The 144,179-nt window shown below is 43.4% G+C and overlaps 1 long non-coding RNA gene across 1 annotated transcript; it reads left to right on the top strand.

Annotated features, from left to right (window-relative positions):
- The first annotated feature begins 649 nt into the window (after window positions 1-649).
- On the top strand, window positions 650-121,423 carry LOC144767000 (uncharacterized). The gene is made up of 3 exons (XR_013598016.1): window positions 650-786; window positions 54,379-54,497; window positions 121,125-121,423. It is a non-coding gene; the product is annotated as an uncharacterized LOC144767000 (long non-coding RNA).
- The last annotated feature ends 22,756 nt before the right edge of the window (window positions 121,424-144,179 follow it).

The raw sequence follows: 144,179 nt of genomic DNA on the forward strand, positions 1-144,179 counted from the left end.
GCCCTGTGGGGGGAACTTTTCAAAGTTAATTTATTATTTGGTTTCCAAAAATTGCAGTGGCCTGGGAAATAGAAATGGCCTACTGGAATCTCCAACTCGTAAGACTTCCCCACTGCACCCTTTAAACTACAACTTTTCTTGCCTCGACCAGTTTCAACCACATGGGAGAAGTTGCCAACATGCATGTCTTGGAGTAGCAGCTACTCGTTTTTTTACGAAGTCACAATAAAACAAGCAAATTATAAATGTGAATACAAATAAAAACATGAATAGGGCCATACAACAAGAAACTAACCTTGCCTGAAAAAACAGGCATAACTGGGAAAATATAGCATACATGAATACCAACAAAGCATATGAAAGCAGAACACATAAGTTTACTGGTGTCGTAGAGTAGAACAAAGGTAAAGAAAGTATGAAAACCACACACTGTACTACCTAAGCGTAAATCGTGCATTGTAAGCAGAAAGAACATACGAGAAACAAAATGACAACTAAAAGACCACGACGCTTCACAAGCATATAATGCAAGGCCTGCGGAAGTAAAACAGCTAAAACAGAAGTGAAAGTTTACGAGCCACAAAGAGGGCTGGATGAAAAAAAAATTAAAACAACATCCCATTTGGAGAAACGAAAATCAGCTGGAGTGTAGCAAGGAGAAATAAACTTTTGTGAGCACTATGGTTCGAGGAAACTGTGAGTGTTGGTTTAAACTTGACATTTGGGCCAGATGGAACAGAACAGGAAACCGGTATTTTCAGCCCATGACCACCAAAAACAATGGAGGTATTTATGAACTTATTGCATAGGATTTCCGCATACTTTTGATAGGTCATTGTAGGTAGTTGCAGCCCTTCATTTTGTTTTATTTTGGACACCCTGTGTATTTTCACAGATGTAAAGTCGGCCATGTTGCATTCCTTTCAATCCTGCTGACACGTGTCTGTGGATTATTGTATCTTTTTGAAACTTGGGCTCAGACTGGTGCCTCAAACAGCTTTATTCGGGTTCTTTCCTCTCCTCCAATATTTCTTTGCTGACAAGGTGATCTACCCTAGCTTTACCCTTTACCCTTTAAATATGGATAGACAAGTGCTGGCGAAGTGATAATTGGTGTGGCGGCTATGTTGGGTGAATTCTTGTGACATTATAATAAATTCTGTTTTGACTATACGCTACGAATCCACAAACTTTTGACTTCTGTCATTTGCACTAACAGTGACTAAGATAACCAAGACTGTGATAATTCAAATTACTGTATTTGGAATTCTCTTTTGAGTGCTTGGGAACTAAGTTCTTTTATAATAAATGTTCTCTGGGTGTTGCCTCCAGCATTAGGCAAACATCTGTATTGTCGTGAATTTCGCCTGCCTCTTTCACTAATATGCGAGTGGTCGTTCTGGGGTAGATAACACAAACTTAGTTTTGAGAGTGGAAGAGCTGCAGTTGAATTTCAGAATCAGGTCTGAGGAGATCCTGCACCGAAAATGGGAGGCAAGTAATATGTGTGATTTTAAGCAGGGGGAGAATTGTGGTAATGAAGAGTAGGGTTGATAGATCTAATAACCATATCACTAAGATTAAAGTTGGCTCTCAAGTGGTAGAGGATAAAGGTAGTATAGAACGAGCCTTTGCACAATTTTTTCAGGAACTCTACCAAGAAGATCTTCAAGTGTCAGAAGAACATATTGATGGGTGGCTTAAAGAGAAATATCTCCCTATACTAGTTGAGGATAGTCAGTGAATCCTCACTTCAGAAATAACAGGATCTGAGATTTTAACTATTCTAGACGCTGCAAAGAAAGGGAAGGCAGCAGGTCCCAATGCCATCCCGATTAAAGCCTATATGATTTTGAGGGAGGAAATCATTCCGGTCTGGCTAAAATTGTATAGTGACATCTTAGACGGTACATCTCCCCTGCCTGATTCTTGAAGTGATGCAGTCATTGCACTAATTTTAAAGCCAGGGAAGAATCCAACACAATGTCAATCATACCGCCCAATTTCTCTACTAAATGTCGACTATAACATTTTTGCCGGAATCTTGAACAGACGGCTTAGTAAAATTGCAGGGTCACTAATCCACATGGATCAAAAAGGTTTTCTGCCAGGTTGACAGATGTCGGATTTAATCTATACTTTAATTGGGTCGATTGACTTGGCTTCGTCACAGGATCGTCCCCTTTCAATTATTACTGTCGACGCGGCGAAGGCCTTTGACCGGGTGAATTGGCATTTCCTTGACGGTGAACAACCTTTACAACGAAACTTTTACAACGCACTACCATTACAACGCGGTCATTACAATGCAAACCATTACAACGCATTGCGCTGGGGGGCGCTCTAGGATAGGGAATATATTTAATTTACTATCCAACACCTTCCCTACTGTCCACAGGGACTGTAGTTGGAATAGTAAATTAAATAAATCACTATCCAGCGCCTAAAAGCACTATGCGGTGTAATGGTATGCGATGTAAAAACCGCGTTGTAAAGGCAGGCGCTGTAATAGCCTGCGTTGTAACGTTAAACATCCTTCCTTGACAGGGTCTTGAAGATCTTCGGCTTTCCCGATACATTCAGGGAAGTGTTGAAAAAATATACAAGTCCCCCCGGGCTCAAATTCTGGTTAATGGTAATCTCTCCACTGTAGTCAAGATAGGACGCAGTACTAGGCAGGGTTGCCCGTTTTCCCTCATTTTATTCGATTTATACATAGAACCACTAGGTCAGAGTATAAGATTAAATCAGAAGATTGCCCCTTTTTAACTAAATGGGTTTGTACGAAAGTTAGCACTGTACGCGGATGATTTGATTCTTTTATCATCTTATGTTAATATCACGCTCCCAGAGCTTGTGGCTGCAGCTCAAAGGTTTGGAACTCTATCAGGCTATGAGATAAATAATGAGAAAACTGAGATTATGGCCTGGAACATCAAGGATCAGGAGGGGATCTTTGCCAAAGAGCTTAGATATTTAGGAGTCACAATAACTCAGGATCCCACCCAAATCCCAAAAATGTATCTAGATGGAGTTTCAAAGGAGGTCGATGTACTACTAAGAAGATGGCAGAGTATCCCATTGTCTCTCTAGGGGCGAGTTAATCTGATTAAGATGTCTGTCCTTCCAAAGTACACTTACCTTTTTAATAACATCTCCTTAGAATTTGGAAAATCTGTTATACTTAGGATTCAGGGCAAAATAGCTTCCTTTGTCTGGGCAAGTAAAGCGATTTGGCTATCCTGGAAAAAACTTAGACGTAAATTCCAGCGAGGGGGGGTGGGCCTACCAGATTTTCAGCTTTACTGTTGGGCTTGCCAATTAAAGAACTCTAGGATGTTATTGCTCTCTCCGGACGACTCTATGATAGGCTGCATGTTCAAAGCCATGCTAGTAGGAGAAGGGGAGCTAGGGTTCATATACAAGTTCGGCTCTCCGAAATTTTTCAAAATAATTCACTTAAAGACTTTACGTACGGCGGCTAGGTTGTGGTCAGACTGTCGAAACTGTTTAGGGATACCTTACTATAGTAAATGGGCTCCAGTTTGGGATTCTCCCAGTACTCCGGAATGCCTTTTGGATACTCTTGCTTACCCATGAAAGGAGGCAGGAGTTACATATTGGAGAGACCTCGTACTGGGCGATAAATGTCATCCCTGGGAATATTGGAGCCAAATTACTAACTGTACTCTGTCCAGGTTTAAGTTCTATCAGCTCTCTTCCTGGTGCAAAAGTCAACGCTGGCCACTCTTGGACGATAACAGGATGGAAAGCGAATTACAGGACCCAGCCCCAAGGAAAAAAGAAGTGGCGCAATGGTATAATCACTTTTTGGCAGCAACAGATACAAAGATGGAGTATCCATACAGAGTCTGGGAGAACAACTTGCCGAGGGAGGAGCTGGAAACCTTATGGCAAGTATCTTTGGATATTCTTTACCCTTTGATAAAATCCGCTGCACTCAGAAAACCCCACTTTTTTACGCTCCACAGGATCTATTGGTCCCCACTTAAGATATCCAAGATAAAGGGTGGTGGAGAAGCCAGCTGTCTGAGATGTGGCCATCAGAATGCAGATGATGTACACATATTCATCTCCTGCCCTAAGATACAAGAATATTGGTTAAATGTGGGTAAGTCTATCTCCAGGGCCCTGGGTAGCATCGTGGAGGTAAGCCTACCTCTCATAATATTTGGTTTTGCGTCCGCATGGGGGGGAACAGCTGACCCGATATGGCCCCACCAAAAACTGGTATTCTATTTGGTATTATTGGCTAGGAGGGAGATCTGTAAATTGTGGCGCCAGACAATGCCCCACCCGGATCCAGCGGCGAGGGGTAGGCGCTAGCAACGCAGCTCAGGCACTCCCAACCTTGCGGTGGAAGACCTAACCTGAAGCTTTACCTGCTGGATACTGTTGTTATCTGACCGTTACACTTTTTAGGTAATGACAGCATAACACAGGCAATTCGAGGAAGAAGGGTAATATAGGGAAACAGCCTGTTTAATCCTCTCTTTTCCTGTTTTGTATGGTTTTATTCACACTAGTGTATACACAATATACATTAGGGATTTAGCGTGGACAGTTACTCTTTAGATACCAGCTAGTTAGTTCCATTGGTCCTGAAGAATCGCTTGTTAATATACGCCAGCGAGAAACATGTTGACCGGACAGTAGCCCTTTCTGAAGGCTCTCTGGAAGCATAATATTCCAGTTTTACCTTCTAGAATCTCTTTTTAACTAAAGCAGCGGACCGCCTGAATAATGCATTCCTTGGTACCCCTAGCTTTATTTTCATCACTTGAAAACGTCTACTAACTTACCAGGCCCCACACCCGCACTTCATCTACACGGCTGTTGGAAAAAGATCTCCGCCAAAGAGCCCCTCTTTGAGGTGTTGCCCGTTGGGTATTGCACCGCCGACCCAATGAGGAGCAGGCCCAAATGATGAAGCATGACACCTGCAAAGGTGTGTGAGGGCATTAAATCCAACAAAATGGATGCTCAGGGTTAATTCTTCATTACCCTAACAACATCCTCCGCATCTCCTGACGCTTACTCTGGTCCACCCCCTCTCCAGGAACAGCTCAGCACATCTTGTATCATTGCCAGACAATGCCTCCCACCTGGAATGCTTGGTGGATTTCTGTTAGATAAATCACGGGGCACTGCCCTACTATCAGATTACCGAAAAAATCACGGGGCACTGCCCTACTATCAGATTACTGAAATAAATCAAGGGGCACTGCCCTATTATCAGATTACCAACACTATACACCAATCATGGGGCATTTTTAACATAGCAGAGTATGCAGAAAAGTCCCGTGCACGTAAATTGCAAGATTTTCCCGAAGTAATTTCTAACATAAGTTAGGGGGAATATTTGTGACGTACCGTTGACGCAGAATATCTTTACCAATATACGCCATCTTGAGATCTTCACACTGGCCATAGGACATTGCCTCTATAATTTATGCATAACATAAACATTGGATAGTACCTTATCCCATGAATTACAGTGCTCCACACTAACGAGCACCACCTTCTGAATAATGAGAGATTTGTTGCCATTAAGAATGAGTGGAAAATTGTCATGTTACCTACAGAGAGAATTGCCATTTTTTCGTATATGAAGTGCCAAAAAGGCACAAGTGCAGTATGGCTGAAATCACAGCATCATGATACAAATGTTTGTATGTCTTGTTTTCTCTTCCCTTTACACCCTTCACAGGTACTTGCAGACCTCAATAAGTCAGGTCAGTGTACCCAGACTTACACACCTATAATATATAGGTCACTTTTCCAATTTTTTTCCATTTTTTTCTTTGGGTCCTGATGAAAGCCTAACTGACCCCTCCTGGGCGACAACAGGCAGAAACATGTCGACCTTTTTAACGGATACTTATTAGTGCAGAAGACCCCTAATTTCTCTTCCACTGCATGCCCGAAAAGTTTATCTAGCCTGAACCCAGATTTAATAAATCCTTGTATTCTGGCCATTCAAGCTTTTTAAGCAACTTCCTTCCTTTTGGTCACTGATCACTACTGGTTTCCAGTAGCGGTCGGCAGTAGGAGTTTCAGCAGGGCAGTGACGTGGGCAGGGGGAGGGGCAGGGTGGGGGGTAGTAATGTATGGATTACGGACTTTAACAGGTAAGTAAACATTTAAATAAATAAAACGAATTTCGTTGCGCGCACTGCATCACATTTGGTGATGCAGTGCGCGCAACAAAATTTGTTTTATTTATTTAAATGTTTACTTACCTGTAAAACTCCGTAATCCATACATTACTACCTCCCACCCTGCCCCTTCCCTTGCCCACGTCACCGCCCTGCAGAAACACCTACTGCCGACCGCTACTGCTGGTTTCACCAGTGGTTAACCTCCGGGTGGAGGAAGCACAACCACTAACCCAATGATGATGCTGCCACGTACCAATAAAGACGAAGAAACAAGATATACCGTAATTTAGCCTGGGCACGTGATTGAGGGTTTAATGCGCGTAAGCGCATTGAGCGGAGCGAAAATTCATGTCCTCAAAATCCTCGTCAAACCAAGGGCTTTTTGCTGCGGTTTTCTTTAAGTTCACGTGAATCACGTGACCAAACAAGCACGCGCATCAACCTCCCTCCTACTCGTACTTTCAGTTTCTCCCGCCCCCATCCGGCCTCTCTCCAAACGCATCGCGCTTTCGCACACAGGCATTCCGCCTGCCACACTTCTCCTCCCTCGCATTCCCGCCCCCCCACCAGGCTCTCCCGCCCCCATCCGGCTTCCCTCCGGCCTCTCTCCAGATAACTCAGCCTCCAAAACGTACAAATCTTTGAGCCAGTCTGTTCCTTACATTTGCTTTGCTTTCTTGTCAGTCTCATGTGTATGCTTCTTATCCAATGGCTTTCCTTCTTTTTGCATGTGACCCTTCAAAGAAGCATTGGCTCTTTACTACACTTTTGATTGGATGACGTGAATTGTTTCCTTCCACTGTTTACTTTCTGGAATCGATTTTTTTTGTTTTTATTTCAGCACTCCATCAGAGCGCATGTTTTATCTCTCTTGCCAGCATATGCTCCATTTCTTCCCTGCTCCGCCTCTTACCCTGTGACGTGGACCCAGTGCTCTACATGGATGCATGCCTCTGTTACAGGGTGCAGATCTTTATCGCGCTTTCGCACACAGGCATTCCGCCTGCCACACTTCTCCTCCCTCGCATTCCCGCCCCCCCACCAGGCTCTCCCCCCCATCCGGCTTCCCTCCGGCCATTTGCCACACTCCTTGCCTCTGCCGCAAAGGACTCCTCCCCCCGTCACTCTCCAAAACAGCTTTGTGCGACGTCTGTATCCATTACTGGGATATGTTGGCGCTCGTAATTGCTTATTGGCCTTTACTAGGACAGTGAATATTTGTATTATATGGGGGTCTTTTGCTGTTTGCCAGAGAGTCACTACACTCACTGTACCCTACCTCACTCACGGATCGATCTTCACTCACCAAAAATGCCATGCAGAAGTACAGTGTTACATGGATATGTTGCCTGGGCACGTTCTATTCTGTGCACTGATACATTGCTATAAGAGGACACAGATGTACGGAAACATACGTGATTGCTCGGCTTGTTCAGTTTGTCGGGCGCTATTCTGTTTCCTGGGGAAGACGGGACCAGATCCCGGTCATCTGGTGTGTGATAGCGGCCGATATAGCGCTTGTCGCCTGACGGTGACATAGCACTACTGACAGCACCGCCGGCGCCCAGACTGACAGCTATTAGCATAGGTTCCCTCCCGCCCCCAGCCAGTCCAAAGATAATTTTAATTATCTATGATGCAGTAGGACGAACATCGCTCTAAGCCCCAGAAACCTATTATTGAACTTAATCAACCTCGGAGTAGCAAGGCGGGCAATCTGCTGATGGGCCTGTGGTGTGTAGGCCCTTCGATGGGCCGCTTTTGTGCCCGTCTCAGTCTCCACTGCAAATGACACATCATCAAGGCTGTTAAAGCCTCTACATACATCTAAGCACCTTGACGGCGATGCTAGTTACTGATACTTAAATAAGTATATCGGGTTATATATTTTTTGTGATTACTGTGTAATTTGAGGTCTCACGCCTTCATCCTCACAACACCACACACCATCGGAATACACACACCCTCCCCCTCACACCACCTCACACACACTCACCCTCACACACAATTACACTCAAAGACCCTTACACACCCTCAATAACATTCTCAAAAATCACACACACTAACACACTCACACACCCTATCAGCATCACACATCATATCACAATCAATCACCCTTTTCAAACACACTCCCACTTTCTCACATCACACAAATGTCAGAAAAAGACGTTAATATTTCACTTCTGTTCTTTTATTTTCCTCACAATAAAATACACTGAACATAATCTTCACAAAAGGTATTTACAACAGTTTAAGCTATTGCCATTATAAATTACAATAACTTTTATTTAAGTATTAATTATTTAAAAAATGTCATAACCATTGTTATTTGTAATATCAATACATCTAAGTCACGTAAATACAAAACATTTGCATTACAAATACTATGAGTGTCACATTTGCAAAAGTTAAAAGTATTGGCATTGTAAATGACAAAACTATTATTTTCGCAATTTTCAAAACCAACACATAAATATAAAATGCGTCATTTACAAAACCAATAGCTCCAACTTTCCTACTGCGAGACCTATTGGCAACGCCAGTGCTTGTTTATTGATACCACCAAACGGCAAATCAAAAACCATGGTGACCCAGGACAAGTGATCCGTTCCCCCCCCTGATTTTTTGATATCTGTTAGATACTTCAGAATGTTAGACAAAAAAGTAAATGTTTATAGAGAAAAGCCAGATAAGGGGCTGTTTTGGAATTTTTGGATGATTTGGATGATATGGCATCTGGGTAAGTTTAGGGACAGGATGATGACCCAATGATTAAAACCTCTGGTCAGCTCAAGTTGCATGTTATGGGCACTCCGTGTTAAGAACATCAGCTGAGAGTGGAACCACCAAGCTAATATGCATCAGTGGTGGTACAGGTCGAATGGGTGCTATTGCTATAGAGGTCGTATGAGATGAATCTGAGAAAAAATAAACTAATAGGTAAGTAAGTAAGTAAAGTTTATTTGTTGATTAATTAAAACCATTACAAACAGCAAAGAGCAAATTCAGTTTACAACCTGATTTGAGAAAAACGATAAAAACACAGAACCAGTGTGGAAAAGAGACTAGCCAACACTCATATACATACTTAATTCGGCTGTAGTAGGATGAATTGACAATAAACAATTTAGCAGCAAAAGTGAAGTAAAGTGCAACGAGTTAACAATGAACAATTTAGCAGCAAAAGTTAAATAAAGTGCAATGTGCACTCTAGTTCCATATCAAATACTTTAGAAGCTAATCAAAGAATTCTGATAAAACCATTTTAAACTTAGGATAAAATTAATATACTATCACCCCAACTAATTTGATGTACTTTGAGGCAACAAATTAGAAAATCATATGCCAGCAGCAAATATTATCTATGAAATGAAGTGATACTTTTATAACAATTACATTTAAAAATTTCTATAAAATTTCCTCGTGATCCCTAAAAGCATTTACTACTGAAGAGTCATTGACATTTTAGATAGCATTCATTACATGGATTTCATCGGTTGCAGTGTCTTCCTTACATAATTTTGTTTCCGCTATAAGGATATACTTGACAAACTGATGAACTAATCTAGCGGTAATACCTCTTAGACATACAATGATTGCAGTTCTGCACGTTCTAACTCCCATTTCCTTAAAAAGCGGTTTTAAAAATATCTTTCGTTCAACAAGCAATTTTGGGCACAAAGTTACAATATGCTGTAGAGTTTCTTCATTCTTACCACATAATCTACAGATATTAGAGGGCCAATTTTTTCCCATTTTGGGATTCCATCTTTGGTTGGGTATCTCCCAAACCGTAGCAGCATAAATTTATTTTTGATATAAGGTTTTAAGTAAAATTTCAAGTAAGGCTGGGGATACAGATTATTAAAAGAATTTGCTATTGTCCAAAGATGTCTTTTTTTCCTTAAATCGTCTTTATCCGTTATACAAGACAGAAGGGCTGCTGATTGATTGATCGTTTTTTTAAAAACCATTTTACACCTTGTTTCTTCCTCTAAGTTCGGGCAATCAAAGGCATGCAAACATTCATTTAAATAAGATCGCCAGGTTACTGAGTAGACCCCTCTTTGAATCTCAAGCCAACAAAGGTTGGCCAACGAGCCTTCCTCCGATCTGGATAATAACAATAAAGATTTTAAAAATGTAGATTGTCTAACAAGACACTGTTTCTTCAATCCAAATTCCAGTCTGACATTCGCTCGACTGATGTTTTTTGGGATTCTAAAGACCGATTTATATGATCTTATTTCAATATCATCTAAAAGTTTCGCATCTTTGCCCCGAAAAATGACAGAACCATAGTCCAATGAAGGAATTAACTTCACTTTCATGGCCTTCATCAAATAGTCATGATTTGGGCATAGTAACTTATCCCTCAATTTTCTAAAGGCAAATGTAAGAGATGAGCTTTTAGCTTCAAGGTTGTTAAAATGTTTCCTGAAAGATAAATTGTGGTCAAATGTTATACCCAGATATTTATAAGTTTTTACACAGTCAACAACCAAACCGTTAATATTCCATTCTTTAATACCTAGTTTACCTTTTCCCATGGTCATTATTTTTGGTTTTTATATATTTATTTTTAGACCATTCCTTACAACATAAACGTTAAAAGAGTCCATTAGTCTTTTAAGGCCAATAACTGTCTGACTTAATAAAATAGTGTCGTCAGCGTATTGTAAATATTTAATCTCTTGGCCCATCACAAAAGGGGAATGAGCATTAATATCTTTAAAATGGGCAGGGAGATCGGACATAAAAAGATTAAAAAGGCAAGGGGCCAAAACACAACCTTGTTTCAAGCCGATGTTTGTTTCCAGGCGTCGGGTTGTATGTCTACCGTCGCCTACTTTAATCTGGACCCAAGTATCCGAATATAGCAGTTTAATCATTTTTAAAAGTGCGTCGGATATTCCCCAATCATCTAATTTTGACCATAATATGTCACGGGGCACAGAGTCGAAGGCTGCTTTTAAATCAATAAAACATATATACAGATTTTGTTTCCTAATTTTAGCTCTTTCGCCTAATAGCGTTAATAAAACTAAGTTTGAGTAAGTTGATTCTCCCTTTCTGAAGCCGGTTTGTAAATTTGGTATCAGTTTTTCTTTTGAAGCCCACAATTCCAATTCCTCTAACAGGCAGGTTGCAAATATTTTAGCATCAACATCAGTTAGAGCTATTAATCTATAGTTAGCTGGATTATCTTGAGGGCCGCTTTTGTTAATAGGTTGAACGATACTACCCCGCCAAGAGTCTGGAATTTTACAGGTTCTAAGTACATCATTAAACAGCAGGGTAAGAACCTCTGGCCAATCCTTCAAGGAAGCTTTAAATATGGCATTTGGCATTCCATTGGGCCCAGGCGCACCATTTGATCAAATCCTATGTACCACTTTTTTTACTTTATCAACTGTCCATGGCTCAATAACCGAGATATTTGTCGGGAGTTGCCCAGATATTTCGGTTATCTCTGGACATTTATTACGCATAAGAATAGTTTTGTCTTGAACAAGCTGAGGGCCTAATTGAGCCATTTTAGAATTATTTAGAAAAGACACCCAGGTTGATTCAACTAATAGGCATCTTTTGCTTCATTTCTACAACTTACTCTGCATTTAAGCAACTTTCTATGACTTTTATCAAAGGCGAAGGCTTCCAATCAGCTGTTTATTTCTATTGCACACTGTGGTGAATATATGTGACTGAATATATACCCAAAAGTTCCTAAGAACATTCCACATTGTCTGGGTGTGAGGCAGTTGCCCAATATCTGAATATAACAGAGTGTTTGTCATGCATTTAGTGGACGAATAAGCAAACTTAGGTATCCAGGTGAATGTACATGCACATTTGCTTATCCCAACTGTCATACTATGCACTGTGCTATTTCAGTCAGGATCGCTTCTGGTTGTAGGTAGCAACATTGCCTTTGTTTAGCCTCCGAACAATACCAAGTTCATATTCTTTTTTAAACCTTAGGCCCTATTTGAGAGTGGGCTGGTAAATTCAGTCAACGACAAATGAAAATTAATTATCTATTCAATTTTCCCCTGTGATCGTCTGTCAAATCCCCCCTAACTCGGCCCACCGCTCTACCTGCACGGACCGCTCCTGGGTAAATTCCAACCCTTGCATAAACCTCTGTTTATGCACGGGTCAGAATTCCGAGTTTGGCTGTATTAAAGCATCCGATAATTAAATACTTCAGTTGTCATTAAACTTCGACAGGTTAAACCTGCTGAAATTTAACAGGAGACATTATACGGTATTTACCATACCATGCGGCTTTTGATCAGTTAAACATCAAAATGTGCATGCTGTTCCTCACAAACTCGTAACAGGTGTTATTTATTGCACACGCAATAAATAAAATACCCCGTGGTAACATTATTTATCATGTGCTCTATATAACACCTCAACTTGTAATCAAGGCTTTAGTCTTGAATTTTTAGCATATTCCTTTTAGTGAAAGCAATTTAAAAATGTTGTCCCTAGGATTGCTTGGCAGTCAGTTAAAATCAGCACAGTAATCATTTGATTGGATACTGTGAACATGGCTGATCTTCTACTTGGATTGATACGAAGCCTCAGATAGTGCAGAACATAGCAGCTCATGAAATAACTACTTTGGCAACTTCAAACCTGAAGCACCGACTCTCCCCATTATCCCCACTAGATTCAGCAAACGTCTGGAACCAATTAGGGTGGTGTAATGGTTACCACTTACCAGTCTTTATGGATTCTTACCAAGACACGTGTGCTTGTAGGAAACCCGGACCTACCTTTAAAAGCTTTACTGAATTCACATAATATCCTCAGAAAATGGTATAACTGACAAAAACACTTGAAATGGTTGGCTTGAGTTGCATGGACCCCAGCCTAGTTTAAAAAAGTTGGGGTGTGATAGTGCTGGACAACCCCAATTCGTAACATTCATTTGTAATGCAAAATAGGGCCCCAGAGCAAGTGAGTTAAACTAAGATTTTGATTTTGAAGCTCCTTTCTCATGACTTTTTCTTAAAATATAACACAGAGGCGGTTGTTTGTCTGACTATCGAGGGCAAAAATATTGTCTTACGAAATATTGCGGCTTACATTTTAAGAATCAGAATATTGTGAAGTGTATATAGGTTAGTGTAGGTTTTTTATACTTAACTCCACATTCATGTACCATGAAGAGCCACACATGGTCAAGATCAGTTCAGCAAACCCCAAACTAATCTACGTAAACACACCTAGATGATATTTTGGATACAATATTCTTGTAGGATGCTATTGCATCCATTATATCTGGGTCATATACCTACAGGGCCCCATGGTGCATCTACCCATCATGGAAGTTCAAGGATAGAGCTAGCGAGGCCAAGGTGCTGTGTTTCCTGTCTCCGAGGTGCCACATCATTTAGCACTTAATTAAGATGCAGAGAACAAATGAAAGCTGCACTCCAGAGAATGTAAACAGAGTCTTCATAATAACAGTGATTTATTTCCATTAGGGAATTGGCAAGGCATTTGCTGATGGAGTGCTTTGGTTTCCATCTAATTGTGTATGAATGGGGAAACATTGATATAATGCAGCGCGTCAACATTTTAATTGCCTTCAGTTACCGTTCTATAACTACTCAGATGCTTCAAATAGGCAGTGTGTTAACAAAACTGATTAATGACTCATTCGTTTTTAGTATGCATTGTTGCAGGGCAAGACATTCATTAGCAGCATGTGTGAATGACTATCAAGGTGTTATGTTATGTTATGTTATGTTATGTTATGAGTTACTTGTAAAGCGCACGGTCACCAAAGGTTTCATGGCGCTGATCATGCATCAAGTTGTTACGTAAAGACCCATTTAAAAGGCTAGCCCAAACAGCCATGTTTTCAGGGCCTTTCTAAATCCAAGTAGGTTATCACAGCTTCTAATTGTTAATGGGAGGGAGTTCCAAAAGGTAGGTGCCAAATAGGAAAACCTGCAGCCTCCCTGTCGTTTGAGTTTGATAGTCGGGACAGTAAGAAGATGAAGATAAGCTGAACGTAAATTGCGCCGGGGGATGTGCTTATTGATCATGATATTGATGGATTTTGGACTATTGCAATGCAGTGCTTTAAAAGCTAGGCAGCCAGTCTTGAATGCAGCACATTGCTCCACGGGTAACCAGTGAAGCTTGATCAACAAGGCCCTGGTAGAATGCCATTTTGGCTGCTTATAGATTAATCTTGCCGCCTGGTTCTGAACTATTTGCAATTGTTTGAGCAGATACTGGGGCAAACCGATGTAGGGGGAGTTTGAAAAATCCAGGCGTGAGAGGACCAACGCTATCACAACCTGAACTAGGGCTGAGTGGGTCAACAAGTGAGCGATCTTCCTGATTTTGCGTAGTTGATATAGACTGGTGGAGATCACAGCGCCCACTTGTCCTCTAAGTGAGAGGTCAGCGTTAATTACGACCCCTAGACTTTTTACGAAAGGGGACACAGTAGGCGGAGGACCCAATTCACTCAACCAAAAATGCGGTCCCCAGCAGTCCTTGCTCTTCCCAGGCAACCCAAGGTCCGGCTTGCCTGGGTTGAGCTTCAAATGGTTACTATCCATCCAACGCTGAATGTGGAGCATGGTGGTTTGAAATTCCGCAGCAGCGTTAGGAGAGTCCAAAGGGAAGATCAACTGGAGGTCATCTGCGTAATTAAAGATGGTTATTTTCCTATTTTTTAGTGAGTGGATCAAAGGCCTAAGGTAGAGAATAAATAGCAGTGGCGACAGGGATGAGCCCTCCGGGACACCACATGAGGTGGTCACTTTGGGTGCAGTAAGGGTACCAAGACGTACTGCTTGCGTTCTGCCTATAAGAAACGACTTGATCCAGTTATAGGCAGAACCTTGGATACCTGCTTGTTCAACACGGTTCAAAAAGATGTTATGGTCGACCGTGTTGAATGACGCCGACAAATCCAAAAGCACCAAAGCCTGGGGAGTCCCCTTATCCGAATTAACTCTTAATGTATCCAAAACTGCGAGGATTACAGACTCCGTGGAATGAGCTGGCCGAAAGCCCGCTTGATTTGGCTCCAGGTATTCCGTCTGTTCGATAAAGTTCGAAAAACATCTGGCCACATGGGCCTCCAAGAAGTTGGCCAAACAGGGAAGAAGGGATATAGGGCGGTAGTTAGAGGGGGTTAGAGGATCTGCCCCGGGCTTTTTCAAGAGAGGGACTATCGTAGCATTCTTAAAAGCACTGGGTACCACCCCCTTGACGAGAGATTCGTTCAGGAAGGGGAGGATGCTATGTGGTAGTGCTAAGAATATGTCATTGAGAATAAAAGGTGGCCAGCAATCATTGGGGGAACCTGACTTAATGCGGGTCAGAAGGTCGGAGAGGCTATTAGAGCATAAAACTGAGAAGTGGTTCATAGTGACTGAGTTTCTTGAGATGTCATCCTATGGTTCCATATTACTAGTGAGGGGAATACTGGACTTAATGAGGGCAATTTTGTCCAGGAGATAATTATTTAGAGAATTACACATCTCTTGAGTGGGGGCCTGGTTAGGTAATATTCTCTCATCACTGCTAAGATCGTTGACAATTAAAAAAAATTCCTTGGTTTTATTATGGGCATTGATTATTCTTGCTGAAAAGTAAGCAGCTTTAGCAGACAATAAAGCCTTTTTAGATCCTTACGGGCTAGCAAAAACTGTTGTCTGTCTTCAATGTTGTAACAAAGCCTCCATTTCCTCTCTAGTTGACGGAGCTTGAGTTTTTGGTCTCTTAATTGGATAGTAAACCATTTATGAGCATCATGGTGTCTAGTATGAGAGAATTTAATCGGGGGGCATGTATGTCACTAGCCAACCTTAACCAATCTGCAATGTCATTTTCCATGGCGTCGACATTGGGATTAAAGATGGGTAGAGAACCAGCTAAAGTGTGAATAAATCCTTGGTTGTCAAGAGTTCTCCACTTTCTTTTTAATCCTCCCGCCATTTTAGAGGTCTTAAACCTGCCATTGAGACTGACAGTAAAATCAATCAGATGATGGTCCGGCCAAATGCAGGGAGATATCAAGGGTACTGACAATGTAAGGTTGTGGGACCAAATTTCGTCCAAGGTGTGCCCTTTTATATGGGTAGGGGAAGATAGAGGCTGAGCCAAGTTTAAATTGGAAAGCAATTCAGAGAGTTCTATCGCCTGTGATCCACCACGATCGTCATTGAACCAATAATACAAGTCCCCTATAAGTAGAACCCTAGTATAGTTCGTGACAAGGTTGGCCATTTGCTCACTTAAAGAAAGCGGGAAAGAGGACATGGTCTGAGGGGGCGGTAGATAAGCACCCGTGCAAGAGATCCAGTATTAGAATCAAGTGAAATAACAATATTCTCTACATCTGACAGTTCAACTGAAGTCATGACGGTGAATTTACATTTTTTATGTATAATAGCAGCAACACCCCCACCCGCTTTCCCTGGGAGCTGGTTAAAATTCAGAATATAGTAATCTGAGGGGAGGGCTACTAAAATATCTGGTGTGGAGTCCTGGTTCAGCCAGGTCTCATAGATCAGCAATACATCCGGTTTTTCTGCAGATAGCAACATAAAGATGTCTAACTGGTGCTTAACCAGAGACTGGGTATTGAGATAAAGGGCACGAAGTTTAATGGAGTTAACTGAGACGGGACAGCTGATAGGGGAAGAGTGGGGATCCGTAAAGGAAGGGGTGGAGTGACCTGCTTGATCTTGTAGGATTCCGTTAATCCGAATACAGTTATATACCGCATGAGGCAACTGGGTTAGTGGTTGCGCTAGTGATCTTATGTGCGAAGACGAGGAGGTGATGGTTTGACCAGGGTTCGTGGCCCCTGGGCCCGTTCGGGCGTGGACAAGCGCGGACGGGCGTGGACGAGCATGGACGAGCGCGGACGTGCGCGGATGAGCGCAGACGGGCTTGCCTTTGGCGCGCCGCTGGCGCTCCCACTGCGCGCGTCCACTGCGCTTCCCCTTGAGGGTGTACTTTTAAGCCCCGGCCCGCCTCCAAGCTCCTCCTCCTACCAGCTGATTGGTTGAGGCCTATGCGTGGGGGAGCTGGATGTGCATCAGGGTGAGGACGAGAACACCAGTGCAATTTTTTAAAATAAAACAAAGTTTGCGATTAGTGATCAATGAATGTTGGCTACCGGTGTAATTATAACCCCACATTAACCCCTTCGCAGCGGGGGGGATTCCCCCGTTGTGCGGGGGTGCGGGGGGCGCGTACAGCGCCCCCATGCTCATGACGAGGTCAGCTCCTCATGAGCCACGGCGCTCCGGTGCTCATGACGAGCTGACCTCGTCATGACCGCGCCCGTTCCTATGGAACGTTCAGCACAGCAGGGGAATCAGCCCAGCGTGCGAGCGTTCCACGGAACGGGCGCGGTTATGATGAGCTCAGCTCGTCATGAGCACCGGAGCGCCGTCGCTCATGACGAGCTGAGCTCGTCATGAGCATCCAAGAGGTTAACCATTTTCTTATCTAACTGATCTTGAGACAACATTTGGCGGGAGTATGTGGTGTGAATATAGTGGGAGCGGTGAGATCATGATCATGATCATGAGGTCTCCTGGCTATGAAAATAAATATAACCTATGTACTTACTACTACTATCACCACCACTACCACTACTACTACTACTACTGCTGCTGCTGCTGCTTAGGCCATTCTGCCACAAAGTAGACTCTAGATGCAGTTCATCTGTCACTAGGTCATAAGCACAGATTGTGGTAGCCTGCAAACACAAAAGAGCATGCAATATTTTGCACATTTGTGTCTTCAGTAAGGCTGCCTTTTCTAAGCACCCTAAGCACTGTGATAGATGCAGTCCTTCTATTTTTCATTTGTTTTAGGGGGTGGGGGAGCTTTATATAGCGCAAACTTGATCCAAAGGTATCAGAGTGCTTTACATGAGCACCAGTTGCGTTATAGACAGACACATTCATTTTGTTAGTCTTTATTTACCATTTAAACACTAATCAATTTTCAATAAGGCTAATTTCCATTCATTTAGTCACTACGGATCAATTGTCACAAAGGTAAACTCCTGACGTCATGACATTTATGATCTAATAAACTCTTCAGAGGAACTTGGGCGCTTATTTTGAGTTGGTGCAAATGTGGCAGAGTACCCTGTCCACTAAACGCCTGGTCTGCTGCTCTATTTAGTTTTGGCAGACTGTCCGCTGGCAGCGCTCCCACTGGCTCCACCAGAGGAAACCTTACCCTGACAGCTCACTGGACCTGTGGCTCTTGGTACAAATACATCACACCATCCACCCTATTTAGGGTATATGTTAGATGTATTTGTTTCTTGTCAGTACAAGCAAGGAAAGCTTGATGAAACATGATGGCCACTCAGATAACATTTAGTGCCATCAGAGAATCAGCTTGGTGGTGTTGTTTCCTTTGATGGCACAGAGATCTCGGCCAGGCTGGCAGATATGGCAGATGGTAGTCCGCCTTGGTGGCAGATGTAACGACCTTCACCACCCTGGCAGCGAGCAGGCCAGCTGCTCAACTCTAAATGTAGGCCTTAGTCTTGTCAGTGCTTAATTTGTGTTGGTGCTTTTCAGTGCTTTGCACCGGCGCTTATTTCTCAGGGCCGGGTCTATTGAATTTTTCTCCAGGACACTGGCTGTGTTTGCCAATGCTTGATGGCAGCGTAGTTACACAGTTTTTATTATGTTCTGTTTTGTATTTCCAATATCCGACTATATTATCTCTGGAAGCAGAAGCTGAACCTACAGCTGAACCGAGGGGTGAAGAGAAGTTCTACTGCTCGGTGACTGTGCATATTTGGGCCGCTTACTAGAAAGGGAGAGAAGAAATCATTGTTCCGTTTCATTGGTATATTTTGGATGGTAAGAGCGGGGGAGGAGGCACAAAGTTATTGAGGCAGGTTTGATTTTTGATACCTCCTTGCACTGGGGGTTCTTGTTTCAAAGGTGGGAACCGCCACTTTTTCGTATGCAACGCTTAAATGTAGTGTCTCATTAGTGAATGTAGGACATTATTACAAGGGACGAGGGGTGTCTTTTTCTCATAACAGACATCATATGGCTACAGAGCATACCTTGGAGTTTAATGTCTCCCATTTACTATTGTTAATACATATATCATATGGTGAGCATAGAACCCCAAAGTTGTTTTCCATTTATGCGTAGGTCTCCACTGTGCAATCTATCGGCCACAGCGCAGTTTCAGGCCGACATTCCCTGAAGTTAGTCGTTTACACTTGCTTGGTATGTGTGCTACCATTGTAATGAGGCGTAAGAGTTATATTTCTTTCCCGTGGAGTGATAGTTTTAAAAGAAATATACCAAGTTTTGTATGGATGTGCAAGGTGTTGGCCAATTAATAGGATTCTTTAATGTTAGTCATTGTGCAGTCGTCCTCACAGCTCAGAGCAAGGTAACAAACTAAGGAAAACGGGTGGGTTTCAGTTTGAATAATGCTAAATGTGTATATAAATCGAGGGGCATGGAAAAGCAATAAAGTTAAATGCATGGTTTCGCAGTAGCTCATAAATCTGCAAGGTTGCATGGAAATCAGGGGTACCCCTTTGACCTGACCTAAAGGTGTGTGTGAGTGCACTGCAATCTAATTGTCAGAGGCACTCGGACTCGAGGGGTCCTGGGAGGCAGCCGTGGTGGGGAGTGTTGCCTGCTGTGTGGTCTGTGCAGGGGGTGGGGTGTCCTCGTTGCAGCTGGGCTGCCCTGCTCCTGGAGGTGGGCTGTGGAGGCTGTAAATGAACTCTTGGAGGTCGTCGGAGTCGAAGCAGTGGTGGTCCTCTTCGTCATCAGAGAAGGGAGGGTCGGGCTGCTCTGCAGGAGGTGTCGATTGTCCCTCTGCAATGTGAAGGGGAGATGCAGTTTAATGTGTTCACATGTATCGTTGCTGCATTGTTCATGTTTACATACAAACTGCATGACTGTGTACATCGTGGCTGTTTGGGAGGAGCTGCCTATTTGATGGGGGACAGTGGACATTTCGACATGTGTGTGTTTGTACTTGTACATTATCAACTCACATTTCCCTGCAATGCTGATTGTGATTGGCCGGTGTCTACACCCAGGCGGCACCAGTTGTGTCCTGTGTTCTGTTGTGGATGTGTTGCGGTTTGTGCCACATTTTCAGTGTTGATGTGCTCTGCATGTTATGTGTGTGTGCTGCATTTTGGGAGAGTCGCCCCTGCAGCTCTGATTTTGCTGCCCCTTATCCCTTTCATGCGGTGTGCCTTTGACTTATGTCCTTATACAGTGCTGAGATGTTGCATACTTGGGTACATTGGTCTCTTGGTGGGAGTTGGGAGCTGGAGCATGGTTTGTCCGCAGATGTGCTCAGCTCAATTGTGCATGTGTGCCATTGTGCCCATCTCCCCCTGTCCTCCCAGTCCCTGGTCGTTACTCACCCTGCTGCTGTTGTGTCTGGTCATGTTGAGCAGTGTCCAGTCCCCCGACTCCAGCCACCTTCTCCCCACTGATGACTGTGGACACCATTTCCTCCATCGCGTCCAGCTCCTCCTGTGGCGCTGGACTCCCACCTCCAATCTGCATTGCTGCCTTTGATGGAGCGAGATAGAAAACAAAATTTTGTTTAAACTCGTGAAGTCACATTTCCATAACATGAATAATAATATTAATGATTTGTGATTTGTCGTGCTAATACAACTTAGATTAAACTTTACACATGGGGGGACTAACATGTGTGCTCATAAACGTGCATAATTGTTGCATCTTTTTGTTCGTGCAAAATAATAAAATAATTTATTGTTTTCGTTTTTGTCATTACTAACTGCTGCAAACTTAAAAGAAGCATGTGCTTGTTTTGCTTTTCCTTGTCTGTGTGATGTCATTTCTACTATTCTAGGTGCATATAAGTCTCATGGATTAACGGAGACTGGTAGATATAAACGCTGCTTTATTTGTTTGCATTGGCTAGGTAACATTTGATTAATCGGGTGGGTTAATTAATTAGTAAATCTTGGGGTGGATACAGAATCTACATTATTTCTTACATTAATACTTTTCTTGTGTTTGTTTTATACTAGAAAGCATAAGTTGCCTGCTTTTGGGCCTAATTTACTCGAGCTACAAAAAGCTGAATTTTACTTCTGCAAAAGTCACGAGACGCCCATTCTGAAATAAAATGTTCGTCAAAAGCTGCGTTCACTAAGCAAAAACTGACGTGCTATCATCATTCTGTCGGACATGGCCAAGATCGAAAAAGAACATTTTGTCAGCCCTTAACTTGGCATCCGCGGAAGTCAATTGGAAGCAATGAGACATTTGTAGCAAACCTAGGAAGCTCCTGGTTGCATACAGAAAAGACAATGGTCCTTAAGAAAAGTGACCAAATGGAACTTTTGAAATGTGGGTGACATGTCACTTGTCACTCTCAGCCAATGGGACGTCGAAGATTTCTGAAAACTTTCCTTTGCGTAGTTTAGTTAGCGTAGAAAGGTATAAAAAGTCATGCCCCTAGGGATGGGCTGGCTGCTGCTTTCTGACTTTCCGATGAGGGTGAAGTGCTGTCGGACATTGCGTGGAGCACGTAAGAATCCTCAAAGAACTTTACTTTTAATTTCTATCTATTTAGCTTAGTTAGGGACTTAGGTTTTAGAAATGCTAAACTTTAAATATTCACTTTAATTTTGATTCTCTTGCTTAAATTGTATTTTTCTCACGTTTCTTTACAATCATGCTTGCTTTATTGCTAATAAAATTCATTTATAAAACTATCAACTTATATACCATAATTTAGTAAATAAAATCTTACTTTTGACAAACAAGCTGGTCTTGGTTATTCAGGAGTGTAGGTTACTATTAGCTAGATCACGTCGCCAATGGTGGTCATTTAAATGGTTAGGTTTTATTCTAATGACAATATTCTTTCCGTAGATGTATAAAATTGTATATAGTTTATAGATAATGTATATATAGATTTAATCTGACCACCTGATTCAGTAGGCCCAAAATATGTCAGGATTTATAAATGGGTCCATAATTTAGTATAGAATTTTGTTTATAGGTTATGAAGTTGGGTAGCGTTGTTTATGATATATTTTCTATAGGCCGCTGGATCAATTCTCTGGTAGCAGAAATTGATGGTTGCTAAGGGTAACCAAGGTAATATGTTGGTTGCTAAGGATTACTAAAGTGTTATGGTATGGAAATAGGATCGATGTTTTAACACATGTTGAGTTCGTTTTTCGTGCTATCTGTAAGCTATACCGGTATAGATTGTGTGGCGAGAAATTAGTCACGCAAGCCATCTGTTCTGTTTGTAGTGATATCGCCGAGTATCACAAGAGGTATCGCCGTGTACCATAGTGTTGTCGCCGAGCAGCACAGTTTTAGGGCTAGGTGTGAATCTTGTATAGTGAGGGTTTTCTAAGAAATTAAAGCAGCATGAGAATAGGGACAAAGCGCCTTCCATAAAACTCACTGTGATAAGAGTATTAGTTATATCCGAGCTTGAGTGAAGGGTAAATTAGCGTCGGTGCATGATTATCTATAAACAGGTTAGAGTCCTGTACGGGTACATGTTTCATATCTATAAACAGGTGAGAGCCCTGTACGGATAACGTTGTTATTTTGCTAACGGTGCATGATCTCTATAAACAGGTGAGAGTCCTGTACGGATTTCATGTGTGTTTGAAATTAGGGAATTTTCAGTGTGAAAGTGCGAGTTTGATTTGTATTTTATGTTCAAGTGGAACTCTTAGAACTGTCACTTCGCGGTGGGTTCAGAGCAAAGCGAGTTCATAATTATACGTGTTAGAAGGGTGGGGTAAGGGTTACTCTACTGACAATTGAATATTATCCTTAGTGTGAATAGCGCCGTCTATTCCGAAGTGTGGATACTTGAATGTATGTAAACTATCCTAAATAGTGAAACGAACAGATGTTGTCCTTATAGTCATTGTTAAGAATTAATTTACACTGAAAAGTGTTCTTAAAATGGCGCTGTGAAAAGATTTTGTGAAGGAGGGGTAAGCGCCAGGAGTGAGAAACGAGAAACCGCAGCTGCTGTGTACGTCACAGAGCCGCGCTGGGATTGGGTGACCTACGTCACAAGCTATATTCTGATTGGCTCTTGAGTCTCTGACGACCTGTGAGCTGATTGGTCCTTCAGAAAAACTCCAATTTTATTGGTTGAGCAGAAAAGTGACGTAGCTCAACTGTCATTGGCTTGTTAGTGTGTTTCGCGCACGGATTGGTTGTTTTGCGGAACATCCCGGAAATATTTTACGAACGATTTTGTGAATTAGATTTAACTTTTAAAAATGAGTTATCATTTTAAACATGTTGAGAAAAAGCCAACATTATTTCAAAAGTTTAAGAATTTATTTTCACCTGACAAGAAAATCGAAACGCGAGGTGGTAAACTACTTCATAAGTATAAAACACCTGCAGCGTATATGGAAGGTGAATATGGATATCATACTGTCTTATGGTTCGATAGTTGGAAACGATATACTAAGAACGACGGTGTTTTAACTTGGCCTGATGATGGTTCATTTAATGTAAAAGTCTTGAGAAATTTACGAGAGAAAATGAACGCTCTTGTTCCGAAACCGAGACCAACTCAATTTGAAGCTTTAGTTGAGTGGGAAGACGAGATGTATCAGTTACAAAGAGAAGCTAGTGGAATTAAAAGACCTTCTAAAAATCCACCTTGGAGAAGAGAAACTCATGAAGATAGATTACGAATGTGGAGACAGGGAAACATGAGTGAAGGATTGTATTTAATACAAGAAATGGTAATGGGAACTCCTACAGGGAAATCTATGGAAAGTGAATCTGAGGATGCAGTTATGGAAGAAATATATACAACAGCTAGAAAGAATCAGCCTTTGAGACCTCCTAGATCATGGTCTACTCCGGTGGTTTCTACTGAAACTTCACCGAGTGCACCTCCAATTAATGAAGCTCCTAAACTTTATCCAAATAATTGTGAAATCATTGAAACTCCTAGAAGACCAGAATTCGAGAATGCTCGAAATGAAGGTAGACATTTTACAATGGCTCCAAGAGCAAGAGAAGCTCCAAAAGATTATACAAGAGAGGCAAGAAATGTTGAAGATGTTGATTATAATGAATATTTAAGATCTAAAGAAGAATTAATAAAAAGAATGACAAAAGGCATGGAAGCTGTGACAGTTCCAGTAACGATTGGTCCTGTTCAGCCTGTATTTGACCAAAAGGAAACAAACAAAACTGGATTAACTATTCCTTTAAATACAGAAATTCAAAAAGCTGCTGAAAAATTTTATTCAGACTTATCTGAAATAAACTCTTCTAAATCGAGAATGCCTGATTTAACCTTTAATGAGGATTTATCTCCAAAAACACCAATGGGTGCTATATCAGATATAGGGAGTCCTGAAGTCAGGATAACCACACCAAAACTTGATGTGGCCAAATTAAAAGCGAATATCGAAGAATTAATAATTGGAACAATCGGTCCAGATAGTTTAAATTACTATCGAGATGATGAACTACTGTTCATTTGCAAAAGCATACAATGGAAAACAAAAAATAAATATGATCAACTAGAGGATCTAGCAGCAGAACTTGAAATTGATGTGAGCAAACAAAAGAATTTTGCAAAACATTACAGATTAGACTTTTCAGAAAGTGACATTGAGAGTTTGAACTCAATGGGAAGAATAGTACATATAAAAGATTTGATTGTCTATATCAAAAAGCTAGGAGAACTGAATAAGTGGAGAGTAAAATGGACGAAAAAGAAGGAAGATGAAAGATTGGAAAAATTGTCAAAACAATTTCCAATGAGAGAAATTGCAGGTGGAGGATATGTTCATGTCCCTTGGTCGAGACAGGACATTCTGTTATTTACAAATGACTTTCCGAAATTGAGGGAAAAACCAGTTGAGTGGTACAGGCAAGTCGATAGATTTATCAAAGTGTCAAAAGTTCTGTGGATTGATTTAGATGGATTTTTTGACATTGTCGTTCCATCAGATCTTTGGACAGAATGCAAGATATCGATTAGTTGGCCAAAAACAGAACCTGAGCGAATTAAAGAAACAGGTGCTCCAAATCCACTTGTAATGGATTTTTATGAAAAAGTAATTGTTTGGATGAAAAACAAAATTCCACCCAAAGAAGTCGATTGGGTTAAAATAGAAAGGACAGAACAGGAAACAAAAGAATCAGTTCATTCTTTTTATGAAAGACTACTGTTAATCTTTAAACAATACAGTGGTTATGAAAAACTAGACGAAAAAGACATGAGCCATTTTGTCTATAGATTTGTTTATGGACTAAAACCGGAAATTGGAGAAATGATCAGAAATAGCATTGTCGGATGGCAATCACTATCTGTAGATGATATTCTAAGAAAGGCTAAATATTGCAGCGATGAAATAGAAGTAAAACAGAAGAAGCTCAAGGAGAAAGCCATGTGGGCACAGGTAAAAGTGGCTGAGCAACAGATTGCCAACATGGGTAATAAGAACACTAATTTTGTTCAAACTGGAAATACAAACCAGATACAAGGAAAGTTTAAAAATAATAATTTCCCAAAGAAATTTAGCCCAAAGATTGAGGAGTTGAAACAAAGATTACCTTGTTTTAATTGTGGCGAAATTGGACATTGGAGAGACGAGTGTCCTCATCCTCCTAAAAACTTAAAGAATCCCTTATTGAATCCACAGATGCAGAATGGTGTTGACCTGCAGCGACAGCTACAGATGCAACAGGGGTTAAACGAATTAAATATTCAGCGACAGTTACAACAACAGCAACAACAACAGGTGAATAATCGTCAAGACCAATTGCCACAACCACCTTTTCCGAATTGTGGGGGAGTTCAAAAATATAATCCAAACGTGGGATTTCAGGGAAGTGAACAGGTAATAAAACCACAAAAACAGCAAAGGCAGCAAAGGGTTCAAATGCAAAATGCTTCACAACAGTTTTTATTAACAGAAAGTCAAGACAGCGATTCTGATGATTATTGCTGACGGTGCCCGAGAGAGGAGGAAGAGTGTGTTGTTGGAGCCACTCTTGAGGTTGACCAGTCAGGTCCTTTTGTAAACGGGAAAGTTAATGATGTAGACATCACTTTTCTAGTGGACACTGGTGCTACCCGTTCTACTGTTAGATCAGTGGAAATTGAAAACCTACCTCTCTCTGGGGATACCATCCAAGTTGTCGGAGTAAGTAATCAGCAAATTAAAACTGACTTAACTGATCCAGTACCAGTTGAAATTGGAAATTACAGAGACAAACACAGATTTGTGGTTTGTAATAGTAGTCCAGTGAATCTATTGGGCAGAGACATCCTATGTAAAATGAATTGTAGAATATATTGTTCTCCTGATGGAGTTGAGTTACAAACAATGGAGGAAGATGGTTTATACAGAATGACAATGATGATGATGGAAGCAGAAGAAACAAAATTGTTTCCTGCATTTGAAGAAAAGGATTTACCTGAAGAACTCAAGGAAACAGTGAAATCTGAAATATGGGATTTTACTGGAAATGAGATGGGTCTGATGAAAAACGTAGATCCAGTAAAAATTACATTGAAACAGGGAATAGAATTTCCAAACATTCCACAATATAAAATGAAAACAGAAACAATTGAAGGTATTACACCTATAATTGAAAAATTAATCAAGCAAGGTGTATTAAAAGAAATGGAGAGTAGTCCTTGTAATTCACCAATTATGGGAGTTAAAAAGTCTAACGGAACATTTAGAATAGTACAAGATTTGAGAAAGGTTAATCAAATTGTCGTTCCATGTTGTCCTGTGGTTCCAAATCCAGCAGTAATTCTATTCCAGATTCCACATGATGCTGAATGGTATACAGTCATTGACCTTTGCAATGCATTCTTTACTGTTCCCTTACATCCAGACAGTTATTAAATCTTTGCTTTCAGATTCCAAGGTAAGACCCTCGGATGGTCAAGAATCCCACAGGGCTACACAGAAAGTCCTTCAATCTTTAATGAATTATTAAAAAGATCATTAGAAGACCTAGACTTACCTGGTAGGTCTACGCTAGTGCAGTATATTGATGATTTGTTAATAGCTGCAAAGACAAGAGAAAATTGTGTAACAGACACAATAATTCTGTTAAATCGCCTTGCAGAAGAAGGACATAAAGTGTCCCCAGCAAAACTACAGTTTTGCAAACAAGAAGTAAAATATCTTGGTCACAGAATTGCAAAGGGAAAAAGACAAGTAACAATAGAGAGAATAAAAATGATTCAAGCAATGTTACCACCAAGAACACAAAGACAGGTCAGAATGTTCTTGGGAATGGTTGGTTACTGTCGACAATGGATAAGTGGATTTTCAGTAATTGCAAAACCACTACAAAGACTGACAAAGTCAGATGTAAAAGATCCAATTATTCTCAATGATGCTGAGATGGATTCTTTTGAGAACTTGAAAAAGAGCTTATGCCAAGCTCCTGCTTTAGGTATGCCAAATTATGAGAAAGATTTCGAACTATATTGTAGTGAGAGAGAAGGATGTGCATTATCTGTGTTAATTCAGAGACATGGAAATTTAAAGAAACCTATTGCATACTTCTCTGCAGTTCTTGATCCAATTGCAAAAGCATTACCAGGTTGCTTGAAAGCAGTTGCAGCTACAAGTATCAGCCTCGAACAAAGTGAGGGGATCATTATGGGATTTCCTGTGAAAGTTTTTGTGCCTCATTCAGTAGAAATATTACTGACAAGAGGTAAGACTCAACATTTAACAAGTAGCAGATTGACAAAGTATGAGAAAATCATACTAGGAGCAGATAATGTTTCGATTTCAAGATGTTTAAATCTGAATCCTTCTACATTACTGCCTGATTCTGAAATTGTTGATGACATTGAAACAGAACATGAATGTTTAGATGTCATGGAATTCTGTACTAAACCAAGAAAAGACATCAAAGACAGACCTTTGTCTGAATCGGATTTTGTCTACTTTGTAGATGGGTCATGCTTAAGATCCGAAGGAGGTGTCTTAAAAGCTTCATATTCAGTTTGTAGAGTCGCAGATGTTGAAGAAGCATCATGTCTTGAAGGAGTTCGTTCAGCACAAGTGGCTGAATTAATTGCTTTAATTCGTGCATGTGAAATATCAAAGGATATAAGAGTTACCATCATTACTGATAGTCAGTATGGGTACGGAGTTGTGCATGATTATGGACAACTCTGGTCACAGAGAGGATACATGACATCAGCAGGATCACCAATTAAAAATGCAGTTTTCATTAGGAGATTAATTGAAACAATACAATTGCCAAAAGAAATCGCCATTGTTAAGTGTGCAGCGCACACTAGAGGAATTGATTATATTTCCAAGGGAAATGCCTTCGCAGATGAAACAGCTAAATACTGCGCAAGAAAAAATTATTCTTACAATCGGGAGAGGAGTAAAGAAACTGATTCAAATTCATTAATGCTAACAACAGTTGTAGAAACATGGCATGAGATTAGAGATTTACAAAATGAAGCAGAAGATGAAGAAAAAGACTTATGGTTAAGATCAGATTGTAGACCACGTGAAGAAGATGGAGTGTGGGTTTACAAAGATGGCAGAGTAGTCTTACCAAATTGCTTGATTGCTGACATGGCCAGATTATATCATGGTCCAGCACATCTGGGAAGAGATTCTATGGTTAGACTTTTCAGAGAAACATGGTTCAATACTAAGTTTAGAACTATTGCAGAATCTTTTTGTCAAAGGTGTTTGTCATGCCAACAAATGAATCCAAACAGAAAATCAGTGGTGGGGACAGGAATAATTGGTCGAGAGGGTGGTCCCTTTACCAGGTTACAAATGGATTTCATTGAAATGCCCTTACACAATTGTTTGAAATATGTGCTTGTAATTGTTTGCTTATTTTCAAGATGGGTAGAGGCTTTCCCTACACGACATTGTGATTCAATTACAGTAGCAAAACTAATGCTCAGAGAAATCATCCCAAGGTACGGTTTTCCAGTCACTATTGAGAGTGATGGAGGAAGCCATTTTGATAACAAACTGATGAAGTTAATTTGCGAAGCTTTGAGCATTGAGCAGAAAATACACTGTGCATACAGACCAGAGGCATCAGAAGTGGTTGAACAAATTAATGGAACAATTAAAAACAGAATTGGAAAAATGTGTCTTGAAACAGGTGTAAAGTGGACTGATGCTCTTCCACTTGTTTTGATGTCATTAAGAAGTACACCAGATAAAAAGACAGGTTTGAGTCCTCATGAAATTTTAATGGGAAGAGTTATGAGGCAAGCTTTTGTACCTATAGGTAAACTGTTGAGCATAAATGACAGTGCTATTTTGGATTACTGTAAAAGGTTATCTGATATGGTAACTTCTGTGTCTAATCAGGTGGGAACTGAAGCACAATCAGATGAAAAGGTTTTGACACATGATCTGAGACCTGGCGATTGGGTCAGAACGAAAGTACATCGGAGAAGGAATTGTCTAGCTCCTAGATGGCAGAAACCTAGACAGATAATTTTGATCACTACTAATGCTGTAAAGTGCAGAGGATTGAAACGTTGGATTCATCCTAGTCATACTATTCCAGTACCAACTCCTGAGAGTTCTGATGTTGAAAGTGATACCACAGATGATTCTGATTCTGAAGCAGAAGGCGAAACAGAAAGTGAAATAATTCCAGATTCTGAAGATCGACAAGAAAGTCGACATCTGGAAACTGTGCCAGTGAATGGAAATTTGACAAGAAAAGACCTAGAAATCATTGAAATAGATTCTGAAGGTGAAGAGAATCTGTTAAAAGGAAAGATAACTGAGGATTCGGTTGTCTCTATCGAAGACAAAGAAGCAGAACAAAAAGAAGTTTCAGACCAGGAGAGTATCGAAAGGCAGAGAACAAACTCTGAAGTAAGGAACAGAAATCCGAAATCTGGGAAGTTAGGGGTAATTGAGGAAGAGGAGGAAGACGAATTACCGAGTACCAGTGATGGAAGACAAAGTGAAGTTCCTGAAGGAGTGAAATTGCCGAATAGAGAAGTTCCTGAGTCAATTGAAATTTCAGACTACGAAACTGAAGAAAGTGAAGTGGATGGTGAAAGTGAAAACAGAAAGAAAAGGACTTGGAAGTCAGAATCAAATAATTCTGAACCAAAGAAGAAGTACGTGAGAAAAGCAGACTACTGGCCTGGTGGAAGATTGAGAGTCAGATTGATCAAGAAACCAAAAGAACAAGTTGAAGAAATCAGTAGTCAAAAGAGTCCTGGAAAAGAAGTTGGAGTTGGAAGAAAAATTGAAGTGATATCGAGAAAAGGGAAGAGAATAGTAAGACCAAACCAAAAATATAAGTCTCCTGAGTGGACTTACTTAGTAATTCCACCTGTTATTGACATATATGATAGTAGTGAAGAAGAAAACGAAATCCAAGAAATTAGTGACAATGATTGAAATACAGATATATTAAATTGGCAAAAGGCTGAAGAAAATTTGTTAGTTGACACAAGGTCGAAGAAAAACTGTTTAGTTGAATAAAACTTATGTATGACATAAGGTCGAAGAAATCTTGTTTAGGGTTTTAAAAAAAAAATATATATATATTTTAAAAGGGGGGTGTAAATATAAATTTAGAATTTTAAAAATTTATTTTTATTTTTGAGGCTAAAATTAACCAAAAATGCCTTATGTTAAGGAGAGCACTTCAAAGTGTTCTGTTTTTAAAAGATGCTGTAAGATGACTCTGGTGTGTCTGCTCATTTTAATTCTGCTCTGGTTGGTTCTAGCTGTGATTATCCCTTTGGAGATGAATAGAGAATTACACAAAGTTAACATAACTAGCAAAGCTCTGGTTAGCCAAACTAAACATAGTGCGTCTGCAAAAGTTATTGATCATCAGCCTAACATTCATCAAGATAAATCAATTGGTGATTTTTCAAGTAATACATTCACAAAGCTATTGAGTGAATATGTTAAGGTAATGGATGCAAAAGACTGCTATGTCTGCGTTAAGTTACCTGCTTCTGTTTCTGAGGGAGTAACATATAATATGCTTCCTCTCACTTATGCTGTAACATGTAGTGTGTTAACTAGTTTATTTTATCAAACTGGACGTTTAGAATATTACTATTCAAATTATGATGAAATTTTTGCAAATATTAAGATTGATAATGCTTTAAATAAGCATAAGAAAGCGAAGCAAATGAGAGAATTTTTCCTTGTTACTAACGAACTTACTTATGAGTATGCTTATAAAAATAATTTAACTTGCAAATTAAGTGCTGAAGGAAAGAAATTTTTGAATATGGTTGAGGAGAGAAGAGCAATTTATAAGAGGAATGAATTAGTCAAGCAGACTAAGTCAAGTTTCTGGCAGAAAGAGGATGAGAAGTTAAATGGCAAAATGCTTGAAAATATTGCAATTCACATAGACAAACCAGTTAGTGGAAAGCTTTGCATTAGAAGAGATAATACACTTTTTGATAATTACTTTGTAGGTGCAAGTAACTGTGAAGATACTTATCAGATTTTGGGAGGTTGGGGATTCAAAGGTGGAAAAGATCCTATCTTTCCTGGGATTTATTTTGTTTGTGGTGACAAAGCCTACTACAACCTTCCAGACCACTGGTATGGAACTTGTTATGTGGGAATTGTTTTTCCTAAAGTGTTTCATGTTGACAGAGATTCAGAAGGATTGTTTAAAATTCATAATTATGTAAATAGAGTTAAAAGAGAAACTTTTACTGAAGTTCTGGGAGATATTTTTCAAGCAGTAATACCTTTTGTTGGTATAACCTTAAATGCAGGGAGAATTAGAAAATTATCCACTATAGTTGATAGATTATCAACTGACACAGCTGATGGGTTTCAATTAGTAAATGTTGAAGTTATTGCAATTAGATCCATGGTAATTCAAGATCGCCTTGCTTTAGACATACTCCTAGCAAAAGAGGGAGGAGTCTGTGGCATTTTACATGTACAACATTGTTGTACATATATACCTGATGAAAGTAAGAATATTGAAATGTATATTAAGAATATTACACAAATGCATTCAGAGATAATTCCTTTAGAAGAAGATGATTTTACAGGGAAACTTTCAAAAAGGTTTCAAGCAATTAAAAACTGGTTTCATGATATCGGAAGTTCAATTCTTGGCAAGATTTTGGCACCTTTGATTATAATAGTATTCATTTTTATTTTGACCAAAATAGGTTGTTTGTTACATAAAAGAAAGAAACAGTTGAAAGAAAAGAAAAGAATCTATAAACTTAGAAAAGAAGAAGAAAGGGAGATCGAATTACAGGAGTTACATAGAGAGCGTTATGCTAATTCCAAAGATTATGCAGAAACAGACTTTTAGGTTTACTGATACAAATGAATTTGAATCGATTTCTTAGAAATTTAAATTATCAAAATTTTGAGTGCTGGTGTGGTGATTTGTTAATCACCAGATGAGGGAGTTGATGGAGCGAGATAGAAAACAAAATTTTGTTTAAACTCGTGAAGTCACATTTCCATAACATGAATAATAATATTAATGATTTGTGATTTGTCGTGCTAATACAACTTAGATTAAACTTTACACATGGGGGGACTAACATGTGTGCTCATAAACGTGCATAATTGTTGCATCTTTTTGTTCGTGCAAAATAATAAAATAATTTATTGTTTTCGTTTTTGTCATTACTAACTGCTGCAAACTTAAAAGAAGCATGTGCTTGTTTTGCTTTTCCTTGTCTGTGTGATGTCATTTCTACTATTCTAGGTGCATATAAGTCTCATGGATTAACGGAGACTGGTAGATATAAACGCTGCTTTATTTGTTTGCATTGGCTAGGTAACATTTGATTAATCGGGTGGGTTAATTAATTAGTAAATCTTGGGGTGGATACAGAATCTACATTATTTCTTACATTAATACTTTTCTTGTGTTTGTTTTATACTAGAAAGCATAAGTTGCCTGCTTTTGGGCCTAATTTACTCGAGCTACAAAAAGCTGAATTTTACTTCTGCAAAAGTCACGAGACGCCCATTCTGAAATAAAATGTTCGTCAAAAGCTGCGTTCACTAAGCAAAAACTGACGTGCTATCATCATTCTGTCGGACATGGCCAAGGTCGAAAAAGAACATTTTGTCAGCCCTTAACTTGGCATCCGCGGAAGTCAATTGGAAGCAATGAGACATTTGTAGCAAACCTAGGAAGCTCCTGGTTGCATACAGAAAAGACAATGGTCCTTAAGAAAAGTGACCAAATGGAACTTTTGAAATGTGGGTGACATGTCACTTGTCACTCTCAGCCAATGGGACGTCGAAGATTTCTGAAAACTTTCCTTTGCGTAGTTTAGTTAGCGTAGAAAGGTATAAAAAGTCATGCCCCTAGGGATGGGCTGGCTGCTGCTTTCTGACTTTCCGATGAGGGTGAAGTGCTGTCGGACATTGCGTGGAGCACGTAAGAATCCTCAAAGAACTTTACTTTTAATTTCTATCTATTTAGCTTAGTTAGGGACTTAGGTTTTAGAAATGCTAAACTTTAAATATTCACTTTAATTTTGATTCTCTTGCTTAAATTGTATTTTTCTCACGTTTCTTTACAATCATGCTTGCTTTATTGCTAATAAAATTCATTTATAAAACTATCAACTTATATACCATAATTTAGTAAATAAAATCTTACTTTTGACAAACAAGCTGGTCTTGGTTATTCAGGAGTGTAGGTTACTATTAGCTAGATCACGTCGCCAATGGTGGTCATTTAAATGGTTAGGTTTTATTCTAATGACAATATTCTTTCCGTAGATGTATAAAATTGTATATAGTTTATAGATAATGTATATATAGATTTAATCTGACCACCTGATTCAGTAGGCCCAAAATATGTCAGGATTTATAAATGGGTCCATAATTTAGTATAGAATTTTGTTTATAGGTTATGAAGTTGGGTAGCGTTGTTTATGATATATTTTCTATAGGCCGCTGGATCACCTTCTGGTTGTTAGCGAGTTTCAGCTTGGTTTTGCGCTTGACATCATTCCAGCGCCTCTTGACCTCTTCCATTGTCCTCTTTAGCTCTCCCACTGCATTCACCTTGTCCAAGATGGACTGCCATAGTCCATTTTTGGATGCCAATGACACACTGAAGGTGACGAACAGTTGTTGATGGTGTTCTACCACCTCCGTTATCAGGTTCCTGTTTTCCTGTGGACTGAACCGCTTCTTCCTACTCTTCGTCTCCTTGGCCTTCCCTTACCGAGATCCCAGGCAGGTCCTCTGGGAGGGTTGTGGGGTTCTGGTTCTCTTCCGTACTTGCTCTGGCAACATCCATTGTGCTTCGCTGTTGTTTAGCATTTGTCAGTTTTTTTTCTACTTTTATGGTGACTTTTCCTGCCTGACGCGTGTGAATTGCAGGCCTGTACCTGGTTTTTGCTGAATTTTGTATCGCGATTGCCCTCATCACAGCTTTTTTTGCGTTCGCGTTTTGCATTTTTGCGGTGTGGCGTTGATTTTAACACGGTCAGTTGACGCGTTATCTGGAGACTATCGCATGGGGCCACCGTGTTGAGAATGTTTCGTTAACACAGTGTCATTTTCCTGCGATAGACTGCGATGTTGGAAGTTGCGTTAAGTTACTTTTGCCATGGTTATCACACGTTCTTGAGAATATGCCCCTCTGTGCTTTGTTTCAAAGATGGGAACTGCCATTCTTTGTTGTACGGTGCATAAACGAGTGCTCTATGTGTGGGAGGCCTTTTTTGGATAATGTGGTTTGCTACATTTTCACGAGTGAAATACAGGTCGTTTTTTGTTGTTTTAAAAGTCTGTAAAGACCCAGACATGATACTAAATAGGATTTTAAACAAAATTATATGTATTCATTTGTAGCCTGACTTTTTTCTTTTATTACTTAATTATTAGTCAAGGATCCTTAACTTGGCAATTATCTCTTTTAAAAGTGCTTTCTAATTATATTTACTTGTTGAAATATGTACCGATAAGGGCTAAAAAGTACCCGCTTTAGACGATTCGGCTTATTTTTGTACTGGCCAGACTGGTACTGGTTAATGCCATTAGAAAACCAGTCAGGTGGCAACCTTAGAGAGTTCAGAAACTGTGGCAATTACATTTGGGTGGAAGTTTGGGGGGGAGGGTGTTATATGCTCACATCTCAACAAGAGTGAGACAGACTCAGCTGAATTTTGTGCTCTATTAGTTCAAATGTGCATGTGGAAGCCTCTCTGAATAGAGTTGAATCCCTTGAAGCGCATTGCTGTACTTCAGATGCAAAATGAATTGCTTTCTGTTCTTTTCTACCAGTGAGGGTGGAGCAACCATATTCCAGTCTGGAGATGACTAGTGCTTGAACTGCCATTTTTAGGTCCGGAGACTCAATGAAAGGTTTCAGCTTCCAAAGGTAGCTCAAGTGGAATCTAGCTGCTTTAGAGTTGATGTGGTCCCGCATGTTCAAGTTACAGTCTAGGATTATGCCCAGTGATTTGGCAGAGTCCACAATGGTTGGCGGGCAGTTGAGGGCTGTGATGGCGTTCGAGAAGTTTCTCATGGTTGACCGTGTTGAAGGCGGAGGATAGAACTAAGAGGATTAGAAGGCAGGTTTTGCCTTGGTCTAGGGCTTAGAGCGCATCGTCCAGGATGTGGAGCATAGTAGTTTCAGTGCTATGCCCCGGTCTGAACCCAGATTGGCAGTCATCAAGTAGGTGGAAGTTATTGATGTGCTGACTTAGTTGTTGCTGTACACATTTCTCGAGTACTTTGGCTAGTAGCGGGATATTGGAGATGGGTCTGAAATTGTCGGGGGAGGTTGGATCCAGAGATGTTTTTTTTAAAAGAGGGAGGTCTTTCAAGGGGTCCGGAATCGATCCCTGTTGTAGAGAGGCGTTTATTATTGCAGTTCAGCAAGGAACAATGGATTGGAAGGCAGCAGTAAGGCAGTTGGAGGGAAGCGGGTCATTAAAGTGATTGTTAGGTTTTAGGGTAGTGCGGATTTTGGAGATGGAGTCTTCGTCATAATATTCAAAGTCAGACCAACGGGCTTGGTTTTTAGGAGAGGCCAGAAGGGGTGTAGCAGAGAAAGGGGGCAGGGCTGGAAGAGGTTGTGGGTAGGAGGCGGTACTGAGTTCAATTCCTAAATTTGTTCGTTCCTTCGTTTTATCAGCGAAGAAAGAAGAGAATTCCTCTGACGATATTAGAGATTTGGGGGATTCTTTTGGTGTTTTAGCCAGTTTGTTGGATTGGTGTTTGATCAGTTCAAAGAGTTTACGGGGTCTATTCTTGGCGTTGCCCAGTTCAGATCTGAAATATTCATTTTTTTTTAAATGAGGATGTGCTTGTTGTAGGAGTTTCTCGCCTGGTGGAGAAGTTTAAGATGTATTGCAGAGGGATGTTGTCTCCAGTTTCTTTCACATTGTCGTAGGGACCTCCTCTCCATGTTGAGGGAACCAGTAAACCAGGGGTTCCTGTCTTTGACTTGTGTTCTTTTCAGCTTTAGCGGGCCAAGGTCATCCAGAATGATTGATATAGTTGACGAGTAATGCTCATTTAGGTCCCTGACCGACGTGATGTGCGGAGGTGGGGGGAGGTCTGATTTGCAGCGAGTCTCCAGTTCCGTAAGGTCGAGGTTTTTAGTGTCTCTGGTCCATCGTTTGGGGATCACCGGTTCCGGTGTCTTAGTCTTGCGGGTCCCAGGTGAAATGAAGGAGATGGAGACCAGTCACATGGGTCTATGGAGATGAGCTTGACTGAGGATCCTTGGAAATGATTCAGTCAAGGATGGCCCCTTTTGAGTGAGTTGGCTGAGAGCAGGCTTGAGTTAGTGATTGGTCAGTTAGTAGGTCTTTGATAGCGTTGACGTGGGTATCTTTAGTGTCATTCCAGTGCAGGTTGAAATCACCCAGGAAAATCTCTTTGGCATTGGAGGAAATCTTAGTTGTGATGATTTCCAAAAAGTGATCCGTAAAGGAGTCGTTGGAGCCAGGAGGGTGGTAGAAGATGTGTAAGTTGCAGAGATGTAGTGAGCTGCTGCAAATGGAGAGTGCAAGGTATTCACAGGAGTCAGTGGTGTCCGCCGAGAGTTCAGTGACAAGGAGGGAGGATCGATAGATGCAGGCAATGTCTCCTCCTTTCTTGTTGGAGCGTCTGTCCAGTCTGGCGATATTGTAGTTGGGAGGGAGTAATAGGTCCAGGCAAGGGGAGGAGTATTCATTGAGCCAAGATTCTGTTAGTATAGCTAGGTCTAAGTTTTTGTTCAGGATAAGATCAGCAATATCAGCGGCATGCTTGACTGCCGAACGGCACTTGATTAGAGACCAGATAAGGGAGGGTCTGGGGTGGTGGTGGCCGGGGTCTGGACGGACAGGGCTACCGGCACGAAGTTGCTTTTCATCACACTTCTGTTATGGAGGGTAGGTGGCCTGTTGGGGTTAATGGTGAGCGTGCTGATGGGGTGACCCGGACTCGTGTCTTGCGGATAAGGGATGGCTTGGGCAGAGTTGAGGTCTCGGAGGATGGCTAGGATTTAATTTCCCGTGAGGTCTAGGGGGTTAGAAGCGGCGGTGGAAGAGGTGTTGGAGAGTACGAGAGCACGGGATTCGTCCTCAGAGAGGTGGCAAGGTTGTTTGAGAGGGCAAAGATGTCTCAGAGGTAGCGGGAGTGGGTGCTTGGGAGGCTCGGTGATCAGTGGGGGGGAGGTATGAGGTGACTTGAGGTTAGCAAGGGAGAGCTCAGCCAGGTGAAAGAGGTTCATGAGGTCCTGAATGGATCTGAGGATGCTCTGGGTTAGTTCAGTCGCTCTGAAGTATAGAGTTTTGAGATCAATATGATCTAGGGATGCTAGCGGGCAAGGGGGCAAAGGTTCAGTAGCAGGAGCAGTCTAGGCGGCGTGTAAGGGTGGAAGGGGAGATGGGTTGGTTTGAACAGACTCCAGGGTCTTTGGAGCATCTAGCTCGCAAATTTGGTGGATGGCAGGTGGGGAGGAGATTGGAGGTCTGGCGGCTATGCTGGAGTTGCCAGTGGGCGAGCTATAACGGTGAGGGTGGTCAGTGTTGGGAGCCATAGGGGGGTTAGTTTGGACTGTGTCTGGGGTCAGTGGGAGCGTACTAGTCTCCCTGTTGGTGTGGGGTGATGGGAGGGCGGCAATCAGGGGTGCCGGGGATCGTCCGTGGTAGAGGTCAGTAGGCATGGGGATGGGAAGAACTGCAGTGGAAACCCTTGGGGAGTGTGCGAGAGGTCGGGCTCAGTAGACTGGCAGGACAGAGGGTTATTGGTGCAGAGGTTAGTCACCCTATTTGTGTCGTGCACATGGTTTCTGAGGAGGGTGAAAAGGTCTGCAAATTTATTAAGGTTATTGGAAGAGGCTTGGATCAGAATGATGCCATTTTTGTAGAGGGTGATGGTGAGGTCCGCTCGTAGGGTAGCAGAGGGAGCAATTGTGAGTTTGGTGTCGTAAGGGATGTTTCTGGTAGAGCAAACGTTAAGGAAATGTGTCAAGGTTTTGCGCCAGGCAGCTGTCCTTCTGGAAAAGAAGATAAGGTCATTTATGCAAATGCCATTGCCCGCGTTGTGGCGCAGGTCAGATATCAGCATCTCAGGGCGTCTTTTTAGGGTGGCGTGCTTGAAGGATTTAGAAGCGGTTTTGGAGAGGTTGAGGGGGTAGACCAATGTGTAGGAGTTTTCCCCTGTCCACGTCAAGGCAGGACATGCCATGATTGTTAGGGAGCGACACTAATGTTAGTAGTGGGGTAGAGACCTGAAGTGCCCTTTTAAAGTTGGGGTCAGTTGAGGTGGTGACTTACACTTTAAAGATAAGTAAGGTTACTGGCGTAGCAGTGGAGGTGAAATGTTGTATATTAGAGCAGTAGAGTAGAGTAGAGGCAGCGCCATCTTGAGGTCAGGCACTGTGATGCGAAGTCAGGATGTCTTGGGTGGTCGCGATTTTAAATTCAGGCATAGATCGGTATTGAGTCAAGGCAAAAAGAGCAGGAAATTTTCAAAATCCAGCACCACTCAAAGGAGAAATACATATGATTATTGGCGATGATTCTAGGTTAGCTTCAAGTAGAGGTATAGTGTATGGGGTGGAGGGGAATACCTTGAGCTGCCTTTTAAGGAGCCGCCATTTGAGTAACTTAGAGGCTTAGCACAAGACTCTTACAGTGATTAAGAATGGAGGCTCTGTGACGTACCTGGCGCTTACAACAGCGCGTTATGCAGAATGAAGGAGGGCTACCTCCGGAAAGCGAAACCGAAACTGCTTTCCATGTGGGGAGGGCCGTCAAAGTAACCAGGGCCGCAATGGAAGATAATCCCTGTGGATGGCAGGCGCCGGGCCAGGCTGTGGTAGGAATTGGTGGAGGCTGTGTCCCGCGAAGTGCCTAGGACCGCCGCATCCGGCCGTATCCTGGGCAGCGACGTGATGTTAGCGGGGGCTCGGTGCTGAAGGAAAGCGGGCGCCGGGCCAGATTGAGGCGGTACAGAAACGGGTGCAGGTACCAATAAAGATCCACAGACAGGATCTTGGCTGCAGCGAAGGGGCCCAATCATGCCTCCGGCAGCGTCCGAAGAGTGAGCGGTGGGGGCTCAGCGCCGTGAGTAGCGGGTGCTTGGCCAGGCTATGAAGGACCTCTACGAGATCCCAGCTGCTGCGGATGGGACACGGACATGCCTCCGGCAGTGTCTGCGGTGCGCTGGAGGCAGAGCGGGCAAAGCACCGGAGAGCCAGGGCCGACGCAGCACCAGCGCGCCACTCCCGGAGAGCAGGGGAGAGGCGGCCGCAGTCTGCAGAGACAGGCGGGCACCGGACCTGGAGTGCGCTGCAATCAGCGTCTCACTGAACGGCTCTGGGCAGCAGGCCAATGGTTCTTCGTGGGGGTGCAGCCGGGCCACAGGGGATCGCACCCAGGCCTCATTTGGACCACCACATCCCTGCAACTCAGCTTCCAAGCGGAGATGGTATGATGCCGCCGGGCTATATGGGGCAGTGGCAGACGCCCTGCAAAATGGCGTTTCACTCCTGGATCGCTCATGGACCCTGGATTTAGGCAGGCGGCGGTTGCAACCGGAGCGTCGTCTCTCCAGCAGGGGATCGCACCCAGGCCTCAGTTGGGCCCCTACAACCCGGCAACTCAGCCTCCAAGCGGAGATGGTACAATGCCACCGGGCTATATGGGGCAGTGGAGGATGCCCTGCAAAATGGCGTTTCACTCCTGGATCACTCCCGGGCCCCGGAATTAGGCAGGTGACGGTCGCGACCGGAGGGTCGACTCTCCAGCAGAGCTTATGTGCCAGCGAGGATGCCTCCACATCTAGCTCTGCACATTGAAGATATCCTGGGCAGTGAGGAGGGTCGCAGGCGGCAAGGGAGCAGAAGAGGAGTCCGGATGAAAGCAGGTAAAATTAAATGTCCTCAAAAATCCTCGCAGAAGATGGCGTTCCTTCTTGGGTGGTGCTTGGTGGTGTGCAGTCGGCTCCAGAGCTGTGTGGGCCAGAGAGATGGTTTTAACGGGGGTAAATACAAAAAACTGGTAATCCCCGAACCTGGAGCTCCTGGAGGAGGCTCCTACTCAGCGGCCATCTTGCCCATCACAGCATTGAGCAGCTTAGGTCCAGGCAACTATGTTGCGGATAACTCTCTGGCCTAACTTAGGCGACTCCGGGATGAAGCTTTAAGAGCACAGTATTGGTAAAACGTGTAGAGTAACCCACAGAGCCATCCAGGATATTTTTGGCAGAAGCATACTTAGTGAAGGCCACTGACTCTGATTTAGCCTTGGTAGAGTGTACCCTGATATTTCATGCACAATTGAGCAATGAGTGATATTTGAAGTGATCCATCAGGCAATTGTGGCACTAATCATTGTTTGGTCAAAATTATCACCTCTAATAGTCAGAAACAGTTAATCAGGTGCATGCATTTGGATCCTTATCCAGGATAGCATGGGAATGAGGAACAAAGCCCAAAAGAACTATATCCTCCTTCAGATATAGCTCTGACAGTGCATTTACGATAAGGTCAGATGAGTCATCAGGAACACTTTGTCCCTATGTGATACTGTGAAAGGTTCTGGTGTGCAAAAGGCTTAGAGCTTGCCTTTGCCACTGGCTAATATTATGTCCAAAGGGAGGCAGTCTTCAATAAAAATAACTTTGGATTACATGCTAAGGACAAGATTTAAGACCCAAGAGATTTGGAGCTCTGTTAAAGAGGCAACAGATACATCAAGCCCATCCATGTCGTATAACTGAGGGCGTGGCTTGGAAGCCAATGACACGTGAGCCAAGAGCTCCGTGCCAGCCATGCTGCTTCTCCTGCTTACCGTGGGGTCCGCCAGAGCCCAGGAGCGCGCTGCTGTGTGCCTGAGCTGATGAGGGTGGCTGAGACCCTGTAGGAGTCGCCGGGTGGCCTGGGAGAGGAGAAAGGACAAAAACGGAGCTGCGAGTGCAGCTGCCACGGCCGTGACAAAAAGGCGGCCTGAGATGGTCCCATGGATGGGAGGGAGGAACGGCCCTGCAGTCAGAGAAGGGAGATGGAGATCCTCCTGCCCAGTGATCTCCAGAGAAAGAAACAGCCCTGAGACTTTATGTCTCCGCCGGGGGCTGTAGTGGATCAGTGGCTTGACCTGGATGCCTCGCCACAGAGCGAGCACCAGCAGAACAGCGAGGCCCTGCATGTGCTGGGAGACGCTAAAGTGCTGTCATGGCCACAAAGAGGGGAGCGGTGCCAACATCTGAGATGCCTGCACACTAGAAGTGCGAGACATCGGCCGGATTTCCCCCCTCCCCCCCACGAATTGCGCAGCTGGGAGTGTGAAGCGGGGGCTTCAAACGAGAGGCAGGGGCTAGGAGCGGCCCCATGGACACGAGCGGTGCTCTGGAGTTCTTTCTGCCCGCGATGGGCGGTGTCAGTCCCGGACTGGATATAGCAGTGGGTGCGCCTTATCCGCAGGGGAGAAAGACCTGTGATGTGGCATCGGCAGCCTGATGACTGGTGTGCGGCCGCAAGGTGCGACTGCGCTGTGCTGGCTGGGCTTCTGAGTGTGGCGCTCCCGTTTGGGCCCGAGGACTGGCAGCGGCACAGTGAGGCTGCGGCAGTTTGAGCCCGGTTTGGTTACTTTGGAGTGGGCTAAGCAAGGCATGAGGAGCCCTGGAAACTGAGTGGCGCATACCTTGGAGTCGGTTAGCGCACACACTGTTGGAGCTGTGGGAGGAGCACGCTCCGTCCACTGCCGACTTATAACAGTGCTGGGAGTGCGGTACTGTTCCAATCTTGGGAATGACTGCTTTGCCTGGCTGTTTCCCTGGACCACGGAATAGGCGCGGTGTCGCTATAGGGGTGCAGCAGTGCGGTGTGGCCCCCACTATCCTTGCCACATGTCTGTGAGGACTTTATGGGAGACCTTATCCAGAGGCCTTGCCTTAGGTGCCACGTGGGCAGGACAAGGGAATTTGCAGCGAGAGCAGTCAGCCAGGAATCCTGGGAGGCGCTCTCAATGGCGTGGGGTGCTGTAGGAAGGTGTGGGGTGCATGGACGAGTAATCCCCGTCATAGGAACTTTGAGTCTCTGCACTGGAGTGGTGGGTGGCTGACATCCTGGTGGCTGCCCCTCATCCGCTTAGAGAGGGGCGCACCAGATCCCCCGTTGGGCAGTTTGCCCCACTAATGATGGAGAAACCTAGAGGAAAGCAGATGGGGCCTTCCCCAGACCACGAGGATGCAACATCTGAACTGGTACACAAGTAGTTGAAAGGTCAGCCCTCTGAAGTCCCTGTCCACCAGCAACTGGCCAAAATTCTAGCTGCCATTGCAGACACCGAGGCGACGCTGCACCAAGACCTCAGCACTGTGGCAGTGGGTCTGGGTCTGTTGAGCATGGAGCATGCAAAACTGGCAAACAGAAATTGCTGCGTGAGGTGGTTGCACCAGAGGGCCTGTCCCAGTTCTACACCTTGGAGAGGGCGCATAGCGTCCTGGCCAGGCCGCCGGTCCCGGGGAGGCCCCAGCGTCCAGTGGTGGCCAGACGGCTCCACTTCAAGGATAGAGATGCGCTATTGCAGAAAGCGCGCACGGAGGGCCCATATGTGGTTGACAATAGCAAAGCATCCTTTTTCCCCGACTACACATTGGAGGTTCAGAAGCGCCGCACCTCCTTCCTTGATGTCAAAAGAGCCCTGCGCGATGGGAGTATCCAATACTTCTTGATGTTCCCGACCAAACTGCAGATAGTGCTGGATGGGCAGATGCACTTTTGGGAAAACCCAAAGGCGGCTTGGGAATGGTTGGAAGCCTATAAAACGGAGCACCGGCCCGGGACACTCTCGAAGGTGGCTCAATCTGCAGCCAGGGAGCCCAGGAAGTGGTTGCGGAGATATCAGCAGAAGGCGAGCTTGAAGAAACCGAGCCCATCAAGGACTGCCAAGGAAAGAGCAGAGGCACTACATGTGGTGGCAGGCATTATGCAGGATCAGCAGTCGTCGTCGGATGGCGGCACAGGGGCGAAGAAAGGGACAGATGAATTGGACTCTGATGTATCCCTCAGTGATAGTGTTCAGCTACCAATTGTGACTCCGAATACAGCTGATGATAATATCTAAACTGTGGGCTGTGGTTTCAGGTTTTCATTTGGCTTCTTATATACCATTCTCCTCCCTTGTACTGCTCCTCCCACCCCTCCTTCCTGTCTTGGGATCCTGTGCCTGCTTCCATTGTTGGGGGTCCTGAGGGGTTGGTGGAAATGGTTAGGTGCGCTCCCTGGTAGGGGCAGTGTTAGACCTGTCAGCCCTATGGTGGTCTTACCCCGTTTTTTCCCCGCCCTTTGCATTGTTTTTTCCACCATCTTTTTGTTGGACCTAGGTCTCTGGGCACCTTACCACTGCCAATCAGAGCTGAGGTGCAGGTGCTCTTTTCTAACAACATGGTTGCCACAGGCCCCTGCTACTGCGGAGTGGCCTTTTTTTCAGACATGCACTAGTAGTCAGGAGCAGTCTGAGACATTAGAATACAGTAGCACTGTCATCCCGCCTTTACTGCCCATAGCCTAGACTGTGGAAGCTCCTGGAACCTTCCAGAATAGGGGAGTGGTTACACTTTGCCGCCTTGAGAGAGTGGTCACCTGACTTAGGGGTATAAGGGGAAAGGAGGGAAACCTGCCTGTCAGTTGGGGCTTCACTGGACCTTGGGGAACGTCTGCAGGAGTTGAGGCGGTAGGGTTTAGGGGAGGAACCCACACCACTGGAATTGACTGGGCCTGGACCTAAGTTAGGTGAGGGAGTCTACCAAACCCACTGTTCTGGCCCAGCATTGGCGTACCCAGGGAGCCACCTCCAGTGAGCCAAGGGAACCATCCTGCCTCTGAGCCACCAACTCAAACCCCCTTCTTTTGCCCCCCCCCCAAGAAACTACATAAGAAGGGCACAGAAACTATCAAGCGCCGCAAGGAACGACTTACCTGATGTGAGGACTGCTGGGGGAACAACCAGGTAACAGCGCTGCACCATCCAAGCGCTTCCCTGCCAGAACTGTGCCCCCCTGCGCTGTCCTGCCTCAGCTGTGAACTGTTTGCTGTGGGACTGTCTGCCCCCCTAAGCGCTATAAACCCTAAGTGCTGTCCTGCCAAGAACTGAGCCCAACCTGGAAATAAGAACTGTGCCTTCCAAGCGCTGTGAGCTGAAAACGCTGTGCCGTGAAGACGCTGTTGCCCTGCAAAGCGCTGTATCCCCAAGGCGCTCACCTGCTGTTGCCCCTTTCAAGTGCTGTGCCCAGGAGAACGCTGTTGCCCCCAAAGCGCTGTGGCTTCGAAGCACTATTTGGCCCCTCACCACTGCGGCCCGGGGTTTGCTAGTGCCGTCCGGCGCTACGAGAGGTGCTCTGGGACCCAGGAATCACCGCCGAGGCCCGGCGCTAAGTCAAGAAAAGTGTCCGCTGCTGTCTGCGGCCTCCGCTGCGGCCCCCAGAGCCTGGAGAGGGCCGCTGCGGGAGTGCCAGGAGCCCCGCTGGGCCGGTGAGGCCGAAACGGGGCAGGATTACGAGGCTGGGGCGCCGGCCACGTCATCGGCCGCGCCCCCGCCCGACACGCCTAGATTGATCCGCGTCGCCGCTCCCTCGGAAGGCGCGTCCTGATTGGTTGTTGGCGCGGTGCCTGCCAGGAACTGAGGCCCCATTGGCTCCCGGGCCGTCGAGAGGCCCGGAAGGCCCAGAGCCATCCAGAAGCTGCGGGGAGGCCCCCGGAGGAGCGCTGAAGTTGCGCGAGCCGCCCCATATACCTTGTGCCTCCCGCGTGACCGCCCCTGACCGGCCCACAGGACAAGAGGCCGGAATTGAAAGTACTAATCCCCCCGGGGGAGGGCGACAACACGCAGGGATAGTGGGGCTGCCAAGGAACCCCAGAACCCCCAAGAGGCAGCCCCGTGACCGCCCCTCGCCCGCCGGAGGCTGCAGCTCGGTTCCGTTGGCCCTAATTAACCCCGCATTGGCCCTCAAGCGCTGAGGTGAGAGGGAAAAGTTACCACAGGCCTCCAGAACTGGCCTGAAGCTGTTGAGGGTACTTTCTTATTGTTTCTATGCCCCGGGTTGCAGGGGAGAGTACCTGTTCTCGCAGTGTGATCTTTTTCCTTTTCCCCGAGTGGAGTGGCTCTTGTGAGGGCATTATATCTGGCAGGTCCTGATGAAGGTGGCACTCTAGCATCTTTCAGCCACCGAAACGCATCGACCACTGCCCTGTAAACATCCTGCTACCTGCAGTTCTTGTCTTTGGTAATTCCAATTACAATGTTATCTTGTAGTTGTGTTCCCCAGATATGTTATGAATGTGAAGGTTTGGTTGGGTGTGTGTGAGTAGGGTTTGAATGAGTTGGTGTGTATTTGTATTTCTCTCTACCGGGGTCTACTGTATTTGATTCAGTTGTATTTTTTGTCTCTTCAGCTGGTGATTATTTATGAATATATAATGTATGTTGAAAATATAAAGAAATAATAATGAAAAAAGTTTTGATAAAAGAAATGAAATAAAAGAATCATATTTTTATAAATGTTGGAATGCCTTGTCTAGTGGGTTTAATACTTTGGTTTGGGTGCTCACTGTTTGTATTTGGATTGATTTCGCTGTATAAGTATTTAGGTCATGAGGAAGTCCCTTGTTGTGTCTCGTTATGGTGATTGGTTTATCCATGATTGACATGTTTGATCTTCTGCTAAGTCCTAGTGAAGTGCACTGAGCGTACCCACAGCCTATAAATCAAATGCTACCGGAGGGCCCATATGTGGTTGACAATAGCAAAGCATCCTTTTTCCCCGACTACACATTGGAGGTTCAGAAGCGCCGCACCTCCTTCCTTGATGTCAAAAGAGCCCTGCGCGATGGGAGTATCCAATACTTCTTGATGTTCCCGACCAAACTGCAGATAGTGCTGGATGGGCAGATGCACTTTTGGGAAAACCCAAAGGCGGCTTGGGAATGGTTGGAAGCCTATAAAACGGAGCACCGGCCCGGGACACTCTCGAAGGTGGCTCAATCTGCAGCCAGGGAGCCCAGGAAGTGGTTGCGGAGATATCAGCAGAAGGCGAGCTTGAAGAAACCGAGCCCATCAAGGACTGCCAAGGAAAGAGCAGAGGCACTACATGTGGTGGCAGGCATTATGCAGGATCAGCAGTCGTCGTCGGATGGCGGCACAGGGGCGAAGAAAGGGACAGATGAATTGGACTCTGATGTATCCCTCAGTGATAGTGTTCAGCTACCAATTGTGACTCCGAATACAGCTGATGATAATATCTAAACTGTGGGCTGTGGTTTCAGGTTTTCATTTGGCTTCTTATATACCATTCTCCTCCCTTGTACTGCTCCTCCCACCCCTCCTTCCTGTCTTGGGATCCTGTGCCTGCTTCCATTGTTGGGGGTCCTGAGGGGTTGGTGGAAATGGTTAGGTGCGCTCCCTGGTAGGGGCAGTGTTAGACCTGTCAGCCCTATGGTGGTCTTACCCCGTTTTTTCCCCGCCCTTTGCATTGTTTTTTCCACCATCTTTTTGTTGGACCTAGGTCTCTGGGCACCTTACCACTGCCAATCAGAGCTGAGGTGCAGGTGCTCTTTTCTAACAACATGGTTGCCACAGGCCCCTGCTACTGCGGAGTGGCCTTTTTTTCAGACATGCACTAGTAGTCAGGAGCAGTCTGAGACATTAGAATACAGTAGCACTGTCATCCCGCCTTTACTGCCCATAGCCTAGACTGTGGAAGCTCCTGGAACCTTCCAGAATAGGGGAGTGGTTACACTTTGCCGCCTTGAGAGAGTGGTCACCTGACTTAGGGGTATAAGGGGAAAGGAGGGAAACCTGCCTGTCAGTTGGGGCTTCACTGGACCTTGGGGAACGTCTGCAGGAGTTGAGGCGGTAGGGTTTAGGGGAGGAACCCACACCACTGGAATTGACTGGGCCTGGACCTAAGTTAGGTGAGGGAGTCTACCAAACCCACTGTTCTGGCCCAGCATTGGCGTACCCAGGGAGCCACCTCCAGTGAGCCAAGGGAACCATCCTGCCTCTGAGCCACCAACTCAAACCCCCTTCTTTTGCCCCCCCCCCCCAAGAAACTACATAAGAAGGGCACAGAAACTATCAAGCGCCGCAAGGAACCACTTACCTGATGTGAGGACTGCTGGGGGAACAACCAGGTAACAGCGCTGCACCATCCAAGCGCTTCCCTGCCAGAACTGTGCCCCCCTGCGCTGTCCTGCCTCAGCTGTGAACTGTTTGCTGTGGGACTGTCTGCCCCCCTAAGCGCTATAAACCCTAAGTGCTGTCCTGCCAAGAACTGAGCCCAACCTGGAAATAAGAACTGTGCCTTCCAAGCGCTGTGAGCTGAAAACGCTGTGCCGTGAAGACGCTGTTGCCCTGCAAAGCGCTGTATCCCCAAGGCGCTCACCTGCTGTTGCCCCTTTCAAGTGCTGTGCCCAGGAGAACGCTGTTGCCCCCAAAGCGCTGTGGCTTCGAAGCACTATTTGGCCCCTCACCACTGCGGCCCGGGGTTTGCTAGTGCCGTCCGGCGCTACGAGAGGTGCTCTGGGACCCAGGAATCACCGCCGAGGCCCGGCGCTAAGTCAAGAAAAGTGTCCGCTGCTGTCTGCGGCCTCCGCTGCGGCCCCCAGAGCCTGGAGAGGGCCGCTGCGGGAGTGCCAGGAGCCCCGCTGGGCCGGTGAGGCCGAAACGGGGCAGGATTACGAGGCTGGGGCGCCGGCCACGTCATCGGCCGCGCCCCCGCCCGACACGCCTAGATTGATCCGCGTCGCCGCTCCCTCGGAAGGCGCGTCCTGATTGGTTGTTGGCGCGGTGCCTGCCAGGAACTGAGGCCCCATTGGCTCCCGGGCCGTCGAGAGGCCCGGAAGGCCCAGAGCCATCCAGAAGCTGCGGGGAGGCCCCCGGAGGAGCGCTGAAGTTGCGCGAGCCGCCCCATATACCTTGTGCCTCCCGCGTGACCGCCCCTGACCGGCCCACAGGACAAGAGGCCGGAATTGAAAGTACTAATCCCCCCGGGGGAGGGCGACAACACGCAGGGATAGTGGGGCTGCCAAGGAACCCCAGAACCCCCAAGAGGCAGCCCCGTGACCGCCCCTCGCCCGCCGGAGGCTGCAGCTCGGTTCCGTTGGCCCTAATTAACCCCGCATTGGCCCTCAAGCGCTGAGGTGAGAGGGAAAAGTTACCACAGGCCTCCAGAACTGGCCTGAAGCTGTTGAGGGTACTTTCTTATTGTTTCTATGCCCCGGGTTGCAGGGGAGAGTACCTGTTCTCGCAGTGTGATCTTTTTCCTTTTCCCCGAGTGGAGTGGCTCTTGTGAGGGCATTATATCTGGCAGGTCCTGATGAAGGTGGCACTCTAGCATCTTTCAGCCACCGAAACGCATCGACCACTGCCCTGTAAACATCCTGCTACCTGCAGTTCTTGTCTTTGGTAATTCCAATTACAATGTTATCTTGTAGTTGTGTTCCCCAGATATGTTATGAATGTGAAGGTTTGGTTGGGTGTGTGTGAGTAGGGTTTGAATGAGTTGGTGTGTATTTGTATTTCTCTCTACCGGGGTCTACTGTATTTGATTCAGTTGTATTTTTTGTCTCTTCAGCTGGTGATTATTTATGAATATATAATGTATGTTGAAAATATAAAGAAATAATAATGAAAAAAGTTTTGATAAAAGAAATGAAATAAAAGAATCATATTTTTATAAATGTTGGAATGCCTTGTCTAGTGGGTTTAATACTTTGGTTTGGGTGCTCACTGTTTGTATTTGGATTGATTTCGCTGTATAAGTATTTAGGTCATGAGGAAGTCCCTTGTTGTGTCTCGTTATGGTGATTGGTTTATCCATGATTGACATGTTTGATCTTCTGCTAAGTCCTAGTGAAGTGCACTGAGCGTACCCACAGCCTATAAATCAAATGCTACCGGTGGGCCTGCAGAACTGATTGTTTCACGCACCTGAGTAGCCCAGCAAACATGTCTCAGACCTGTCACTGCAGTGTCTGCAAAGGCAGTTTTTACCTGCCATTTCGACCTGGCAAGTGCACCCATTTGCCAGGCCCAAACCTTCTCTCTCATCACATGTAAAGCACCCCTAAGGTAGGCCCAAGGTAACCCCATGGGCAGGGTGCAGAGTATGTGAAAGGTAGGACATGTACTGGTGTGTTTTACATGTCTTGAAAGTGAAATACTGCTAATTTAATTTATCACTGTTGCAAGGACTGTCTCTCCCATATGTTATTATTGGAGCTGACTTGTAACATCTTACAAGTGTAATTTTCAATTGGGGAGGAATGTAGGTATGGAGTTTGGGTTCCCTGAACTCAGAATTTAAAAACATCTTTTTGTGTAGGTAGTTTTTAAATTGTGTGTTTGATAATGCCACTTTTAGAAAGTAGGCATTTTCATGCTTTACAATTCCTGTTACTCTGCCTGCCTGTGGAATCCACTTCTGGGTTAGACTGACAGTTGGGCTGTTTTGTAATTTACTCTAGACAGTCACACACAGGGAGCTGAGGTGTGCCCTGCATATCCTGATTATCTATCACCAGGCTGATGGTGCTTCCTGAGCTAGAGTGAAGGGAGGAGTTGTCACTGACACCTGAATAGGGCTGTGCCGACCTCTCACAATGCTATCGCCACCTCCCTGTAATGTGTCTGGAGCGGGGCCAGGGCAAGGTAGGATCTCTGCACCACAAAGACTATCCTTTGAAGTATGCTTACATCAAAGGCGAAATGGGGTATCAGTATTGGACCGGTAACCCCACACTTCTGGACTAAAGACTCTGCCAAGAAGAAGAGCTGAAGAGCTGTTATGAGGAGTACTGGCCCTTTGCTGAGTTGCTTTGCTGGGTTGGCCTGCAGTTGCAGCTTCTGTCTGAGAGCATTGAAAGAACTGAACTTTGATTTATGGAATCCTACTTTCAAAGTTCTCCAGGGGCGTGTGTGCGTGCCTTCTGTTGGAAGTCTCAAAGCTATCAAATACTTAATCTGTAGCTCCCCTGAACTCCTCTGCTGGGAGTTCTGACCTGCCAAGTGTTGCCAACACCAGTTCTGGGCCCTTGGAGGTGGTTTTACTGCTTCAAGAGCAGAACATCTACGCATCGCCCTTCTGCGCTGTTTTTCCCATCGCAAGCTTGCCATGCGGTTGAAAAGTTAATGCATTGCCATGGTGCCGCTGAAAATAGATGCAGCGCTTGTTCTCAGCTGGAAGAACCACCACAGCCCGAGTCCCGAGAATTGTATCTCCAACGTCCAAGACCCTGCTCCGACTTCGACGCAGGCCCTGCTGTGCGGCCGAAGGAATCGAATCATCACCTGCCCGCGACTGGAAGAATCGGCACAGCACCTGTTTTGCCTCTGCATCGACTCAGAGCGCCTGGATTTTCCATTCATCCCACCTATGCGCCAAATTTCCATCGCATCGCCCTGCAGTAAGGAGCCGATTTCAGAATTCAATGATCGATTCTCCATGCAGTTAGGAAACGATGAAATACTTCTCCTGCTTGCAGTAGAACTAACGTCTCTATTCCCCTGAGACTCAAGAATCAGCATATATCTGTGTTTTCTGATGTTACCCTCCTATGCAGCTGTTTTTCATCTTGGATTGTGACACATAAAAGGTACTTTGTGCTAAAATCAACCCATTCATCCATTTAAAAAAAATGTATTTATCCATAGAGTTCTATGGACTGAATTGCTTAGACCTTTAAAAAGTGGTATCTTGAGTTGTGCATATTGGATTTTTGTTATTTTGGTCTTGTTTTGTTTAGATTGTTTATTTCTCTAAACTGATGTGGTATCCATTTGTAGAGTTTTCACTGTGTTACTGTGTGTTTTATGTCTAAATACTTTACACATTGTCTCGGAGGTAAGCCTTGCTGCTTGTGCCAAGCTACCAAGGATGTGAGCAGGGTTACTCTCTTACCCTGACTAGAAGGAAGGATCCCTACTTAGACAGGTTATATATCACTGCCAACTAGAGACCCCCATTTCTAACAGTTCCCATCAGGAATGATGAAAACGACTCAATGTATCCAGGTAGTAAGTAGAATGTTCTTTTTGTTTACCTGTCATGGCAAAATGTGAAGACAGTTTCAGTGCTTGTCAAAGTCAGAAAGAGAGAAGAGATGGAAACTAAGAATGGAAAATGCATAACTTAACACAAACCAAGAACATCAAATCAGATAAAGAATGTGCATGACAACCTTCTGGCTATAACCAACCTGACAATACAGTAAAGAGAGCTGATCCGCTCTAAAGGCAGTCCAAAAATCCTAGAGTACAGATTATTCTGTCTCAAAGTCACCTCAGAGTTTTAATTTTTGCTATTACTTTTTATGTGTGAAGATGCAGAAAGGGGCAGAAGTGTTAGTTATGGTGAAACATTACTTAAAGGGCATTGAACATCCATGTTGGCATTGGGAGTCGAAATGCGTTTGAGTCTTGCATTATGCTTACATTACTTGTGAGTTGACTTCGGCCAGCAGGGTATGCTAAGATCAGGTTTGAGCATGTCAACTAGGATGACTTTGGAGGTGCAACACTACTGCTTAGAGGGCTTGCAACAAATAATGAAATGGTTAGTTCCAGAGGCATCAGAGAAGGTCATGTGGGGCGTGGCTTGGCGCCCGAGGGTTATGGCGGCGGACGAGTGAGGCTGCACGGCTCACTGAGAAGACCTTCCTCTGTAAGCAGACTCCCTCCTTCACCGATGACCAATACGGGCGTCGGAAGGTGTCGGGTATGCATTGAAGCACTCGGCAACCTGTCTGGCACGCTTTACGAGCTTTTATCGCTCATTATGAGATTTCGCGGCCCCGTTTTTTATCGCGGCCACCATTTTATCTCATTAATGCGATAGCGTCTCTCTCCTCATAACACTCCCCAACTGCAACCTTTGGCCATGGAACCTTTTTCACTAAATCTGCAGTGTGTTTAAAAAGGCAAGTGACTGTTTCTCTTCAAGCAACCAGGGGCTAAGTTTTTTCTGACTGAATTTTGTTATAGCATTGTTAGCGCAGAAAATGAGGCAGCCATTTTAGGAATATCATTATTTCCTCAGTTTCCTTCTTCCAATTATTGCAGCACTGTTGCCTTAATACATGAAAGCAGCTTACTTTGCTCTCAATGCTTCCAGGTCTGGGACTTTCTGAACCTTCCTAATGTTTTACCTCACAAATAAATCTTCGATGTGTAATTTAAGCATAGACGAGGCGAGTTATGAAGCAGCCATTTTAGATTCGTAACCATCTCTCCTTGACGTGCACCTGTCTCAACTTTATTGTATACTCAATTCAGTTTTAAAGGAAGCATATACCTTTGTTTTACATGCTTAATCTCCATAAAGGACACCTTTGTATGTTATTATTATTGGTCTGCCTTAATGCAATGCCTTTAACTTCTCTCTCACAAGTATTCCCTCCTCTACTTGTTTCTAGCTGTTTTGTGCTCCACTCACATCACTTTTATAAAAAGAGTGTTTTGACTAAACTTTATGGGCAGAATAAGACCATCACACTCTTCACTGGCTAAACAGGAACATATTTTTGTAAAGAACTCAACACTTTTTTCTACATTTTCCAAATTAGAGGACTCTTTGGATTCGGCCTCTCAGAATTCAGAACCAACAATGGAATCCTCTTCTGCAACTTTAGGGAAGTCTAACACCAAGAGACTAAAAAAAGATCCTCCTTCACCTCCCAAATCAGCGTCATCAGTGTCTATGGAGTTATTATTGGAGGAAATCAGAGCTCTCCGACCTTTCATGGAAGAGACGAATACCAAACTGCAAATCCTGACAGACAATTGGTCTCAACTCGAAACAAGGGTCTCCTCAGTTGAAAAAAGTGTCACTTCCTTAAAAAAAACTTGTGTCAATGTTTCCCATCTCCATTCTCAAGTTTCCACACTCCGTAAACAGGTCAAAGACTTGGAAAACCGCAACCGACGGAACAACTTACGTATTTACGGGCTGGGAGAAGGACTTGAAGGATCCAATACCCTTACTTTTTTAAATTCATTCCTTCCTAAAATTCTCAACATGCCAGAAGGAACAGTACTAAACCTTCAACGAGCGCATCGGTTAGGTCGTATGTCATCTCAAGCTTCACCCTCATCAAGACCGAGAGGAGTTATTCTATATTTCTTAGAATACACAGACTTACTGAAGGTATTACCAGCGGTTAAATCCTCTCCAAAAAATTACATGGTCAGGTTCAACCTTGTTCTTTGCACAGGATTACGCTAAAGCTACCGCTGACCGACGTAAGGCCTTTTTGAATATGAGAAAGGACTTTAGTTCAATAGGAGCAAGATATGGTCTCTTCCATCCCTGCTTATTTAAAGTAATTTACAACAACAGGACAACTACATATGAAGACCCGCTATGCCTGCAAAGTTTCATAAACTCATGCAAAGCACATGATAAGGTTTCTTCCTGACCCTCCTCTTCATTTCCTCTTTGAAGATGAATTTTCTCTAAATATGATATTTTGAACTTGTTCTTTTTGTTTTCATTCTTGAGAGTTTGAGAACCAAGTTTCGCAGTTAGCACTACTTTAATCGATACTCTTATGACAATTTAAGGTTTCATGGAATTGTTAATCGTTATTCTTGGCTATTATTACTATTGTCATCACCCGATCTAGTTCACTGTCCTAATCCTGGTATTATTCTTTTTTCTTTCCCACAGATATCTTCTCCTTGTCTTATGATGTCTTCCCGGTTCCCTGCTCAGCCGAACTTGGATGTGCTGTCCATCCCATGTGGTTCCACCCCTCCCCATGTCTACTTGTATCCTCCCTCATGTAGGTATGTTACCCTCCTTTGCTCCTCTTCTATTATTGACCCTAACTTTCTTTTTTCTCTCATTTCTATTGATTTTCTTTGGATGTCATTGCTTTATTTTCTCTATGTGGTACTCCTCAGCAAGCCATCTTTCATTCTTTTGTTCAACTTGTTTTGATAATGGTATTTTCCAGTTACTATTGTTACCCATCTTAGTTATTCTACAATTAACCCTGCTTGTTTTAGATTGTCATTATTCATTTTTGTTAGCATCTGATCCATATAACCCATTATGCCGTTAAAGTTAATTTCGTGGAATGTTAAAGGACTTAATTCTCCCATAAAAAGGCAAAGAATTCTGTCTCATTTAGCTAAATTAAACGCAGATATAGTTTTTTTGCAAGAGACTCATCTTACGGACAATGAGTCATTAAAACTAAAAAAAAAGGCTTGGTGGGAGAAATATTTTATTCCAGTGGCGATGGTAAACCTAATGGAGTTATGATGTCGCGTCGTAGGTCTCTTCAGTTTAAATTAATTTCACAGGATTCAGATACAGATGGCCGTTGGCTTAATGGTAAATTGATGCTAAAGGATGTTCCAGTCCATTTTTTTAATGTTTATGCCCCTACAAGCGGTGACGCCTCTTTCTGGCTTTCAGTGGCCAAGCATATTACTCTCCACATGGAAGATAATTTTATAATGGCTGTTGACTGTAACCAGGTTTTTGACCCCTTTGTCGATAGGAATTCTAAGGTTCCATACATCCCAAATAAACCACATAAATCTTTTATTCACACGATTGAGCAGCATAAACTTCTTGATGCTTGGAGATTATGTAATCCAACAATAAGAGAGTATACCTTCTATTCTACAGCGCATCACTCTCAATCAAGACTTGATTACTTTTTTGTATCACATATCATCTCGCAAACACTTTTGAGCGCGGAAATAGGACCTATAATATTGTCAGATCATGCTCCCATATCAATTGATTTAGATATTTTACCCAAACCCAACGCTCGAAAAAGATGGCGGTTTAATAACTCTCTCCTTTTAGACCCTGAGTTTTCTTCTTCATTTAAAGCCTTTTTTGACGAATACTTCCTCCTAAATCAAACTGAATCCCTACCATTCTCAACTATTTGGGACGCTTTTAAAGCCTCAGCAAGAGATTTTATTATAACCTATGTAACAAAAAAATGCAGTATTGCTCGTAAACCCACACATTCTTTATTCCAAGATATTAAGAGACTGGAGCATTCTTTTTACACATCCAACTCAAAGGATGTCCTCAATGCCCTTATACAAGCAAAGTTACAGTACAATAAGGAATCAACAGATAATGCTTCGTTATATCTTTTGAAATCTGGCGCAAAATTTTACGGGGGTAGAGATAAGGCTGGCAAACTTCTAGCCAACTATTTCAAAACCAAACACAACAAAATAGCTCTAATTTAAAGTTTCAAGATATGGAAATTCTAAGTGAATTTGCTTTATTCTATAAAAATATGTAAAAAAAAAAAATCTGAAACAGACCCTACAGACCATTCACTTTCACACTTCTTCTCAACCATACAACATTCACAAAAGTTAGCTGTTGATGATCTAGCATTCCTGGAAACTAAGATAACACAACAAGAACTTTTGAATGCACTCCAACACTTGAAAAAAGACAAGGCTCCAGGGCCGGATGGATTCACTGTTGAATTCTTTCTCCACTTTTCTAATCTACTATTACCTAAATTACACTTTCTAATTGATTCTTTTCAATTGTTGGAAAAATCCGGTGTTTCTTTTTCAGATGCTCACATTTGTTTAATACCCAAAGAAGGAAAGGATACAAAATATTGTAAAAATTTTAGACCCATCTCGCTTGTCAATATAGTTTACAACATTTTTCCAAAGCATTAGCCCTCCGCCTAGATCCCTATCTTTCAAAAATATTGGGTAAGGAACAATCCTGCATTGTGAAAGGTCGAGTTAGACAAGACAATACCAGACTCTTTTTTAATATTCTATCTAAGGCCCCGCATTTGAATCACTCCCTTGCAGCTATAGCACTGGATGCGGAAAAAGCATTTGATAGAGTTGAATGGCGCTACCTATTTTATACTCTCAAATGGTTTGGTTTTGGCTCAAACTTTACTTCTTTAATTTCACTACTATATTTCAACCCTCGTGCTGCCGTATGCGCCAATGGTCTGATATCCCCATTCTTCGACTTTGGTAGAGGGGTGCGTCAAGGTTGCCCCCTATCCCCATTTCTATTTAATTTATCCCTTGAACCTTTCATCTAAAAAATGTGTCAGAATGCGCAAATAACAGGTTTTCAGACCCCTACAACCAATGTTAAATTAGCAGCTTAGGCTGATGATATTTTACTCTTTATTTCAAATCCCAGTGAATCGATCCCTGCCTTCTTGAAAGAGGTCCAATCCTTCTCGTTAATTTCAGGATACAAATTAAATAGCGATAAATGTGAAATCTTACCTTTAACCAAATTTACCTTTAAGGCTGATTTTACCTCAACCAATTTTACTTGGAAATCATCTCATATTAAATATCTGGGTTTAAATTTCACGTCCATTATCAAGGGTACAATCACCTTATGCATGACTAATTGTATTCAAAAATCGACAGAGCTCAGGAATAAATGGCATCCTCTTTATCTATCCTGGTGGGGTCGTCTCGATACTATCAAGATGATGCTGCTTAATCATGTAGCATAGCAGCCAAATCAACAGCATCCTCAGATGCTTTGAAAAAGCAATTTTACGTGCTTAAAAACATATAACCAATTCAGAAAAGTGAACATTTACAATGAAAAATCAGGCAATTAGAGAGCTGATGATGTGGGGGTCCCCCCTAACCTAGGGGGAGGCCCAAGCAGATGCCTTGAACACAAAGAGCATAAGCAAAAAGCACATTCTGTTGAACTTCAGTGGTGGTCCCATCCTCTTAGGACCACCCCAAGCACAGTTATTGGCAAAAAAACAATCCCAACCAAAGACCATGCAAAGCATTTTGGGACGAGATTAGCAGTGTATATTATAGTATCAAATATCAAAATAATTCTACAAAGAGCTGCAGTTCACCTAGTCGTTACTAGATGTCCCTCACGAGTCAAATGCAAAGCATTGAAATTATTCTTACATCAAGCTGCAGTTCCACTAGTCGTTCCTAGATGTCCCTCACGAGTCAAATGCAAAACCATTGAAACCCTTTCATCAAGCATTTGCATTTGACTCGTGAGGGACATCTAGTAACCACCAGTTGAACTGCAGCTCTAAAATTATTTTGATATTGGATACTATATAATATTCACTGCCCACTGCTAATCTCATCTCATGATGCTTTGCAGGACCTTTGGTTGGGAATCTTTTTTTGCCAATAACTGTGCTTGGGGTTGTCCTAAGACGATGAGACCACCACCAAATTGTTCAATAAGATGTGCTTTTTTGTTTTCAAGGCATCTGTTTGGTACTCCCCCTAGGTTAGGGAGGATCCCAAAATCATCACCTCTCTCACTGCTTGCTAATTTTTCAGTTTTACTTTTGTGAAAGTACTATATGCACTTTAGCATATAAAGATAGAGATACTTATTTTATCATATTTGGCATTGTGTAGGATGCCATTTGCAATTATTACACTACGCAGACTACGTGAAGTTCAAAGTATACTATGTGAAGCTACGTGTAGTTCTACTACGCAAACTACGCCCAGGGTTATTGATTATCCCCTATGGACATCAGTTGAACTTTCGTTCCTCTCTCCCTTTTCATTTCAAGAATACCTTGCCTTCTCCCGTAAACCTCAAACGCTATCCACTCCTTTATTCAAATTTACTTCCAAATTACTGAATCCTTTATATCCCCTAACTTGCAACACCCTTGACTTCGTTTTAACCTCAACCATAAGGCATAATAAAAATGTATTAATACGTAACAAACCCTTTTACAGTAAGACATGAAGACAGCGCGGCTTAATATGGATTCATCAATTATTTTCAAATGAAGATTTCCTTTCTTTTTCCTCACTTCAACAGCTATACCCTTTACCCACTGCATTTATCACTAAATACCATACTCTCCGTAAGACGGTACTCGATACATATATGCATTTGTTGAACAAAACTCCCAACACTCATACAACTCATTTGCACAAGGATTTATCCACTCTTTTACACACCCAACCCAAAGCATCAACCATATACACCTTTCTTCAGTCTACTGATACACTGAGACAGAAATCAAACGTTGAATTGGCATGGGAGAAAGATTTTAATACAATGTGGCCTTTACAACTGTGGAATTATATTTGGACTAAAATACATAAATCCTCAAGAGCAGCCAGTCTGACGCAAACACTGTTTTATACGTATAACAGACTTTTGTTATCTCCACAAATTCTGCACAAAAGATTCCCTAATACACCGGATACCTGCTGGTCTTGTACGCTTCCAAATGCCGACCTATATCATATGTTGTTTTCTTGTCCACCAGTACTTGACTTTTGGAAATGTGTATGGTTTCAAACTAACTAAAGTTTTGGCACAACTGTCCCGTTTTCTGTAGCGAATATCTTTTTAGGCAGTCTTTCATCAATTTGAGACAATAATGCAACTAACTTCAAAATAATTCATCTTTTAATAGCAGTTGTGTTTCAGCAAATAACAAGAAATTGGAAAGATTTCACAAAAATGTCATATAAGGCTTGGGGGTTTGATATATACCATAATCATAGATTAGACACATTCTCTAATTCACCTACACCTATGACTACAAAGAGAATTCAGTTATGGTTACCTGTTACAACTTTCTTTGATATTTGTGCCAAACAATACTCCGTACTGAATCCTTCCCAACAAGAAGTACTGAAACCTCCATAGTTCTTTTAATTTTTCTTCTAAATTATTGTGTAATTTATATCTCATATTAATTCTCATTTTCAATTTACAATGACTGTTATTCTCTTTTTTCTCACTCAGATATTTATGCTGGAATAATTTTGTATTGTATTGTTTGAATGACCACATGTATTGTATATTGACACCCTTTACCCTTAAATAAAATTCTTTTGAACTAAAAAAAGAGAAGGTCATGTGAGGTATGCATGGTATTAAAGGTGATATCTCGGATGTTTTATAGAGGGAAGAGGTGTGCTCCGTGGCCAGGGTGACTGATGCTGAACGCTGGGGATCACGGTTCGATCCCTGGCTCCGATGGCAGGGGTCTGCCCAGCACCATGCAACTCTGGGCAATAGCTCGCTTAATCTTCCCAATGGCCCCCAGCGCCGAGATACCCCTTCGGGGGTGATTTGTGCACTATACAAGTACTAGATTTACATTTCCTTTGCAGTGAGTTGGTTAAACAATATTTAGAGTATCTTGAAGGTTAAGGTGGACTTCCTTAACAATTCAGTAATTGGAAAGTACTATTGCGTACATGTTCCTAACAGATTTATTAAGGTTTGTTTCCTAAATATATAGAATGGTTAAAAGCTAGCCATACACATTTGCAAATGACAAACCATGCCAAGACACAAACTGATGACATCACAATCAGGAAATACATGGTTGCACTGACATTCTGAAGCATAGTATCTTTCAATGAGGACCTTTTTGGACTCCCAGTTATATCATCGTGACAAAATAACATTCCAGGAAGGGCAGGCCGAGGACTCTTTAAGAAAGTGGTAGTTATCTAAGGATGGGATTTGCTATACTAGTGGAGGCAACAATGACCAACATTTCAGAAAAGCCTCTCTAGCTGTCCCTGAAGTCACCAAAAAGAAGCTATGGAAAGGATAAATGCTATGGGTGTATCAACACACAGTATTCTTGAAATTCAGCAGTGTGGTATGACCTTCAGTCAGGTACAAAGGAAAAGATGGGCAGTAGGAGGAAGGGAGCTGAGGGGTACCTTCTACTCCGCCACCAACAATAGCAATGAATGAGGCAATTGAAAGCGCACTCTCTAAGGAGGCTCTATCTGGCCTAAGTAATATTGAGACCTCAGAACCTCCTCAGCAGCACACAGGATAGTGTTTTAAAGAATTTAAATTAAGACAATACAAATATTGGATCTTAAAATAATTGTATAATGTATAAGTGTCCATTCAATTCTGTATACACACATTGCATTTGATTTGGGTTCATTTTAGAGCCCAACCCATTAACATTTTGTTAGAAATTAAGGTTTCAGGTTGGCAGAATATACACCCTGTCCAAGCAGGAGCCACAATCCCAGTCATGGTAAGTTAGATAGGCATCCTCAGATGCTCACCATCTGGTAGCGTGGCACAGAGCAGTCAGGCTTAACTTAAGGGGCAATGCGTAAAGTATTTGGGCAACACTTTAATTACCGTAGAACAATAAAAAAACAACACCAAAAGACTCCACACCAGTTTTGAAAAATATACTATATTTATATGAGTAAAAAAGTACCAAAAAACAAAAATCCAATCAATACTTCTCATGTTACGAACACTTAAAGAACGTATGCCGTTATAGTGCTAAAACAGCACTTGCGCTCTTAGTAGGTTCTTTATAGTGGGGGAATGACAGCGATCCCAGCCAGGGATCGGAACATAGGCTTTCTCCCCGTGTCAGCATGAAAGCAGTGCTTCAAAAGTTAGTAAAGACAGAATGTCAGATCAGGGCATGGGAGACTGATCGAATCGCTCCGTGCCGGTCTCCTGTGAGAGTGCAGGTAGGCGACGGGGACCTCGCAAGTCCCAAAGTACACAGTATCTTCTCTGGGGCTGCAGCAAAGCCATCGGTCTCAGAATCGGGTCCGCTGTGCTGTAAACTCTCATTGCTGGATACGATGCGGCGATGAGCCGCGCTGAAGTCAGGCGCGGCAGTTGGAGTTGCAGAGGGCAGATGCGACGGTCTCCCTTGGTTGGCCCTTCTTTCCTTTTTGAGGGTGGTGTGCGCTGAGCCGCTCTGGGTTTCCTCGGGTGATACAGCTTCAGCGGAGCTGGCAAAGGGATGGCCTGTGAATGGGAAGGCAGACACAACAGTTCTTGGTTGGCTCACAGTGCGGGTAAAAGTCGGAAAATGACTGCAGATACTCTGCAGAGAACCCAGGACTGGTGGGGGCCAAATCAGGGAGAGTCGGACTCCAGATTGGCATAGTCTAGTAGCAGCCGTTGTGCAAATGAAGTCTTTGATAGCCTTGAGACTTCCTGAACAGGGGGCAAGCCAACAAGCCCTTGGAGTTACTTAGGTTGCAAGAGGTTGTAGAGAGCCAATCCAGTCCTTCTCACTGCCCTGGCCCTACACTGCACCCAGCCCATAGGCTGCCTAGGGCTTAATTTAGGGGTGACTTACATGTAATAAAAAGGAAGGTTTGGGCCTGGCATGTAGGTTAACACCTAAAAACTAGCCCAAAACCCCTCCTTCAGCTTTCAGCAGCACAGCAATGATAGGAGACATGACTGCGGCAATGTAAGTAACTGCAGTATGTAAGTAAGACGAGATTCATAGCAAACAAGTTCATTGTGATATGCGTAGTTACTGTATACATTTTATTTATTTTTTATTTTGAGAGTTTTATATAGCGTGAACAAGAACCTTGCAGTATCAGTGCGCTTTACAGCAAGATGTCAGGAGCAGATAAAAATATAGTAGAAAATATATGATTGAGTCTAGTACATAGAATTAGCTACCAATAGTAAAATATATACAATACAAGGTTATAGATAAACGTTTTAGAAACATAGTATCTCTGAGAATATAGTTCAAATCTTGTGAGAGATCTGATACAAAGTAGTCACTAAAAATTTGGATATGAACTATTTCACGTAAACTTAGACATGAGAATCAATTTCACTTCTTTTTTAAAAAGGCAGTAGAAGGTTATGTCCCTTTTGTGGGGGTAGGGCATTCCAGATCCTAGGGTACATTCCTGAGAAGGATCAGTTATATGTTTTTTTCTTGGCGAATCTGTGCTGTTTCAAAAGAAGATTCTTGGAGCTCCTGGTGGAACTGTTACCACATGAGAGTGACAGTTTTTGTGTTAGATAACTTGGGGTATTGTGGTGTAGGGCATACAAGCGATTTGAAAATGAATTCTCGCCTCGAATGGTAGCCAATTGAGAGCTCTACGGGGAGATATGAAAGTTTCTTTTGGAGCCTGTGATTAGTCTAGCCGCTGTGTTGATTGTGGCTCTTTCCGGGGCTGTCGTTGATCTGGGAAGACCTCAAAGGGCGCACATCCATATTCTACTCTTGGGATTACTAAGGCTTGCACAGCCTGTTTGAAGTCATTTGCGGGCATAAGGGTTTCAATTTTCTGAAGGAATTTATTTGAAAATGTGCTCCTTTTGTAGAGGTACTGATATGTTTCTGCATGTTGAACTTACTGTCTAGCGTTAATCCCAGTGATTTTGCTGAATTGACAATGGGTGGTTGACCGTTAGTGCTGTTAGGTGATTCAGCCAGTAGTGAATGATGGAAGAATGGTTGGGGGGAGCGATTAGGAGGAATTTAGTTTTGAGGGTGTTTAGTTTCAGATGGTTGGCGTAAATAACAAGGACCCCCTGTTTAGGCAACTGAATTTGTTATACAGGGAAAATAGACAATGTAAGAAGAACAAGCGATTAAGTAACGTAGCCAGGGAGAGAAACCATGTAAGAAGCACAACACCTAATTAAGAAGTACAAAATTAAATTTATTCATAGGTATACATATTCACAAAAATTCATAAAAAATTGGCGGACAGAAATAGTCATCTAATGACTATTTCTGTCCGCCACTTTTTTATGAATTTTTGTGTAATTGTGTTAGAGAAAAAACTTTTTATTTGTATTGGATTAACTGTTTCCTTGAATGTTTAATGTCTATATTTTTGAATTAATATGTTTTTACCATGAATATGTATACCTATGAATAAATTTAATTTTGTACTTCTTAATTAGGTGTTGTGCTTCTTACATGGTTTCTCTCCCTGGCTACGTTACTTAATCGCTTGTTCTTCTTACATTGTCTAGTTTCAGATGGTTTTCAGCCAGCCAGGATTGAGTTTTTTTCAGCGTTGAATTGAGAGATTTGATGTCCTCAAGCGAATGGATCTTTATGTAGAGTTGCGTATCATATGCGTACATGTGATAGTGGACCTTAGATGCTTTGGGGAGTTCGGTGAGTGGTTCCATATAGAGGTTGAAAAGAGTGGGTGAGAGGCATGATCCTTGCGGTACTCCTAGAGTTACTGGCACGGGATTGGATAAGGAAATGTTGACTTTGAATCTTTGTGATCTGTTTTGGAGGAAGGGAGTGAACCAGGTAAGTACAGAGCCGGATAAACCCATTCTGTGTTTCAGGAGGTCTAGCAAGATGTTGTGTTTTACTGTGTCAAAGGCTGAAGATAGGTCAAGAAAGATTAGTAAACAAGTTTCGTTTTGGTCAAGGATTTTTAGTGCGTTGTCTATTATGAGTGTCATGGCTGATTCTGTACTGTGATCTGCTCGGAAGCCAGATTGGTATTGGTTGAGCAGGTTGAAATGGACTATATGGTTGCCCAACTGTGTATGAACACATTTTTGTAGGAGTTTGGCCAGAGTGGGGATGTTGGATATTGAGCGATAGTTGTTTAAGTCCGATGGGTCCGCCGATGGCTTCTTTAAGATAGGGGATACCTGTCCTGCTTTAAGGATATCTGGGATGGTTCCTTGACTGAGGGATGTGTTTATGATCTTGGTCCACAGAGGTAGTACAAATGGTATTAAGTCTTTTAGGTAGTTTGCGAGGAGAGGGTCTGTGAAGTGGTTGGAGGTATTAAAGGCCATCAGAATATTTTGTATAGATTCTTCACTGTAAAATTTGAAGGAGGACCATGACACATTGTGTTTGAGGTTGAATATTGAAGAACTGAAGGCTGGGGCTAGTGGTGTGGTAATTGGTACATGGTAATGGCACTTTCAATGTGCCCTTATGAATGCACGTTGTAATGACATGCATGGTAATGGGGTGCGTGGTAGTGCCTCATATGTGGTAGCAGTGGTTAGCTTGTAAAAAAATAAGTGCCAGGGCTCTCATCAGGAGGCAGCTTGCACCAGCCCATTTCTCCTGTTAGCACCGCCTAAAACAGATCTAACTACTAACCATGAAAGTGAGGAGTGGATGTGGCGTAATGACCAAAGCGGCTGACTTCGAAGCTGGGGAGCCAGGTTTGAGTTTCGGCTTCAGCTCAACATCCTGTGATTCTGGGCAAATCACTTAATCTCCCCATGCCTACCATAAATAAATGTATCCTTAACTGGTGTTCATGAAAAGCTCCCATATTGGTGATTCAGTGTCGGTGTTCAGCACCGGAAACCACCGGCTCAAATTAAGCACTGCGTGGTAGTGTATGTGTTGTAAAGGCATGCGTGGTGAATGCATGTATTGTTCCATCATACAACCCAACCATAGTTTACAAGTGGACATGCTGATACAAGTGCCACATCATTAAGATCAGAATTTGTGCATATAAGGAATTCAGTGTTAGACACTTGAAACAAACACTCTGAAGCCATTACCATGCTTGCGAGAATCATGGATGAAGGCTTGCCTACTATGATTAATAGTATTGGCAATGTACATGAAACAATAAAGTCATTAATTGATTCTATTATTTAGGAGACATAGCAACAAAATAAAAGACATTGGCATTTAAATTGCAACATTTTAGAAATAAATCGAGAAATTGGCAACTACACCAGTAACACTCAGGCGTGCACCATACATATCCAGCAAAAAATGTTCCACTTTTGCAAAGATGTAGCAAAATGTTTAGAATAGATGATATCATGTTTTAAATTTGTACATACTACACAAACATTTCCTGCTGGTCTGACTACCCCTGTTCTAGAAAGGGAGGAGGCTTCTAGCCTCAGTAGTATGTCTAGATGTGATGTCATAAGATCTAGGCATACACACAGGCTGCTGATTTAGATGTGGACATATTGCCAAATGACCTAGAGAGGCCCAGTCCCAGCAAACAATGAGAGAGGAATCCAATGTTTGTTTTGTCAAAAATAAAAGATTTTATAACAATAATGTGCATTTCAAAATGTTATGAACAAAATATGCAGTCCCTGTCATTACTCTTCATATTTCCAGTGAATGAACATGGAAATACAAAATACTGGTCACAATTTTGACAGTGACTACCTCATTGTACCTCGCATGTACTGCTTTTCTACCCCCCATCTGCTACTCTGCTAGCATCTTGGGATGTGTTTTGAGGGGGTAGATTTCCTCTTCATCAGAGCAGTTCAGCTCAGGTCCCTTATGTGTTGCTATATCTTTCGGCACATGCATATACAGTGCTACAATCTTGCGTGGCACTATAGAGGTGAATACTAAAGAGCTCCCTACTCTGATGAAGGCAGCAAAACCTTATCTTAAGCAGGCCTTAAGTGTGCTCTATGACTACCCCTGTCCACTTTTGGGCATGAAGCATGGGGTCGAAATCCATGTGCCTAGTGCATAAAAGAACTGTCACCTAAGACAAATGAAAAATACAATTAAAACACAACTATACAGAATGCATTTTTTAAATCTATATTTAAGATGTAGAAATACCTAAAGGAAAATCATCCCCAGTCTCCTCTTGCAAGCTGGCTGTACAGGGCACAGCACCAAGCAATTTAGGAGTCATGGGTGGGACTTACAAATGTTGTCACAAGGGCAGTAATTAAAGAACCCGCATTGCTAACTATCTGAATACCTAAGGAGTGCTGGCTCCTTCAATTCTCAGACAAAAATTCAGTAGCACTAAGAGGGCAAATTAAGACGAGTCTCATCAACACAGCCTATAACCTGTGGGAAATGCCCACAGGAAAAAGCTTGGATTTTGTTTGCGACAAGTCTTGTTGTGAAATATAGATATCTGTGAATGCCTACAAGCATTGCATCTTAGACAGACTGTGAAAAAAACACAAAAGAGCACTTTGGGCAACACTCCCGCTGTCACAGGAACCCCCTGATGGCTTCCTGAGGCTAGAAGGTGTTGGCAGCAAAGCACCTTACTGTTGGCTGGTATAGAAACACTCCTGTGTGTGTCCCTACACGACACTGGGTCTACATCAGAAATTAAATCGAAAGTGAGAGTGCTGCTGAGCCTATGCTTGCTACATATCTCTTCCTCAGTCTGCTGAAACAAAGTCACCCTGACTCTGAAAATGTGCTCTTACATTTGCCTTCGCCTTTTGTGGTGTGGACAAAACAGTCCTCGCCATAGCATACAGAGCAGCCATTTTGGGAAAATGCAGTTTCCACCCATTTTATAATTTTCACCTCATTACCAACTGCTTCCGCTTAATGCTAATTTGAGAGTGCAAAAAGTTGTTTTTGCAACAGTTCTCAATTAGGGAACCAATAACACAGTTCAAAATAAGACATGACGATTGTTGAACAGTACTAGGTAACCGCAAATTCCAGGCAGAAAAATAGAGTCAGTAAGATTTGATTTGCATCGCCAAACCAAATTGATACATTCCAAACTTACCTTTTAGTGGTTGCTAACCTATTTGCGACCAATTATTAAATCGCAAATTCTTTGTGGCCCTTACAGGCACATGCATCAAAGGATTTTGCGATCGCAAACGGTGCGAATCGCAAAAATTGACCGTTTGCGATCGCAAAATCTGCTTTTGGAATGCATGAAGGGTGAAGGCCCTCTTAATTTGTGAATTCGCAAATATTTGCGAATTCTCAAATTGCGATTGCATTTAAGGAATCACATTTTGCGATTCCTTAAATGCAATTCATGAAACTTTTTAAAATTGCGATTTCGCAATTAGGGGGAGCAAATTACCATGAGGTTGAACCTCATGGTAATTTGCGAAAACTTTGAAAAATGCACTTTTGTGCATTCTTCAAAGTTTCATGTTGTGCACACATGCCATATGTGCACAGATTGATTTCAGGGGTGCAACAGGGTGTCATTTGGACACCCTTGCACCCTTGAAATCGCATTCTGAATTTGCAATTCGCTAATTGCGAATCGCAAATTGAGAATGTCTTCCCATTCATTCCTATGGGCCTAGAGGCCCATAGGAATGAATGGGGAGGTATTCCTTAATTGCGACTCGCAATTTGCGAGTCGCAATTAAGGAATATTAAGAAATCGCAATTTTTTCAGCGATTTCTTGATGCATTGCATTTTGCAATTCCTTAATTGCGATTCCTTATTTTTCGCAATTAAGGAATCGCAAAGAGCAATATTGATGCATGTGCCTGTTAGTTCTTTCACCATTTTCCATTGAGCTGAATTCTATTGAGCTAAAATATTCTTCATACTGCTTTGTGTAAGTGAATCGTCGTTAGAATCACAGCTCAATTATGACAAACAACAATAATTGCACAGTATAAAATAATCCCTCAATATAGTGCACAGCTTTATAATTTTGCTACAGTGCAATTGTAAAATACACATACATTTTTCCTCGATCTACAATTGCAAGATATTAATACATTTACAAACTGCAACAGCTTCAATGAGAAAAATTCATTACAGAGCCTCACATTCATCAGCAGCAGAATTCACAGGGGCCTCGATCGTGATTGCGTCAGGTTAGTGTGAGTTTTTTTTTTTTTTTTTACCACAACCAGTAATTACTTGCAACACAAGATGTGGTATTTACTGGGAGCAGCTCTGAGTTTCCTCACGAAGATAAGGACTTACAGTTAGGATTGGTGCTTCTGCTTTTATCACCAAATGCCACAAGTCTGTTTTTACCAAGCATTTTTCTCTCAGCTACGTTATGGCAGGATTGACCTGTCAAACTGTAGTTGGGAAAAGTATATTGGGGACGGTAATGACTGCACAGTTCGGAATTTCAAACCCTGCACAAACAACCATTTTAGCACAGACTTGAATTGCAAAGCCCACTCGTGAAATGGGCCAATGTGTTGTAGGTAAAAGCTTTAAACCCTACCATATTTGGAGTAATTGGAAATCTAAATTACAGTGCATGTAAAATGTAGCCCTTATGTACTTAGTACTAAGATCTTTCTTCAACGTTATGTAAGAAGTGTGCAGGATAGCAACACTTCAAGCAGCAAAACTGTAAAGAGATAAAGCACTCATATGTTCATTTGAAAAATGTAATAAAAAAGTAAAAAGAAACAGAAGCAACAACAAAATAAAAAGAATAAAGGGGAAAGTGAAGAGAACTAGTTTCAGGAGAATAATGATCTCTTTGTACGTTTAGGGAACGATAGATTAAATATAAATACAAATATTTAAAGGAAACGATGAAAATGGTGTCCTTGGCATGATCGTTTCCCAAACATCCCTTCGCAATTAAATACAAAGGGGCAGATTTATGATGACTGGCGCATCCCCAGGGATGCGCCAGTCATCCTGCGCCGCTGCTCCGCCACCCATGGTGCGCCACATTTACAATGCGGCGCACCATGGGGCAAAAACGGCACAGATGCGCATCTGTGCCGAAAAGGTGGCGCATTGCTGGAGCTGCGTCGCAAGCACGACGCAGCTCCAGCAAGGCTCGGGGGTGTCCCATCTCCACAATGCTGCGTCAAGACCTACGCCTGCTTCAAGCAGGCGCAGGCTTTTGACGCAGCATTGTCCTGAAAGTGACTGAGTGAAATCTAATAGATTTCACTCAGCCACTTTTGCGAGGCGCACCTGCCCCGGAACGCCCACCCTGCGCCGGAACGCCTCCTGATGGCGCAGGGCTTTACAACGTGACGCATCTCCTAGATGCGTCACGTTGTAAATAGGGCGCATTGTTTGCGCCGCCGTTGCGTCAAATAAAGTGACGCACCGGCGGCGCAAGGCCTTCATAAATCTGCCCCAAAGAATATAACAGATAGGACCAACATGGGCACAGGGCACTTCATTTCTTCACAAAAGGACCTCCGCACAGGAAGTCTGTTCATTGATAGTTGGATGCATTCAGTTACCCTGGTAGATGCTCACGGTTCTTCCCGCAGGTTGCAGAAGCTCCTTTGTTATGAAAAACATACATCCTGCTCTCTGGGGACCAGGTGCTTCACACACCAGATCGCTGTCACGCCTATCTCCAGTAGAGCACGGTTAGCATGCATACCACCCTCAGGCTATGGCAGCAGGGTAAGAGTCAGGTGCAGGCACGTGCAGCAGAGCAGAATTACATCTTGGTCTGGGAGTCAAATCCCAAATCCAGCTTTCTTAGCTTTGGTGCAAAATCTTCATCTAAAAGAGAAAAGGATGGACAATACTCTTGTATTTTTTTCAGCGGGAATAAGGTTCATCTTCTGTGGTTCTTCTTTTTCATAAGTCTTGTACAGGTGAATTTGATATGTAGATTGTCAAGCTGGGATCTAATTGATTAGGTACCCCTAAACCATTCCATAGCTGTTTTTGATATGGCCAATACAGCAGCCTGGGAGACTTGACTTCAGATCTCAGCACTATCCTAGGCTAAGCTTCTCAAAACTTCAAAGGTTGCCCCCATTCCAGAGCAGAATAACAAGAAAGGACCCCTAATAGTCCTATTTTTAGGGTATCCAGCACACTACCCCAGCGGGCAAAGGAAATGTGCTGCAGAGTAATTCACCTTGCCTTTGCTCTGTAAAATGGCCAAGGGCTCACCATCTTTATTCATCCTGTGGTGGGTGGGAATGTTGTTGAATTGAGGGAGATGGATTCCTCTAAGAAGAATATATCTGAAGGTCTTAATTTGATTCTCCCTCTTCAGCTGGCTCTGCACAGAGGAGGCCCATCAGTGCTGATCCTGTTGAGGAACTTCAGGATGGAGCTGCTACAGAGCCATCAATGCTATCCCCTTCGGCCAGATGCAAGGAGATACAATGGCCAGGGCATACAGCGCAAAAGCCGATACGAAAGACAGAAAAATATCAAAATGTGACCTGTGCCACAACAATAAAAGACAAATATCGAGACTCTAGTATGGGATGAGGAAGAGTGTGCAGACCAGTGGAATGAGCAATGGGAATGACAGTCTGTTTTGCATGGACTGCAGTAGGGAAACAAATGCATACAAAGCACTTCAAAACAGTGGAGTAGCATACCTGAACAACAGCATACACGTTCACCAGCCGACCAGGCACCAATGCTCAGCCACACTCTCACTCGTACCCGCAAAACCAAACTGGAAGTTGCTCATTTTCCTACACTGCACCCAAAATCTAAAACAACATCAGAGTCTCGTCCCCGGTCCTTGAATTCTGCAAGAAGCTGTAGACCTGGTTCTTCAAGTAACTGTGAGACCTAGCGCCTATCCACCCGCTAAAGAGCTTGGATACCATCACGTGGGAATAGCGCGCTTCACAAATCCACATAACATAACAATACCACTTAAGGCATTACAAAGGTTGACAACTTATGCTATGGGCACCCAGGGCAACGAAAACTGCAGAATTTAAATGTATGTCTCTTGTTCGCATAACAACATTTGCTCTAGAGTATGCTGATGAGGTATATATCCCATAAGCAATAGATCGCTAAAATCACTTGGAATCACCTACATATTTTCTGTCTACGAAATACACCTCGAAATCTAAATTATTGTGATTGTCACAAACCAAAGCCTGTGCCGATTTTGCTCGCTATTCTTTCGCCTTTGATAACACGAGGAGCCCTAGTAATCACATAAAGGTCCTTAAAAAGTAATTCTGAGTATTTTTTTTATTGTGCGTTCTTCCCGGGGCTCTCTTTTGGCTCCAGACAGACAGGATTCCATTTATGTTTTATTTTCATGCCGCCCCATTATTTCCTAAATGAAGTTATTTTGATGCTTGGAACGGAAAACGTTGCCCCCTCTCCCTCCTCCTAGTGTGTGTGTAAAACGGTGCCCTCACATGTCCTTTGGCAGCTTGTAGGATTCGCTCATGTTCATTTTATTGCAGAGGGAACAGGAAATGGCCCAGGGGCCGGGTGCAGCGCGTGGAACGGAGGCCGCTGTTTATTGGTTGTACATACTTAACGTGTTTCCTTGCCTCAGGAATGTGAGATTACTTGGGGAAACGAGTAAGCCACTGCTTTCGTTTGCCCTCATGCTTTCATCAAGTGTTTTTACATATGTCTGAAATTGAGTATATTTACCCGAATTAAGAGAATGTCAACACCACTTAGCCTCAGGCTTAACGGTCGGATGTGGTGTAACAGCCAGAGCTGCCGACTTTGGAGCTAGGGAACCAGGGGGCATAATGTTGAGCCCCTTTGTGACAAGAGCCACACAAATGTAAAATGAGATTTAAGTGGCCCTGTGTGGCTTCAAAAATCTTGAGTAATGTAACACGTGGCAAATCACTGAACTGCAGTGCGCTAAGGAGAAATTTGAGTGGGTGTTGCATGGGTGTTCCTAAGCAACATTCATGGATTTTGAAGCATTCAGGATTTACAAGAACAGGTAAACCTGGGAATGCTCCAAAAATGTCCTCCCCTCCCCCGGAGAGGCGTAACGAGGAGCAATATCTTTATTTCTCCTAGTTTGTTTCCCTCTTTCTCTGTGTGCTGCAGCAGCACATGTAGATAGAGGAAAACACCTCTTAGGTTTGTTTCCATGCAGAAAGTTGCCCCTTCCTGCACAAAAACAGTCCTGCCTACAACACAGGCATTCATGCAACGTGGTGCATGGTGAAACTAACAGTCATGCTATTGTTTGTGTAGGTCATACATGCCGACAGGCCCGATTCAGGAGGAACACCCCCATTATTGAAGCCACAAATGGCTTTATTTTAGGTGCCTCACGCCTACTATTGCCTCTGCTTCGATAGAAGTCAATGAGGAAAAAACACCTCTAATTATTTCTAATGTTAGCATATATGATAGATGTCAGGAGGCGAGTTACTGGACAACAGCAGGAACAGAAATCGATGACTAGGTGTCCCATGACTTCAAAAGCGTATGCTGTGTAAACAGATGTAATTAATCAAGGGCCCCCCAACATAAGTGCACATGACAACATGTGTCCCCTAACAAGACCCTCTGCTTCTTGGAACTTCTCCACACGTGTTGTACACTTCCTGGTAGTTAATGCCCTGATAGTACCACATGCATTAACCTACCAGCACGCTATTTACAAAGGAATGTTTGTAGCTGTTGACTTGCATGCTATGACACACCACGAAAGAAGCTAAAATAAACAATGAGATAGATTTATGGGTTTCATTTCAAGGCTACTGTGCTAGCCAAAGGCTAGGCAGGTGTTTGCGTATTAGTTTAAGTCATTAACGTTTTTGTCCCAGGAGGACCTTCAGGCAATCAGTATGAAAATATTACCCTAGTCTAAGGCCTTGAATTCATCTTAGACTGGGCCCCCCCTTTATTGCAGTGTAAAACGTTCTATTTTTAGACTATGTGCATCTTTGAGAGGAATTGTGTGCCAAAAGCCACGTTTTCAGTGAGAAATATTGGAATAGTCGGTCTTTCCTGCTCACGGAAATACCCGAGCCAGCGGTTATAAGATGCGATAAATGCAAAATAATTCCTGGAGGCCGTTAGGTTTACATGTGTGGCCCCTTGCGGGCACCGTAGTGGTTCTGGCATTCACGTGTCCCTGCGAGGACACCGTACCCGCTGGTCTGCTCACCAGCTGTCAGTTGATGTTGACAGTTGACAGCAGGTGATCCGAAGCAGTTGCACGTACTTGCGCTCCGCTTGTGGAGCTGTGTTGACTTTCTTGATAAAGGACTTATTCGCAACCCTTATGCGGAGTACGGAGTTCTTTACAGTGGCGACAAGGTTGGGATAGTCATGGCAAAATGCCTGAACGGCAAATTGAGGTTATGTGTAGACCTGCGTGACCTCAACAAGAATATAATTGTTGAACAATTTCCATTACCGAAGATTAGTGAAATTCTAGCTACAACTAAAGACATCAAATGGTTTTCAACAATTGACTTAAAATCGGCTTACCACCAGGTACCATTACACCGCGAGAGCAAAAAACGTACCACTTTTATTACACCCTTCGGGTGTTTCCAGTTCACGCGGGTGCCGTTTGGACTGGCATCCGCGGCAGCGATGTTTCAGTGACTCATGAACAATATTTTCAGAAGTCACTGGAATACTGATGTTCCAAGATGACATCCTCGTAATGGCAAAGTCTAAAGAGGAACACAATAGGAAGGTGCAACAAGTGCTGGAAATCTTAGAGGCAAAAGGTCTAACTGCAGAGTACAACAAATGCAAGTTTGCTCGTGAATCAGTAAGTTATCTGGGACACGAAATTAACGGGAATGGCATCAGTCCCAAGAAGGATTTACTCGAAGCAATAAAGAATTCTCCTATCCCGAAAAACAAGGAAGAATTACGGTCATTCCTAGGCCTTGTTGAATTTTACACAAAATTCATAAGAAATTTCTCTAATAAAACCTATGAGCTACGACAGCTACTTAAAATGAAGAGAGAATTTGAATGGGATATCGTATGCCAAGAAGCGCTCAGCTCACTTAAGGAAGAACTGTACAATGCAATACCACTACAAGGATTCGACCCGTTACTCAGTAACACCATCACTACGGACGCAAGCTCTAAGGGACTAGGTGCAGTCCTTACACAGAAGGACAAGAAAGGTGCAGAGTACACAATTTCCTTTGCATCACGTTCCTTAACCCAAACGGAGGAAAGATTCTCCGTCATCGAACGTGAAGCATTGGCATGTGTATGGGCCTTGGAACATTTTCGACATTTCATATGGGGAAACAAAGTGACTCTATGCACGGATCACAAGCCACTCACAAAGATTTTCACTACGAAAGGCTTGTACACAGCATGCCCTAGGCTAGCTCGACTGTCTGTTCACCTTTTTGATTATAATTACACCATACAATACGTACCATGAGTGAAAAATACAGTTGCAGACTACCTGAGTAGAACGCCAATGAACACCAGTGAAAAAGACAACCCTACACAAGTGGAAGAATATTGCATCGCCAACTTGGAAGATTGCCTACAAGGAATTTCAAAAGAAGAATGGCACATGGAACAAGAAAAGGACAAGGACATTTGCCAAGTTATCAAGATGCTATCTGCAGAGTGGTCACCCAGTAACAAACTCACCGAACAACTGAAACATTTTTTACGAAGTCAAGGACGAACTATCACACGAAAATAACTTACTGCTAAGGGGTAGTAGAGTAGTACCCCCGGCGACTTTGAGAAAACGAATTCTGAAGTTATGCCATGAAGGACATCTAGGCATAGTAAAATGTAAAAACAGGGAGAAGAAAAGTTACTGGTGGCCCGGCGTCAGTATTGACGTGGAAAGAATGGTTAGGAATTGCAGCATGTGCCTAAACTCTGACAAAACCCAAGTGACTCTTAGACCACCACTTCACCCCATTACATGCTCCGCCATGCTATGGGAAAGGGTGGGGGTGGACATCATGGGCCCGGTGCTGGAACAATATGAGCAGTGGTACATAATTGTTATCATAGGCCATTTTACCAAGTGGCCCGAACTTAGATTTACTACCAGGCCAGATTCAAAGACTGTATTTGAGTTTTTAGATGCAGTATTTATAAGAGAAGGATTACCCAAACAAATTATCAATCAATCAATCAATCAATGACACTTATAAAGCGCGCTACATACCCGTAGGGTCTCAAGGCGCTGGGGGGGGGGGGGGGGGGGGTGCCGCTACTGCTCGAACAGCCAGGTCTTCAGCTTCTTCCTGAAGGAGAGGTGGTCTTGGGTCAGGCGCAGGTCGGGAGGGAGGGAGTTCCAGGTCTTGGCGGCCAGGTAGGAGAAGGACCTTCCTCCTGTAGTCGTTCTTCGGATGCGGGGGACGGCGGCGAGGGCGTGGTTGGCTGATCGGAGGTGGCGTTTGGGAGCGTAGAAGTTGACTCGGCTGTTGAGGTAGCTCGGGCCTTGGTCGTGTAGGGCTTTGTGTGCGTGGGTGAGGAGGCGGAAGGTGATTCTTTTGTTGACGGGGAGCCAGTGAAGGTCTCTCAGATGTCCGGAGATGTGGCTGGTTCGTGGGATGTCGAGGATGAGTCTGGCTGAGGCGTTCTGGATCCGCTGGAGTCTCTTCTGGAGCTTGGCGGTGGTACCGGCGTAGAGGGCGTTGCCGTAGTCCAGTCGGCTGGTGACGAGGGCCTGGGTGACGGTCTTCCTGGTCTCGGTGGGGATCCACCAGAAGATCTTCCGTAGCATGCGTAGGATGTTGAAGCACGCCGAGGAGACGTTGTTGACTTGCCTGGTCATGGAGAGGGAGGAGTCCAGGATGACGCCCAGGTTGCGTGCATGGTCTGTCGGTTTGGGTGCGGTGCCCAGGGCGGGAGGCCACCAGGAGTCGTCCCAGGCGGAGGGTGAGGAGCCCAGGATGAGGACCTCCGTCTTGTCCGAGTTCAGTTTCAGGCGGCTGGTCGTCATCCACTCGGCTACCTCTTTCATCCCTTCGTGCAGGTTGGCTCTGGCGGCGGCGGGGTCGTTGGTCAGGGAGAGGATCAGCTGGGTGTCGTCGGCGTAGGAGATTATGCTGAGGTTGTGTTTGCGTACGATGGCCGCGAGGGGGCTCATGTAGACGTTGAAGAGGGTGGGGCTCAGAGAGGATCCTTGGGGGACGCCGCAGATGACTTCGGTGGCCTCTGACTTGTACGGTGGTAGGCGGACTCTCTGTGTTCTTCCGTCGAGGAAGCAGATGATCCATTCCAGTGCCTTCCCCTGGATTCCGGCGTTGTTGAGGCGCTGCACTAGGGTGCGGTGGCAGACCGTGTCGAAAGCCGCGGAGAGGTCTAGGAGGATGAGGGCCGCTGTTTCTCCATTGTCCATCAGGGCTCGGATGTCATCGGTGGCGGCGATGAGGGCGGTCTCGGTGCTGTGATTGGCTCGGAAGCCGGACTGTGAGGGGTCGAGGGATCCGTTCGTCTCGAGGAAGGCGGCCATCTGCTTGTTGACGGTCTTCTCGATGACTTTGGCTGGAAACGGGAGGAGCGAGATGGGGCGGTAATTCTTGAGGTCGGTGGGGTCCGCTGTTGGTTTCTTGAGTAGAGCGCTGAGTTCGGCGTGCTTCCAGCTCTCCGGGAAGATGGTGGTGTCGAAGGATGTGTTGATGATGTCTCGCAGGTGGGGTGCGATGACAGCGTCGGCCTTGTTGAAGACGTGGTGAGGGCAGGGGTCGGTCGGTGATCCGGAGTGGATGGAGTTCATCGTGCGGACGGTGTCTTCGGTGCTGATCGGGGTCCAGGCGTGGAGGGTGGTGGTGGGGGGTGGTTGTTCGGTCATGGTGTGCGTTGGTTGGTTGTTGAAGCTGTTGTGTATGTCCGCGATCTTGTTGTGGAAGTATGAAGCGAGGGAGTTGCAGAGGTCTTGCGATGGGGTGATGTCGTTGTTTCCTGCGCTGGGGTTGGAAAGCTCTCTCACGATGTTGAAGAGTTCCTTGCAGTTGTGTGCGTTGTTGTCCAACCGGTCCTTGAATGCTGTTTTCTTGGCGGCGTGGATCAGCTGGTGGTGTTTCCGGGTGGCGAGTTTGAAGGAGGTCCTGTTGTCCGGTGTCGGTTCCCATTTCCAGACTTTCTCGAGGGCTCGGCAGTTCTTCTTGGAGCTCTTGAGTTCGTCGGTGAACCATGGGGCCTTCTTGCTGCCGGGTCTGCTAGGCGGGGTCCTCAGTGGGGCGAGCTCGTCCGCGCAGATGCTGATCCACTTCGTGAGGTTGTCGGCGGCCTGGCTGGGGTCCGCTGAGCTGGCAGGAGGGTGCTGGCTCAGGGAGGTGGCGAGCTGGTCTGCTGTGATCTTGTTCCAGCTTCTGCGGGTGGCCTGTTGCTGGTGTTAGTGGGTCGTCGTTCTCTTGAAGGTGAAGTGGACGCAGCTGTGGTCCGTCCATTGAAGCTCTGTGGCGTGGCTGAAGCCGATGTCTGTGCTGGAAGAGAAGACTGCGTCGAGTGTGTGTCCGGCGCGGTGGGTGGGGGTGGACACCAGTTGCTTGAGTCCCAGGTTGGCGAGGTTGTCGAGCAGGGTGCTGGTGTTGCGGTCGTTGTTGTTTTCCAGATGGAAGTTGAGGTCTCCCAGGAGGATGTAGTCAGCGGAGGGGAGGGCATGCGGGCTGACGAAGTCGGCGATGTCCTCGCTGAATTGTGTGCGTGGTCCAGGGGGTCGGTAGATCAGGGTGCCTCTGAGGGTGGTGTTCGGGCTGGTGTGGATCTGGAAATGCAGGTGTTCGGCGCTGGTCAGGGTGTTGTCGGTGCTGGTCGTGAGACGGATGGTGTTCCTGTGGATGATGGCGATGCCTCCTCCCATCTGGTTGGCGTTGCGGTCCCTCCGGACGATCTTGTAGCCCTCTGGGATAGCGATGGCGATGTCGGGAGCTGAAGAGGCGTTCATCCAGGTCTCCGTGAGGAAGGCAACGTCAGGGGCTGTGGCGTCTAGGAGGTTCCAGAGTTCGATGGCGTGTCTATGGACGGAGCGGGTGTTGAGCAGGATGCACTTGAGGTGGGTGCTGCTGGTGTTCGACTTGGCGGGTGCTGGTGTGAGGCAGGTCCGGATGCAGGTGAACTTGCAGGCGTGGCAGCTGAAAGGTCCGTGGGTGCGTCGTGGAGTGGCTTGATGGCAATCTGGGAGTCGGCCGGTGTTGAGAGCGGTGAGGGTGGCGGCGGAGTACGTCAGGCGGGTCGGTCGGGGTCTTCGTGGGCCAGGGGTCCTGGCCCTGGTCGCGATCCGGTCGCGGACGGGCGCAGACGGGCTTACCTTTGGCGCACCTTCGGCGCACAATCGGCGCGCCCGCTGCGCGTGACCGCTGCGCGTTCGCACGGTCGCCATTTAAGGCGAAGTGCGCGGGTGGGCGGAGCAGCTGGGAGGCGGGAGCGGGGAGGGTACAGAAGAGAAAGGGGCGGGGCTGATGGCGGTGGCGGGAAGCGGGGAGGGAGCGCGGCGAGGAAGGCGGGAAAGGAGGCAGGAATCGAGGGTCAAAAACGAGCACAAGAGGCGGAGAAACACAAAACCTGAACAAAAATGCAAGCACAAATGGCGGTCAAAACAGAAAAACAGAAAACCTGAAAATTAAAAACAAGCACAAGTGACGGTCAAAACAGAAGGAAACTGACAATCTAACACACGGGGAGAAGCAGAGCGGCCGCGAGGCCGTCGGCGAGGCAGCTAGGCACAGCGAGGGGGCACACGCAGCAGCTGGTGGCCGTGCGGCGCGGGGGTGTCCCACAAGTGGGTCACACTCACCTGCGTCGCACGGTCGCCATTTAAGGCCAAGTGCGCGGGTGGGCGGAGCAGCTGGGAGGCGGGAGCGGGGAGGGTACAGAAGAGAAAGGGGCGGGGCTGATGGCGGTGGCGGGAAGCGGGGAGGGAGCGCGGCGAGGAAGGCGGGAAAGGAGGCAGGAATCGAGGGTCAAAAACGAGCACAAGAGGCGGAGAAACACAAAACCTGAACAAAAATGCAAGCACAAATGGCGGTCAAAACAGAAAAACAGAAAACCTGAAAATTAAAAACAAGCACAAGTGACGGTCAAAACAGAAGGAAACTGACAATCTAACACACGGGGAGAAGCAGAGCGGCCGCGAGGCCGTCGGCGAGGCAGCTAGGCACAGCGAGGGGGCACACGCAGCAGCTGGTGGCCGTGCGGCGCGGGGGTGTCCCACAAGTGGGTCACACTCACCTGCGTCGCACGGTCGCCATTTAAGGCCAAGTGCGCGGGTGGGCGGAGTAGCTGGGAGGCGGGAGCGGGGAGGGTACAGAAGAGAAAGGGGCGGGGCTGATGGCGGTGGCGGGAAGCGGGGAGGGAGCGCGGCGAGGAAGGCGGGAAAGGAGGCAGGAATCGAGGGTCAAAAACGAGCACAAGAGGCGGAGAAACACAAAACCTGAACAAAAATGCAAGCACAAATGGCGGTCAAAACAGAAAAACAGAAAACCTGAAAATTAAAAACAAGCACAAGTGACGGTCAAAACAGAAGGAAACTGACAATCTAACACACGGGGAGAAGCAGAGCGGCCGCGAGGCCGTCGGCGAGGCAGCTAGGCACAGCGAGGGGGCACACGCAGCAGCTGGTGGCCGTGCGGCGCGGGGGTGTCCCACAAGTGGCAACAATGGACCACAGTTCATTTCTGAAATGTTCAAGGACTGCTTGTCAAGAAACCGGATCACACACAAAAACACATCGGTCTACCACCCAGCCGGAAATGGCGCAGTGGAACGTTTCAACCGAGTACTAAAGGGTATCATCCAGCTGGCTAATAGCAACAGACTGTGCTGGAAAAAAGAGATCCTTAAAACCTTGTGGGTTTACAGAATTACACCATGTGACACCACAGGTCACAGCCCATTCGTGCTCATGTGAGGTAGAACACCCCTCACTAAGGACAATGTAGGCTGGATCTCAGCCGCCAAAAGAGTACACTGGTCTACTGACCAGGTGAGAAACAGTGTCACACAAATACAGCACAAATGCAAAAACCGGTACGACCTCAAACACAGTTGTAAACCGGTGCAGCTCTCCATAGGAGACATTGTAAAGGTTAAAAGAAGTGAACACATAGGCAAGGGACAGGATAAGTTCTCCCCACCCCTTACCATTAAGAAGGTGTACTGTAACTCTGCCCTCTTGAGTGACGGTAGGGTGTGGCACTTTTCAGCCCTCTCTACGTTCAAACCCACTTCAGAAGACTACACCAATACACCTAGTGATTTACCTGACAGTGGACAAACCTCTGTCCACAAACCACACAATGCCCTGTCTGACTCGTCCGACTGCGAGTCTGTAGGTGATCCACTCACACCACGAGCAGTGTCAACCAACCAGGTTGCGCCCCCACCAGCGGACGCTGCGTGCGCTACCCCCATGGTCCACAACTCTGGAAGAGTGGTCAGAGTTCTGCCCCCCACTCCTGGGTACAATGGATCGCCCCATGTCAGCACCAGCAGATATGGTATAAGGGTTTTACCTCCAGTCAAACTCAGTTCTGTTATGCAATATGTTTGCTGTGCATATTTCTCTCTTATGTTTTCTCTCTCTCCTTCTCTTTTCCCTCTGCTTTCTTTCCTTGTTCCTTCGGGGGGAAGATGTGTTAGGTTTACATGTGTGGCCCCCTGCGGACACCGTAGTGGTTCTGGCATTCACGTGTCCCTGCGAGGACACCGTACCCGCTGGTCTGCTCACCAGCTGTCAGTTGATGTTGACAGTTGACAGCTGGTGATCCGAAGCAGCTGCACGTACTTGCGCTCCGCTTGCGGAGCTGTGTTGGCTTTCTTAATAAAGGTCTTATTCTCAACCCTTATGCAGAGTACGGAGTTCTTTACAGAGGCAAGTTTCCATTGTCTACGTGGAGGGAAAGCAGAGGTTCTGGTGGCTGATTGTGCAAACAATAATATCTCTCTCCCTGATAAAGGGACAGGACCCGAGGGCCCAACTTGCCTGTCTGACAGGATAGGCAGTGGCATATGGTTCCACTAAATATTCAAGTAGTACTTGCATCTGCCACACTGAGTGTAGACCAAACGAGATACCAACTTAGAATATATAGCTAATACTCAGGAGAACTTAGCAATTGCTTCAGTGTGACCTAATCAGAGGACTCTCAAGACCAGTGCACTAGACTTACAGCGCACAATCCCAGATTCTAGAAGCACCCTAAAGTTGTTGTGAGGTGAAACACAAATAATGGATAAACCACCTGAAAACGTCAATTTATAAATATAAGCATGCACGTATTTGATTGCTTAACATTGTACTATAACTGAAAAACACTAAAGTGTCTGTAGTGATCAAATTCTATATGCTAATAACAATGCATCAAACATAAGCTATTCGTTAGTAATTTTAAGAACATTTCCGGAAATACCTTAAAGAAAATGCATTCAAGCACTTTGTAATGGAGAAGTGCGAAACATGTTTTTATTTCCAATTACGTATAATGAACACCTCTAGACATATTTGCCAGAATCACATTAAGTTAGTACTGCAAGTACTAATTTAAAGAAAGGTCTCTGTCACAGGTTTGTGCTGACTGCTGTGTCAAATAGTTGACAAGCTGATACAGAAGTATGTTATCGCCTTAAACAGCGGTAAACAGTTCCTTGTCAATAGAAAAACAGAGAGTACTACATGTGGCTGGAAATGCTGTGGCATTTGTTGACGCCTGGAAAGTAACTTCAGAGCACAACACAATATTAAAACAGTGAACCCAAACAAAAACAGCAAAAACATAACAAAACAGTATGCAGCACAGCAACCAGAGTGTAAAACACAACTCACTGCAGTAATCCTACACATAATAAACCATAGCACAAATACCAACAAACAACACAATACCACAAAACAACACACAACATATCTCGCAACAATAAAGCAGAGAAACCTAAAATCACAACATATTACACAGCAGAACAATGCAGCACAAAAACATCACAATGACAGAGCACAAAATAATTTAAATACAACAATATTGCTATCTTATTTTCCCTTACATCATTGGGAAAATCCATTGTATTTATTCCCAAGTAATATCTTTTTTTAAAGGAGGACTCTGGAGACATCTGTACTTAATTCCACTGTTAATGCTTGAATAATGTGCTAAGCTCTACCCACAAAATAAAGATCTCTGCCTCCTAATCAAAGGAACTACACATAAAATGTTCTGCAGAATGTGTATATAAAATCCTTTTGTTACAGTAAACCATGGGGTTGTCACGCCCCCAATAGTTATTCTTATATGTACACCAACGTCCTTATTGTGAAAGAGTACCTAAGTTCCAAAGGAACATAGCCTTATAGGGAACATTAATTGTATTGGATAAATGATGAACTTCACCACTACAAGATCATTTTGAGAAGACAACAGCAACTCCTCTTAAAGTAAAGGGGACAGGGCTTATATACCATTAACAAAAAGAAAAACTGTCCCCATTATGTTTTAGAGCTTACCCCAAGAATAAGTGAGACACTCTAGGCGGTGCGATCCATGCTAAATGTACACATAATCTACAGTCAAAGTTAAGTTGAATTACATAAAAGCTTGTATTATTTAAACACCCATTAAAAAAAATAAAACATTTAATTCTTTATGTTTTATGATAGGCAACAGTTACTTCGTCAAATCATATGACAAATAAATGGGCATATACATACCCAATCTAAAAAAAACGAAATTCTATTATATTCTCTCAGTGCATAACCTGTTATTCTATAAATTATCATATCTGTATTCACAGTGTTCAACAGTAATCTTTTAACTAACAGCGCACTTCGGTGTTTCGGTGGCCTCTTATTATTTTTACTACACCTTCCTCAGGACAGACAGATTGTAATCAATTTTTCGAGCAGATTATTTGCTTTGAATAGGCATTTCACAAACAAGTCAATCCTTCTAAATATTTCCAAATTTACACTGTAAAGGAATAAAAAAACAACTTGGCATTACCAACTTTAAAAAAACGAATTTGTGAAAACACAGCATTACAGCCATCATGGCTATTCAACATTAGTCGAAGAATAATGTTTGTAACTTGTCTATTAATTACAGGGCAGTTTACTTTATTAAAGGTTATGATATTTAAATTTAAGTCATTATAGCTTCACTATATATCATTTAAGCCTAGGGGATTTATCTTTATCCAAAGGCATGCTAACTTTGTTCCCTCTTCAGTGCTTCTGGGGTTTTCCATGATGAAGAAGCCTGATTACTTAGGGCCCTATTACGAGTTTGGCGGTCCTAGGATCTTGGTGGTGCAGCAGTGGCAGATCCAGCTACTGCCGCACCGGCAGTCCGATCGTCCAATTTCAACTCAGGCAATCGGACCGCCGTAGGACAGCCAACCCTGCCAGGGAACCGCCGTTCCCTGGCGTAGGAGCAGCAGTTAGAGGCCGCACTATGCTTAGCGGGACCGCCACGGTCTCACCAAGCATATTATGAGTTTCCTCTTTGGCAGGCTTTTCATGGCAGTTCCTGTGGCTCAAACATATGTGGATCCCCCCTGTGTGCATGCACATAGGTTCCTCCAAGGCATGGACTTTCAAATCCATGCCGTGCAGGAACCTTGTGAGGCATTCCCACTGTGGTGCCTTTTTTAAAGGTGGCGCCGCCCACCCAACCACTGAAAAGTAGTAATCTGGTGGGTGGGCGGTACCCTCTTACTCTAAGGTTAAGTAATTGCTTTGTACACAATATAGTTTTTTATGTTATAAAATACTTTTACTTACCACTCTATTATTAGTTCTTGTTCAATTTTATAATAATGTATTACCCAGTCACAGTCACTTTTACTCATGCTACCTTGTGGTGAATCTTGTAAATATAAAAAAGCACATTTTAGAGACTTGATACAAATTCATCTATTATTATCGCTCTACTCGTTTTATCAGTTTATTAATCTTTTGTATTCTGAGTAGTCCTTACAATTAGGAAACAGATCACCAGAGATTCATAATACACATATATATCATAGTGACCGCTTCATTCAGATTTTATAGCATCATCATAATTATACATGTGAAACGCAAGCAATCTTAATGTCAGCTTTTCTGGGGCACGTTTGTACTAAGGTGTCCTTGATAGTTCTTGCCTTCTTGAACGAAAATAAGGGGTTTCCCCATTTTAAGTTGTTACTTTCAAGAATCCAACAGTGTTTCCCGATAGAAGTAGTGACACAAGTTAGTGGAACTTCTTCGGTGTCTCTAGGTACATCTTCAAATAGGGCCTCCCTAGGCTGATTTCTTGCTCTCTTGCAGCTCCTACGTAGAATCCTTTCTGGATAACTGTGTTAATGGAGGTTGTTTGTAAGTTCCCCAGATTGTGAGCGAAAATCTTCCACCTTGCTGCAATTCCACCTTATGCGAAGATATTGCCTATATGGGAGATTTTCCTGTAAAGGTCTTGGGAGGAAACTGAAGAAAGACAGCAAGTTGTTCATAGCTGTAGGTTTGTAATGGGTTTTCGTAAGCAGTCTTCCTTCTGACTTTGTGATTACTACATCCAGGAAGATCATCTCTTCGTTATGAAAAGTGTGTGTGAACCTTACATTTGGGTCACAAGAGTTAACCTAGAAAAAAAAACAACAAGGAGCTTTCAGCACCTTGCCAGATCACAAATACGTAATCTATATATCTCTTCCAAAAGGATATATATGAAGTATAGGGGTTGTCTGTGGACAGTATGTACTTGCACTCGAAATCGTGGACATACAGCCCAGCCATGCTCTGGGCGAACGTAGTGCCCATTGAAGTCCCTGTCGATCGTACTCCAAAACGTTTTGCTTAAGTGATAAGGTAGCACATTCAATGACAAACTGTCTTGGTGTTTAAAAATCCCACGGGCTGCATTCAAAGCATCGCTGAAGACCCCGATAGTGTCATCATGTGGAATGCTTGTATAGAGACTTTTGATATCCCCTGAGACCAGGATAGAGGAGTCATTATCTGAGATCTTGCAGAAGCGCCAAAAGGCTTCTCGTGTCTTTAAGATAAGTAGAAGTCCTTTAGATAAGAGGTTTTAGAAAGAAGTCACAGTACCGTGACAGTGACTCCAACAAGGAACCACTACCTTAAACAATGGGACGTCCAGGTGGTGGCATCCTATTTTTATGAGTTTTTGGCAGGGTGTAGAAATATGGGATGATCCCATTTCGTTTTGTTTAAAAATTTGCCTCCTGCTTCGTAATGTACCCATTGGCTTTAGCGTGATCAGCAAGGCTGGTGATTGTGGCCCTAAGTTGGGGGGAGGAGTCTGTAGATAGCAGAGTGTAATTTCTTTGGTCATCTAACTGGTGTCTGCATTCTTCGTCATAGGCAGTAGCGTCCCGGATGACCACTCCACCCCACTTATCTGCTGATTTTATAACAATCGAAGAATTCGACTGTAAGGATTGTAGCACTTGAAATTCGTCTGCCACCTGACCATGTCTGCAAAGACACTAGATCTAGAGAATGGCAAGATTTGGACACAACGCTCACGTACAAACTGTAACTCGACGAATGTTGTCTATTTGGTCACTTGCCCATGTGGTACCGGATACACGGGCATGACCACACGCAAAATCAAACAACGGGTGTGTGAACATGGTAGCAACATTCGATGTAGAAAGAGTACTACCAAGCTCACTGAACTTTTTTACAATCAAACCACACTACAAATGATATGCGTTGGACTGTGATTGAACAAATCAGACCTGGAAATAAGTCTTCGCAAATATTATTTGAGAAGGAACAGCGATGGATCTATCACCTCTCTACACATGTGGAGGGACTTAATGATAATATACCATGGGGTTCAGTGATGAGGCATTGACGTTTTATTTACCTAAAGATCCTGACCTCTGGACTGATATATCCATGACCCCGTTCAGCGCGCAATGTCCACGCAATTCTTTAGCTAAAGCCCAACAAGTCTGCATATAGAGCCCTGTCATATGTTTGACTCATTATATATACCATTTGTAATGTGCTAGGACTTGGGTGTTTTGATTTATATGCAGGCAATGGACAGCTTTGATTAAGGTATATACGAGTAAGCTGTCATATGTAATACTGTCTGCACTCTCTTTACGGTGTTATTACAATCAATAACACACGAGGCAGACTTCACCAGTTTGATCTTTTATCACAATATATCATCTCCTGTTGAGTGATAAAAAACATAGTTTACGTAGGCTTGCCAAATATGCTTAATTTTTTTGTAGAAAACATCACTAGCTATTGAGGGCATTCGCTTTATAAACAAAGTTTCGGGTTTTAAATTTACAGCCATCCCAAAACTAAAAGTTAGCGTTATTGTCCTACTGTGCACATGTAAGCTAAAACTTCTTCACGCAGCGTGTAAACGTAAGCCCAATCGTCATCACGCTGCGTTGACGCATTACACGTACAATGTTCCGGAGATCCGGCCGGTGACTTCCTTTAAATACACGCAGAGTGGACACCATGTTATCCTCGGGGTCCATGTAAGGGAGCATGTATGCTTTATGCGGGCGCGTGATTTTGATGAAGTAAGTGACTTCAGCAATATCGCAACGTAGGAAAGGTAACGCTTTGGCCATTGTGCAACCAACCTTAATGTTACTTCTATTTCAATCCCGTACAGAGCGTGACTAAAAGTCACCGCCCCCACTGGGACCCATGTATGAGTTTGCATAACATTTCACGTAAGCCCTGCCTATTTTAATCAATGTTTTTTAAAATAATCCAAGCGCTTAACAAGTGCCTTATCTACTGATTAAGCAAATCTGATTTTTTCTCATGCCACAGTTGACCAGTAATGTTCATAACTTATCTAAAATGAGTTACTGGTAAAAACCGAGCAAGTGTGCAGGAATTTAAGCGCGCGTTGTGTCTTCTTCTTTATATGCTATACAGAGTTTGAGCACATTCTTTAGTACCTTTATAGCACAATGTGCGAGTGTTATCAATTTAGTTATCACTGGTATTTACATATCACTACAACATCTGTAGCGGTACTGCTTCACTATAGACCTACAAAGACCTTTCTTTGATGTCTCCCAACATGAAAGGCTTAAATGGGCATAAGTACTGGACCTCTGACACCATATACTCAGAACATTTCTGGAACGGAGGAGATTCTACCAGGCAGTAGAGCTGCCTGGTAGAATCCAGGAGGGACTGCACTTTGTTGCTTACTTTATTGTGTTGTCCTGCTGCCTGCTGCTTCTTGCCTGGGAGTTAGAGGATTGGACTTGACTCTCATTATCCTGCATCTCTAAAGGTTCTCCAAGGGCTTGCCTTCTGTTTCTGAAGGGTCAGGGATATCAAAAACTTCACCTGCATCTTGCTACTAGTACCTGGGATCCTCTGCTGTGAGTCCTGCTCTGCCAAGTACTGCCCAATCCAGATATTAACTTCCAAGCACTGCATTTTTTATTTAACCTTGCAAAATTCATATCTTGACTTCTGCATGTTGGAATCTTATTGTTTTGGTTTTGTTTAATTCAGATAAATATTGGCTATTGTTCTAAACTGTTGTTGAGTACATTTGTTGTGTTTTCACTGTTTGTGTGTGTGTGTGCACAAATACAGTACACATTGCCTTATTAGTTTAGCCTGACTGCTCTGTGCCACGCTGCCAGAGGGTGAGCATAGGTCAATTTTTAGTGTGTACTACACTTACTCTGATTAGGATTGTAGTTCCTGCTTGCCAGGGTGCATACCTGTTTCAACCAGAAACCCAATTTCTAACAAATTGCAATAGGTTACATGTCATATACTTCATTACACATCTGTGCAGTGTACATTATGTAGCAATTACTACACATAAAGTACATTCACTGACTTGAGAATACAAGAGTATAATTAGATATTGCAACTTCACTACAAAACTACACTTTAAAGAACATGAACATACTGCAGGTTTCTAAAATTAAACCATTATTCTGAAGCTCAGAACAAATCAGTGTATGGAAACACAGAGAGATCCATGTTAAGAAATGGATTTATCATCAACGGACTTATAGCCAAGGATTAAATGATGAAGTTGCGTTGTTAAAATGGAAAAACTGATAGTGCCCTAATTTTAAGGACATAAGTTAATGACAGAAACACTGAAGTTAATGTCTACCTCCTTCTGGGATGTTTCCATAATGCATTAAATAGGGATTCAGCAATTATGCATGCAGAGGAAAGGTTAAGATTGATACTTCAACAAGATTTAGTAAGAGGGACTACTATGAGAACATAATGGACATTCCACAAACCCAGTTAGAATAAAAGGTTAACTAATATGTTTATAGTGGCATCACCACGAAAAAATTAAGACATTACAAAGTTAAAGTACTACCTTCACATCGTGGATGATCCGTACCACGCTAAAGGCCAGATAGCTGAAATCTTCTAATGGTTGCAAAGCCTCAGATTAGGTAAATCGGTGGAGTTGACACTGCTAAAACGCTTTTTGTAATTTACTAAACCCAATTAATAATTTAGAAAAGATTTTCCAAATTGTGAAATGGTTTAAGTAAACATTAAGGAATCGTAATTTGGAAGCAGCATGTTAAGGACATCCCTTCCAAATACCAATTCCTTAAAAGATGTATTCATGCTTTGCGACCCAAATTCAGTCACAAAACATTAATATTTTGACACCATTTAAAAATTGATGGTAAGACAATCGAAAATGGGAATGTTCCCCAGGGGAGTCCTTCCCCTTTGAGAATGTTGACAAAAATATTTTTAGGAGTGCCACTGGTCTGAGAAAACTGTGTATTCCTACAAAAGGTTTGTTTAACTTGTCATTTCTTTGAAATGCATCCCATTTTCCATTTAGGAAAATGGAATGCATTTAAATTAAAAAAAAACTTTTATTTAGAAGCAATCACAGACATGGTGGTCTGCTGATCCCAGCAAGCCGCCATGACTGTGACTCTATCCAGTCATAATGGGTTGCAATTTCCGACCTGTCTTATGCCTATTAATGAGGTAGGTAGAAATACGACCTATTCACAAAAAGACAGTTCACAATGTGTGACTTCTTTTTGTGAATGAAAAATGAGCATGTCAGGCCCCAAGAGCCTCATTTAGAGTTTGGGAAGGACTACTCTGTCAAAACGTGGCAGATATCCCATCTACACTGCTATAGGCTATAATGCAATTTGAATACAGCAGACAGGACATTCGTCATAATTGAGATAAAGCATTCCATTATCCAACCTCCAAATAATGCCCTAGGTCAACTTGAGCTCCTACCATTGCCATTACTTGTAGAAGATTGGCATAAGATGTGTTTTATAGACTAATTATTTCTGTTCATAGGTGTGTGAAAGTTTTTATGATGGTGTGATTCATTTTTTGGCATGATGCTATAGACTCTTGTTCATTTGTGGCTGTGTGGGAACAGGATGGCTTTTGTACTGGCATATTATGGTGGGGGTGTGGCAGCCTGATGGTACTTATGTGCGGATTGGTTAGGTTTTAAATGGTTCATGGTAATTGTGTTGGTGACTGTGGGCCTTATTTAGAGTTTGGCAGATGGGATACACCATCAAAAAGGGATGGATATCCCTTTGGGACGGGCTACAGAACAGGGTTGCCCCTGCTACTATTTGCCCTTAGCATTAAGGTGGATGTGGATATTGCAGGCATTGACTTCACCTCTAGAGTCAAACACTTCGAATGCAACTTGAGAAGGTGACTGGCTTTAAAGTTAACTCACAAAATCACCGATCCTAAATTGAACTCCCCATCTAAAGTGGTCTCAGCAGTGGCCATGCTCAATGATTTTAATCAATCAATCGGGTTTATAAAGCGCGCTACTCACCCGTGAGGGTCTCAAGGCACTTCAGTAAGTTACCTGGGGATCCAAATTGTTGCCAGTATCGATTACTTTTACAACGGTAACGTCCTCCCCTTATGAACTCTACGCAAACATCTCCGGAGGTGATTTTGTTCTACCTCTCATGGATAGGGAGAATAAATTCAATTTAAATTAATATCCTTCCAAGAAACAACACATTTTTGAATTTACCTGGCAGGGCAGACAAGCCAAACTCTCTCATAAACAGCTGAGAACAGCAAAATCAGCCAGAGGCCTAGCTTTACCTTTTTTAATAATTTATTATAAAGCAGCAAAACTATGAGTCATTGCTGGTTGGTTTCTTAAGAAAACTGACAAACACTGGGCAGACATGAATAAGGCTGGTGGGGTCACATTTTCGGGGGTTTAGTCTGGAAACCCCAAAACGATAGGCTTTAAAATGCATACTTAGCATGTTGCATAAACTAGGGCTAAGACCTATTTCTACCAAAGCCTGAACCTATTTCAGTCCACATAATGCTGGTGTGAAAGTCCAGTTCATTATAGCCTCATACAAGCCCACTTGACATACTTGCTGGTATGCTGTCCGTGCTTCATGGCTTACTAACAGCCTCGTAAAGGGGTCAGGGATAAAGTGGTAATTCATACCCAATTTTGTTCTTTAGAATTGCACACACAAGTACTGTACTAGGAAAAATACACTATTTGGGTAAAAGTGTTTTTTTAACAGACTTATCCTGTTGCCTAGTACATGAGTACAGTGGCGGCTCCTCGAGGGAGTGCTGCGGGCCGTGGGGCAGAATTACATTATGCGCGCTGCAACGCCAAATCGGCGATGCAGCACGCAATGTAATTAGTTTTATTTATTTATTTATTTACTCAACTCCGTTAGGCCCTATTCTGGAGCTTACTACCCCACCCTGCCCCACTGCCCCCGCAGCACTCCCGCGAGAAGCCACCACCTCATAAGTAATAACTACACAGGCTATAATTAGAACATCAGTAAAGCATGTAACTAAAGGTGAAAATAATATTTTTTTTAACATAATTGGAATTCTCTGAGTTACCTAACCCCCAAAAGACTTATTCTATGGGCTACACTTTAAGAGCATGGAGTAGCTAACTTGCCTCTAACGTTTCTCAGGATTTAATGCACACATCAACCGGGCTGAGCTCTAGACATGGATGTAACGGCAGTTAGTAGGACCTCCTGTGATAACCTGGGGCAAAGGCCTCTCTGTCCTCACTGGTTAATTCAAGAGGTGTATAAAGGGTAGAACACTGACTTTTGCCCTACATTGGGGGACTGTACACTTAGCCCAAGGCATAACAGGCACAAACCAGCTCAATGAAAATACATCAACTCGGGCTACATGTTTATTTTGCACATTCACTGTCAGAGATTGAAATTTAGATATCAGGGAGTTTGTAGCAGACTTGTGTCACCTTAGGTGTTAGCAAAGTCATTGTTTGGATTATTTGACGCTTTCACGAGTTCTGTGAAAGACAATGACATGCGGCACATAGCAGACAGCCTATCTAATGTGCCTAAAAAGGAGTCTGGATTTGGGAGCACTAGGAAAAAAACACCTACAAAGACTACTCTCACAGTCTGGGTCATGGGCACTGCCGAATCTCAGCTAGACACCTTCCCCTCCCCACACACATATGTCCATTTAATCTAGCATTCATGCCAGTATTGGAACCCAGTCCATTTGACGAATGGATCATCTCACTATCTCTGACTGTTTCCACAGTTCTGGATTTTTGCCCTTCTAAGCCTGTAAATTAAAGTTTCGTCTAAAGGAAACAGAATGCTTCAATTACTTACAACCGTGCCACTGGGTGTTTCAGGCCTGCTTAAAATCTTTTATCAAGGAACTGATTCCAATTGAGAGGTTTGTGCAGCTGAGGATTGAAAGGCAGCATAACCCACTTGAACAACCTTCTGATAGAAGCACCCCGCCCTCAAACTCTTGTTTATGTCAGTCAGTCAAGTCAACATTATTTTGGTTCTTAAAAAACACAAAAGTACACATAAAATATACACAATATATAAGATTATGAAGGATTACAAATTATCCACTGTAGTGTGCATAAACTAAAATAGAATAAAACCATAATGATCAAGTATGAATGAATTTATTAACTGTTCAATTAATTAAAGTCATTACAGTAAGAAAGAATAAAACTGGTGAATAAAACAATGATCACATTAAAACTATAAAAACTGTTGGTTAAAACGTTTTTTGTTCAAGTAATATATCCCCTCTTCGCTGCACCCACTCAGACCACCAGCACCGGGTCTTCTTAGATAGCTTCGCAGGCCTTGGTGTTTTTCTCCTACAGCAGTCTGTGGATAGTTCTCCTTGTCCCTTCAGTTTCGAGCCACTGATGTGGAGCGATTTCTGTAGGGCGGGTGGATAGAATCATGGCTCTTCCCCCATTTGAGGGGAGGCTGCCTTGATCCCCTTATTGTACCACGCTGGTGGCCCTGGTTTGTTTGTGATCGTTTGCTGTGGTTATTCTAGAAAATCACAAGGTTGATGCTTCGTGGCATGTCTTGATTCTCTTGATGATGCAGACTGGGCGGAGAAGTCGACGGTGTTCGTTCGTAAGGGAGGGGCAGCAGCATTAAAGGTGAAGCCAGGATTCTCTTGTGTAGGGGCACAGTCTGCAGCTTGTATTTTCCCCATAATGATCCAGTACAATATACACTTAGCTGGAGGTGGAATAATACATCTGATGGCATACTAAGCTCAAGCAAATACCCCCTTATTCAGACAGTTGTCAGTGGGACAAAAGCCTCAGAAGTAGTCTTAGGAAATGGGCTTGAATAGGGTCTGCTATGCTGACCTGGAATTCTATAACGGGGAGCAATACAAGTAACTTCAAGACCACAAGATCTCCTAGCCAAGTTTAAGGTGCAAGTGCTGTAAGAGAGATTAAAACAACAGGGCCCCGCCTAAGACTATTCGTTTCTCCCCACTATTCTTGTTCTTGTAAACCATATTGAGCTTGGATAGTTTGTGGTCAAATAAGGAATGCAGATTCTAGCAGCTATCTTGTAGGGAGCACTTCCAAGTAGCTTGAAGAACACCAATTAATCTACCTAAATTAATAATGTATAATGCAATTAAAAGGATAAAACAACAGGTATACAACCAGTAAGTGTTAATCACTCCCCACCTTTCTTCCTCTGATATACCATATAGAGCTTAGGTAACTTGTGAACGAATTAACAATGCAGATCCTGGTATCAGTCTTACTTACTTTCAGGGTGCTGTGCCTATCATCAAGCCCAAGAAGGCGGCAGAGAGGAATAATCCAGTGAGCATACTTTGGCAATTTATTGACTGTATAATTAATTAAAATCATTACAGTAAAATCAACAATGAAACAAATTCTTGTATATAGAAAAGGATAAATACTTAAAAAGCTGAAGTTAAAAGCTAATGCTAAAATCGGGACTGTGATTGGTTACGTCATTTACTTGCATGAAATATTTTGTTCAAGTGACTGAGTCCCTCATGGTTGTCCATTCTCCAATTTATGTGCCTTGAAGTTAGTCTGTTGCAGGTGAGCGCATAAGCTACTCTCAATGGTGCATTAAGTATCTTGCTAGGTGCATTGCTTTCTTGGTAGGGGGCGTGCAAATGGGACACTGTCAATGGTGCTGCGTGGGTGGATCCTGTCCGCTGTGGCCCACAGCTTTTAAGGCCTTCTGATTTGGTGGATGAATTTCGCCAGTCTTGCCAAGATCATTGTGCTGGTATTGGACAGACATAATGCTGATGCTTCGCTACAAGTCTTTATGTTCTTGCTGAGGCAAATTGGGCGCAGCAGTCGCCGTCGATCATTGTTGAGATATGGGCAGCAACAGAGAAGGTGCAGCCAGGATTCCTTCTTGTAGGTGCACAATCTGCAAGTTATGGATTCCCCTTTTCAAACCCAAACGGGATTGAAATCAGCTATCCCCAGCATGGTCAGCCTCATATATAAAATTTTGCTTCGGGTCTGAATTGTGAGGGACTCACTTAAGTAGGGTTGTGCTGTTCCTGCCCTGTATGAATCATTTAGTGAGACCAGGTGCGGGCATCAGGCGAGGAGATTTGTAGTCAAGGTCGAAGGAAATTCCGCGCACTTGTCTATTAATGGCTTTCTTCCATGCGCTCAGGGGGATGTCCTGCCGTGGCATACATTCTTCCTCGATCTTCAAGACTCGTATTGCCTTTCCCAGCCGTGTGTGCCATTTCGAGCCTGGCCACTCGAAGATGAATCTCAAATGATTTTTTAAAGAGTTGGCCGGAGCCCTCAGTATTCTTAAATATAGCTTTAAAATTTCCCCCTGACATATCAGGTCTGGTCTTGCAAGGCCGAGCTCCAATCTTAGCCTAGTTTTTCTTGCTGACTTTGGTATTAGTAGCACCGATTTATATGCCTTAGCCTGGGCTAGAGTGAGAAGAGTATCCAGTTTCCCGGGGAAGGCTAAGTGGCCATAGCTGATTGCCGGAAGGAGTTTTGCTCTAAGAGCTATCAGGATAGGGCTGGCGGAAGGGCTAGTCAGGTTCTGGCTAAGTTGTCTTAATGCGTGGGTGACCTTGTTGGCTTTAGAGCTCTGCTGGTTTATATGTATGTTCGCCTTGGCCCGTTCCGTGAACCAGACCCCTAAGTAATTGTATGAAGCCACTGAGTTAATTTGATCGTTTCCCAGTTGCCACTGTGCTTTCTTATTCCGTTGGTAGGACCCAAAAATGATAACATTGGTTTTCCCTTGGTTAACTGTCAAGTTGTTTGCGATGTTAAAGCTCTTGAGAGCGTTTAATGCTCTTTGTAGTCCCACCTTCGTATGATCCAGTATAACTGTATCATCGGCGTACTGTAGAACGGGAAGCCTCACGTTTCCTAATCTTGGGGCTATTAGGCTGGCACCTTTTAGTGCCTCTCCCAGGTCCGCGGTATATAAGTTGAAGAGGGTGGGGGCCAGCACGCACCCTTGCTTCAGCCCGTTCTCTATACTTATTTTGGGGTAGACTGTACGGGCACTTGTTTTGACCCTCACCCAGGTGTCCTCGTTTAATGACCTTATTGCCTTCAAAAGATTTGGAGGGATGCCCCACTTTTCTAATTTCCACCATATTCGTTTTCTGACTACTTTGTCGAAGGCGGTGCTATAGTCCACGAAGCAGCAAAAGAGTGGGGGGTGGTTCTTCAATGTTGCCTGGGCTGAGATGTGTGCCAGCACCAAGACATTGTCCATAGTTGATGCCTGGGACCTAAAGCCTGTCTGGTACATGGGTATTATGTTTCTCTCTTCTACCCATTTTTCTAGATCATTCAATAGTAGATGAGCAAAGGCCTTGGCTTCCAGATCTAACAGGGCGATGAGCCTTTAGTTTGACGGCTTTAGGCGATCTCCTTTTTTGAAGATTGGGACAAGTATGGAGCCCCTCCAGGACAGGGGGTTGTTGCTGTCGAGAAGGTGTAGTTGAAGAGCGGAGTCAGGAGTTTGGCCCAGAACTCCGGTGCCTGTTTGAAAACCGGTGCTGGAATCCCGTTGGGCCCAGGGGCCCCGTCATTCCTCATGCTCTTTATAGTTTTGATGACCTGTTGGGTATTTGCCCAAGTTGGTAGGGTATCATCTGCGACGGCCGGGGATCTATTTCCCATCGGGGCTATGGATGTAACCAAAAATCGGTCAGTCCTAGCCTGATCAGCCAGGTTTTAACATGGGATACCCTCCCATTGAGCCATGCAGGACTTAATCGTTTTAGTGTAACATCATCTAGCTCATGTAATATCTAACCTCATGTTACTTTTTAGGGCTTTTATCAAATCTGTTTTTACCACTCTACAATTTTTATCATGCTATATATGCGATTTAGGAGTACATTTGCGGTATATATACCCTGTCTCACAAAGAAAGATTGCAAACAAAAAATCGTGGCTGGTCATCATCTGGGAAGAAGTACAGGACAGATCATTTAATGTCAGCACTACGCTGTGGACCGTGTCATAAATCACTTGTAGAATATCCTCGGTATTTGCGATATCCACCCATCTTACATCAGGCCTATTGTTGGTTAAGGCTATTGCATTAGACACTAGTGATCCAGGGCACCAGGTACCCTTAATTTGTGCCCCCTTAGTTTTTAGTTCAAGGGGAAAGTGATCACTTTCAGAGCGAACCTTGACCTCCATATCAACCAGCTCATGCCAAATCCTAACATCAAGGAGTATATAGTCGAAATTACTAATTTAGTCCCCCCTCTTGAAAGTTGAGTTGGCTTTAGAATCCAGTGTAGAGCGCCCATTGAATGCTGCTAAGCCCGGAGATACAACTAAGACAGTGGAACTCGTCCTAAGATTCTTTTGAGAGAAGGGTATGAGGGAATACCCCAGCATTCATCTACTAGCTGAGTCAGTTCTAACAAGGGTTGGTAAGGCTTAAAGCTGCAGTTGAAATCGCCTGCAATAACCATGCAATGGCCAGTACCATAGACTTCCAGAAGTAAATTCAAGATTTCGAGGGTTGGAAATTGTTTATTGAAGGGAGAGGACCTGTTGTAAATGTTCAACAAAATGTAAGGTCCCTTGCTTCGGGGTTAGTTTAAGGGCAAGCAAGTTGGTGTAGTCAGTAGCAATGACCTTCACTAAACAATTAAGGGATTTGTCATCCATATATAATATGACCTGCAGACAGCCTTATAGCTCTAGAGGGGATGGCTTCAACACCATATGTGATGCAACCCTGTTTGTAAATTTAGTCTATCGCCCATGTCTCTTGTAGGCTACAGATCTGGAAACCTTCCAGAAAACACCACCAGTTTGCATCCACCAATGTGGACTTGATTCCTGCAATTTTTTAGCTCACTATTTGTCAGCCAGTCAAATTCTTGTGTGGGCACTGTGGTGCAGTGTGGTGACAGCCCGTCCTATCGAACTCAGGTATATTATTAGTAACATGACCCAAGGAATCTGTAGGAAGACTAGGACTTCCTATACCTTGCATAGGAAGTGTTTTTAGACCATATTATATTGATGGACTGTATATTGATCTCTGGGGGAGCTGAGGAGGAGACAGGGGCAGCAAAAGTCGAAACCTTATGCAGTCAACCTATAATGACCAAGCCGCTATCATCAGGAAGGACTGTAGTAGGCCCAGCAGGTGTATCCACCCTATTCCACTACACGCAAGGCCATCATTCCCCTTTGACTACCCTCTACCCTCAATGGCTGCAGGTGGCCACAGTTTAAAACAAATGTTAGATCATTTGGGGGGGGGGAGTGCGCAGATCGAAAGAGATCAGACCCTCTACCAAATCTTTTGTTCCCAATTTCAGTTCACACAAAATGTATGCTTAGGGTGGAAGTAAAGGTTGACTTTATATAGTGTGGCAGGTTTATGCAGTGAAGGTAGCACTTAAACTTTAGAAGTTCTTACAATAATATTCATATATCTTACTTTTTGAGTCCCAGAGATTAGTGGTTCACGCCTTAGGTACAACTAGGCTGGACTACGCCAATGCCCTCTATCTAGGTCTCCCAGACAATCTTATCAAGTATCTACAAATGGGTCAGAATGTAGCTGCACACATTTACTTAAGTTACACTGGCGTTTTTCTATATCCTCTCGCCCACAACATAGCAGAGCTTAATTGACTGCTAGTCAGGAAGAGTTCTGTATTCAAAGCAATAGTTCTAGTCTACTGGGCTTTTTTTAGATTGGCCTCCATTAACTTATAGAGAGCCCCCCACCCCCTACTGCCCTGCAAGAGTGCTTCGTTCCACCAAGGCTCTTCTTGTAGTAGTTCTCCATTTTAAACATTCAAGGAAAGGTGTTCCTCCTTCTCTTCTTTGACTTCGAAACTTGGAACGTACTTCCTGTAAAGCTTATGGACATCTAAAAGCTCAGTTTTAGAAAGCTCTGAAAATGTTAATGTTTGCTCTACCTCAAGCGTTTTCATTGTTTTTTCTACCTTGTTACTTTAGCGCGAGGGCACTCATTGAGTAGCTGTGCGCTATATACACTTTTAAATGCATTCAATGTGATTCGATCAAGCAGTGCAATGAGAAATTGCAACGCTCTGAAGAATTTTTTGATTGCAAACTGTTTGCATCGCTTCATAAACGGAACAACCATGTTTTAAAACTGATTTTGAAATTAGTGCATTCCCATGCAGGGAGAACAACTACTGACAACAACAACAAGAAAAAAGCAAATAGTAAAATTGCTTGCTCAAACTGCAACTAATTCGAGCGGTCTGACTACCCAAATAAATAAAAAAATTAATGTAGCACAATAAACATCTACTACTAAATATAAATGGAACATTAAAATACCTTCTATGTCACCCAAAATGTTACTATTTTAAATATAAGGAGGTATTAAGTGACAGCGAAAATTGATAGTCTTTCTTATTAATTTTTTTTAGCCCTTTAAATTAGTATGCTAATTAATAACTAAAAATCTATACTTCGCTTCATATTTTTAACTAGTGCTCATTTACTTTCGCTCACTCTATTGCAGATGCTTTAAATTCAACAGCTCCTATTCAGAAAAATGGGTTTCATTATAGCACACCTATTGACCATTAATACTCTTGCTGGTCATTAAATCTCTGCTGTGATGGATGCCAGACTTTTTTCTAACATGGAGGAAGAAGATATTTGAGATTTTATGGAAACTGAGACCTCGTTTTAGCATTCTAGAGCAGTATCATAATTGCTATGACAATGAAATCCCTCATTTTGTTAATTGCTGTAGTCTCCTCTACAGGAAATATTTTAATTTCTTCAGCTCATATTGCAGTGACATGGTGTTCAGGTGTACCTCAAGTATGCCATGATTACAGAATGTCCCTATTTTAGCCGTTCTTTAGATCTCTCGGTAATGCTGCATTAGAACACTGGGGAAACAACTAACAGACTGGTGCTGCTTTAGAAGTAGATCTGTTACTCACCGGATTAGATTTCTTTCTCGCATGGATGAGAACTATATTCATAGATTTTTTTGTAATTCTGTCCTCGTTTTTAACTTCTGAAGCATTAGAAAAAGTTAGGGGAAAACTTTATCTCTCAAACACAGTACATCTAAGCCCAGGAAAAGGTCAGCATTTTTTTCACATGGTGAAATTACCTAAGAACTCATCACGGTTCCTAAAATTAGCATGGCACCACCAACAAATGATTTAAGTTGTGACAAAGGAGCTGGTATAGGGACTGATTTATTTGTTGGCAGAAAGGATACGCCGTCATACCAAAGTACCCTTTTCGCCAACCTGAAAATCCACCAGCCTCATTTAGAGGCATGCGGAACTTCAATATTTAGCTGGCAGAGAATTCTTCATCTTCACGCCTACACACACCTGGCCCGATGGAGTAAGAGCCATGCGGAACTTCAATATTTGGAGTAAGAGCCATTGGAGGTTTGGCCATGGGTCTGCCCATCGTATTTAGATTAGGCAAACATATGGCTAGTTTTCACTGCCGTGTAAAACGAGGCCGTAAGGGGCAGTGACAACTTTGAAATGACCCTCCCACCATGGAAGCATTCTCCCATGGCGAGGGGGTCATTGTGTTTTTTAATTACCAGAAGGGAAATCCTGCTTTGGGATTTTCTTTTCTTTTTTTTTAAACAGATTTTATTTCATATAGTTGATTCAGCAAAATCCCTAGGAATAAAACTAGATAGAAACCTCTCCATGCCGAATCACATCAGCTCCCCAACCAGAGGGGCCAATTCCCATCTCCACATCTTGAGAAAACTAAAGCCTTTCCTGCCCAAAGCAGATATCAAGATGGCAGTTCAGGCTCTCGTGATCTCCAAACTTGACTATGGGAATGCTACCCTCGTTGGCCTACCGAAAATAAAACTAGCACCGCTGAGGGCTACCCTCAATGCGGCTGCACGGCTCATCACAGGCACAAAGAAAAAGTATCACATCACCCCGGTCCTTCACTCTCTGAACTGGCTATCCTATGAATCTAGGATCCACATAAAAATAGCGTGCATGACGTACAAAGCCATCCACCACAACACTCCTCGCTACCTTGCTTATAAACTGATTCTATCTGTAAGGAATAGAGCTTCTCATTGTACATGCTCCCTACTGCTGAAACCCCAAACATTTCACAAAAAGAAAACGTATAAGAGAACTTTCTCCGGAATTGCCCCAAGAATTTGGAACTCTCTTCCCCCAGAGATCAGGACCGTCCCTTCATTCACTCTTTTAAAAACTAAGAAAAAATGAGACTACAGAATAATCTCCTTCCTATCTGAGGTGACTATCCATGCCAATTTGATTTCATTGCTGGTGTTTTCACTATGTCACTTTGTATTATCTTTTTATGCTGAATATTCTTTATTTTGCTCCTTGTATATCTGATGCTATTTGTTAGGTTGTAAAGAACTCTGACACCAAAATGTTGATCTTGTTCCCGCTTTATAAAACTTCATGAATAAATAAATACATTATTATTTTTAGCCATAAACTGCCCATGCGGACTGATTCACACATGTACAGATTGATGCATATGAATATGGCAATATTGTCTATGTTAGCACAGATCAGAAACAAAACAGTAACCAACAAAACAACTAAGGGCCAGATGTAGGAAGCCTAATTCCGGTTGGTAATGGCCGAAATTACCGAATTTCGGCCGTTACCGACCGGAATTAGGCTTTTCAGATGTAGGTGGCCAAATTGTAGGATTCGTTAATTTACCGAATGGGTAACTTAAGGAATCGGTAAATTACAGAATTCTTAACATACTGATTCGGTAAATTTCCGAATCCTTAATGTAGAGAGCACTCAAGTGAGTGCTTTTTACATTTAAGGATTCGTTATTTACCACCAACTAGTAGTTGGTGGTAAATTTCGAATACCTTTTTAAAGGCAATTTTGTGCTTTTTATTCAGTGCCATGTGGCAGACATACATGCCCTTAGGGCATGTATGTCTGCCACTAGTGCACCCATGCACTATACAGGGGTGCAACAGGGTGTCAATGTGACACCCTGCTACCCTTGTAGGTCTACCCCCTAATACCGATTCGGTATTTACCAAACGGTAATTTCTCATTCATTCCTATGGGCCTCCAGGCCCATAGGAATGAATGAGGTATACCGATTTGGTAAATACCGAATCGGTAAAATTCGGTATTTTAGAATCGGTAAATGATATCTACTTATATCGGGCCCTATGTGTGCAATATCGATACCATGCTCCTCCGCAGCCAACCTCACGCACTCAGATGTCTCCTGGTACATGTAGATCATATAGCAGTGAAGTAGGCCAGTATCCTTATCCAGGTTCATCTCCTGGGTGTGATGCCATGGAGACCAGGGGCTCCAGCAGAATGCCAGGGTACAGTCCATGCAATATTTCCAAACGCCTAGCACAGGAGGGGAGGTAGCCTTCCACAGCCAGGCTAAATCTTGTTTTACCTGGGTAAGGCCCAAAAACAAGTGTTGTTTGTACCTGTTGCCCCCAATTTCATTGGTGGTATGTAGAAAAATAAATGATGGTGACACTGGGAGATTCCAGGCCAAAACTTCCGACAGGCATGCCATAACACCTAGCCAGAACCTTGTGAGCGCAGCGCAGGACCATATCATGTGACGGAAGATACCCTCATCATTGTCACATCGCAGGCATGTGGGAGAGGCCACTAGGCCAGCCTGCCAGAGCCTATGTTGTTTAAAGTATGCACATCGTAGAAATTTGAATGGAATGAGGCATAAACATGAGGTGATGGCCATGCCTTGTGGGGGTTCTAGGGCCTCAGTCCAATCATCATCGTCTATTGGACGTATGTCTCCCTGAGATTTTCTTTTGAAAATGAAAAAAAATAAAAAAAATATGTAAGGCTCTCTCATGAATCTAGAATGTTGATGTAAGGCTCTCTCATGTTTACAGAGCCATCTGTAAAATTTACAATCCCTTTCCAGGAACTGCCAGAAGAGCAGTACCTTAAAACACTAGAGATGTCCACAGAGGCAGCCAACATCTCTAAATACGGGCAGAGTACCTCACCATGAAGGGAGTAAAGAACTCTACCATGATGAGAGTAAATACTTCATCCTCCCATATTTAAATCAGCCCCTAATTCTGTTATCACCCTTTTTATATACACACAGACTTTCACTTTAAAGTATTTCAATGGGAACCAACAAATATTCAAAATCTGTATTCTGGTAAACTCCAACTCCAACCAAATAGTGTCATTAAAAACTCACCACCTAACAAACAGTTTGGTGATTTCACCCCACATTTTAAGGGTCAGATTCACAATAGCAATATCATCAAAGGGACAATGCACTTGAAGGTTGTTATTGACCAGGCTGAATAGGTCTCTACTCTACCCCAGTCAATAACAACCTTAGTAAGGTCCAACTGCACCCCAGTCAGTGAATCCCTTGGGTTGTCCATCTTCTTGGATAATATTGCTTGAGTACTAATGGATGATGCTCGCACAGTAAAGGCTCTGCTTATAATGTGATGATAAAATAATGGAGGAACATTCAGCCCGATTCACAAATCTTTGATTTGAATAGATGTGACTTACTGTTTTAATAATCCTAGATTACTGCTGAATCCTAGGAACAGGCCAGGAGTTCTACTGATTTAGGGCCTTTTTAGGAGTTTAGCAGATGAGATACTTCGACAAAATGTAATGAATAGCCTATCCAAGATATCACAAGAGCCTCAGGTTATATTGGACTTTTAATATGGTGGGCTGGACATCTGCCACATTTGTGACTAAGTATCCCACCTGCCAAACTATAAATGAGACCCTTACTTCTAAAGTTCAGTAGTCGACTCAGGAGTTTACTTCAAGAGTTTAAGAGTAAATCTAAGTAAATGCTTTATGAATCAGGCTATGTGCCTTCAATGAAGTGTGCATTTTACAAATATGGTTCCACAGATAAATCTATGATGAAACAGGAGGTGATGATTATCTCTCTTCCCATTGCTCTTAATTTAGCAGCCTGTTAATAAAAAAACCATAAAAAACTACAACTATTCAAGAACCATTTCGGCAAAAACTACAAACGTGGCCATAAATCCTCCAATCAGATCGCTCAATGTCCATAACAAATCCCGCTTCAAACTCCTCTTCCTGTTTTCACTTGCAGATTCAATCAAAGGTAAGTTCTCTGCCCGTTTGCTGCTTTATGATGGTTAGGCCAGTGTGCTTAATCGGAATTGATTACGGGTTATATTGCCCTGTTTGTGTGTGCACTGTTTTGCCTTGCTTTCTCTTACCAAAAGGATTGCGGGTATGGGAGCTCTGCTGACAGGGGGCCCTTGTGTTCCCTCGATGGGTGTTTCGCACACCCTCAGTAGTCTCTCATTGCTGCCTAGGACAGTACCTATTTTAAATGGTCAGAACTGCATGCAGTCATGTCACCACGATCTGGTACTACCAATCTGCGCTCTTTTGGACTCAGTGTGCCCATTACAGCTTGGCCCCTGCTACTTTTGTTTCTCCAAAATAATGAGTTGCAAAATAAAGCAATGACTGTGCTGTGGGGACATTGATTCTGGTCATCAGCACCTCCTTCCAGCCTGCCAAGTGTAGCATCCCCCTTCTTAGCCCCCTTTGGTGTCAGCACACTGACTGTGACTGGGTACACCCCATCCTAGACACTGGGGTGAGAAACAGGTTTGAGCTACTTAGATACCATGTGTGTGTCTTGATAAGCATGGTGAGTTAGGGTGTGTCTGGGGTCTTCCAGGGTTAAAACATGTTGGCTATACTAGAAACAAAGCTGGAGGAGCTACTGGCTACTTTTGTCCATGGAGATAATGTGTCGCAGATGATCACCAACTCCATCCAAGACAAGATACAAAACACCTTACATACGGCTTTAAAGCCTTTACAGAGTTTTAGAAGCTACTACAGCGAGGTCCCTCTGCTGGGAGCTGCAAGGGTTAGATTGATCTAGGAGTAAAGGGGCAACACCCTGTCTAGAAGGAAAACCTTCCTTCACAAAAGAAGAGAGAAACACAGGCAGTGACTTTGATCACCCCCTGGAGAGCTGAACTTTGAGATCAGAGGCAAAAGCTCTGTAGATAATTGGGTCCACCTTAGGACAATCTACTGAAGATGAACGTGTCGGGAAGCACATGCCCAAATCAGAAGAATATCATGAAGAAGAGGTAGACTCAGAAGAGTCACAAGAAAGAGGTCAGAGGTCTTTGCAACCTCCCTCCAGAAAACAAAATAACCCATTAAATCTGATGAGAAATCATATCCACTGTCCAATCATCTCTTCTAAGATGAGCCTAGAAGGGATGATTTTACTGGATGAAATTGTCTACCCTCAGTCTTCGAGGTGGACTTCATCTTTCAGAACAACAGTATATACACAGACTATGCTGCATAGACCATCAGATAAGGAAGGGTGTAACCACTTGAAGGCAGAATTTCCCTGAACCTTGGTGGGTGGCATGGTGCCTTGCACTCCTGAAATAGACTCTAGTATAGCCATTTTCCTAAGCACATTCTCCTTCGACCATAAGAAGTATCAGCACTGTGTTCAGCATTCATGCCAGGATATGTTTACAAACATTGTCAATAGCAGGCTTGGAAAGGTACACCAATCTCATATTTCCAAGCATACTACTGGAAATCAAACAGGTGGAAGCTGATGGAACAAATGCTTTCAAATAGTATAACAACTCGCAATCTATCAGGACGGTTTCCAAAGCATTGTTTTTTTGTCCACTGCGCCACTCTAGACAGCCAGCCTGATTTAGGATTTAGCAGACAGAGTAAAGGCAGACAGAGTGGCAAAGGACTTTACGGCATTTAGACCACCCACCAAATTTAGAGATGTCCGCCAGTCTAGTGGACATACCTATACATTGGAAGAAACCACCGTTATGTGCTTTAAAAGGCTCATGGACGGCTCAGTCAAACATGACGGCTGGCTGGCAAACTTTTCCAAGGTTTTTTATTTTTCAAAAGTTTGAGTTTGTTTTTGAAAAATAAAAAAACGATGACGCCTCACAAATTTTGACCATCCTCTCCTAATAGGGCGAACAGTCCAATGGCTTACCTCTATAGGCACCTACTCCGCCAGGCTGTCAAAAAAGGTTTTACACTGACAGAGTAAATTTTGCTCTGTCTGCATAAAATTTGCAGTCTGTCAGACTCAAAATCGAGCAGTCAGACCTTGAGGTTGGCAGACAGGGTACTTCAGCGAAACAAAGTACCTGTCCGAAAAACTCTAAATCAGCCTCAAAGAAACAGTCCATCCCAAAGCTCAGTTACCTCACACACTCACTCTGCAGCCTCCTTCTGTTTTTTAGTTGGGAAACTTGAGATTCACTCCTCCGAATCTCAATGACTAAGCTACCTCACTGGCAATATTGGGGTTCCAGTGACATAAATAAACCTCTTCTTTTAGGCTTTTTGGTTTGGAATGTTACCAGAACCAGTCAATTGTATTATGGCCTTTAATTTCACAGTAAACATACATATATTTACTATTGCTACTTCAGTGCTGTTGCCCAGTTGTTTTTTTTGTGGGGGGGTGCAAGCTTTGTGTGGGTTGTGGGTGGAGATAGATAAAGTAGGCAGGCCTTGTAACTAAATAAATTAGAGTTGACTCAACCCACCCTCGCAGACTGTAACACAAGTTGTATATCCTCAGAAGGCCTTTCCACATAAAACTATTTGTTCACTTAACCCCTTGGCTGCACGGAACCACTCCGTCACGAGCCTCAGGCGCACTGTGCTTGTGACGGAGTGGGTCCGTCACGGCCCCGCCCGCTCAATAGAACGCTCAGCGCAGGCGCGAAATCGCTACCGCGCAGGCGTGGCGGCGGGGCCGTGACGGAACTACTCCGTCATTAGCACAGCCTGTCCGTGGCTGGTGACGGAGTGGTTCCGTCACCAGCACCCAAAGGGTTAAAGTGATGAAATTGGCAGCGATCTAATTATAGCTGGCTGCTACAGGTAATGGAGAATCATTTCCCCTCTCTCCGTCACTACTCCCAAATGGGGACTAGTTTCCCTTCTACCTGCGTTCAATTTCTGCCACTTACTGAAATAATAAAATCGGAAATATGCCTCTTTGAACTGTTTGCATCCTTTAAATATTTATTACTTTTTTCTAATGTAACAACATGAGAATGAGAAAAGATAATGTCAAGCAAAGGAGGGGGCAACTCAGTGCAGAACGAACAAAAAACTGGCATTCTGACAGCAGTATGCCACTCATTCCTGCCTTGTATTTACCGCCCAATGATATATCGTTCATTCATACATAATGTGAACCCCTTTAAGAATAGGTCCCTATGTACATGTATGCAGAGTTTGAAATGAGTAGATCTCAGGTTTGTCTTATGGCCCGATTTCCGAATGTTCCATTAGGAAAAAGTGTTCGCCAATTGTGCACGGACTTTTTGTGAATGGAATGGAATTTTGCAATCTGACCTATGTACTAATGTTATGTTATGTTTGGTTTCAAATATTTTTTGAGCGCACGTACAGCAATTGGTTTCTTGGCGCTAGTATAGGAGAGGTTGAGCCCCGGTAGGTCTATTCATAAGCCTGGACAAAGAGCCATGTCTTAAGGAGTTTCCTGAATACAGATAGGTCTGTACAGGATCTGATTTCGTAGGGAAGAGTGTTCCAGAAGTGTGGAGCCAATACAGCGTTACTGCGGCCACCTTGTCTTTTCCGTTTATGAGGAGGAATGACCAGTAAGTTCAAGTGGGCAGATCTCAGATTGCGTGTGGGTACATATCTCTTAATAAAATTGGAGACGAATTTTGGACCCACATCCTGTAGAGATTTGAAGATAAGGAACCCACTTTTAAAGGCGCAGCGTTGTGGTATTGGGAGCGGTGAACAAGCTTTACAACGAAACTTTTACAACGCACTACCATTACAACGCCGTCATTACAACGCAAACTATTACAACGCATTGCTCTGGGGGGCGCTCTAGGATAGGGAATAGGTTAATTTACTATCCAATAACCTTCCCTAGTGTCCACGGGTACTGGAGTTGGAATAGTAAATTAAACTATTCACTATCTAGCACCCCAAAGCGCTATGCGTTGTAATGGACTGCGATGTAAAAACCGCGTTGTAAAGGCAGGCGTTGTAATAGCCTGCGTTGTAACGTCATACATCCAGTGGAGTTGTTGCTTAGGAGGGGTGGGGGGTTGCCATCTTGGTTGGTGGAAGATCAGTCTGGCTGCCTGGTTCTTCACCAACTGCAGTTTCCTTACTAGATACGCAGGTAACCCAAGATATAATCTAGGTGGGAGATAACCAGGGCAAGGACAGCCTGCACCAATGCCTCCCTAGTAAGGAATCTACTGATTTTCCTAATCCTCCTTAACTGGAAAAAAACGGTGGAGACTACTGTTCTGATCTGGGACTTCATAGATAAGGCATTGCTTATTGTGACCCCTAGACTCTTTGTTGAAGAGAATGAAGCTGGAGGGCATCCCAACTGCGTAGGCCAGAAATGTGAGCTCCAAAAGTTCTGAGTGCCACCAGTCAAGATCAGTTCGGTTTTGTCCAGATTTAGCTTCAGATGGTTGTTATTCATACAGTTACTGGTGTATAGCAAGGTAGCCTGAAAGTCAGAGATGGACTCGGGTGTATTATTAATGTTAAATATAAGCTGTAAGTTGTCTGCATAGTTAAAGGTGATGACCTTGCACTCCCTTAAGGAACGGATCAGAGGGAGTATATATAGATTAAACAAATGCGTGAATAATGACAATCCCTGTGGTACTCTAAAACTAGTCATAACCTCAGGAGCGACAAAGTGAGACAGGCGGACAGATTGGGACCGATCTTCCAAAAAGGATGTAACCCAATCCAGGGCAGGATCATGGAGTCCTGCGTCTCTGACTCGTTCCACCAGGATTCCATGGTCAACTGTGTCAAAAGCCGCTGAGAGATCTAACAGCACTAGAGCTTGAGGGATGCTTTTATCAGCTTCCTTTCTTAATTCGTCTAATACCGCCAGAATGACCATCTTCGTAGAGTGAAATGGACATAATCCCGCTTGATGGTGGTCAAGGAACTGGGATTGTTCAATAAAGGAGCATAAGCATTTCACTACATGAGATTCCAGTATTTTAGACAAGTAGGGAAGCAGAGAAATGGAGCGATAGTTAAGTAGGGCCAAGGGGTCGCCCCAGGTTTTTTCAGTAGGGGGACTATGACAGCTTTTTTTAAAGGCTCTGGGGACACAGCCCTGCGGGGGCAGGGTTTGCAGTGAACACTTCCTTAAGGGTGTGTGGAGGGCAGCTGTCAGTGGGAGAACCAGATTTAACCCTGCCCAAAAGTTCCAAAACGGCCTCACTACTGATCAGTGGGAATTGGTATGAAGAATTAGGGTTCCTTGAAGCCGTGGGCAAGGCCTCATATGCAGGGCTTACAATGATGCTGGATTTAATCTTAGCAATTTTATCAATAAAGAAGATGTTCAAAGAGTTACAAAGTGACTGAGATATCACTGGTTTTATTGTGACACTTGCAGGGTTAGACAACTTGTTAACATTGAGAATATATCTTTTGATATATTAGTGGAGTTCATGATCTTCGCAGAGAAGTACCTAGCCTTAGTAGTTTGGATCGATTTCTTATAGTCCTTTAGTTGAGCTTGGTAGGAGACTTTCTTATCGGGAGAGTAATTCAGTCTCCACCTTCTTTCTAATTGACGCAAGGCCAGCTTTTGGATCTTTAGATCTTCAGAGAACCATCTCTGTGCCTTGCTACTTTAATTATCCTAAGAAGGGCATGTTTGTTACTGGCTGCAGTTAACCAGTCTGTCATAGCTTCTGCACTAAGGCCAAGGTCATCGGACGGCTGATCAACAGGAACTGTGTCTGTCAATAGTTTACAGAAGGCATCAATGTTAACATTGTTCCATTTCCTTGCCTTCAGGTCTCCCATGGCTGGGGGTTTACTTGTGGTTGCATTGCTAATCACAACTTTTATTAGGAAATGGTCAGACCATGTGCATGGGGACACTGTCAGATCAGATATTGCAAAATTAGATGTTCAGACTTGGTCTAAAATATGTCCCTTAATATGTGTAGGGGAGGTTACATGCTGAATACAGTTCAGCCCGTTGACTAGATCAGTCATTTCAGCAGAATGTGGGCCGCCCTCCATGTCATTGGCCCAGTACTGATGTACTAATAGTTTGATTCACAAAATTCTGAATCGTAGTGGGTCGCAATTTCTACTTGCCTCATTAATATGCATGAGGCAGGTAGAACATTGTGCCACAGGGATGGTAGCCTGCTAAGGTCAGAAGACCACCATGTATGTGATTGCTTTTAATTAAAAGAAAAACTGGATACATTAATAAAATAGCAAGATTAAGCAACCCTGGATGAACGCTTGGTTCTTACAAGATCCCGATTTCGTTGAGAACCTCAAGCAAGAGCTGAAGCAATATTTGTCAGTTTCCTCTCTGGGTACCCTGTGGGTGGCTGGCAAGGCCACTGTGCGTGGCGTGGCTAGAGGCTTGGTCCATCTAAAATGCACGACCCAGACCGCAGCCTTCTGCAGCTCAAAGCCCAAGCGCTGCAATTGGAATCGGCCCAAGCAACCGCGCACAATGCTGACTCCCCCGCCAACTCGCACTACTCTGCGACGAGATCTAACAGATCTCTCTAGAGTCGGCTAAGATGCTCTGGCGCTCTTCTGTGGCACGCGTGTACGGCCGGGGTGACAAAAATACGGGAAGCTACTCCACAATCTTGTCTCTTATCCCTCAGCCAACCGCATAATGTTGAGATTTGTGATGCGACCGGTGCTCACCACTCCACTTCCCAGGCCAGCGCTCAAACCTATGCGGTCTACTATGCCCAACTTTATGCAGCCCGGCCCCCGCGGCTTCCTTAAATGCATTGCTGTCGGAGGCCGCGACCCGGTTGCCTCGCCTTCTCCAAGCAATCTCTCAAACTATGGATCTCCCCCTCACCCCGGAGGTGATACACGGGGCCATTTCACTCTTGCACTCTGGTAAGACGCCAGGACCAGACGGATACCCTCAGGAATATTACGCGACCTACCGTGACTTGTTGGTTCCTTGCCTGGTGGATCTGTTTCAGCATGTGGTGGACACTGGGTCCTTCCCCGGAGATCGATGTGGCCACTATTGTGGTTCTGCCGAAGACGCAGCCGCCTTCCCTCTCCTGCGCGGACTACCGCCCCATTTCCCTCATCAACACTGAGGTGAAGATCTTTGCTACCGCCTAGGCTCATCGTGTCCGCCCTCTCTTGCAGGAATTGGTCCAACAGCACCAATGCGGCTTCATGCCTGCCCGAGGCTCCCAACACTGCATTCGCCGTCTTCACCTTGCACTCACGCACCGTCATTAACTCACTCCATATTTGGCCCTGCTTTTCATTGATTTTGAAAAAGCATTCAACACCATCGACTGGAGTTATCTGGAAGATGTGTTGGAGGCGATGGGAATGGGCCTCCAGTTCCGGCACTTTATCTATGACCTCTATTCTAGTCCAATGGCCCGGGGCTTAATTAATGGCGTGCTCTCTGAGGCTGTCATGGGTGCATATATCACTGTGCCTTAAGAACATTGTATGTACTTGATGCCTCCCAAACTACATCAATAAATGACATGTTTTGTGATCATTACCTTAAAAATCATGTTTCATGCTTACTTTTAGCAATGCTTGTTTTCTCCTGCCCATGCCTTTTAGCAATGCTTGTTATTCAGATCTTTGACAACAATTCACATGTACGATTAGTTTCCAACGGCTTTTACATGACACGTGAAGAGTGAAGAGCACGCGTCCAAGAAGGCTATAAAAGCATTTCCCCCACACGCGGAGACACTTCGCTTCTTGTTTCAGAATCTCCGCGAGCGTTCCAGACCTTCCGCTTCAAGTCTCCTGAGCCCCAGTCTTCATCGCTCCTCCCCTCTCCCGTAAACCTTCCCTGGCTCCCGCTTACCTGTTCTCATTCCTCGATCCTCTCGCCGGAGCATTTCAGAAGCTGGACACTCCGACGGTGAATTCCGGTTCCCTGCTTCCGACGACTTCCTGCTTCCTGGAAACCAAGTAAGACTGTTAAAAATTGACATCGAAAGCAAACAAGCTTTGGCTACAGCAATTATGCAATAGGATTTCTTCATTTAAAAACAGCTTGGTCGGACATATAGATTTTGCGAACTTGGTTAGAATCTTTATTGCACAAGCAGCATTTGCAGTGAAACTCTTTAGAGTATGCCTTAATGAGACTTTAGTGTTTATGCTCAGTGTATGCTTTGATTAGACCTTAATGTTTATGCTCTATTCCTGTAACATTACAGTGTTTGTGCTCGGTTCTTGAAATACTTTAGCAGTGAAATTAACTGCAACACAGAATACTATAGAGCGCCAGATATTGGCTTACAATTATTTCAATTGTATTCACACAGGAGCTTTTATTTATTAGACATTTGAGAGCCCAGATAGTATAGGGGCTTGCATTTTTGTTTCTTTCTTTGTCATTTCATTTCAGAACCCATTTTTACAGAACAAGAATTGCAAGGTAGGGTGAGTTTGAAGAGTGTTGTGATACTTGAACTTACCATTACTCACCATTAATAATAACTAAATAGTTCAAAGTTTTTATTGTATTATTCTCAGTGGTGATATTTTCTTGTGTTTGTTATTAAAGGCAAAATAAACAGAACCCAAGTCGCCTAGCAATTATAGAAGTGTAGAATGGGCTTTACTAAGTGTGGTATGTAAAATTGAACTTTAAATCACATATGTCATTTCAAAACATTAAGTAAGACTTAATACTGATTTATGCAAACTCCTGTTAATTTAGAGACGGTGTCTAGAGTTATAGTACATCTCCAAGAAGCCCAGAACACTTCAAAAAGAGAAACTGCGACTGTCATCTCAGGAAGAGATCCAGTGCTTGTTTGTTTCTCTCTCCACTTCCCCTTTCCCTTGAGGATTATTCGGCTGTGTCAAGTGTTTATTCCTTGACCCACTGATTAGTTCTTGAAGGAGTTGGGAGCTTGCATCATCAAGACAGAAACAACTGGAACCTCGTGAGCGAACGCATAACAGAAAGCGAAGCCACACATTCCCTTGTTTCCTCTTGATGGTGTATTAGGCCATGGACTTCTCAACCATGGATGTTAATCAGCTGTCTCAAATAGTACGTAAAATGAATGATGAAATGCAGGATTTGCGGCTAGAAAATCAGACCCTTAGACAGGAGCTGGATAAAACTAGAACAGGTTTTTCTTCTTGGAGGGAAACAGATGAAGAAAGGCGACCCATTTTAACACCACCCAAATTTGGAGTTTCAGCCTTCCAATCTCAGACCTCCACAGGACATCCTTCTAATCAACCTGTGCAAGTAACTGTAGTTTCACCAAGTCCTGTTCCGTTAGCAAACCCAGAAAGATTTACAGGAGACAGTAGTCGCTATAATACTTTTATGAGTCAATGCCAGTTACATTTTATATGTAAGCCACAAATTTTCACCTCTGATACTTCAAAAGTGGCTTTCATTATTTCCTATCTAGGAGGGGTGGCGGCCAATTGGGCTATGCCTTTGGTAGATAAGAATGATCCACTGTTACGTAATTTAACTAATTTTAGGGCAGCCATGTCTAGTCTTTTTGCCAAACATGTATTTCTACAGGCATCAGACAATGAGCTTTTAAACCTACGCCAAGACTCTAAGGACTTGATTACGTATGTCACTACCTTTAATAGGTCACTTGCCGAAACTCAGTGGCCAGAGGATAAAAGGGTATCTTTGTTTTATCGAGTTCTTAAAGACGACTTAAAAGATTCATTAGCTCACATAGTTAATCTACCTAATGACTTTACAGAATTTCAAGATTTGTTGGTAAGGTTAAACCATAGGTTAGGTGAACGAAAAAGTGAAAGACCAAGAAGTGACATTAGGAATCTACACTTTAAAACTGAAAGAAAGGAAAGTGAGGACAAAAATGCTCCGGTTGAACCCATGCAAATTGGAGGGGTTAAAGGACCCTTATCACAGGAGGAAAAGGATCGAAGACGAAAAGGAAATTTATGTTTGTACTGTGGAAAATCTGCTCATTTCGCCAAGGATTGTCCAATAAAACCAGTCAAAAAGAAGGCTTTAGTAATAATGTCAAATTCCTCTCAGGAATCGGAAAAACTAGTTTCCTCGAGGAATGAAGAGATCGGTTCTTCGAGAGATGTTAGTCAAAAGATCTCGCAATATGCAACTAGCGTAACTAATCACATACCTAGACACTTCACAATAAGAGTAATTTTGAATTTGTCAAATCAACAAAGACATAGTTTTCCTGTACTTATTGATTCCGGAGCAACGGGTAACTTCTTTGATTTGGAATTGGCCCGGAAATTACATTTAACTCAAGTACCCAAGAAAGAACCTGAACCTCTGCGGGCTGTTGATGGCTCTGCACTCTCTTCAGGTTTGATACGATTTCATACGACACCCTTGATTCTAGTTTCAGACAATGGACACACAGAACACAGTACGTTTGACCTCATTGATACACCAACCTTTGGGGTCATTTTAGGAATCCCGTGGCTAGAACTCCATAATCCAAACATTGATTGGGTGAAACGTACTGTGACATTAGATTTAGCATATTGCAAACTGCATTTTACCAAGAGACCAAAGATCCAGTCATGCCCCTCTTTTGTGCCACAGTACATTCTGAATCCCCTGACATTCCCATGAATATAGGGATTTCTCTGATGTGTTCGATCCAGTGAAGGCAACAAAATTACTGCCTCACAGGATCTACGACTGCAGAATCGATTTAATTCCTGGAGCTATGCTACCCTGTAGCCGAATATATGCACTAACTGAACCGGAAAACCAGTACTTACGAACTTATCTGGACGAATTGTTAGAGATCGGTTTCATTCGTCACTCCACCTCGCCAGTCTCATCTCCTCTTTTTTTTGTTGCCAAGAAGATGGGAGATTTGAGAACCTGTATAGACTACCTCGCGGTTAATAAGGCTACAATTAAAAAACGATATCCCTTACCTCTGATTCCTGTGCTTCTAAACCAAGTTAAGGGTTCGAGTATTTCCACAAAATTAGACCTACGCGGAGCATATCATCTAATTCGCATAAAAGAGGGCGTCGAGTGGAAAACTGCTTTTTGCACAAAATGTGGCTTGTTCGAATACACAGTAATGCCATTTGGTCTCTGCAACGCACCAGCTGCGTTTCAATACTTCATTAATGAAGTATTGCATGACCTATTGGACATCTGCGTTATTGTGTATATCGATGACATTTTAATTTATTCCAAAAACCCGGAGGAACATGCGGAGCATGTTAGATCTGTTTTGCAAAAACTCAGAGACAATTCCTTGTTCGTCAAATTAGAAAAATGCGTTTTCAACACCTCTGAGGTGGAATTTCTTGGATATTGGTTATCTCCGGAAGGAATTACGATGGATCCAAATAAAGGGGAAGCAATTTTAAATTGGCCTGCTCCAACCTAAGTCAAAGAAACACAAAGAATTTTAGGATTCGCAAACTTTTATAGACGCTTTATCTCAACATTTTCTGAAATTATTGTACCAATCACACAATTATTACAAAAAAAAAGAAATTCCATTGGAGTGCTGACGCAGAATCAGCCTTTACAACTCTGAAAAAGCTTTTACCTCAGCACCTATTTTAGTGCATCCGGATCCTGACAGACCGTTTTTTGTGGAAGCTGACGCTTCACAAACAGCCATAGGTGGTGTCTTAATGCAAAAAGATGTTAATTGAGGGCATTCTCATCCTGTAGCTTTCTATTCACGAAAACTTTTATCTGCAGAACAAAATGATACCATTGCTGAGCGTGAGCTTATAGCAATTAAGGCAGTTTTCCAGGAATGGAGACATCATCTCTTGGGAGCTAAACACACCATTACAATCTTCTCTGGCCATAAGAATTTGCAGTTTTATTCCACAGTGAAAGCATTTACTCCCAGGCAAATGCGTTGGTTGCAATTCTTTAGTGAGTTTGATTTTTTAATCACCTATCGTCCTGGTGCTAAACAACTATTGTCAGACACGCTTTCACGCCTGGTTTGTGAAAAAGATAAATACCTAAGTAAGGATTTGCGGAGTATTATTCCCGCTGAGAAGATCTGTGCAGAGATTTCTTCTAATGATTTCTTGACTTTACTAAAAAGTCAAACTGAGAATTTAAATCAACAACAATGGCTCTCACAAAAACACACTTCAATACATAATGGTTTATTTTACCCTAAGAATAAATTATTTGTTCCAGAAAAAGATTTGTGGGAACAAATAATAAAATGGAATCACGACCTGGCTATTGCTGCTCACCCAGGAGTTAATAAAACTCTTGAATTATGTCAAAGACACTTCTGGTGGAGCAATATGAGTTCAGATGTACACCATTATGTTCGAACTTGTCCTGTGTGCGCACGACAAAAATCATTGCATACTCCTCCTATGGGTTTATTGCAACCAATGGCGATTCCTCCATTTCCTTGGCACACAATCAGCTTAGATTTTGTCACGGACTTACCTAAATCTCATGGTTTGACTACCATATTAATAGTAGTAGATCTGTTATCCAAGATGGAACACTTTATTCGTCTACCTAAACTTCCGTCAGCAGTTGAGTTTAGTAGTGTATTTTTAGCTAACATAGTCAAACTACATGGATTGCCACAAAAAATTATTTTGGATAGAGGCCCCCAATTCCTTTCAAAATTTTGGAAACAACTTAGCAGTCAGTTAGGAATAGACTTAGCTCTATCATCCGACTTCCATCCTCAAACAGACAGTCAAACTGAAAAGTTGAATCAATACTTAGAACAGAGTTTACGCTGTTTGGCAACCACTTTATCCTCCAACTGGGATGAGGCTTTACCCCTGGCGGAATTTGCTACAATAACTCTGTACACTCAGCTTTGGGATGTTCACCCTTCTATTTTCTCACTGGTCAACATCCTCGAACCCTGTCAATAGAATTTCCAGAAAAAGAACATGACCATGACATGCCTGCTGTCTCAGAAAGGTTAGCCAGTTTACTAGCTTTCCAGGAACATGTTAAAAAATCATTGGCCAAAAAAAAAAAAAGATGAAAGAATCAGCTGATCGGCATAGAATACCAGCCCCAATATATAAACCTGGAGATTTACTTTGGTTGTCAACTAAAAACATTCAGATTGAGGGACGCAAGAAATTAAAACCTCGCTTTATTGGTCCATTCCCTATAGACAAAATTATAAATCCAGTTTCCATTAAATTAGTTCTCCCTCAGGATTACACTATTCATCCTGTTTTTCATGTGTCTCTTCTGAAACCTTTTGATTCAGACACCCGACCTGATGATCCTCCTCCCCCTGTAGTAGTAGGAGACCATGTAAAATATAAAGTTAAAAAAATCCTGGATTCAAAGCGCATACGAGGACATCTGTATTACCTATTTGATTGGAAAGGTTATGAACCTTCTGAAAGGTCCTGGGAGCCTGAAGCAAATGTACACGCTCCTCGGTTAATTAGATCCTTTCATGCCCTCTATCCTAACAAACCACGACCTGTAAGGAGACCTTTGGCGGGGGAATTGTCATGGGTGCATATATTACTGTGACTTAAGAACATTGTATGTACTTGATGTGTCCAAACTACATCAATCAATGACATGTTTTGTGATCATTACCTTACAAATCATGTTTCATGCTTACTTTTAGCAATGCTTGTTTTCTCCTGCCCATGCCTTTTAGCAGTGCTTGTTAATCAGATCTTTGACAACAATTCACGTGTACGATTAGTTTCCAACGCCTTTTACATGACACGTGAAGAGTGAAGAGCACGCGCCCAAGAAGGCTATAAAAGCTTTGCCCCCACACGCGGCGACGCTTCGCTTCTTGTTTCAGCGTCTCCGCGAGCGTTCCAGACCTTCTGCTTCAAGTCTCCTGAGCTACAGTCTTCATCCCTCCTCCTCTCTCCCGTAAACCTTCCCTGGCTCCCACTTACCTGTTCTCATTCTTCGATCCCCTCGCCGGAGCATTTCAGAAGCTGGACACTCCGAAGGTGAATTCCGGTTCCCTGCTTCCGGCGACTTCCGGTTTCCTGGAAACCAAGTAAGACTGTTAAAAATTGACATCGAAAGCAAACAAGCTTTGGCTACAGCAATTCTGCAATAGGATTTCTTCATTTAAAAACAGCTTGGACGGAGATATAGATTTTGCGAACTTGGTTAGAATCTTTATTGCACAAGCAGCATTTGCAGTGGAACTCTTTAGAGTATGCCTTAATGAGACTTTAGTGTTTATGCTCAGTGTATGCTTTGATTAGACCTTAATGTTTATGCTCTATTCCGGTATTATTACAGTGTTTGTGCTCGGTTCTTGAAATACTTTAGCAGTGAAATTAACTGCAACACAGAATACTATAGAGCGCCAGATATTGGCTTACAATTATTTCAATTGTATTCACACAGGAGCTTTTATTGATTAGACATTTGAGAGCCCAGATAGTATAGGGGCTTGCATTTTTGTTTCTTTCTTTGTCATTTCATTTCAGAACCCATTTTTACAGACCAAGAAGAGCAATTGCAAGGTAGGGTGAGTTTGAAGAGTGTTGTGATACTTGAACTTACCATTACTCATCATTAACAATAACTAACTAGTTCAAAGTTTTTATTGTATTATTCTCAGTGGTGATATTTTCTTGTGTTTGTTATTAAAGGCAAAATAAACAGAACCCATGTTGCCTAGCAATTAAGAAGTGTAGAATGGGCTTTACTAAGTGTGGTATGTAAAATTGAACTTTAAATCACATATGTCTTTTGAAAACATTAGGTAAGACTTAATACTGATTTATGTAAACTCCTGTTAATTTAGAGACGGTGTCTAGTGTTATAGTACATCTCCAAGAAGCCCAGAACACTTCAAAAAGAGAAACTGCGACTGTCATCTCTGGATGAGATCCAGTGTTTGTTTGTTTCTCTCTCCACTTCCCCTTTCCCTTGAGGATTAATCGGTTGTGTCAAGTGTTTATTCCTTGACCCACTGATTAGTTCTTGAAGGAGTTGGGAGCTTGCATCATCAAGACGTAAACAACTGGAACCTCGTGAGCGAACGCATAACAGAGACATTCCCCATTCATAGAGGCACCCACCAGGGTTGCCCCCTCTCCCCGCTCTTATTTGCTCTAGAGTTGGAGCCCCTGACTTCCCTTGTGCGCAGTGACCCCCGTGTCCAGAGGTGGCCTGGGACCCCCATCGGATCGACAAGGTCGCCCTGTACGCCGACGATTTCCTCCTCTTCCTGGCACATCCTGAGGACTTTGGCCCCCGCTGCCTGGAAAGCCTCCTCACCTTTGAACGTGTCTCGGGACTGTGACTCAACCCAGCGAAATCTACTTTGGTTCCCCTCCATCCGTCTTGTGCCTGTTTCGACTGGCAGACCACCATCCCCCTGCGGAGGCAATCTTTCAAATATTTGGGAATCTGGGTCATCCTGCTCCCAGAACTTGAGTGGGCCCTCATCTTACGCCCCTGGCGACCAAGGCCAATGCTGACCTTAAGCGATGGCAATTTCTCCCAGTTAACCCTCTTGGCAGGAGCGCACTTTTTAAAATGATGGTTCTCGGCCGATTTCTCTATACTCTTCAAAACCTAACATTTCACCTCCGGAGGAGTTGGTTTCGTGACCTGGATGGTCTACTCACCCAGTTCTTGTGGGCGGGCGGGAGGTCCACAATGTCCCTGACTCATTACCGGATACCTCCCTATGAAGGTGGCATGGGTGTGACCAACCTTCACCTCTAATACCTAGCCACAACGACCCATCGTGGTTCACGACTGGTTCACCGGCGGCTGATCTGACCCGGCATACAGGGTCGAGCTCCGCTTCATGGATTTTCCGCACCTCCAAACCTACTTACACGGGCCCCCATACCACAAGTCTTCCCCCCATCACTAGGACGGTCCTACTGGCATGGCGCACCGCCCTGCGCCACACGAGGTGGGATAAACGACTAACCTGACAATCGCCCCTGTGGCATGGTACTTGGCTCCGTGAGACCTCAGCTCTCCGGGACTTCCGTCAATGGGATCACATTCGGATCTCGCTTCTTGGAGATGTCTGGGTTGGGAATCACATCATGACCTTCGCAGACCTGCAACAACGTTACTCCCTCCATGCCTCTCAATTCTGCAAATATCTGCAACTTCGGTATGCACTCCATACACATGTTACATTTCCCACCTCCCTTCCCAAATTTAGTCCCTTAGAAGCCCAGTTGATGATGGGGAACCTAGGCAGGGGAGGGGTGTCGTGGATATACCGTTCATTAGGTAACAACGGCCCTGCAACCCTAGCCTCATTACGTTCCCGATGGGAGGACTGGTTAGGCCCCCTGGACGACGCAGACTGGTGGGATGTCCTCATGGCTCCCATGTCTCCCAAGTCTCTGTCATCATCTTCTCCTGGTCATCCATTGTGATACTGCGTATGATTTTGCTGCCAATGTTTTCTTTTTGTGGTTTGTCATTTAATATCGATAAAAAATTGATTATCAAAAAAAAAAAAGATTAAGCAAATCTTTTTTAGCAGTAGGCAGTGGTCCCACAGACTTGAAGATCCCTTAATGTTTGCGAATGGCTTACAATCAATTTGAATTTGATTGTACAACATTAATTTTTTACCGCTGGATTTTGATTGCAAAACATTAATATATATCGCTTAAGTAATCGGTATTTGGAAGGGACACCTTTAATACTCACCTTCCAAATAGCTATTCCTTTATGTTTAAATAACCCATTTAACGATTCGGCAAACTTTTTCTAAATCATTAATATAGCCTTAGAGCCCGACCTAGGGGGCTCTACCAGCCATTAAAGGCCCGCTCCAGCGATAAAGGAAGGGGGCCTTTAATGGCCGGTAGAGGGCTCTATGGCTATTAGAAAATTCTGCCCTAAAAGGGCAAAATGTTATAATTACTAAAAACAAAGGCCTCTCAGAGCCTGAGGGGGTTTAAATCCCCTCAGGTTTCGAGAGGCCTTTGTTCACAACAGCAGCTGTGAACAAAAACAACATTGGAATGTTGATGTTCCGGGCTCTACCGACTAAAGAAATCCGGAGCACCCCATTGTATTCAATGGAGTGCCCCACATTCCAATGTTCTAATTGGGTTTAGTAAATTACAAAATGTGTTTAGCAGTTGCAAACTCTCAGATTTATGAATCTGACAATTTGCAAACGTTGAAACATTTTGTAAATCAGATCCTTGTTTCTTTTGCTGATACTCTGTGACCTTGATCACATTTTAATCAATGTAGCGCTTTTATATAAGCCAAAAAACTATATATTATTACACCTGGATAAACATTTTCTGGATAAACATTCTAAAAAAGTTAAAGCAAAGTACATATTCACAGAGGGAATCACAGATGTTCACAATGTGAAGCACAAATGTAGTAGTGCCAACTACTTTAGATGAAACTTGGATTACGATGAAAGAGTCCAAATAAACCTAGACATACCATCTAATATGGTGACATGATGTGAATAAACAAAAAAGCTATATTTCACACATTGCAAATATAACCACATGCAGGGCATTTAAGGTAAGCATGGTCTTGCTCTCAAATGAGATTAATTCTTATCAATAAGTAGAAGCAAGATATGGCCAACTAGGGGACACCAACCCATTAACATATGAAGAGCAAAAGCATGGGATTGTAGCACCATTAGACAGCATGATCCTCAAACTGAAATGGGAAAAAACGTATATGCTGTCAGACCGCTTTTGTGGGCTTTGGAGGCACTGTTTAAACAGAGGCTTCTAGGCCCCCAACTATATTGGTTGAGGTTGTTTACCACTGGTGTCATTGGGTCTGCAAACAGGACCAGGTACTACCATTTCCACTCTTGACAATCTGTGTATCACGGGCAAGCAGTCACAGACTTCTCAGAGGCAGTTTGGAGGGCAAGAGCTCAGAACTCAACAGTGAAACAACAGAATTTCGTAATGTCAAAGCCAGTGCTTACATGTATGGAAAGGAAAGTACCTGTAAACTCACAGTAGAAATAAATACCATGCAATCGAATAATATGCCATATAGGGTTGTCATGAGTTGCCCTGCAAACATGAGGCACTACAAATCCCTTCCTTCCCTGTCACTGTCTTGCTTCTCTTTCGATTAATAACCCACTATTAACATCCCCTCTATGGCACAGGGGCAAACATTAGGCTCAGGTGCAGATCACTCAACAATACTCTCAAGTAAAGTGTACAAATCAGTTATGTGTCTTTAACATTTCTTGTACCAAAAGGTCTCAAACAGGTGTGACCGATTTGCAAGCATGTCTCTGTCTCTCTTTCGTCCCTGGGTGTAGCTAATCCCTGTGGTTATCTGTTGGTGATTGGGCCATCTAGGCTGTATGATGGGCATGCATGAAGTTCCCACCCTCACTTGGTGAACTCCTCCTTTTTATTCTTTTTAGATCACTGCAGGACAATCTTCACTGGACTGGCCAAGGGGACAGGCCTACCCAGCAGCACCAGCCATTTAGCCGATGGAAATTCTTATTTACAGCTCAAGAACTGCGTAGCGAGACCTGGGGCCTCTTTCACACAATGGACCACTCCTGGATCACACTTTCATGATTGTCACTCTCCTCTGGCCCTCCTCATGCAGGATACAGACTGGGCTACTCAACCTGGACAATCTCTCCTCTTTCAGGGCCAATCACACTCCTTCCCTCTCCCAGCAGATGTGAGCTTGTAGGCTCTTCTTGCAGATCCCTGGCTCTTCCAGCTGACAATATTCATTTGAGGTGATGTCTCCTCACCTCTAGGACATTTTCTGTCATCTAGACACCAACCCTGGTTACACAACAGCTTTTTGAGTACTCTGTGGAGCACTGTCTTTCTGAGTAAGGAGGAACTTAGGACTCTAACAATGTGGGGAGGTTTTGATCCCACTTTTGTAAACATTTTCCAAACAGCAGATGTGGATCCACTGTCTCATGCTTCAGGACTGGTTTGGGTTTGTTTCCGGTTCAAATGTCATTTTCAGGCTGTCTTGTGACATAGCCTTCCTGCCGTAATCAGAGACAGGCATAAGAGCATGCACTTCCTCGAAACATTCTGGCCTTGTACAAACTCTGCATCCTACCCCTAATATCTACCAAATGGCAGTACAGAGAAATAACTAATCAGCAGTCCCATGCTCAAAAGGTCGTCATTGAATTGCTATAGGCAGCCCTGTTGCCTAAATCCTCAACTCAGTGTCTGAATCTCCACCATCCATCTACAGGAATTCAGGCAATACACTTCCACGGTCTGGGAACCCGATTTTCATTTTCCATGTTTTGCAGTGCTACAACCACGGGAACCCAAAATGCATCTTCATGGCTTCAATACGTAGACTCACATGCATGCACACTGAATCCTACCACCATACTTGTGTCAAATGCTCACAGTAGGTGCACAGGCACTTCACCTGCACATGTTATATCAGAGTCAGGGTCTTAATTTCACATAAGAGAGGAACTCTAGTCACATCAGAAATAACAACCATGAGACTATTGCTTTATGCAGTGGCGTCCCGTCCCCTATCAAAGTGGGGGTTAGGGGCTGGACTTGGGAGGAGGGAGGTGGAGAGGGTTTGTGCACAAAAAAAACTTACCTTAATGCTGCCACCTCCTCCAGTGCGTTGGATCTTCCTGCTTCTGGGGCTGGGCACAGGCCCCCAGCCTGCCTTGCGGCCATTCCCAAAGCTGCTCTCGCATGAGCAGCTTCAGGATTGCCCTGAGTGTCGGCAGCGAGCCTGTGCCTGCTCTCCAGCCCCAGCAGCGCAGCTGAAGCTGGATAGAGCTTCACTGCGCATGAGGGGTTTGGTCAGCTGGAGACGGACGGCCAAATACCTCATGCGTAGTGAAGGGAGTGCCCACCACTCCCCAGTGTCAAACCCTGGACCCGTCCCGAAGACTCATCAGAGTTCTGGAGGCACGTCCAGGGGATTGAAATAAAACGATAATAAAACAGGTTTAAAACCCATTTTATGATTGTTTTATCTACTGGTGGTGGTGGTGGGGGGTAGGGGGGCGCATCTCTGCCCTAATGGAGCGGCAGCTGCTGGCTTTATGTGATACCCCTAAGACAGGGACAGTACTGCATTGTCAACTTCGAAAGCATGCTTGGTGTGCCCCTCCAGGTAACAGTCAAGTCCTAGACATCACATGTCCAGGGCCATCCTAGGGCTCTGCATAAGTTAACATGATGCTAGGGTCAAGATACTAGTTCACATGCAGTCAGGCACCAAGGGCAGGGGTACATTTTATGTAGTGGGCATATTCGTTCCACACATTTAGAAATAGATTAGATGTAAATTGGACACATTTCTTGAATAGGGCCAATTAAAGACTTAGGGCCTGATTTAGATCTTGGCGGATGGGTTATTCTGTCACAACGGTGATGGATATCCCGTCCCCCAAAATATAAATCCCATAGGATATAATGGGATATCCGTCACCATGTGATGGAGTAACCTCTCCAGCAAGATTTAAATCAGGCCCTTAATAGCGTCCAGGTGCTCGTAACCAAGACCAGCTTCAGCGCATTTTATCCATTTTGACCTAAAGAAACCCCTGCTCTCTAGGGGTTTCCTCTGAAAGACTGAGGGAGCTTGAATAATATAGCTTCAGATACAGCCAGGCTATCAGCATTCAGAAAACTCTATGCTCTCCACCCAGGTGTCAACAGTCAACATTGTGCTTTGCTATCATGTTCTTATTTCTCGTCTTTAATTGTTCTAATATTATGCTATACTATGTTGTTGGTACTTGAAAAGTGCAAATCTTCCATTGGGACCTTGGAGCTTGTGGACGCAATGGGGCTCAAGCAAGAAAAAAGGCCCTCCTCTTTCTTTTCAGCCGGCTCTGCTGGAACTGACTATCTTACTTTTTCTTTAGTCAAAAATACCACACAGTGTTGTTTAGGGATAAGATTTGCTCAGAAAATTAGAATCTTTGCCATCCTTTTTTAGGATTATGTAAGGTAGTTTCAAAGGCAGAAAGTTTTCAATTGGCATGTACAACAGACCTTGCAAGTGTTACATTTGTGTGTCGGTCGGATGGGTCAGAAGGAACCAGGATCAGAGAGGCCTGGAAAGAGTTAAACCTGGAAGACAGTTGAAGGTACTGAAGACCAAGGAGATACAATTCAAACACATAAAACACACATGAAATCCTGGCTGTATCAAGAAGGGAGTGGATTGTTCTGGCTTGCTGCAACCTATTAGAAAAAGCAGCACATTTCGGTTGCCCTGCATAGTATACATGCTGCTCTTATATGGAGTTTATGTTTGCCAATCAATCAATCTATCAAAGTCATTTGTACAGCACGCGGCTACCTCAACAGAGCCGTCCCAGCACTCAAAAGCAAGACTGAAGAACAGGATTGGCCATTTATATCTACACTCAATTGAAGCCAATCGTTTAATTCAGGTTTCTATCTTAACCTGCGTCACTATGCGGACTCATTGGGGCAGATTTATGAAGGCCTTGCGCCGCCGGTGCGTCACTTTTTCCCATGTTAAAAATGACGCACCAGCGGCGCAAGGCCTTCATAAATCTGCCCCATTGTGCTTCTGCATGTGAAGCCATAACCTCAAATGGCAATTATGGTTGTTAAGTGGGTTGTTAAGAGCACCCTTCCTAACTGCTCCCCGATCCCTTCTAAATAGAAGTTTACGTGATTGATTGTAATGAAATGTAAATGCTTACTACTCACAAATATTAAACTTTCACCAAAAGACTAAAGATCAAATATAGCTAATTTATTACATGCTTATATTAAACATAGACAACAATAGGTAATTTCATTGTTTGGGAGTTGCAGTGTATTTCCGTATAAAAATATTTTTGAATCCCACAGTAAAGGGACTCAGACTGATGATGGGCAAACAGCTGGTTGCTCATTTGAGTCAAACGACCCTTACATTGTGTTAGAATGTCGTCATAAGAACAAAAGAATATGGTTATGATTGAGGATGTCTGCAGAACAGGACAGCTTGAGGTATTTGTGTACATTCATTTTTTTAATGAAACATTTTATTACGTTTTTCACAAGTAACTCTCGCCATACATAAAACAGATGCATAAAACTGCGTGACATTTGTAAAACTCGCTCATACTTAAAGAATAAATACAAGACTCTTAGGGCGGCAAGTCAAATAAAGCATTTCAAAAGCACTTTTTGGGTCCTGTATGCAGCTAACATAAAGGAGTCCAATCGCCATCATGCTTTCCTTATCATATTTCCCCACTACCCTTGATGTCCTTTAATGAGAATATGAAGAATCTGAAACTATTGTTTAAGTTATTTATTTAATGGAGGTTTGGCATGGCTGACTGATCTGAGTTCCGAAAATATTGTTCATTTTTCAAGAGACTTCTCTATATTTATGTCGTCATCAGGTTGCTTTTACAATGTCTTTATCATTAATTTAATTATAAGACATAGAAGGCTATAATCTCAGCATGAAAACGTATCCTTCGTTTTTGTATTATAGTCAGTTGTGACATCACTAGTCACCTGAAGTAACTTGTTATATATGGATACCATACCCATCAAATATCATTATCAGACTTTTGTGCATAATTGTATTCACTGCAAATAGGTCAGTGATAAATAAAGCTTGTTTTTCACTTCTGTGACGTAACAATAGTTACTGTCTATCTATAGGAACGGTACTAATTTATTTGTATTGGATTTGCATGGAACCCATGTACAAAATAAAATGATATATAGGTAGCTATAAACAAAAGGTATAAAGAGACATTTTGTCACCTCTGGGTCGTGAGGATCATCACAGGCAACCCAAGCTTCATTTTTGTTGTGTATTTGATGTCATTCGTAACTCCTCAATGTAAAGGAAATGCTGTTATTAATACTTACATGTCTATAGTTCTATATATCTCACTTTAGAGACTCCCTCTTGACCTATATTTTTTTTTCAATGATTCAGATGAATTTAAAAATGAGCCGTATTACATTACATTTTATAAATACATCACTATTCTTTGTGACTTTATTTATTCATTTTTTAACACTTTTCTATTAAACATCAAATTCATTATCAATGAACAATGTCTGATTGATCAGCATACAAAAATATAATCATCATATTAAGTTGTAACTTTTCAAATTTTTTGACATCATGTAAGCCCCAGGTAACAATTCACACAAACAAAAAAACACTCTCTCATACATTGATATTGGTTCAATCAGCATTCATACTACATTCAAAACCCTGGCAAGTCAGAGACATAGATCTGAAAAATAATCTCCAATGACCAAAGAGACAACTGCGATGAGCAGGATCTAAATGCCGCCAGGCTGTACTGAAACTGTACTGAAATGGATGAATTCCACAAACATGGAGATGCTTTAAGATTACGGCTCCTTGCCAGAGGGTAGCAGCAGAGACTGGTCAGACATACATACAAGAGAGCCAAGTATTACGATCGGGATGCCCTATTGGCAGGCACTTGCCGTATGCCTAAGAACCAGGTGGTGTGTGTCATCAATCATTCTTCGCTAAACTTTAAGATGAAGAATATCATCCGAAAAAATTGGAAAATCTTGAACACCAGTGAAGATGAAACTCAGCTGGAACCACCATTGGTGGCATACCGAAGAAACCGTAACTTACGTGACATGTTGATACACAGTAGATCGCTCTCACCAAATGTTTCACGCCAGACGACTGTGACTGGGCTTCCAGCCATTTTAGGTAACCACAAATGTGGTTCTTGCCATGCGTGTGAGAGTGCCATTGTCACATGCTCCATACAATATCAGGACACCCCTGTGAACCTAGTACATGTGACTAATTGCAGGAGTCAAAACATTGTGTATATGTTAATATGTCCCTGTGGGCTAGCCTTTATCGGGGAGACATCCAGAGAATTTCGCATTAGATATAGCGAACATGAATCAGCGATATGCACCAACAAAGTGACAGCCCCTTTGGTTCAACATTTTGCGGACAAACACCACTCGGAAGGAGACATCAGGTGGTGTATCCTAGAAAAGTTCCGTGGACAAATGGGCATACCGATGGATGTTGTCCGTAAACAAAGGGAGACCTATTGGATCTTTAACTTTGATAGTGTCACACGAGGACTTAATATGGACATACAATGGTATGTCACTAAACCCTGGTGAGGTACAGCAAGAGACAGGAGTGTCTCTAGATATAAAGTTGGTGCATCTGCTACATTGGATGGCTGTCTAATGTTTCTCATGTACATGGTTGCTGTCAGCATTAACAGTCTTCGCAACCAGTGCATACAGATAGAGCATTCCCTCTGCAGGGATTTTGATGGTATGTGGTAAAATCAGATATAGTGGGAGACAACCAGTATCTCCAGATTTAAAATTGGGGTGGCTGCTACACTAGATGGCTGTCTATTGCTTCTTATGTACATGGTTGCTGCTAGTATCAACGGTTTCGACAACCAGAACTTATGGATAGATTATTGTTTGATTGGGGATTTTTTTATGTTATGGGGAAATTTTTGATTTGCCCGGTTTTGATTGTTTGTGTTGGACATACTTATTATGAGCATTGAGGTAGCATTAAATAAACAGCATGAGAGTTGACCTATAGTCTTATTAGGCTCAATGGGTCCTCTCTCCATATCGGTTTGTGTGTACATAATTCGTAGAAAGGTAACACTGAGGTGGTTAACCATCTTTTGGATGTAGAGCTTCACGCATCGTTTTTTCACTTAGATTTGTGCTTCTTAATATGTAGATTAATTTGAGGTGACCCGCTGGATAAAATTAGATTAAGGAGGGACGGCAAGGGATATTAATATCGTGGAACGCACACTACATTTTATTGCAAACAGCTTGTTTGTACGATACATTCACCTCTATTAAAATGCTGAAACGAGCATGGCATTTTATTGTAAAAAGGATTTTTATATGATACATTTACAAGCACCAAGATGGCGCGCTGATATGTACACAGGCTGTTTGTTCTTTATGTCTATTCTGACCCGACGTGAGTACATTCGCACCTTCAATGATTACAGCTGATTGGAAAGCAGGGGCATAGAAAAAGGGCTTTTCTATACAATACATTTACAAGCACCACGATGGCGCGCTAAATATGTACACAGGTTGTCTGTTCTTTATCTCTATGCAGACCCAACATGAGTACGCTCGCCCCTTCAATGATTACAACTGATTGGAAAGCAGGGGTATAAAAAGCAAGTGTCGGTTACTATCTGGCCCTGGTCCATTCTTTCACGAGAATCGCTACTCCCGGACGGCTGATTTTGTGAAAATGACTCGAGTCTATGGATAGGTAAGTGGTTAAATCGTTGGGCTTGCAGGCATGCGCATTCGCATTTAAGCAGGCAGTACGGTCATGGGTTAACGGTTGTAATATGTGCGCTTCAGAGATAGCTTTGTAGGTTTCTTCTTGTTTAAATCATCGTCCACTCAACTTCGTTGGGCTAGGATTATCTCTCAGAATGACTCGATAAGCGGCATTTGAATTGACATATTTTAATACCAAAGGAGCATGTTTGCTGTTAACACACCACTATTGTTTGTTAGAATAGGGATAGGAGGTGAAGATCCATTTTTAACAAAGGGTCACTAATATCGTTTCTTCTGATAAATATCTATTACGGACCTTATTTATTATAGGTTGTAGGACTGCGATCCAATTCACTAGATAGCCTTTTTAAGCGCAATAGGAGCGGTGGATAATGGTGGAGTTAGGCTATGTGAGAGGAGAATTGTTAATTTCTAATCTCCTTTCCAGTTACGTGACAGTTAATGAGATACCATCCCTTGAAGGATATCTGGCGAGATTCCGTCATCATGCGCTGTTGGTGATAGACTCTACTTTGTGAAAAGTTTTAAAAGTGTTAAAAAGGTACATAACCAACCTACGTACATAATACTATTAAGACCATTTGGTGATATAGCAGGAGTTTAATATCGTAAATTCTATCCCTCCATGCAGAATAGAGTGCGGCATAAAACACCTAACTGACTATTGAGGTGGAGCGATCGCATTGTAGACACAAGGGTAAGAGAATATAGCTGTTTATTGACCTACTTAGCAGCAGAGACCTTAGTTTAAAGTTTAAACATACATCAGAAAGATATAATTAATTTTCTGTCCTTTCTTTCTAGAGAGTGGCATTCGCTGCCATTATTTTAAGGACGGTCTAATTAATTTCCTCACAGATAACAAGAACTTTAACAGTAAGTGAGTTTTGTTCTGTATGAATTGACTGACGGTGGAAGCTCCTCAGCAACCTTTTACCTTGAGCCACACTTTTTTGTGTTTGCGGGGTAACTGTGTATCCTTTTGGTGACTGTATGACACGCAACAGTTAGTTTTCTGGGCCTTATCTCTGGCACTACCTTATGAAAGTGATACCCTTGGTAAGTACGGGTGTCACGATAAAGAAGTCCTTTTTCGTGTGTCCTTTAGTGGTGTAGGTATTGTGAATGTCTGAGTCTATTGTCACGTCTTGGCTTGTATGTAAAGTATAGATATAGGTCCGATTGTTATCACCTAATATGTTTGTATCTTTTTTTAAATAGGTAATGCCTGGGATGTTGATTGATTCTAATTTGAATATATTCTTTTAGGTACTCCCTAGGTATTTTTACTTTGGTTAGTTGTTTAGTGGGTCCTGATGAAGGTGGCGTGCATCTTCTTCTAGTGCCACCGAAATGCGTCGACCACTGACATTTAGATCCTGCTCACCGCAGTTGTCTCTTTGGTCAAAGGAGATTATTTTTCAGATCTATGTCTCCGACTTGCCAGAGTTTTGAATGTAGTATAAGAAAAGAAACACCAGTGCACTTCCAAAACAGTCTCTTTGATCCCTTCGCTATTTTAGCGTTTCATCAATAATCCATGTCCTTGGTCAAGCAGTCAGTTTCACAGACACCAGATGTTGTGGAAATTTCAAGCCTTTATTTGTTTCACTTTATGGTCCACAGCCGACGCGCGTTTTGCCCCCTTCGGGCTTTCTCAAGGCTTTGTGTGGTGTAATAGTAATTCTCAATTCCAATATATATGTACACTTTTTGAGATAATACTCATATCACTTTGTCCAACCGATCTAAAACATAAACTTAGTCTGAGACTTCATTGATGTTGTTGCAAGATCCTAATGTTTTCTCAAATCGTAGTATCAATTTTCCCAAATACTGTCTCGGTGTGGAGCCATGTTACGTTCCACAATCTCAGCACGAGTCGTAATCCATTGTGTACGCCGTCCCTGCAACCCGGCGGCATCCTTTGAATGTAGTATGAATGCTGATTGAACCAGTATGAATGTATGAGAGAGTGTTTTTTTGTTTGTGTGAATTTGCTACCTGGGGCTTACATGATGTCAAAAAATGTGAAAAGTTATAGCTTAATATGATGATTATATTTTTGTATGCTGATCAATCAGACATTGTTGATTGATAATGAATTTGATGTTTAATAGGAAAGCATTAACACATGAATAAATAAAGTCACAAAGAATATTGATGTATTTGTAAAATGTTGTAATGTAATACGGCTCATTTACGAATTCATCTGAATGATTGAAAAAGAAATGTAGGTCAAGAGGGAGTCTCTATAGTGTAATTTGCCTTCTTTCTTTCCCCTCTTCCCTGGACCTCGAAGATTTTCTTGAAGGGGTCCCATTCTTCTTGCATATAATTCTATATATTACACAGAAGAGTCTGTGGTATTTTCCCATTAAGGCTCAGTTGTGAAATGACAATGCATCCTGTCTGTGCCAAAAGGCAGTGTGTAAAGCAGCCTCCCAAGCAAAGCACTTAATTGACACTTAAACAATTAAAGAGAAAAACAGCTCTTTAGCCTCCTTTCTTCTAAACATTAAAATCTACAGTTCTTAATGGTTTTTAAATGCAGGGATGGTGTACAATAGAGTGGAGTAGCATTTTATTAGAACACTTTCACCCATTCCAACTCACAACAGTAGCTGTGATGCAGACTTATATTTAACTTTTTCAGGGCTTTTCACAATATAGAATTCTCAATTATTATATATTGCCTGCAACCGGATGATCCCTTTCATTAAAAGAAACAGGGTTCATGTATTATACGGAATACAATACCCACTGCCATATGTGCAAATGATATTGCAAGTCACCTCTAGCTATGTGACTTTATAAAGGAACTCTACCATCTGCAACATTCCTCCATTTGGTCATAGCAGCGGTACATAAGCACATTCATATCTCTTTACACTAATTGTTTACATTTTGTTTCTTCTGATACTCATGTTCGTTCTATTATCACATCATATTTGGGTGATATTTTGCAGCACTTCTTCAATAAAACAATTAAACAAAAAAGTGGAGTCAAAGAAACAGGAGGACCCAAAGTTATGGTTATAGTAATTATGCAGCAACGCTCTACTACAGTTCCTTTTTGTTCAATATACAATGAAAACGTAATTAATAAAATTGCCGTGAAACTGAATGAAGGGCTTAAGGAAATTAATGAAAACTTGACAATCACATTCTATTAAATAAGATTTTCATTAGTTAACTATTTTTGAATGGTGAAGTAATGAGATTTTCTTCTAAGAGTCTTACTTGGAGTTTGGGAGATGAGATGCTCCATCACAAAAGTAGTGTAACAGTCTACCAAATTACTAGCGTATTATTGCTGATGACTCTTGTTATACAGTGGGTGGGATAGCCGTCATGTTTTGACGGAGTATCCTGTACAGCAACTAACAAGGCCCCATATTGTCATAAGCAAGTCGCAGTTCTAGATTTTTTTTATAAACCAAATATTCTATTTTGTAACTTTTCTGCTTTCGATGACTGTAGACCAGCAAATCCACACTTAAGTAGAATCCTCATATATATATATATATATATATATATATATATATATATACATATTGAGCACACCTCCTTCACAGGAATGAGTACGCCCTCCCAGGATCGGTTCTTTTCCAATTTTATTCACAGCAATAATCCAGCATCACCGTGAGCAAGCCGCCGGTGGGTGGCGAAACGCGTCGGTATTGAATTGTGATGCTGGATTATTGCTGTGAATAAAATTGGAAAAGAACCGATCCTGGGAGTGCGTACTCATTCCTGTGAAGAAGGTGTGCTCAATTAATGACGGCAAGGCTCTGCCGAGGAGTATCGCACCGGTCGGAGAAGCGCCAGGGGTCAACTAAGGAGAGTCAAATCGATGTATATATATATATATATATATATATATATATATATATATATAGAGAACACAGGCTGACCTCATTAGAAATCAGCGAGACACATGCTCCGGGCTCAGATGAAGGATTTATTTGGCAAACATGCAGTCGCTTCCTGAAGTCTGTGAAACGCCGTGGCAGACGCGTTTCTGGCCCCATTGGCCGTCATCAGTGCCAGTCCCACAAGAAAACAAAATTTCAAGCGCTCCAGAGACTACTCAAATATTAGCAGTCCCTTGGCTCCTCCTCCTCCAGGTGAGTGTAGTGATAGCGTTGCACCTCCCAGGAGCACTGCCTGATGGAACTTGCAGTCCACGAGGTCCCGTATACCAGTGTATGGGACAACAGACTCACTTTCGTGCCCCCAATTGCTTGGCGCTTCCTGCTTTCCACCACAGGGGTCCTGGGCATATTATTCCGGCCATTACCTTCAGATGAGCCCTTGTCAGGCAGCGCAATGCTGCCTCCTCTCTCCCCTTCGTGCAGACACACACCAGCTGGTTAGTACCTCTGCTAGGGGGGGCGCCGCGGTGTGCTCCTCACACTCCACCACAGTTTTGCTGATCACACGGAGCTCCTGAACGAGAGGGCGTGCCCCTTGCCGGTTGCTGCTTACAACATAGCCAGTGACGTAGGACTCAATGAAAAGCCAAAGAAGATCATTACAAAATCACTGAAGCAATTCTATCAACCAACATGATAACACTCACCTCGAATGACTCAACATGATCTGCAAATGTTCCCCTAAAAAAGAAAATATTCTCCACTACCCACAATGAATTACTAATGAAAAATGTTCTAAAAGAAATCTCATAGAATCAGTATTCTATAACTCAGAGTGCATCTTTCTAAAGGCTGACCAGCCTCAAGCTTTCTGCAACATTCAAAGACCACCTCCTTTCAACAGCAAAGATACAAGAACATCTTAGGACCAAGTTCCCTGACATCATGAACACTCAGAGTAAAACTAAGACAGCTATGTCCACTAGCCCTGGCAGCCTATAAGCAACACTCTGACTCCCTCATAAAGATGAAGATCCACACACCAGCAACTGTGACAACTATAAACCAATCTCCACTGACCTATTCTTAAGAAAAGTGATTGGGAGAACCATCTTTAACCTTCTCGAAGAAAACACTATACTGTCACTTCATTCAAACAAGGTTCTGTCCTATTAGGAGCACTAAATCCATCTTGATTTCTATCTGAGATGATGTGAAGACCATACTGGACAGAAACAGAGTTGCAGCACTTCCTACTTTTGCACCTGTCCCCCACTTTGAAACAGTTCACCATCTGCACTCCTGCTGAGGCAAGAGAAAAGTGGAAAAAAGAAACTCATCTGAACGTCCTACCTCTCTAACAAATCAAACATCATCTTGCTTCCCGCATATACATCACCTCCTATCTAGTGACATAGGGCTTGAATAAATTGCGGGCCGACAGTCCATTGTTCCACCAGGGGAGGAGTAAATTACTCTGTTCCCCTGGTGGAGGGACCACCTGCCACATTATAAATGACCACCAAGCAGGCGGTCATTTATAATGCGTTAGCCGTTAATTTGCTGGTCACTGCCTTATGGAACACTTTCTACTCCCCCTGACTAATAACTAGACCCGGGTGAAATCTTTGTTACCCCACCATAATCCTGCATAATCTTTCAGCATTTCGATTTACCATTGTCATGTGAAATCCACAAAACCACCCTATTACACCACGTTGCATAATTTCAAGTCCTACAGGGTAAAAATACCACCATGAAAGTATCGGAACAAAATAGAACAGAACACGTGCAGGTGTTGTTTGCAATACTTGTGTTCTTGCACTACCTTTTAGTGGAAAATGAGTCTGCACATATAGAGCTAAATGGTGAATTTGAGTTTCATGTAATATCCCGTAATATAGACCAAAATTCCATATAATTTCACAAAAAGAAATTTTGTGGATTGTGTACATCCTTAAATAATAACTAAGGGCCTCATTACGAGTTTGGTGGTGCAGGAGTGGCATTACCCCACTACCGCACCGCCAAACCCGTGGTTAAACCACCCGCCAGATTAGGAGTTTTCTACTGTCTGTCTGGCGGTTCTTTGGCGTTCCCACTGCGGTGCCTATGAAATAGGCACTGCAATGGGAATGTCAAAATCAGTACCTGCACCCCACTGACTGCTGCAGTCCATGTTGTGCAGGTACTGGGGTGCATGCACACAGGGAGGTACAACATGTGCCCCGCTGCATGCACCCCATAGCCCTACGGCAATAGGGGGCCCTGTAAGGCCCCTTTTGTTTCCTCTCTGCCACAGTTTTCATGGCAAGCTCACCGCCATGAAAGCCGTGACGGAGAGGAAATTTGTTATTTGTTTGTATGGACCACGGCGGTCCCACCAAGCATAGTGCGGCCTCAAGAATGCCGCAACACCGCCAGGGTTGCAGTGGTCCCAGGGTGGCCCAACTGCCCTGGTTGTGATAGGGTAGTCGAAAGCTTGCCACCACCAGTCTGGCGGTCCGTGAATGAAATGTCATTTAATTGTATCAAATGGCTGTTACTTTACCTGTTTGTTTTTTTCTTTTGGTGCCATTGGGCAAACATCCGATAGTGGTTTTATTTTAAACATTTAAAGGTACTGTATGATTCCTATCACTGTAATTACTGCATTGGACTGTAAGCACACATTATGATTGGGTGAGTAAACCCTGGTGCACTAAGTATATCGCAATGTAATCCTTGTTAATTGCCCATGGGCAGATTACAAGAAAATGTAGAATGTACCAATTCCTGTGATTCACTAAGCTGTATTATAATAAAAATAAGTTATAAACACAATTTAAAGGTGTTAAGACATAAAAAAAATCTTACACTACATTAAAACATTGAAGTAAAATCAAAAAAATAAATATAGAACATGTAATTAAAGAATAGGGTGGAATGGCCTTGGAACAAGATGGGTGTGCTTGCTTGATTGTCCCTGGAATTACTCACTCTCTCTGCTGTGCAGCCTGTTTAAAACCACCTGATGATTGCTGATGCTGGGAAAAGCTGAGTGGACAGTAAAGGCATCACTCTGGCAGGGCAGTATCAAGGAAGGCCACAATGGCCTCTTTTTTCATCTCTGTCTCACTGAAACAGTAGAGGTAAGTAGGCCAGATAGAAAGCCTGTGCCAAGCTCTGGGAGTTTCCCTGAGTAATGCAATTATCTGTGGTGGTTGAGGGAGAGACAACACAAACCATTTAGAGTTCTGTAGTTGGTCTGGGACGCTGCCTATATCAGAAGGCAGCTGATAACTTTCGTGGATGAGGGAGTTTGCTATGGGACAGAACTCTTTGATCTCCCAGCAGAAGAAGATCTGTCCATTAATGACACACAGTGCCAGAAACTGGAGGACCGGGACACCTACCTGGCATGAAGGCCTTGTGAGAGGAGTTTCCCAATGGACAGCAATCTTGAGTGATCCCTAAGTCACCAGTGACCATTTACAAGCACAGAAGGTGTAAAGAGGACTTTTTAGCGTCCTATCAGGGAACCTCAAGAAAGGATAAAAAAGAGAAAGGTGAGGCGCAGTTTGGTGAAGTGGCACTTTCCACTACAGCATAATGCTCAGAGGCGGCTAAAGAGGCAGCATCCAATAAGACCACTGTGCTGGCAGTGGAGAGTAAACTAAATGGTCTTTCTGGAAAAGTTGTGGAGGTGGAATGTGAGCAAGGGAGAGTGACTCAGAGAGTCCAGTCATTAGAGACCCCCTCAGCTGAAGTTAAAGCCACATTACAGGAGCTTTTGCTTGTTAAAGGAAATTTAGTAGAAGGGATTCTATTTCTTGAGTCCAAGATTAAGATTGGACAGTCTGTGGCGGGGTCCATGTTGTGAATTCTTGCAGTTTCCACAACGGAGCAGGTAGAGATGCTTTCTAATGAAGTGCCAAAACCTCTGAGAATTAGTTGGGTTTAGAGGGGGAACCTCGACATTGAGTTGTGAGTTTAGTGTATCGGCATCCCTCCAGAAAAAAAGGTGCAACTGATTCAGATGAAAACACCTTAATAGTGATACTTCAGTTAGCTGACTGGGGAGTACATATTTTGGGGTGTTGCAGATTGGAAACAACAGTCTTCTATTTTCCATGATATCAGCCCTGAAACATCAAAAAGGAAGATAGCAATGGGGGGATATAAAGAAGAAATTAGTATGGCTGTGGCTGGTTGTTTCTGTAGTTCATCTTCTAAATCTGAAAATGGAATATAAGGGGAAGCGCTACACCCTCTCTGGAATCTGGTGCGACCTGGGTAAAATGACAAATGCAAAAAGAACAGATGATGGACGGAATGCTGAACAAATCAAACATTCAACCCCAGTCACAGATCTGGATTAAATCCATTGTTTTTTTGCTCACTACTCCATTCCAGTTTGGACCCAGCCATATGCAAATCAGTCTTGACCCTGCTCTCCATGAGATCAGTTCAGCCCGAACTTCCAGGCAAGGTCCTCCCTGGACCAGAAACTGGAAATGTGGGACCAGTTTTGGGGTATCACCCCTCAGCAGCTAGGCTAGCTTGAATCCAGTGTCATAGGGAGGACTGGCCTCAAGGTTGGGCATACCCTTCCCACTTTGGGCAACAAATGCAAAAAGAACAGATGATGGATGGAATGCTGAACAAATTAAACATTCAACCCAAGTCACAGAGCTGGGTTAAATCCATAATTGTTTTGCTTGCCACCCTATTCCAGTTTGGACCCAGCCATATGCAATCACTCTTGGCCCTGCACCCCATGGGAACAGTACAGCCCTAATTAGCCAGGCTAGGTTCTCCCTGAACCAGAAACAAGAATCCTGGGACCGGTTTCAGGGTATCACCCCTCATCGGCCAGGCTAGTTTGAAATCTGTGCATAGCAAGCACAGGACCTATATCTGGGCATACCCTTCCCACTTAAGGAGACAAATGTGAACAGAACAGATGCAGCGCCTTGAGACCCTCACGGGTGAGTAGTGTGCTTACAAACCCCTGATTGATTAATTGATGATGGACGTAATGCTGAACAAATCAAACATTCACACCCAGTCACGGATCTGGGTTAAACCCTTCATTTATTCGCTCAGGAGGTACTGATTCAAGCTAGCCTGGGTGATGAGAGGTAATAACCCAAAACTGGTCCTAGGATGCTTGTTTCCAGTCCAGGGAGAGCCTGGCCTGGCAGTATGGGATGGACTGTTCCCATGGGGAGCAGGGTCAAGACTGATTTGTATATGGCTGGGTCCAAACTGGGGTGGCGTGGTGGGCAAAATAATGCTGGATTAAACCCAGATCTGTGAAGGGGGTGAATGTTTGATTTGTTCAGCATTCCGTCCATCATGTGTTATTTTTTGCTGGGTAAAATCACAGCATTTGCCTGTAGTGGAACTTGGTGACCTCTTGGAGGATTCCTTGGTAGGCGGGATGGGAGCATCCCACTGGAAGAAGGGTTGGGAGGGTTAAGATAGCCTTAATGATAGTTGTTATTTCTGATCTTTGTTCCTCTACTGCCATCTTTCCTTCCTTTTGGTCCCATTTGAACCCTCTGTGATGAAGTGATAAATGATTCAAAACAATTGGTTTGGACATATTGTGGGAAGGCAGTGATGTTTATCTGTGCACCAGTTATTTGTCCATGTACCTTCCCTTCTACATTGTTATTAACAAATGGTTTAAAATTTAAAAAATATTAAACACGTTTTTAGACTGCTGTTCCCTTTCAAACGTCCCCAGCAAACGAGAGTATGATGCTAGACATCTCATTGCAGCTTGTTGAGCAATTATGAAATGCTGGCTGCACAGGTATAGTTCAAATGTAAGCAGTGCCAGGAAATAGCACACTGAAATACTTTCTGTTTATGGCTGGATGTTTAGAAAACAGACATAGAGAAACATTCTGCTTGAGCCAAATACCATCTGAAGTTACTTGGAGACATTTTTCCTGCAGCCCAGTGGGGAGGCAAACATGAATCACATTGGCTTGACTCCTTCAAGTCTACATCTGGCTCACTCTGGAGTCAGTATCATGGGCTGTAATTGCAAGCTGCTAATGTAGATCTGAGCCTTGAGCTGTGCGTATCCACTTAAGAGGGGAGAGCCGAAGAGAGCACAAATGTGGTTTTGCCCTGTTTGTAACTTTTTATTGCAAAATGCACACACGGAGAGCAGGAAGGAATGCCGTGCTGTCAAAGGCCTCCTCTCACCAGATATGTGGAACAATGTGACTCACAGCGTCAAAATAGAACTCTCAACTTTAATCCCGCGTCCTGAAAACAAAATAAAAATAATTTCCTCTTGTAGTATTGTGTGCCGCAATGAGCCGGACATGTGTGTTTACTTTTACCCCATAGCTGCTGGGCCACCCACTCCCCTGTGTTGAGCCCCTTCTCCCCTGGAGGGAACATAGAAAATAGGACAAATTTAGCTAAATATTGAGTTTTGGGGAACAATAGGATAAAGATTATCTGTTTTTCCTATAAATTGCATCGACAAACAGTTTGCAGTGCTAAAGTAACCATCTTCCCAGCTTTCAGAAACATGCAGTTGAACTAAAAAAACACATTTTTACCAATGTTTTGTCATTTTTCAAAAAGGTAGCCCATATTTCCTATGTTATGTGCTCGCAACCCACTTCCAGTTTGTGGTGGAAACCAGTGTGACACAAATGGGTGATCCAGAAAAGCTATGGATTTCCAAAATGTAGGTACAATTCCAAATTTAGCAAGGGTCATATGTGTGGATCCCTCAAGATTTTCCAAAAGAAACTAACTGTTCAAATAAAGACATACTGAAAATAAATTGGAAAAAAGCAGCTATTGGTAACAACCTTTTCATCTGTAATGTTTTGTCACAATGGCAATTTACAAAAGCAATCAATCATTACATCTGCTAGGCCCTTCTGGTTGTGGTTTTGTAGGTTTTTTAAGAACCCACAGTACCCAAAGCCAACAACTGATTGCACTGTACAATTGTTTTCCATTGTGTACCGAGTACAGACCAATTCATATGGTAAAATATGTAGAGTGAAAAATGGGTATCAAGTCAACCTATGAATTTCTGATTTGGGCACAAGATATGGAGTTTTGAAGCAGGGGGTTATTTGAACATCTCTGAATATGTGGGTACCCATCCTAGCAGTTGATTTAGAGAATATTTTTCAAAACGTCTTCTTTCTTACACACTGACTAACCTTTGGAAGGCACAAATTCAGCGAAATCCAATTGTTAATAAGAAATATCTTACTATTATATGCTCCCACGCATTTTGATAAAAATGGTACCTCACTTGTGTAAGCAGGCCTAGTGCCTGCGACAGGATATAGCCCAAACCGTGACATCTATACATCACATTATTCCACTCAAAGCTGACCGGTTTTTGCAAAGTGGGTAACTGTGGATTTTGGGCTGTAACTCAGCTGGCACATAGGGAAACCTAGCAAACCAGGACATTTTTTAAAACTAGACATCAAGGGGAATCCAGTATGGGGTGACTTGTGTGCCTCTCATCAGGTTATTTTACATAGAAGCCCTTGAAAATCCTAAACTTTACCAAAAAAAAGACATTTTCTTCAGATTTCTTTGATGGAAAGTTCTGAAATCTGTGGGGAGTCCGAGTTCCTTCCACCCAGCGTTCCCTTAAGTTGTCTTATTAAAATGGTGCCTCACTTGTGTGGGTAAGCATAGTACCTGCAACAGGAAACGGCCAAAACGCAACATGGATACATCACATTTTTCCACTAAAAACGGACCCGGTTTTTGCAAAGTGGGTAGCTGTGGATTTTGGACCCTAGCTCCGCCAGCACCTATGGATACTGAGCAAACCTGAACATTTTTAAAAACTAAACACCTAGGGGAATCCAGGATGGGGTGACTTGTGTGGCCCTCACCAGGTTGTTCTACCTAAAAGCCCTTGCAAGCGTCCATCTTTGACTAAAATAACACATTTTCCTCACATGTCTTTGATGGAACGTTCTGGAATCTGTGTGGAGTTGCAAAGTTGCTTCCACCCAGCAATCCCCTAAGTTGTTTGATAAAATGGTAACTCACTTGTGTGGATAGGCCTAGTGCCCGTGACAAGAAACGGCCCAAAATGCAAAATGGATACATCCTTTGTTCAACTCAAAACTGGCCTTTTTTTGTGACGTGGGCAACTGTCGTTTTTAGGCCACAGCTCCTATGGGAAACCTAGCAAGCCTGTACATTTTTGAAAACTAGATATCTAGGGGAATCCTGGATGGTGAGACTTGCGTGGCTCTCACCAGGTTGTGCTACCCAGAATCCCTTGCAAACCTCAAACTGTGACTAAAGATTCCATTTTCATCACATATCTATGATGGGAATTTCTGGAATCTATGGGAAGCCAAAAACCTCCTTCAACCCAGCATTCCCCTGAGTCTTCTGATAAAAATGGCACTCACTTGTGTGGGTAGGCTTAGTGCCTGTGACGGGAAATGGATCAAACCACAACATGAATAGGCCACATGTTTCTACCCAAAGCTGACTTGTTTTTTGCAAAGTGGGTAGCTGTGGATTTTGGCCCCTAACTCAGGTGGCACCTAGGGAAGCCTAGCAAAGCTGCACATTTTTGAAAACTAGACAACTAGGGAAGTCCAGGATTTTGTGCCTTATGTGGATCCCATGATTTTTTTTTATCCACAATGCCAGTCAAACCCGCAAACTTTGCCAGAAAAGTGACCCATTTCCTAACATTTCTGTGGTAAAAACTTCTGGAATCCGCAGGAATCCACAAAATACTACCACCAAGAATTACCCCACTTTTTCCAATAAAAAACATTTCCCACTGTTTTGGCTAGGCCTAAGGCCCGCAACTGAAACGGCTCAAACCAAGGTCAATAGGAGCCCTTGTGTGGGGACTCCTATTGACCTTGGTTTGATCCATTCCTGACGCGGGCACTAGGCCCAACCACACAAGTGTGCAGTGTTTTTATCGGCACAAATGGGGCAATGCTGGCTGTTAGGAATTGTTTGGATTCCTGCAGATTCTGGAAGTTTCCATCACAGAAATGTGAGGAAAATGTGTGATTTCAGGAAAAGTTTGTGGTTTGCAGGGCATTGTGGGTAAGAAACCCCCTTTATATTTTTTGGGAAAACTTCCATGGCGTCTAGTGTGCTTAATAGCCTTGCTGGGGGGCGGATAGGGGCAGAAAGACTTTTCCCCTATTTGCTTGGGGTTGGTACATGGCAATGCCCATGCTGGGCAGCCCCACCCCTTTATTTCTATTTATTTAAATAATTCTGGTGCCTAGTGGGGGGGCAGATCAGTAGCTAATGTTCTGAAGACTGTTGCCCCATTTAGTTGTGGGTGGGGGCATGCACAGCCGTCGCCCTCTATTTTTTTTTATTATTTCCTGCCCTCGGGTGGGCTTTCTGCCCCCTGGGGGTTATATCAGGGAGGTAATTACCTCTATCTGCCCTGGGGTGAGGCAGAAACACTGTGACCCGATTTATTTGGGTTGGGTTCATGGCTTTGCCCATTCTGGGCAGCTCTCACCCCTTTTATTTATTTAAAAATAACCCTGGTGCCTAGTGGTCTTCCTGCCCAACCCGGGGTGGCAGATCAGGAGTAATTTCCCCCATCTGCCCCGAAAGGTGACAGAAGGAATTAAATAAATGATTTGGCAAAGGGGGAGCACAAACCTGCCACACTTATATCGTATTTACTTGGGGTGGGGCATGACCATGCCCATGCTGAGCAGCTCCCACCCTTTTTCATCTATTTAAAAATAACCATGTGCCTAGTGGGCTTTCTACCAACCCCTGAGCCAGCAGATCAGGAGTAATTGCCCCCATCTGCCCCCAAGGGGGGCAGAAAGATTGAAATAAAATATTTGGCAAAGAGGGAGCACAAGCCTTTGCCCAATAGGTCACGCCCCCTATACCTGGTGTCTAGTGGGTGAATCCTTACTTGGGGATCGCTCTCCTGTGGTAAAATCCAAGTGGGGATCTACTGGTAGAGGTACCATTGGAAAGGGGTGATTTTCCCCTTTCCAATGTTACCTCTCCTGTTAGAATGAGTTCTCAGGGGCGTAGATAACTCCTAGAGCATTGATTCAAACAAGCCCATTGGCTCATTTTACTTACAATTTACTGCAGTGATGTCAACGAGCCCTGTACGCCAATCTTCATTTTAGTAAAAAAAAAAGAACAATCAGGCTCCTCATGAAGCTGTTCCTAAGGAGCCTGATCAAAAAAGAATGAAGGACTCCCTCTGGTGCTGAGCTTAAGAGAGGCCTTTAGGTGCGTCCTTAGTGTCAGCCAATGGACGACACACGCACTGGGGAGGTAATGGGTCCGTCGCCCATTTGGACGACCGCAACTATATGATTAAGGAGGGAGTTTACTTGCATTCCCTGAGGATGTCCAGGCATTGGTATAGTCTGGCGTCCTGACGCTTGGGGATCAATAAAAGCGAAGGCCCGTCTAGGCGTGGCCAGATGAAAAAGCAAATAAGTGGTGTCCATGTCGTAACTGTGCCAGCGCAGCACTGGGATATGAGACGTCTCTATATTTATTTCACTGAAGTAGAAGATCCAGATGTGTTACTCTTATGTTTTACATTTTTTAGGTAGTATATTCCAATTATGGTTCTTTTTGCCACGCGTCTAAGACGCAAGATCATCGACTATGCGGCACTCATTGCCTAGCATCAAATGCAGAATCATGCAATATTTAAAACAGAATGGGTCTAATTGACTAGTTGCAACAGGGGTTTTGCTTTCTAAATGGAAAGGAAATTACCATAGTAGCCCACAGAAAACATCAGTAGTAGGCCTTGCACGCATGTGACCCAATGGCCGTGGTTTTCCTTGACAGGTTCTCACTATACATAATGTAGACCATATAATCTTGCTGAAAAAGGTGGCAGGATGGTTTTAGCACCTGAGACTTGGTACAAGTGGCTTACACCATTGTACTGGAGTGGTTTACAATTGTTTACTAGAAATTAACTAAGTGAACTGGTATGCATTGTTAAAAATAGTCCAACTAGCCTTCAATTTAAAATAGCAGCCGCCAAGCAAAATGTAAATATAAAGGGAGTCATTAACAAGCCCATTGCACCACCATTCCATCACTTTGCTGATGCACTGGCAGCGCAAAAAACTTCCCCATATTTACACAGCCACATAATGTCACCCTGTTTGACTTTTCATGGCCTTGTTAATATGGGCCCCTTTCACGGTTTCTCTGCATGAAAGGGGCACTGCATGGGCGGTGCCGTAGATGTTGATCCATGGAACCTGGCACATTGCCAGATTTGCAATGTTTTGTAAAGCTGGGAATGTGCCAGAATACTACACTTCCCCAGGGGAGGCATAGGAGTAGCACAAACACTTTTATTTCTCCTTGATTTTTCCTCTTTCTATACGTGCTGTATCCTGCAGCACACAAATATAAGAGCAAAATGCCATCAAATACTTTTTTTGTGCATGAAGGTGTGCCTTCCTGCACAAATCCAATCATTCCCGCAACACAGGCACTCTTGCAGCATGCCGCAAGGATGTCTGCGTTGGCGCATGGATGCAGTTTGTTATCCGGTGCATGATAAAAGGACAGGAATGATACAGCATCTTGTAGATAGGACTCATTCCTGCCCTTTTATTTTGATGCACGGCAGCGCAGCAGATAGGCTTGCTGCAAGGCCATGTGTCAAAATATGGTAAATGCGTCCCATAGTTTTCATTCCAACTGACCAGGGCTCTTGGTAGAAAATGGTCATTTGGGGCAGTGTGCTGAAAAACGTGTCAATCAATCAATCAATCAATCATAGCACTTGTATAGCGCACTACTCACCCGGAAGGGTCTCAAGGCGCTTGGGGGAGGCGGTCCGCTACTGCTCGAACAGCCAGGTCTTGAGTTGTTTCCTGAAGGCGAGGTGGTCCTGGGTCAGCCGAAGGTGGATGGGGAGGGAGTTCCATGTCTTGGCCGCCAGGTACGAGAAGGATCTGCCTCCGACGGTGGCTCTTCGGATGCGTGGTACGGCGGAGAGGGCGAGGCTGGTGGACCGTAGCTGGCGGGTGGGTGTGTAGAAGGTCAGGCGGTCGTTGAGGTACTTGGGGCCCAGGTCGTGGAGAGACTTGTGTGCGTGGGTGAGGAGCCTGAACGTGATCCTCTTGTTGACGGGGAGCCAGTGCAGGTCCCTCAGGTGGCCGGAGATGTGGCTGCGTCGGGGGATGTCCAGGATGAGTCGGGCGGAGGCGTTCTGGATGCGTTGGAGTCTTTTCTGTAGCTTGGCTGTGG

The sequence above is a fragment of the Lissotriton helveticus genome, chromosome 7 (genome assembly GCF_964261635.1).
Source record: "Lissotriton helveticus chromosome 7, aLisHel1.1, whole genome shotgun sequence".
NCBI lineage: Eukaryota > Metazoa > Chordata > Amphibia > Caudata > Salamandridae > Lissotriton > Lissotriton helveticus.